At 36.5% G+C, this 115,648-nt stretch overlaps 2 protein-coding genes across 4 annotated transcripts; one reads left to right on the top strand and one right to left on the bottom strand.

The window, feature by feature from the left end:
• Positions 1 to 19,345: 19,345 nt before the first annotated feature.
• rprma (reprimo, TP53 dependent G2 arrest mediator candidate a) lies at positions 19,346 to 21,106 on the bottom strand. The gene has a single exon (XM_059342885.1). The coding sequence runs from the start codon at positions 20,827 to 20,829 to the stop codon at positions 20,521 to 20,523; it is 309 nt and encodes a 102-aa protein (XP_059198868.1). The 5' UTR covers positions 20,830 to 21,106; the 3' UTR covers positions 19,346 to 20,520.
• Positions 21,107 to 26,516: 5,410 nt separating this feature from the next.
• Positions 26,517 to 98,980, top strand: galnt13 (UDP-N-acetyl-alpha-D-galactosamine:polypeptide N-acetylgalactosaminyltransferase 13). 3 transcript variants are annotated; one of them, XM_059342884.1, is made up of 13 exons: positions 26,517 to 26,917; positions 34,043 to 34,339; positions 53,019 to 53,187; positions 58,441 to 58,607; positions 59,270 to 59,477; positions 64,875 to 65,045; positions 65,769 to 65,886; positions 71,316 to 71,496; positions 75,864 to 76,003; positions 79,209 to 79,307; positions 82,958 to 83,092; positions 83,377 to 83,406; positions 90,128 to 90,683. In XM_059342884.1, exons 2-13 carry the CDS (start codon positions 34,198 to 34,200, stop codon positions 90,311 to 90,313), a joined length of 1,746 nt encoding a protein of 581 aa, XP_059198867.1. In that variant the 5' UTR covers positions 26,517 to 26,917; positions 34,043 to 34,197; the 3' UTR covers positions 90,314 to 90,683. The 3 variants fall into 3 exon arrangements, with proteins under 3 accessions (XP_059198867.1, XP_059198866.1, XP_059198865.1); XM_059342883.1 differs by lacking the exons at positions 83,377 to 83,406; positions 90,128 to 90,683 and adding an exon at positions 98,058 to 98,980; XM_059342882.1 differs by lacking the exon at positions 90,128 to 90,683 and having other exon boundaries at positions 82,958 to 83,479.
• Positions 98,981 to 115,648: the final 16,668 nt, after the last annotated feature.

Raw genomic sequence — 115,648 nt, forward strand, 5'->3', positions numbered from 1 at the left:
CTTTATTTATCCCCGAGGGGAAATTCAGTTAGTCTGGCAACTCTGGAAGAATGAGACAGTCTGATGGGTAAATGGTAGATACAACATCTTATCCCATCAGTCACTAATGTGACCGAACATAAAATACACTTTTTCACCTATTTTTCCATGAAGGCAAGGCAAGGCAAGGCAAGTTTATTTGTATAGCACAATTCAACACAAGGTAATTCAAAGTGCTTTACATAAACATTAAAAACAGCAAGACACAATTGAAAACAGTAAAAACAGTCAATTAAAACAGGGAAATAGAAATAAAAATACAAATAAGATAAAATAAGATGCAGCAGGATAAGAAAAGAGATAAAATAATAAAAAGCACAAGTCAAACATTGCGTACTTAAAAAGTAAGGGCAGTAGAGTATAGCAGATAAGTGTTAAAGTTTAGAGTACGCTGCAGTAAACAATAGTGTTTTTGCAGTAAACAATAGTCTTTTAAACTAATAGTTGATTATTTCAAAGGAGTACTAATGACACATGATTTGGGATTAAATGGGTTAAAAAAAATCAGCTTTGTAGGCACTGCTAATCTGACCTGATGCAAACTGACACAGTCAAACAGGCGGGACCTTATTGGTCATGTGCTGCAGCTGACCTTTCATTTGTAAGAATAAACAGTGAGGACAACAGAACAGCAGAGGTCTTTTAGAAAGCGGCTCCTGGAGTGTGGCGGCCTGGATGCTGATCCTTTGTGACAGCTGTTGTGCTGTAAGGTGTGGCTCTGCTAGGCTGGCTTGTCATTTCACACACACTGCCGCAAAGCTCCTGCACCTGTGATGCTGACCCTCATAGCATATATGAGCACTGGAGACACACGTGTCACACACACACACAGACACACACACACACACACACAGACACACACACACACATCACACAGCAGAGATGACCAAAAAAAACCCTGAAAGTAAGTTGTCGAAGTCAGGGTGGTTGTAGTTGAACCATTTACTGTTTTGGCAGATAAAACTGTGCACTGTAATAAATTATTCTGTAGTCATTTCATTTTCTGTAATATATTTGATTAAAAGTATTAAATATAAATGTGTCCTTGATTTTGAGGCAGTTGTTTAAGTAACTTTAATATAAAAATGTTTGAGATAGAATGTACTTATTTTGATCACATTAAATATAATCTTTATGTGTATGTAATTCTAAATTTAAGAGAATTTTGAATTAATCCAACACAATAGATTTAGTCCGTTTTTAATTGACAGGCACTTCCTCAATTTTATTGAGTAGTTATTGTTTATCTTTTTTTACAGTGTGAACGACACATTGGCTTGTATGGTTACTGTGAATAACAGTTGGTTTCTCGGCTGCTGCCCATACATTGACTGTCACTGCGACCGACGGTGTTATATTGGTGACATTTTTGAATGTCATGCTGTTCAGTGGCTGTGAAGTCAAACACAGCTTGTGAAGTGAAGTGGATTATTCTGACAACGAGTGATTGACGCTCTTTTTCCGTGCTCAGATAGCATCATTGTCACAGAGTAACATTTTCACAAGTCATCTCCTTTTCTGACTCATTTGGTTTAACTTCCCTTCCCGTCTAATCTTTACTTTTTCTCTCTCTGTCTCCCTGTATCTCGTCTGCTTTATGATAGATCTGTTCTGTCAATGCAACTGCTTATCTTTGCTCACCAAGTTTCCCCTTTAAGGATTCTGTCTTTTATAAAATATGACACATGGGAGTAATATTTCTTTTTCACAAAGGCAGAGTTGTCATTAAGAAAGTTCCCTTATTTAGTTACTATTGTTTTTAATGTGCTGACCTTATCTATATGCTATTGCAGCACAATGAAATCCTCTCATTATAACAGCCATTTTACAACAAGCAAGGAGTTTTGGGTGAAAAAAACTGGATGGAACTTTATGAAAACTGATTTTGTGAATGCTTGTACACCCGTTTGACCAATAAAAACCTTTGTTCCAACTTATGTCATACCTCCAGGTCTCCAGGATGGTGATGATGATGATGGTGAAGGTGATGATGATGATGACGATGATGATGGTGAAAATGGTGATGATGATGATGGTGATGAAGATGATGATGGTGAAGATGGTGATGATGGTGAAGATAATGCTGGTGATGAAGATGATGATGGTGATGATGATGATGATGATGATGGTGATGATGATGGTGATGATGATGGTGATGATGATGGTGATGATAATGATGGTGATGATAATGATGGTGATGAAGATGATGATGGTGATGATGATGGTGAAGAAGATGATGGTGAAGATGATGATGATGAAGATGATGATGATGAAGATGATGATGATGATGATGGTGATGATGGTGAAGATAATGGTGAAGATGATGATGATGATGATGATGATGATGATGATGATGATGATGACGGTGATGATGGTGAAGATAATGGTGAAGATGATGATGATGATGTTGATGATGGTGAAGATGATGATGATGGTGATGATAATGATGGTGATGAAGATGATGATGGTGATGATGATGGTGAAGAAGATGATGGTGAAGATGATGATGTTGATGATGATGATGATGACGGTGATGATGGTGAAGATAATGGTGAAGATGATGATGATGATGATAGTGAAGATGATGGTGAAGATGATGATGATGATGTTGATGATGGTGAAGATGATGATGATGATGTTGAAGAAGATGGTGATGATGGTGATAGTTTTGGTGGTGATGATGGTGAAGACGATGATGATTATTATTATTCTGATTGGTCAGTTGCCATGGTGTCACTATCGTAGCCTGATCTTGGCTGACTAGCTGGAAGGAACTCATGTGGTGCTTTGACCTGTCGGAGAGCTAATTAGTGGAGAACCCGTTATTTGAGTTATGTTCCTCGGCCCGTAGGGTTTAGCTATAAACTGTAGCTTCTCTGTCTGCACAAGTTTTTCTTGTTTCAAGCGGAAAATGGAATGCGACAGCGCAGATAATTTTCACTGGATCTGGACAGTGTGCAAAGCTGTCATGTGGAAAAATTGCATGCTGATTTTTTGTACTCTTGCACGTTTTCTCATCTCATACGGCAGATAAACAGTGTCAGCGGTGGAATTGCTGATTTTCCTGTTTGGAGACTATCAGCAGCGTGCAGTCTGGCTGTTTTCTCTAATGCTAAGCTGCAGCATTGCTTAAATGGAGGAAGTCAGTGATGTGACCGAAGAGCATCTGCAGACAGAGCCAGGCGATAATGGAGCCAGACCTGAGGGAGGAAGAGCTTGCAGCGCTGTGAGAAGCAATTTGAAGAAGCTCAATAAGTCATGACCCTTTAGAGGTTTTATCATGCAGCACCCGGGCTTACTTTCATGTGCTGTGACATGACCAGGAGGTGCACCAGTAAGCATGAATTCCTAAGGTGTAGCATCATATTTGAAACACATGACACTGCTCAGCTGGGGAATCAGACTGCTGTTCATAGATGATGACGATGAACTCCATGCTCCTGTATTCAGGTTTCCTATATATAAATCCTTCTACAAAGAAAAAGAAAAAAACTGCAGTGACCAAAGTGAAGAAACGATGCTGTAGATGATCGGGGGACGACATACTGTATGGAGTGTAAAGAAAGGCTTAGCCAAAGGTGGTTCATATAACTGTACTGTGACAGAATGCAGCTGACAGCTGGGGCAAGAGAGTGTACCACATAGGCAGGCAGGACACTGCTACTTGGCAGGCAGGTCCAACCTGTCACCGCTGATTTCTACAGTCGGGTCTGAAGAGAACGTTTCTCATCAGTGTATCTTTGTTCAGCCAAGAGTATTGCAAAGGACTTTTTGAAAATGTAATAATTCTGATTTATTTGTGTAATAGAATAATTTAGTACCACTAATGGCTATTCTCATTCAGAGTTCTCTGTTGTTCTGCTTCAGACATAATCCTCTATCTCTGTTTATAGAGTAGTTGACGTCACGCAATCAGTCAAAATCAAAACACTGCCATGTTGGCAGGAAAGCGGGAGCATTGCTGGGCAAATGACTGCTAGCAGGTGGTCAATTGGCTTTCTGTATTTAGAGTGATAAAAGTAAAAAGGGAGAGCTTTTTTTTCAGATTCTTAAAGAATTGAAAGTCATTGAGTCATTGGGAATGATTCCCCTGTTAAACATTTTAATACACTTGCCTTATAACTGCTGTTTAATGTGGTGACTTTAGAAATGTCTTCAGAAAGTTTTAGCTGTTTCTTTAATGTTCCACTTTAAAGTTGGATGTTCATCAAGAATTCATATTTTGTTCATTTGTAACTCAATTTTCCACTACAGTTTCCTAAATACATGCAGTAATATGTATAACATATTCCATTAGATTACTCAAATTAAGAAACATATTCTAAATACTTTGGATTAGTTTTGGATTACTTTAAAATTGTCTTGTTTAGCTCACTTGTCTGGGTCTTGTATTTCCATGCCAAAAACACATTCCCGACAGTGTCCTGGCTGTGCAACTATACACACAAATAATAATAATAGACTAGAAGCTCGCTCTGATAGTGCACACAAGGCCATTCCCTGTTGAAATGTTTGCAAAAGCAGAACATATTTGTGTATTCGACCCCTGATTCCACTGCAAAAGTTCTTCCTTGACTCATGCTACACCCTTTCAGCAAGTTTCATGAAAACCAGACAATCAAGCCAACAAACAAACCAAACCAAATACCTAACCTCCTTTTCAAAAGTGATAAAGTAATAGCTTCAAGTAACCTATGTTTAAAAAACAGTGACTGTATTCAGAAGACCACAAATAGAATCTGTGATGGAATAAAGTGACTCTTTCTTCTTGTATTTAAAACATACATTTCCATTAATGGTATTCTGTCAATCCCCAGCCCGGCTTGTGAGTCAGTAACAGCTTCTGTTTGTCGGCCAGGTCTCAGGAGAGCAAGTGATGATGATGATGATGATCATAGCAGAAAGCCTGAGGATGAGTCAATATCTGTGATGCCAGTGTGAGCCAGGTGTGGACCTGAGGTCTTAAGGCGTCCTCTGAAACCGCCTGTCAGAGCTCAACACAAAAAGCTCTTGACACAATCGTCTCAAAGACCTTTTTCAACAGTTTGATGAAAAATACATGTTCGCATACACCTGAATGGTACTGGCAGGTCGGAAAAATGTAGTGCAGCAAACTGTAAAAGAAAAAAGAGTGCCAGTGGGTCTGGTGAGGTCATCTCTCAAATAAAAATACTGTAGCCGGAAAATATCCAAAGAAAACACACAGACTGATGCATACAGTTTGGAAACAGGTGATTTTAGGCTTTACAGCATCTCTTTGTAGTCGTTTTGTGCTCAATTGTGGTTATTTTGCCCATTTTCATAGTATTTATGAGTCCCTTTGGATCTCTTTGCAGTTTGGTCTCTTTATAGTCTTTTTGTGTTTCATTGTTGTCTTTTCCTGTTTCTTTGTTTTCACTTTGAATCTCTTCCTGGTCTCTTTGAGTGACATTTCGTAAGTGAAGCTCAGGGGGGTGCCTGACACTTTGAACCCCTTGGCATGTGCCTGGTCGGACTGTTCAGCAATCTATCTATGTCAGTATATGACTTGTTGTACAGTTAGCCCCTCCAGCATGCTGTATGCAAGAACCTGGTCTCGCAGGAATCAGTGAAATAGCCACGGATTCGCATAACTCAAAATCCGTGGAATAGCCACGGAATCACTCAAATTTCTGTGAAACTGACACGGATTTCGTTACAATGCAAGTTAATGACAGTCATATCCCGTGGCTATTCCATGGATATGTTCCTATTGGTTTGTGTCCAAGTCACGTGACTTTCAAGGTCCCGGCGGTCAGAACAAAAAACATGGCGGACAACAATATTTTGACTTAGTTTCTGCATAAAAATGGATTTTGATTAAATTTCTAGCGAGAAATATATGTTTTATTTTCTATATCTGCACTCAGTGAATGTACATAATCACTTTGTATGTTGGAATAGCCACGGGATGACTGTCATTAACTTGCATTGTAGCGAAATCCGTGTCAGTTTCACGGAAATCTAAGTGATTCCGTGGCTATTCCACGGATTTTGAGTTAAGCGAATCTGTGGCATGGTGTGAGACCATGTTGGTATGCAACCACAAGAAGAGGCTCAGATGAGCTTAACTTGGTTGCATAGATGCTAGAAAAGTGAGAACAGCAGAAATCAAACATGCATGATCTACGATATAAAGAGTAGAGGGACAAGATTTGTAGCAATGCTATCATACTTCCGGGAACGCCCCGGACTCAAGCACGCCCTCTGTTCAGCCAATCACAAAAATGCAGGTATGGGGAATTCAAAATGGTGGCCCGCAGCTACTGAGGAGGAAGAGGGCTAGTTCGTCCAGTGTCTGCTCCATTAGCTTGCCAATCCCTGGCAGCGTGTTTCCAATCCGTGTTGTATTGTGTAGTGTTCGCTTCTCACCTTTGGATTTATTCACTGGCTTCCACGCGACGGTCCTTCTCCGACGTCTGCCGGCAACCGGGAGGTAAAGCCGCGGCCAAAGCTGGTTTATTAGACGCCGGAGGCGCCACTTAGTTTGAGTTTTGTTTGACCAACTTTTATTTTCAAAAACTGACTATTTTGTTTATTTATTGGGTACCTGAAGAGGACTAACTGAATGGTATAATAATAATAATAATAATAATAATAATAATAATAATAATAATAATGCATTTTATTTATAGGCGCCTTTCAGGACTCTCAAGGTCACCTTACAATAAACAATTAAAAACAAAACAATAATAATAAAGCAGCAATGGCAGTAATAATAAACAACAATGAAACAATTACAAATTAGAACAATAATGACAACAATGACAGTAATAATAAACAACACTGAAACAGTACAGAGAAAAATTGTAATTTAAAAATGATGAATATATTAGGGATAGGCTAGTCTAAACAGGTGTGTTTTGAGATGTGATTTGAAAGTTGACGGATGTACTGAGTTTGAGTTTGAGTTTGAGTTTATTTATTTAAAACAGGGACAATACATATTAATGAACATATACATGTAAATATGCAAGATTATAGCCAACAGCTAATTTCCATATTTAGTCCCTTTGGCAGGTTGATGTCAATACCATAACCATAACAATAAAATCAATAAAACATCGATAACAAGTTGGCAGTTGGCCTTCATGGCCAGAATGAGCAGGAGGAGAGAAAACGTGTCCTTGAGCACAATAGAACAGGAAAGAAAAAGAGAAGCAACTACTGAGGGAGTTTGTTCCAGAGTCGGGGGGCAGAGCAGCTAAAAGATCGTAGTCCCATTTTGGCTAAATGGGCGGAAGGGGTGGAGAATACAGTAATAATACACTGTGTTGAATTGCAAATTCTTGTGTGTGTTTTGTGTTTAATGGGTCGACTTTGGAAAAGGTTGCTTAAGTTCTGGTTGTTAGTAGGGTCCATGTATGGGTAAGCATGGGTCCTGTGTAAGGTTGACAAATCATAAATACCAAAGAAAATTGTCAGATTAGCTCTGACTGGCACCCCGGCACTGTCAAACCGTTACAATGTGAACCGAGAAAAAACTGTTGGCTAAATAATGCATATTTGTAAGCAAGTATCTTGCTTAATGGTTAGAAATCTTTGCTCTTTACACCTGCCATACATTATTGATGGCTATCCTCAAGCTAACAGGCCGCAATTCAAAAATGTGATTTGCAAAGTCAAAGTGGATTTAGTAAATGGCAGCTTAGGCGTCTTAACTTCGGCTCAAAGGCATTAAGCTGAATGATATTGGAGTATGCTTACAGAGTGCACTATAAAAAATGTCAACTTAAGCTCTTTAGAACACAGTGACCGAGGAATACTTCAGGTGGTTATGATTCTACTTGTACAACATTTATCCAGAAGGCACTGATTCAATGTGAAATAATGTAGCTGCCAAATCAAACTGCATTTATATCATAAAAAACAACACCGTCCTCAGAAGAGAGTTTTAAAGTTGCCTTGAAAGTCTTTCTCACCGTCGAAAAAAACACTTGAAACTCCATCTGTGCTATTGAGCGCTGTCTTGAAAAGGTTATTACCTTTTTGGTAATGGTGTATGGAGAAACCTTCCTCTGAAAGAAAAAGTAATAGTTTGCTCTCGGAGACAAGGCTGAGCTGAAGCCGATGTAGCTGCCAGAGAGCTGCATGATTAGAAGGTCAATAACCCCAAACACGCTCACGCAAGAATTGAAATGGATTTCAGGGTCAATATCACATCATCACAGCTATTATTTCTAAAGCAAGCAACACTCATTACACATTTGCATGACTGCGATGAATAATGAGTCCCTGCTTGTCATTTATAATGATGGTGCATTGTGTCACTTGTGTAAAAGAGGCAAGTATTACAGACAAATAGGAAATTATTTAGTTTAGAAAATAAGCTGAGTCTCTCATGAGTACATTTGTTTCTTGAACTGACAACAGACTTTTTTCACATATAATCATTCACTGGAATCTAACTTGTAATATAACCACTACATGCATAACCCCACCCTTATCTTTATCCTGTTGTTGATGTTATACATATGTTTTTTTCTATTATCTGTTTGTTAATACTTTCTTATAACTATGAAATTATGAAATTTTAGGTGGTGGATTTAAATAAGCCCATCTGGGTTTTCTGCCTCTCCCTGCACTTTACATTATTTGTTATCTTTGTCATTTTATGTTATTATAACTGTGCAAATCAATAAACCTAAACCTAACCTTAAACCTGCATTAACCTGCAGAATGCCACACCAAAATTAAAATCACAGCAAAGAGAAACAATAATTTAGAGTTGTCTTTCTGTCCAGCTAACAAATATACATCAACGACAATTTAGCTTTATAATAACTTAGCTAACTTTTGTCTACTTGTGAAATCATCCACCTGTACACTTTGTCTCTTAACTCTATGGAGTCTGGGGCTATTTTGTCCAATTTTTAATCCTTTTCATGTATTTTGTGTCTTTGTGTGTCTTTTTTGTGTGTATTTTTTAATTATTTTGTGTCCTTTTTTGGTCATTTTGTGCCTTTTTTAAGAGTAATTTTCTGTCTTTTTTTAATAGTAATTTTCTGTCTTTTTTTGTCTTGTTTTTAGTCCTTTAGTCCAACATAAAATGTGATTTTGAATCTTTTTTTTTTGGTGTCAAATGGTAGGTGGTAGGTGGTGTCTCCAGCTTTACTTGGTATATCATCATCAAACTGAAACTGGCCTCATGGAGTTTACAGCCAGAACTTTAGAGGTAAATTTACAGTAGGGCTCCACGCTGCTTTGTTTTCTAGTCTGGATGTCATGAAGAAGTCTGAATGATTTGGAGCTTTTGGAGACTCCAGAGAGTTAACTCCAATTCTATTCTTGCATCTCAAGTTGTTAATTGGACTGTAAACAAAGGGGGACGCATGGAAGAAGTAGTCTTGGCATGATTGTCCTTTATCCAGATATCATGATATTCATATATCCGTATTTGCTCATACTGCTATCTGCTGGTTACACTAGAACCCCATAAGTAACAGCAATAGTCCCCAGAGGCTATATCATCTAGCTGATGGGGCTTTAGATCGGGTCGATTGACACAGTGTTCACTGGCTAGGCCTTATTTTGTTTTTCTACCACTTAGTGCTAAGCAGGTAGTGTATAGTAGATTTATTCAAGCTTTTTTCATGGAAAGAGCAACCCGCTGTGGCTGAATTTGATGCTGATTAGGGTGGTGAGACTCAACCAAAACAGAAAATTTACAGACTATAAAATTAAAACATCAAGTTGAAGATTCAGTCAGGTGAAACTACGATGTCTCTTGATAATTCTCTGCAGTTTCCTCGACAAAAGCTACAACTTTTGAAACACATGTAGTCCTTTGACCCATTGCTGATATACAAAACAACTAATCTGAACCCAAAAACAAGTCTTAACCTTCAAACTTAATAGTTTTAATGGTTTTAATGGGACGAGCTGCAAGGTTATTATAGTTAAAGAAAACTAATGAAATAACGAAAACTAAAATTGAAAATAGATTTTTTTGTTAACTGAAATAAAAATGAAAAATATAATTTTTTTAAAAACAATAACTAACTGAAACTGTTATGTGGTTACAAAACGAACTAATACTAACTAAAATGATAGTGGAAATGTCCTTTGTTTTCGTCTTTATCAACTTTTTTCACACGTAAACCTTTTTGGTTGATATGAAACCTATTTCATCTATTTTTTTTTATGACTAAATAAACTTATTGGGGCTGAGATGGATCAGACAAAGGAAATAAAGGAAACATTTATTGTTATTTTTTTTAATCTGGCATCCAACAAATACCCTATTACAAAAAACTAAAACTAACACTAAAACTAATGAAAACTAAACTAAGATTAAGCATTTTCCAAAAAATAAAACCTAATTAAAACTAACTGAATTTGAAAACAAAAAATCACAACCAAATCAAAACTAAAACTGATGAAAAATCCCAAACTATTATAACCTTGACGAGCTGTTTGTCCCAAATCAGTGGTGAATCCACACAGTGTGTGAACAGATTTGTCCCCTCACAAAAACACAGTGGATTACAGAAGAGTGTTAGTTAGCGGCAGGGTTGTTCAGATGTTAAATCCCTGTGATGTTTGAGTGTGAGACAATCAGCGGTACAGCAGAGCCATGACTCATCCCATAACTGGAATCAAACATGTCAACTAATGGAATCATTCTTCAAAACCAGTCTGCACGGATTTATCACAGCTTGACTTTCTCAATTACTGCTGCTGTCGTAGAACTCCGACACCGCATGATGTCGGCAGCAGCTCGGTTCAGACTCAATAGGCATTGCTGCTGATGGAAATGTCAGCAATTCACAGCCTGCGTTCACTTTTTAAAGGAAAATCTATTGAATCTCATTCAGAAAAGAAGTTCCCACTGGGGTCAAAGACCTAACTCAAGCCAGAACTGGCTTTGAAGGAACCACAATGGAAAATCAATATGGTGTGCATGAAATAATTCATTTATTCATTCATTATTCTTCTCCGCTTATCCAAACTCGGTCGTGGGGGCCTGGAGCCGATCCCAGCTGACATTGGGTGAGAGACGGGTCACACCCTGGACAGGTCTCCAATCACGCTCTCATTCACTCCTACGGGCAATTTAGAGTCATCAATTAACCCTCTGGAATCTTGGGCTATTATGTCCTTTAAAAATCTGGGTAACACTTTACAATAACCATCATTTATAAATGGTAAACAGATTAGTTTGTCAATTTATTAATGTTTAATCATCATTTATAAACCGTATATAGGCGTTTTAGAATGGTAAATACATCATTTATTAAAGTTTAACTAACTAAATAATTTATAAATGTCTAATAGATGGTATATTAATGTAAGTTTATAGTTAATTTACCATCAACAAACAATTAAATTATAATTAATAGTTTATTAATAGTTTTAGTTGCATTCATTATACCATGTTTAACACCATATTAAGTATGGTAATGATTTTGAAATTATTCATATTCACCTTTAAGAAATTGGTTGAAAACATTTAATGATTAAATATGTATAGCACTTTGTAAATGGTTATTAATTGCCATCTATAAACATTACTTAGTTGGTTATTGTAAAGTGTTACCAAAATCTGTTAAAAATCTTCACCATGCCATGTTGGTATCACCTATATGTCCTGATAATTCATTTTTAACTTTGACTTACTTGATCAAAATTTTGAACCCAAAAGAACAAAGGAAAACATAAAATCTGAGCTTGAAAATGTTTCACACACACAGAAATGTGCATGTTGCAAATATTAAAATAAATGCAAATATAACATGTAACAGGTAAAATGAGGATAATCTCTAGTTCTATATATATGTATATATTTTTGTGATCGATTATTTTTATTTTCAAATGAGAAGGGCATGAAACTAGTCAAAGACAGTAATACAACAAGTAGTATTTACTTCCCTTTACCCTCCCAGGATAGCGACATCCCCCCTCCCTCAATATCCCAAAAAGATCTTCTACATTACATACAGCATACATCACATAGTACATAAGTCATATCAATGTCCTACAGGCCAAAGCAAGTGCATAAAAATAAACAAAAAATTACATATATTTCAAGTAAAGATATATTTCTCAACTCAGTAAATCTTTAACCATTGCCACTGCAGAGGTCCAGGTTTGGATTGTTTTCTGACTCTAGTTCTATATTTTTATACTAAATATATTTGACACTATCTCTGGTTTTACTTGGCCGAATATCATTAAAAAAAAATCTGTTATGGAGTTTCTAGCCAGAACTTTAGAGGGAAGCTGATGGCAAGACTCAATGTTGCTTCATTTTTATGTCTTCACATCATGAAGAAGTAATGTGCAGGTGGTTTCATGGACTCTAGAGGGTTTTAAACCTAAGTGCATGTTTTTGGACTGTGGGAGGAAGTCGGAATATCCGGTGAGAACCCGAGCTGGCACAGGGAAACATGCAAACTCCAGACAGAAGAGCCGCAGGCCGGATGAAAAGAGGTACAGTGGAGAAAGATGTAATATAAAACAACCACAATTTAATGACAAGTACAATACAGTACATTAAGAGATGTCTATCTCCCACCGCAAAGTAGCAGAGGAAGGATGGATGAGGAGCTGTGGGAGAATAGGAGCAAACAGGGGAGATGATTGTGGCTGCCTTGCTGCTATTTGGAGCTTTTAGTCACTATCCAGTTCATCGACTGGGCCTCGACTCGACAGCCAATCACACGAGAGCGAGGCAGGAACTGAAGCCTCTTTTAGCCCACAATCAACACCCTGCTGATGTTGTCACAGTTGAACACAGATCACGTACAGTAGACATTGGATAAATACAGTGATGCTGTTTCTGATATAGGTTTCTCTAACCAGGCCAGTGGCCGTTTTAGATCGGTTAGAATTTGGGGGAGGGGGCATGAGGTGCTAGGGATGCCAAATATAGACGGTCCATGTAGCTTTTGGTCACTGGAATTGCCGTTCACAAAAGGATATTTAAAAAACAAAATATGAGTGGTTATTTGATTTTTGATTCAAAATACAAGCACTAAAAATAAAAATACAAGCCTTTTTTAATCCGTGTATCATTCGTACTTTCCGGTTTCAATTGGCAATCAAAATCCAATAATGAAAAGTTGACTGGTTATTTTGTTATTTGTTTTCTATTATAAAACAAAAAATGAAAAAAATGCTTGTTTTTTCATATTTCAACATTAGGCTCAATTATCAAAAATACAAAATGGAAAAACGGGCACCAGGACTGAATTTGATTTTAATATTTAATTGGTCGGGTTTACGTGACCCGGAAGTTTGACTGCAGTCAAGTGAGCCGTCATTCTCTTCTCCGTAGTCAAACCAGCCATTCCTATATAATAATAATAATATATAATATATAATGTAGTGCGCCCATATTGTGATATTTACGGTAAATTCATTGAAACCGCTCAGAGCGAGCTGACATGAAGGATAAACACTTTACTGTCATTCTTTCTCACTTTTTTCCAGTATAAAACTCTGACCAGCAGAGAGGAGATGAAGTATTAACTTTACATCAACACAACACATGAAATAATTAAATTCCGTCGCCCTGAAAATGTATTTGATGTGTCGACGTGCGGTTTTCAGTTTTCAGAATAAAGTGTTGCACAACCAGGCCAAAAAACAGATAAATATGGAAATAAGATTAATTGCATGATATTCACTGAACGGATTTTCATTTTCTAGTTATAATAACTAAAATGTCTTTAGGGGGAGATTGCAGGTCAACAGGAGATGAAGAGGTACATGTTATCTGACAGCTGTGAACCTGCAGATTGATTTAAGATGCAGCAAGTTTTTCTAATCATAAATCTATAATAAACTGTGTATTTTGTGTTGTATTGTTTTTTTGTCTATTCAGATATTGAGTTGAGTAAGTTTAGAGGTATATAGGCAAAGAGCATTATGAGTTGCAGCATTTTTTCTTGGTTGATACCATTTGTTACACAGATTTGGTGCTAAATTGGACTATTTTTAACCACCTGAGAACTGGTAAAAAATAGTCAAAGATCCCTCCAAAATACCACATTAATCCACCATAGAAAAAAAAATCATGCTGTGATTTGACATCACGCTTTTGCCATTGTGGAGATTTCTGCAATAATTGCATTTTTTTGTTTGACAGTTGAAATCTAAACATCTTTTGAATGCTCTAAGTCTCCAGTTTGTGGTTGTAAAGTTTCATGGGGCTGTGATTATTCTAGTTTCGTTTCAAAAAATTGTCTCACTACAATGAAATGCTGCTATAAGGACTGACATCATCACACATTAGTCAGATTGGGTTCATTGAATCCACAAGAGCTTCAGCTTTCCATTGATCCTATGGAGTAAGATAGCTATCAAAAAGATGTGTGCATGACTCTAACCATTCGTATCTGTAATGTTAAACATTTGTATCTCAATAAAATAGTGTAAATAGTGTAAAATAGTTGTAAACAAATCCACATGACCGAAAGGAGGGTTAGCAAAGAGGAAAAGAAACAGGACTTATACGATGGACACATTTATTCGCCAATTGACACAATTTATAAATCGATAGAAGTCGTATTGTAGTGTAAATGTACTGCCTCTCTGAGGGAGAAAAGTGATTTAAGTACCAAGTCTAAGTTCCTTTTAGTTTTCTTTATTATCAAACATCAGAATACACTGCCTAGGTACAGCAGAGGAGAACTTTGTCAATTTCAAGGCTGCTGAAAAAAGCTTTTCTGTCTCTGTGTAAGATCATTTAATTAGAATGTTCCAGCCCATACGCAATGCATGTGCACATTTTCCCAGGAACGAGCATGCTGCTAAGTCTACTTTTTAAAATTAAAAGGATACAAGCTATACTTGTTTATATTCAAATTCCACAGCCTCTACTGTCTGACAAGTCCCAGATCCTATATTTCATTATTCTGGTTTAAACCAGTTGTTACAGTTCTGTTCTGAACAAAAGGCCAGACTGTGGATTCTTTAGTAAAGCAGAACACTTATATTAAAAGTAACATAAAATATACCACTTGTAACATTAAATATACTACAGTATTTTGATCAACATTACTGTCATTAAATTAACTAACGTTAGCACAAGCCAACTTCTAAATAATGCTAGTAATGCTAGCACTAACTTAGCATCACTGGCATGTCGTTAGCTTGCAAGCTAAAGCAGTACATCTGTAAGTCCATGAACTGAATATTATTTATAAGATTACAATTTCTGTAAGATAAACATTGGATATACACTGACTTTACATGCTTCACCTGAGCTGGCAGCTCCACCCGCTCCACTGCTGTCAGTCCTCTTGGACTCCTGGTTTTGGCGCGTTTGGAGAAATCGTGGTTCGATTATTTTCCCCTGTGCCCTACGTGACGTTATTTCAACAATTTTCTACTCATACCCACAAACTTGAATTCGTGTTCATAGTGAAGACTTCGTAGTCCCCATCTAAAGTTTTTTTTTTTACAACGATTTAATAAAGACATAGACTTAAACTGCTCTTTCTGTGAAGGACACCCTGAAGATGCTTTTTATTTATTTTGGTCTTGCCCTTTCTCAACTAAATTATGGGAAGATATTTGTAACCTGATTTCTATTCCGATTGAACCTCATTTGTCCCTGTGCTTTGAACATATACTGTTTGGTTTCACTGACTTTCCTTTTGCAAAAGAAAAACGATACTCTATCATCAATCTCTTGATACAGTTAGCCAAATGGCATATCCATAAATGCCGTTACTTTAATGAAAAACCTCTCTTTCTTGTCTTTGAAAATGAAACCAAACAATATATTAAGTCTATTAAGAAATCTACCCACATGAAAGCTATAAAATCTTTGAATTTATGTACACTTTACAATGTTTTTGTATGAAAGCTTGCCTCTGTATTGTTGAAACCCCCTGATGGGCTTTGTTGGTGTGTTGTCTTGTATTGCACCATTTTGCTTTAATAAAGGTTCAAAAAAAAAAAAAAGAAGACTTCGTAGTCGTAGAAATTAGAGTAATATTCACAAGACTTTGCACTCACAGTTTTTAGATTCATACTCAAATAAAAACAATCCTAACCCAAACAATTTCTCAGACTCGCCTATATGAAAGCAGAATTTTGTGTACAACTATTTTATTGGCATACAAATGTTTAACATTACGAATACAAATGGTTGGAATCATTACAACATAAAAGCTTGAATGGTTGGTAAACCGGACAGTAAATAAAGTATATTCCTCTTTTCAAATCTTAGTCACATTAATAAAATATGCAGGTTTGTTTTCTCGTTGTCTGCGTGAAAAAGCACGTCACTCAAAACGTAAGTTTGTTTGATTATCTAAGTCGTATAATGAACACTGAAAAAGGAAGTCCAGAGTCGGAAACAGGGACCACTCCCTTTCAAAGTAAGAGTTTCAGGGTCTGAAGTGTACTGGCTGCTTGACGATGTTTTGATTTCAATTTTTGTTATTATTACTAGAAAACAAAAATACTGACCCTGATGAATCAAAAAGCCTTGCATTTAAATTATTTTTTTAAATTTATATTCACAAGACTTTGCACTCACAGCTTTTAGATTCATACTCACATAAAAACAATCCTAACCCAAACAATTTCTCAAACTCACGTATATGAAAGCAGAAATTTGTGTACAACTATTTTATTGACATACAAATGTTTAACATTACGAATACAAATGGTTGGAATCATGCACACATCTTTATGACAGCTATCTTACTCCATATGATCCCAAATGTATACAACTCCACCACTGTTAATGGATAGATGTCTTAATATTAAGCCTTCTATACCTCTATGTTAGATCTACCTTTGAAGCAGACTGCAGGTACACTCTGTAAATATAATAAATACAGTGGTTATTTTCTTTTTCACTTTCTGCCTTAGGGAGGAAATGTAAGAACGTTCTGTAAAACCAGCTGACATTTCTGAATTGAGCCATGTTTTTTTTGTGCCCCGGCTTTTGGTTTTGCAGAGTAAAACTCCTGGTGCATTCCTAAATATCTGAGGAATTGCTCTCAAGCCCTGCAGAGGTTTGTTGACAGCAAGAGTGCCGGGGGTACAGATTACTATTTGCTGTTAATATCTCCTAAATCTTTCTGAGCGTTGGTGTGAGACAGGTGTGTGTAATCTTTGACTTGGCAGTACCGACTGCCCATCAAGACTCTCCACAGTTCATTCCTACGGGAAATGTTAAACTTTTATCTACAGCCTCACATCCACCTCTTCCAGGCTTTTCAAAATTGATCAGAATTCAGTCTGGAAAAAAAATGTGTGTATGAGACACTGCAGGATGAACTAACAATGGTTCAGCTGCAGACAGAAAATTGTTCTCCGCTGGATATTAAACTGCCACAGCATTTTCCTGCGAGCTATTCTGAGCCCTCCCTAATGAAAGCAATCACACAAAGCAGAGAGAAACACACGGTGTGACATATAGAATATAAACCTCCCTTTTACATTGTGTGAAAGTTTGTCTCACTCCTCTATACTGGCTGCAACATAAAATATGTAATCAGCTTAATGAGTTTTTGCTGTAATCGAGAAAGCCTGAATTATTTGTCTAATTTATATTAGCCACGGATTCTATCACATTCTATCCTGAATCCAATCCTTTATAAAGTCTTATGTAATTATTACCTGCTTGGTTTCAGATGCAGAATCCTACCTGAGGTGAAAATGAGACACATGCATTGCATTGCTATAAGATTATCATATAAACTAAATGTTCTGCTCGTTTATGTCACGGTGAGAGCTCTGTATACTAATTTATTCAGTGTGATTTTGAACTTCTAGAATCAATTTAGCCATTTTTAATCTGCTCTTACATGATTCATTTTTACAAAGATAACATGCGTCATTGCTGCCTTTTTCTTATTTGAGATTTGAACAAAGCAAGAATGACTTTGGGAGAACACCGTACTAGGCAGATGTTGATTCAATGGATTTAAATTTTTGAAGCCATTGATTTTGGTAATTATTTAATTGCACTGTATTGCAAAATGCAGCACAGTGCTGGGTATTGAACTCCAATACGTTTAGGTACAGACTGAATTGCTTATACTATTGAGTATCAAAAAAATAGCTCGCCTTTCAATACAAAATTTGGACTTTCTAATATCTAATCAAGTGAGACAATAAATATGCAGCATACAGTCATGGAAAAAATTATTAGACCACCCTTGTGTTCTCAAATTTCTTGTTCATTTTAATGCCTGGTACAACTACAGGTACATTTTTTGGACAAATATAACAATAACAACAAAAATAGCTCATAAACGTTTGATTTAGGAGCTGATATCTAGACATTTTCCATAGTTTTCTTAACAATGATTTCGGTAGTTATCAACTATTTTTGTTGTCATCTTTATAATTGTCCAAACAAGTGTACCTTTAGTTGTACCAGGCATTAAAATGAACAAGATATTGAAGAAAATAATAGTCTAATAATTTTTCCATGACTGTACATGCACCGCATCAACTAATGCTGGTACATTAAACATTATAAAGGACATGCAGGAACTCTTCATTAAGCACAGAGACTGGGCTCAGGTGTTTGAGTGTTTGTTTGTTTGGGTGTGTGTGTGTGTGTGTGTGTGTGTGTGTGTGTTGTACTTTCAGAGGCTTGAATACAGTGACAATTGAATAGATGTGAAGGAGCTGAAATATGAAAAATAAAGATTTGTACCCTAGTGCAAAATGTTGCAATGTGTTTTTGTTAAAATAATTTTAAAAGATTGCTATTGAAAAAAAGTTGCTCAGGGTCGGAGACCAGTATTGAAGTGATTGTATCAGTTCTGGTATTATAATGGTATTTTTTGTAGCTTACTTCATATTATTCCCTGCAATGAAAATGAACATTGTAAGCAAAACAAAGGTAGATTTTATTCCATTGCTACTGTACTACATTGTACTGTACTGAACAGGGCTTGTTTTATTATGTCCACTGGTACATGTGAAAGATTTTGCCCTAAAGAGCTTTGATGATTAACCTCTTATTTGCTGACGATGGATGAAATTGCATCTTTTTCCTGCCTTCTTACACACATTAAATGTTTTTTTTTTTAAAGTTCACAATGCATTTCATCAATATATTATCACGATTGCATCAATTTCTTCAGATCCAACATGAAGACATCAAGTGTGTGTGTCCCGAGACAGCAGTCAGCGTTGATAAGCTGCAGCCATTCATCATCGGACAGAATAAGGCCTTGACAAGAGGGACATGGAAGGGAGAACAGGAGGAGGGAGAGACTGAGGTGAAGGACATTTTTTTTTCCTTTTCACAAAAAGCAAGATTCAAACTATTTAACTCTGCATGCAGTGCACAGGTGGGCAATCAGACAGCAGCATATTGCCCGGTGGCTTCATCCTCCCTGGGTTGACAAGACAAGTCATTTCTGAAGCTGCTGGTTTCACCCCGGGGAGCTGGCGTCCAGGTGAGACAGGAGCAGAGCACAACAGATGCTTTGACAGGAAGGAGGAAGGAAGGAAAAAGGCTGCATTGATCACTATCTGACCCAGACATTAAACACAAGTTTTTGCACCCTCAGATCACGGGAAGAATATTATTTTGGAGCTCCTTTTTTTATAAATATATAAAAGAAAATTGATTTTCACTTGGGTGAAATGACTCAACATTCAGATGCTGGCTCTCAATTGAGAAATCAAATGATAAATCTTTAATGCGTGAAGCCATTTCTTCTCTATTCAGCACTCACTGCTCCTCACATGTATGCCAGAGAAAACACCTATTGATGTCAGTGTGAATGAGCAAACTCTTATAATAACCCCAGTTTCCTTTTGTATTCAATAATAACTAATAACCTACATTCAGTCATATCAACATTATTTCTTTCTTTTTTTTATAATAACCCCAACATATCTAACATCTACATTAAATATCTCTCTTTCTGAAATCACTTTGACAGAGGGCGTGGCCAGGCCGATAATCATGGAAGAAAATAGACTTTAATTAAGAGGAAAACTTTAATTACAGAACGATGTTTTTCCCAATTAACATTATACACGTCACGTAAGGCTTTTCTCCACCGCCCACGCACACACTCATACAGTAATCACCAGGAGAAATACACCGATTAACATAATGCATATTGTATGCAAAAATACATACAACACACAGTACATGTTTGACATTAATTTCTCCATTGCATGAGCAATATGAGAGGGTATTTTTAAAATCCAGCAAATAGCCACTTCCATGACAAAGGGTGCTGCTGCTTGACAAAACGGTGCTCAAACTACTGAAAGTACAACAGTGCTTGATTGAATACTTTATAAACAGAGAGGCTTAAAACGCACTATACCTCTTGGAGTCTTTTCTGGCATTAAAGAGCCACAAGGAATAAGGTGGACCCCTGGGAGCCTCACCAGACACCAGCAGGCTTTAGTTACCTCTGTGCTCTTTCTAAATATGAAAACAGGGCTCGTTTTGATTCACTGTCTCCCATCTGTGTCCAGATCTGATTGAAATCTTTATATAAAAGTCCTCATCAGTCAGTAGGCTCCAACAATAACCGCCTCTGCTTCTTTAGACGGTCTCCTGTCCGTTACTAAAAAGTTTATCATCCCCTCTGACTTTATGAGAAGGTTGCAGCCCAAGAAAAATATGCCAAAAACCACCGTGAGGGACAAAACGCACATGACGGCTATCTGGACCACCCTCATGATGAAGAGGCTCCTCTCATCCGGAGCGGCCGCCACAAAGCCGTTATCAGTCACCACCGAGGAAAAGTTGCAGCAGAGAAACTCCTCCGTCTTGTTGAGCAGTCCTCCCTCCGTTTGGTTGAACCCGGTGTTATTCATTTCCACTTTTTTCCCCCTATAATTTCAGAAAAAACTTTCAGAGATGCGCGAAGCAGAGAGGGACACAACAAGCTGGAACAATCCCTGAGAAATGTGTCATCAAGTGGAAAGTAAAGACGAAGAAAGAAGTTCCGTCAGATCACGCAGCGCTCTTCCGGAGTTCAACAAGCTGCTTTGGCATCGCATTACTGGAGATTTCATGTGGTCTGTAGTCAGTTTCCGAGCGGAATGAATCCACCAACCCGCGGTTAAATAGCCAGACACTACCTGGCTGCGTAAAAGCGCTCCAGTGGCACGACTGCACAGCAAGAGCGCCACCATACGACCAGACAGGAGTGTCCACCCAGGGCATGTATGTAGTACATTATGTCCTGTTTGTGTTCTGTCATGTTTGTCTGTTTGTGTGTGCAGCCTGCTCTGTGTTGTTGTGTGTGTACTGTATGCCTGTGTGTGTCTGCACCAGTGTTTCAGGAAGACATTACCACCATGCAGCCTGCAATAAATCACCTTTATTAGGCTTTTGTACTGGATTATTAATTAGCAGTTAGCTTCTATGTGGATAAACTGTTTTAATTTGAATTTGTATGTGCTGTATTTGAACCACTGGGTGGAAAGCAAATATATAAATAAACAATGTAGTGTATCTGTTTATTGGTAATAAGGTTTTGAAATAAAATCACATAGAATAGAGTAGAAAAGAATGTCTTTATTGTCACTATACGCATATACAATGAGATTTGAAAGCTGACTCCAAAACGCAGTGTGGCAATAAATAAAATATATATATATAAAATATACAATAAACATACATAGGCAAGTAAATGAAAAGAAAAATATATATGATATAATGTAAACATAGGCAAGAAAGGGAGGTGAGATGCACATTCTTCAATTTGCCAAAAGCAGATATGATGCTATGCAGTGATGATAAATATATTGAATGTTGAAGGACAAATTATTACACAAATTATTGCACATTGCCGAGTATTGTATATTTAAAAAAAGAAATATTGCACAGACAGTCTGTATGAAAATCAGTGCATATGAGAGTTCAGGGTGGTTATTGCTTTTGGGAAGAAACTGTTTTTGAATCTGTTTGTTGTTTATTGAGTGATGCAGAAGTGATTGCTCCATCTTTCTTGAAATTTAGCTATTTTTGCTCAAGGTTATGGTCATGCTGTATAGTAATAGAAGAGGGGACCAATAGGGACAGTTCAAATTCTCTATATGTTCCTCCCAAAAATCCAGATTATTGCTCAGTAGGTCATACATACATGAATTAATTAAACAGATTGGCCCCATATTCACAATTCTCAGTCCAGCTACTTGAGTTAGCATTGGTTCAATTTGTGATGCGATTATTGATGCATTCCTAATTTGTGAATGTTGTCACTAATGGAAACTCACTGATCTAAACGATTCTTCTTACACTTTATGGATTTTGACTCAAAAACATGTGATGACTACCCACCAGAGGCTTTCTCTTGCAAGCTCAAGGTCTTTCTTTTCTTTCATTTTACCATTTTAATAATTATAAAATATAATAAAGCACAGGTGTTGCTAATAACACAAGCAATGGTTCTGTTCTAGTGTCCCGCTAAAAATAATTATTCAGTCATAATTAATGTTGTGATTCAAGCCTGAGCTTTACTGTGACATGCCAAAATGTCTTTTGTGAAAAAGGGAGCAACAATGAAAGCTAGTTCTGTTATTTATCTTTTTTTTTTTTTTTTTTTTTGAATTCTAACAAATGTTCCAACCAGCTGCACAAAGCCACGACGTGAAGTCGCCCTCTCTGGAACAAAGAGGAACCAGGACATGTGCTGACACCTAGTGGATCGTTTGGATCTGCTGTGGACACAATGTTTGTTTATACGCATTAATTTATACTGTATATGCACACACACACACACACACACACACACACATGCACACGCACACATATTCTTGTACTTCTATCTTTGTGGGGCCCCTCATTGGAATAGTGAATTCCCTTGCAAGGTTATAATAGTTTCGAATTTTTCATTAGTTCTAGTTTTAATGTTGTTGTGAATTTTTGTTTTCAAATTCAGTTAGTTTTAATTAGTTTTTAGAGTGAGTTTGCTAGTTTTAGTTTGGTATGTATGTTTTTTTTAAATGCTTTAATTTTAGTTTAGTTTTTATTAGTTTTAGTTTTTTGTAATGGGGTATTTGTTGGGTGGGAGATTAAAAGAGGTCACAGTAAATGTTGCCTTTATTTGCTTTGCCTCATCCATCTTCATAATACAGTTTCAGTTAATCATCATTATCATCTAACCTGAACCCTTAAAACAAAGTCTGAAATCGCAAAAAGCCTTTAAAGAAGTGAGGACCGGCCAAAATGCCCTCACTTTGCAAAAATGTCCTCTCTCTATTGGTTAAAAATGTGTTCTGGTCCTCACTATGTAGGAAGTACAAGAACACACACACACACACACACACACACACACACACACACACACACACACACACACACACACACACACACATACACACACACATACATATTTCACAGTGCATCAACCACATTGTATTCGTCAGCTGTTTCAGCTACATTATAGTTGATTGAATTGAAATAACAATAAGTGCTTCAAATAAAAATGCACTTTACATTCTGTGACAGTACTTCATTGAGAGTACATCTGAGTTATCATGATATCTAAAATGCTAAAGGCTTAGATTTGATCTACTACATTGCCCAGAGGCCACTGCCACAATAAACGTCCCTCATCAACAGCAGCAGATGGCAGCATTGTTCAACATGATTCTCTGAAGGTTTACCTTATTAAAGCTGTGTTGTTTACATCCGTTTTACAATTTAAATAATTGGCTAAAGGACATGCATGCACGCCAAGGAATATGTATTTTATGGTGTTGATTTAAATGTCTTTTTGACTATTGCTCGACTGTAAATTACTTCACAGAATCCTTGAACCGACTTCCTTCCTGCTGTTCGCACATCAAGAACATAATGTGAAAACAAACATAAACAACTTAAAGACTCCCTCTGGGTTTCTTATATGCATCATGATGATAAAACTGGAAATTAATATTCAAGGAAGGTGGAGTAATTAATCAGATCTGTGAATAAACAGTATTTTTCTACTGTATTAATTAAAAAAGCTCTCTAGATCACAGAGAGGGCAGAACATGATGTTATTACCTTTTTAGTCAAAAGTTAACCTTCTAATGAAAAGCACAAAATATTATGATTCTTTTTTTTTCTGGATTCATCGAATCCACGGCAATCGAATATACAAAAAATGAAAGCATCATGTTTTGGAGGACTGTCCTCCCCCAAAACATAAAATGACCCATATTTATGTTTGCAGTAAGTGCTGCCTTCTAGTGACTGTAGTAGTTGAAAAGGATGCCAAGATGGAAGTGACGTTATAGTATAAAGAGTATAAAGAACAACAAAGTCCACTGAGTTTTCATGTCCCATGTGAAACAAAGAGTCAATGGTGTTATTTGAACAACTTAACTTATTCACACTTTTTTGACACCTACATAACCTCACTTCAAGTAGTAACTTCCATTTATTTTACTTTTGTAAATAATTTACCACATTTAACCTATTTTTTCTGCAATGTGTCCAGGTTTTTCGTAGCTTCCGATGCAAAAGGTGAAGCCAAGAAACTGCCCAAACACAGAAAATGTAAATAAAAGATAAAATATTAGCAGAAGGCAGGGTCAGATACAGACACTGCCACACATTTGTAGTGGGTCATAAGTGATGATTGAGCGGGATTATTTTTGTATGAGTCTTGGTGTTGTTGTTTTTTAAGGAAAATCCTGCATAGTATGCCTTTAAAGCAAAAACATTTCGGAAAGCTAGAAATAACGTGTACAATTCAGTTTAAAGATACTTTTGAGACATGGATACTTAGTCCTTGTCTTTTACAATCATTAAAATATCAAAACAAACAAAAAACCACCAAATGAACAACAACAACGGAACAACTTAAACATGGGCCTTATTACGTTGACGGTTTCCCTTGTCCTTTTACCATAATAAATGTGAAATTCAAAATGAATTGAAGATTTCATTCGCAATTAAAGATTAAAGCTCTCATTAAAATCAAGAAACCAACCCAAGCTTGACTGATATTCCTTTGAGTACACATTTAAAAAACATGAATTATAAAAATGAATTTCTTTTAGATGTCTTTTCAAAAACAACCCAAAGCCAGTTTGATCGATATTCCCTCGCTGCACGCAAATAAAAACATGATTTTTGATGAGGATGATCATGATAGAAAAAAAATAAAATAAAAATAGAACACTATTTTTTGTAAATGAAGCCTATAATATAATGAAAACTGTGCTATTTTGCACAATTTGCATGTTTGCATGTCATCACTGTATGCTTTAAAAATATATATATTATTAATTAATTAATTAATTATTTTTTTGTAATTGAATGAACTTTATTGCAAAGGATTGTACTCTTTAAACTCATGCAAGAAACTCCTAAAGTTGGGTGGAGTTTTGGAGTATTGCGTTTGTGAAATTTGCCATACAAAATGAATAGGTTTGTAATAAAGGTGATTTCATTTTCTCCCTGGACAAAATACATTATCACACTTCTGCAGTCAGTTAAGATGTTTATCTTGATTTTACACACTATATATTGTTCAAGTTGAGTCCAGAAATTGATAGATTGGGTAAAGTGGTAGAATACATGAGTTTTCTGTTTCCATATTGCAAAAACTGCATTTGTTTCACAACACTGTATGCTTTTTTTCTTTTTTAATATAACCTTTATTTCACATTCATTTATCGAACATATACAGCAGTAGTGCAGTAACAGAAGTAGCAGGGTAAACATAACATTAATAATATTTGAGAAACCTCTAAATAATACAAAAATAAATATGTAATACATAATACAATAATAACATTAGTAGTAAAATAATAATTTAAATACACAAACACACACACAAACGCATATTATATATTTAATTATTATTAATAATTAAATAATACATAAATAGAAAATGAAAAATAATAACAACAGTAGTAAAATAATAATTATATATATATATATATATATATATATATATATATATATATATATATATATATAATATGAATGTGAAATAAAGCTTATATTAAAATATATATATATATATATATATATATATATATATATATATATATATATATATATATATATATATATATATATATATATAAGCAAAGACAAATTAATTTGAATAAAAAAAACTAAAGTGTACAGTTTTGATAGCTTTCTTGTTTTTAGCATTAGATATTGACTTGAAGTACATCTCCAGTTCTTTCCGAAAACCACAAAAGAAAGGTTTCATTTTGGCAAATTTACATTTATGGATGTAAAACTTTGCAAGGATTATAATCAGATTAATTAAATAATATTATTTTTCAACTGAAATGTTACTCATTCTAAAACCAAAAAGTACATCTTGCAAGAGGAGCGTGAAGTCACAGGTGATATATTATCTAAAATAAATCTGCATCTCATCACTGTGTGCTGCCTACATTTACCAGACGCCCGTGACGGTCCAATTCACTCGCGTTTCTTGAGTGACGTGGCTCTCAGCCAATCAGAGAAGAGAAACGAGACATTTTGAAGGTCGGGCTGAGCGGAGGTTAGATTGTGCTGTATATTATCTCGCCTGTCCTCTTACTGTTATAATATTCAGTCGGAGAACAGGTGCATGCATACGGACGCGTTACGTTGCATTGACCGCATCAGCGTTAAAAACATATCGGGGGAAATTAATGGAGCCTGGTCGCGTTCACGGGTTTACTGCGGCTCAACTGGGGACACATCATATCAAGGAGTCCAAACAGGTACCAAGAGAAGCTTTACTGGACGGACAGTATCACGCTGCATTGTGGACCAGACTGTATTGAGATGGACTGTAACTTAGGTGTCGTTTGGAGACGTTGCGCGTTTGCAGGAGCGATTCACCCAGTTTTATTCTAATGCTACTGTACGGTGTATTGGGTCATGTTGTCTGCGTTCAACACGTTGCCTGAGAGCCAGGCTGGAACAGGTCACTGGTTCACTCCATCCACAATTTAGGTAAGCATTTTCTGTCGCATGCACAAAAAAAATGTCGTGGACTAATTGCTTCACACAACATGTAAATAGATTCAATGATGGTGCTTATATTTTCATAATATCAAGGTTGAAATGTGTATTAGAATCAGTGTTGGTACAGTTTTTCCCCCATCTCACTTCTGTCACATCCCACAGTTAATACCAGGATAATCTATATATAATGTACATGCACATGAATTAAATATGGTGAGTGTGTTTCTGCTGTAGGTCACACCTTTAAAACCAACATAGTGCTAAATGTAATGTTTTTTTGTTGTGTTTGGGTTGTAAATAAGCTGCAGTCATTGGCCTAATGGGCTTATTGGGATCAGCTCTATAATCACCTCCTGTTCCTGCAAAGGCTGCGTATAGATTGACATTTTTCAATACTGCTGCCATTAATGCTACTATGATACCTGAGTTTTAGTGCCAAGCAACAGAGGAAATTATTCCTTTTCCCTCAGTATTTCAGCTTTACAGTGTTTATTTAGTTGTATAAGACCATGTTGACCAATCAATCAATGTCAACTTTCAAGTCCTTATGGTTTCCAGCACTTGATGCCAGAAACACAATTTGTTCTGCACTCAAAAAGTATTGATGCTTGACACACAGCTACACTTTCTGCTGGGGACAATAGAGATGCAGAAGCTTGCTGGTTTGAGTCTCTACCATTATAGATATAAACATTAGGGCTGTTGACTAATGCTCTAATTGTTTGGTTGATTTAATGGACAGATCCATCAAACAGAGATTCTCCACAAAGAATCATGTCTTGGGTTTAACAGGGAGGTGCTGATAAGTTTCTTGGAAACAAGCCGAGGAAAATAGATGGATGGCATGGAAATGACTGAAATTCTAGAACTAAACAAATCTAATCCCAAAATGATAAATCAACTATAATCAATGAAAAAGGGGCAACACTATTGAGAATTATGGATGGGTATCATAAGGATTTTATCGATACAGATACTGACTATAGATACAGATCCTTATCAATATTCTTGATATATTGATACCAGATTTGATGGTTACTAGTAAAGTGAGCCAACACTTTTGAACATTTTGTCCTGTCAGCAGCTTCATCATCACAAGAAACAGTTAGTAATTTGAAAATACCAGCTTGCATTTTAGGATGAATTCATTTTAAACCAATGCTGATAGCAGCATCATTTTTTCACAAGCTTATTGATATTTTTACTGACCAGTCAGGAGCTGGCAACAATATAGAACCGGTTTCTTAATACCCATCCCTACACTGAAAAAAATACATTTTTTTGGCCCTGTAATTATTGTTTCAATCATCTATATAAATTCTACAAAGAAATACGAATTCAGAGCTTTTACTTTAAAATAGCAGTTTTTCATGTAGTGCATTACTTAGTGATTGTTTGTTATTATGTGTTCTCAGTTTTGTATGTAAATTGAATCATTCGTTCCAAGTAATATTCACTAAACCAGTTCATTGGCTTAATTAGTTGATATTTCCAAGTAAAATGTAATTGAGGGACCAGTGAATCTGCAATTTACTTCGGTATTTTCATTAAAAAAGTGGTTCTATTAAATAAATATTACTTAGAAACAGCCTGAGTAAAGATTACAAACACTTTCTGTGTGGAAAAACTTGCCAAGCTTTTTTTTAAGTAAATGTCACTCCAATTTTTTTCAGTTTACTGAACATATGAATGCTTTCTCTACCCATGAGCAGGAGTAGGATTTCATCCCTTTTTTTCCGGCTTTGTCTTAAAATGTTTGCTGCTCATATTGCTGCTTCCAGTTGTATTGTTGTGGACAGGGATTGGTTGAGAGTCTGGCAATGGCGTACAGTAGCAAGATTTTTGAATGAGTAACAAATTTAGCTCATAGCATGGCACCAGACATTTCACAACAAAGGGAGCTGCAAACGGCACACTTAACTGTCGCTGTCACATAAAGCAATTAATAATGCCTGGTGGTTTACAACACAGGAATTGAAAATAGTGTAGAAAGTGTCGACTGGAAGGATGTGTTTTTGCACTATAGGAGAAGAAATATTCCTCTGTGCAGATGGTTAGAATAATTGACTCAGACTTCTACGAATGAGAATATAGCAAGCTGGCGGGAGCACCGTTGGTGGTACTAAACCCAGACATGTCTGTGCCACTGACACATCAAAGCAGATGGTTAGAGATGCAAACAGACAGAATCATCATTGATCTGTCTACTATGTGAGCCGAGGTGATATGCTACACACACTTGAGTTTTACTCACTGAGACTTTTTTTTTCATGTTTGGACTTATTATCTGGAAGTCCAGATTGCGTCCATCTTTTCAGGTTCGAAATCAGCAAATGTGTGAATTCTGTCTGTTGGAAATCATCCGCGGCGTTGTGATGATCGGAGTCTGAAGCTTTTGATGCAGCCGGACGGAGGCTGCCTTGTTTTTGAATGAGATAAGAGTTAGCCCAGGGCAGCGGTGTCAGAGCTGTTGATGGACATTTAGACAGGGAGCAGAGAGGACAATGTGTGTGTGTGTGTGTGTGTGCGTGTGTGTTTGTGTGTTCTTGTACACGTTTTTAACCATCAGAGTGAGGACTTTTTTGCAAAGTGAGGACATTTTGGCCGGTCCTCATTTCTTTAAAGGGTTTTTTTTTGTTTTAAGGTTTAAAGGTTATATTATGCTTATGTTTAAAAAAAGATAATTAATTAACTAACTGAAACTGTGTTGTGTGGTTACAAAATTAACTAAAATTATAGTGAAAATGTCCTTCGTTTTTGTCTTTGTCAACTTTTTTCATACGTAATGAAGATGGATCAGACAAAGGAAATAAAGGCAAACATTTACTGTGACTTCTTTTAATCTCCCACCCAACAAATACCCCATTACAAAGAACTAAAACTAATAAAAACTAAACTAAAACTAATGGAAAATTTAAAACTATTATAACCTTGCAAGGGAATTCACTATTCCAATGAGGGCCCTCACAAAGATAGAAGTGCAAGTGTGTGTGTGTGTGTGTGTGTGTGTGTGTGGTGTGAGAAAATCATTACCATGCTGCAAGTGAAAGATAAGGGATTCTGTCAGATTCCCCATAGGAGATGCTGCAGGCATTTTCCACTAGTTGTACAAGTAAAGGGTGGGATAACTGGTTACACATACATTCATTTGCAGACTCATTTGTTTGAACATTTTTTCAATGTTACATTTTGAGCATATGCAGAGGCTCAATTGGCTTTAACGCACATAATGTACCAAAGCATCATAGGCAGTATCTCTGTAGGATGAACTACTATCCTGCATGATGTATATTGAAGCCTATATTTCTGTGTTGAATGCCCAAAAGGCTGCTGGGTATTTGTGTGCTTGATTCTCTATGGATGAAAGCATTTTTCCCCATCTTCCACTTCCATTCTGATTATACTTTCATAAGCCTTTCAGTCAACAACAACCTATAATTTCAGTCAAGTAGAAATCCTGTTCGACAGAAAATGATGTTGTTTTTCATCAGAAACATTGTGAGGCATACATCCCATGCCAGTGAGATATCTAACCTCCACAAATTGCCTCTGGTGTGAAAGCTTCCCAGATGGTCCGAGCAGCACTACTGATGAAGTGGGAGAAGTCTGTAAAGGGGAAATGAGCATTCACTCATCCTTTCAAATGGAGAAATGTGGAGGGTTTGGGGTCAGTCCAATGTGGGAAGTTGGGTGTGACCTCCGATGGACTGTGTGTGACTGTGTGTGACACCCGTAAACCCCCTTTTCTTAACAAAATATAGCAAAGATAAGAAAAAAGGAGAAATAAACTCCTGGCTGCCTCTCTCTCCTCTGGGGTACCATCTTTTATCATCCTTAGCATTATTTTTGTTATTATTTAGGGGTGCACCGATTGCAATTTTCTGGCCGATCACCGATTTTTAAAAAGCCTGACCTGCCGATTCCGATTTTGGCCGATACCGATTTTTTTTTAACTCGCAGTTAATTTTCTTATTTTATTGAAAAACAATAACACAGCAGTATTTTTCTTTAACAAATAAAGGAAATCACAATGTCTGAGGTAGTTAATAAAATATTGAACTTAAAATAAATAGCAACAATTTACAGGACAAACTGACAAAAGAACTGCAACCATAAATAAAGTGTCCTATAGTGTTGTTCATTATAGTGCAACAAGAACAAATGCCCAAATGCAGCAGCTTTGTGGCTATTCAAATGTTAAAATAAATAGCAATTTACAGGACAAACTAACAAAATATATTATTATTATTATTATTATTATTATTATTATTATTATTATTATTATTATTATTATTATTATCATATGTGCATTAAGGTATTTTAACTGGGCCAAGATATCATCCAATATTATGATTATACCACATATGTCTGTATTAGTGTACAGGTGCATCTCAATAAATTAGAATATCATAGAAAACAACAAATTACATAGATCCATTACACACAGAATGAAACATTTCATGTCTTAATTCATTTAGTTTCTTCTAATCATAATGAGTGGCTTACCTTTAATGAAGCCCTTAAATTCAGTGTCTTTGCTGATATCTAGACATTTTCCATGGTTTTCTTGATAATAACCAAAAACATTATCAAGAAAACCGTGGAAAATGTCTAGATATCAGATCTTAAATTAAACTCTTATGAGCTATTTTATTATATTTGTCCAAACAAATGTACCTTTAGTTGTACCAGGCATTAAAATGAACAAAACATTGAAGAAAAAGGGTGGTCTAATAATTTTTTCCATGACTGTATCATGGCATGGTTGGTACCAATGGATTCTTTACTTCTTTACTTCTTCGAGTTTCTTATTGTACCAATCACACAAACACAAACCATCAATGGGTTGATGGCAACTTAAAGAGCTCTGCAACACGTTTCCCCAACTCAAAGAGCACCCTAGGGAGCCCTTCAACTAGAATTCACAGATCCAGCTTTTTCAAATCCATATGACATCTCAACTTCAAGGTATCTAAGCTGCAGATACTGATTTCTAATTTGAGACCAGTCCTCCTTTTTTTTCTCCCTTAAATGTAAAAGCTGTTTACCCTCCTGCAGTGGAACTCACTGGGATCATTTTTTATGTGAGGTAACACGATGCCAGGGATTTCTGTGGCACTACAAACTGAGTTGGCCACCCGCCACGACTTAATGAATGTAACTGATAGTCGAAATGCTGAATTTTATGATGACACTGTCAAAGCAAAGTGGAGCCGCCACATCTAGCTGACAAAAAGCTAAATATAATTCGACCCTTAACCCCTAAGCAACCATTATCTGACTTTTTAAAACTCTTAAGCAGATATATCTGGTGTGGTGTCTGCCTCAAAAACCCAGTAAAGGCTATATTTTCACTTTCTCACCTCTTACTGTCTGCTTTTTATCTTCTCCTTCCTCATGCAAATACAATCATGTTCCCCCATTATCATACTCAACTGCACATCTGTTTCAGATCTAACCCGTAACCTGTGTTTTGTTCTAGACAACACACTCTATCACAGTCAGTGATCAGTTTTGACACGTTGTCTTTTCATTTAGTTAAATGGCAAATGGAGTGCACTTATATAGCGCTATTATTCAAAGCGCTTTACACTACACACTGCGCTCATTCACCCATTCACACACACATTCATACTGGTGTTAGAGGCTACCAGGGCACACTGGTACCACCTGCCACCATTGGGAATTCATTCACACACCGATGAACGCAGCATCGGGAGCGATTTGGGGTTCAGTATCCTGCTCAAGGATACTTCAACATGTAGGCTGCCATGCACATTAGGCCATTTTGGGAGGATGTGTCCGGCGTTAACTCATAAACACTGGGTTTCCTGTCAGTATGTCCTTTTCCACTCTATACCTTGGACTCCCCCCAAAGGACTTGAATAAAAGTGACTCGTACCTCCTAAGGATCTTCATGGCGGCCAGCAAGAAAGCCATCACAAAATGCTGGCTTCAGAAGGATCGCCCATCAGTGCACAGTTTTATAAACATTGTAAATCAGTTACACCATATGGAACAGACTACCTATAACCTGAGGCTACAAAAGACTGTGGGGGAAGGCAGTGGGGAAAAATAGACCTTTTTTCTAGCCCATTAACGAACATTGCAAATATTCCACTCAAGCAATTGTACCACATGCTGTGTGTAATTGCATGTATATACTTATGAACAAATTGGTATGTGCATATATTGTTTCTATGTTTTTGTCCTCTCCTGACCTCATATTCCCAATGCTTGTCTGTATGTATGTTTGTGAATGTATGTATATGTTCTTAAACTATAAAAAAACAAAAAAAAACAAAAAAAACAACAACCATGTAGGCTGCCACGGTCTGGGATCCAACCATCAACCCTCCGATCAGTATGTGACTGCTCTACCAGACCATTAGTTGTGTCTGTACCCGACAAATTTAATCTACCGTTTGTGTAACAAACAATCTATCTATCTATCTATCTATCCACCAATTTGCCATTCATCCATCCATCCATCCATCCATCATCCATCTATCCATCATCCATCTATCCATGTACCATCCATCCATCCATCATCCATTTACCATCCATCCATCCATCCATCCTTCCATCCACCAATTTGCCATCCATCCATCCATCCATTTACCATCCATCCATTCATTTTCCATCCATTCATTTTCCATCCATCCATCCATCCATCCATCCATCCATCCATCCATCCATCCATCCATCCATCCATTTACCATCCATCCATCCATCCATCCATTTACCATCCATCCATCCATCCATCCTTCCATCCACCAATTTGCCATCCATCCATCCATCCATCCATTTACCATCCATCCATTCATTTTCCATCCATTCATTTTCCATCCATCCATCCATCCATCCATCCCACTAATAAAAAATAAAACAAATAAAGTATCTTACTGTTAAGAGCTGTGAAATGTATAAAGTCTGGAGAAGGCGATTACTAATCAGTTTTACAAGAGACGAGTATCGATCCTCTTTGAATGTGGTTTCTCAAGGATTTTGCTGACCTCATGTTTCTGGAAATTTCTTGGAAGACTAAAATAACGATCGGAGTTCATTTAGAATTCCACCTTCTCAATTAGTGTTTTCCCTCTTCCCCCGTAGGATGACGCCTCTCGGTCACACCTGCTCGGTCGCCTCCCTGTTTCCTCGCCCCGTCTCCACAGTTCAAACACAGCGTCAGCAGACTGAGCGCTCCTGAGCTCCCGCCGAGGCTCCTCACTTTGTTTGGCTTTCCTGGCTGGCGTCCCAGGGAGGTGATGCGACGGTTTGTCTACTGTAAGGTGGTGCTGACCACCTCTTTAGTGTGGGTGCTGGTGGACGTGTTCCTGCTGCTCTACTTCAGCGAGTGCAACAAATGTGATGACAGGAAAGATCGCTCGCTGCTCCCTGCCCTGCGAGGTGAGTTCACACCGCTACACCTTTCACTCACAGGTTAGGTGTGATACAGTTTTCAGGAAGCCATTGAGCAATAGACACTTTATTCCTTTGTCCTTAACTGCTCTCTGCTCTCTCTCTTAGTTTTGATATGAGGTTGAATTTTGGAGATTTTCTATTGAAATTTTCTGTTTCTCCTACTGAAAAGAGTATTAAGGAGGCGCATGGTTTCATGGAGTTAATTTTAAGTCTCTCAGATAAAGTTTAAATGTACAGTACATTTTACATTTTATTCTATTTTTAATATATTTTATCTGATTGTATTTACTGTTCTATTGTTTTCTACATCTCTTTGTATTGTGCTATCTATTGTTGTGCAGAAACCTTGTATTTGCTAAAATTGTGCTATAAAGTGGATTGGATTGGATTGAAATGTTAAGTTTTGGATTTCAAGGGCTTTTGCAGATGTTTAAGGGGATTTTGATGGGAGGAAATCGAGTCCAGTTCTATTTGTGATGTGTTGAAGGGAGTTAGTGTCATACTGCTTTAGAAAATTATGACTTTTTAGAGTAATTGACATCCACTGTATGGACAACCCATCTCATGTAATATAAAACTGCATTTACATACAATTATTTACTGTTTAAACTGACTTTTATAACACCTTACCAGGATTTTTTTTGCCCTAAACCTCAGTGGTTTTGTAGCCTAAATTCAACAAAACCGCAGCCTTTTTTTGTGTATGTGTATGTATAATGATGTGTTTGTGCTTTTTACGACATGAGTCGTTTTTTAAAAAGCTCATGTGGGTCGTTATGGGTGGTATTGACAAATGACCTGTTTTGTCTGTCAGGTTGGAGATCTTGTTCAATATAAAACTAGATTGTAATTTCTATAAATTAATTTTAATATTATACTGAAGTGCACTGAAACATGAAGCACATGGGCCTGCAATCTTGACAAAACGTGTATTTAAGTAATTAGGTAATTACGACCTAATCAAAAATAAATACAGGATTAATATCAATAGCTGTTGACTGCCAAGCAATCAGTGTGGAGTGTGTTTTGCTGAAGGTAAAGTGGTGTCTCTCTCCCGGTGCTCCGACAAGCTCAACTACATTCATGTTAATTTAGAAATACACGAGCTGGAGCTTTGATTAACTTCTTCTTTAGCTGCTTGAATGTAAAATAGACCAACACTATTATCACAAAACAACCAGGTTCATCAGGAAACACAGTAGGCTTGCTTCTGAAGCAGCAATCTGCATATACCAAAATATTTTTAAAATTACATGCTGGTTTTTTTAATAATTATTTTTACAGATGCTGTTATTGACTGCTATAACTCAAGTTTATAAGTGAGTGGAAGTTAACAGATAATTTCCTTTATTTTGTTTTGGGTTCCTTCATTTTTTATCTGTTAGAGCAGGCAGTTGGCTTTTCCTGCATAATGACAGGAGGCCAGAGGCCATTTAATAAACAAACATGAATAATATGTATCAGATAAAATGAATAAACATCTAAAGGCCTACAGCCTAAAGTGTTAAATAATTTAGAATTCAAATAAACAGACTTAGATAAACTAACTGAACCTGGCACAATGGCCTGCATGACGGGTGATCACAGTAACTTGTGTACAACTATTCAGGGTTGGTACGGGTGCTTGAAATCCTTGAAAATGCTTGAATTTAAATGTTGTATTTTCAAGGTTTAAAAAGTGCTTTGATTTCGGAAAAAGTGCTTGTAAATGCTTGAAATTCTTACTGTATTTCTCTTGCAATCTGACTATATCCATCTATAGACTATAGATAATCACATGTTCAATGTAAAAAATAATGAGTAGCCTATCTGAAATGAAGAACGTTCCTCCTAAAAGTGTAATACCATCTCTGTTGGTATGGTTAAGTGAAATCTCCCCCTTTTAGTTTGTAAGTACTCATCTAAAACATGCAATTTACAGGTGTAAGATACTGGAAAAGCTTAAAAATTTACCTTGAAAGTCCTTGAAAAATGCTTGAATTTGACCACTGCTAAAGTGTACGAACCCCGACTATTCCTATTTGGCAAAACACGGTGGTTAAGAATTGATATGGGATTGCAAAATAAAGACAAATTCATCCACAGTCTGTCATCTTTGCCAAGAGCCTCACACAGGTCAGGTGTAGCAGGGGCATGAGGACATTCAGGGCTTAGAGACACTTTAAAAAAATAAAAATAAACAAGCTCTGTTTTGTAGCTTTTTATGCACTCTGGCACCATATCTAAATTTAAAGTAATAAAAAATCCCATTGTGAATCAGTTTATACTTTACTGTGAATTAGAAAACGGTACACCTGGCACCCTTTTTCAAGCCAGATTTTGTTGTATGAGTTTTGTATCACTGTTGCAGAATCAAACCTTTGTTTGGCATCCAGTCATACAACCTTGAGGATATAAGCTGCAGACTAAAGATGTTCCATCATTTCACCAGGCTGTTTGACCTCATCTTCATCATCTGTCAAATCCTATTGACACAATGAAGTGCACTGAGGGGCAAAACTTTGCAGAGAGGTCAGAAAAACATGTGGAAAAAAGCCCTTTTTATTAGCTGAAAATAATTTAACAAATGCATGATTTGTAGTTATTAGCTTTGTGTTGTAGTGAATCTCTACCAGCCTAATGTGATCATCGTCTAACGGGACTACACTGCAAAAAAAGAAAAGTTGGGTGAACTCAAAATTTCAAGGCAACAAACTTCGATAACATTTTAAGTTGGACAATTAAACTAAATATTTTAAGTTTTGTTTTTTGAGTTTGCTCAACTCTGAATATCTCTGGCGCGATTGTTACGCCGCTATGAAATGTCAGCTAATGTTGGGACCACAATTTTGAGTTAGCATTGATATGCTAGTGGCTACTCTTGTAGCTGTAAAAAGCAGCGCCGCTAGCATCAGTTAGCCGCTAGCATCAGTTAGCTGCTAGCGCCAGTTAGCCGCTAGCTTTTGCTAATGACCGAATTTCACAACAAAGAAATAAGAGTTAGCAGAACTATTGTCCCTTGTTGTGAACCCCAACTTAAAGATATAAGTAACAACAACTCACAAACTTTTTTGTTTTTTATGTTTTTGAGCAGACAACTGGCTTCCTTTGTTGTGCTAACTTACATTATTGCCCTAAATGTCAGTAATTTATATTTCCAAGTTTTACCAAATTAAATCACTGTTTTAGGCCAAAAAATACAAGTTGGCTTTTTTGTAGTGTAATAAAGATCTAGTTGATTTACTTGTAGTATACACTGTTCCCTTGAGACGATCTCTGTGTATACGTTTGTTTGTGTATGTTTCAGAGGTCAACCTAAACCTCAGTACCTATTTAGCAGAGTTCATTTCCTCACATGCCCTGCAGTAAGCAGGTTTCTAAGCTCGCTAAGCTGCTTTTAAGGTTAGAATGAGGCAGAGCTGCCAGCTACTGAGACTGATTACCATACCAAAGTCTAATGTTACATAGGACTTGCTTTGAAAATGATGATTTGCTAAATATATGAACGGAGCGGTGAGATTTTCCTCCGACACTGGTTTTATGTAACACTGCAGGTATTTTACTTTAATGCTATTCATTCAGCCTAAAACTGAACAGCCTACAGTTAATCTGGCACTGATACCTTTCTGTTAAATCACACTTATAACTAACAAAGTACACAGTATTTAAAGGTAATGACTGGTGACTGCTAACCTCTTTTTGATCAGTTTACTCTTTACACATGCAGAAGATGCAGAGTTGACATCTTAAACCTCTGAAGTCCATTAGGTTTTGGTTCAAATTTGTCAACTTCCTATGCATTCATTTCTGTCTCTGTTTAGCACCTTACATCACATGCATGGCTCCTTTTTCTCCACACAAACTTGGCTATTAGTCATATTTTTCATTTTATTTTAATTCACAAAGTATAAAGCTGCTAGGAACCAAAATTCCAAACTTAAGACACAGGTCTCTTTGGAAATGTACCATTTATACACACAAATCCAGCAGAAAGTCTGTTTGCATGAAAATTAAAAATAGTAATAGTTTTCATTGTAGAATGTAAATTCACATTTTAAAAATGGTCTAGAAACATAAATGGTGAAAGCTGATTGCACTTTCAACTGACTTTCTCAGCTTGTCTACATATCATATATAGATAAAGTTATTACTGTAAATAAAACATGTGTATTTTCAATAAATAGATGGACTCCAGAGGGTTAATGTTCCGCCCCCTATTATAGAGAATTGGGGGTTGGGAGAACAGGGGATTTTAGGGGTAGTATTAGGGTTTAGAACATTATGATATGAGTATAATTAAGAGTATTCACGTCCTCAATTATGTCTCATTAGTTGTTTACAGCAAATTTTGGGTTGATGCCATTTGTAACACGGATTTGGAACTAATTTTGCATTTTTCTTAAAATTGTGCATTGATAAAAATGATCAAAACTCCTTCAAAATATCACATCAAGACACTAAGATTATTAAAAAAAAAATCCATGCTGTTATTTGGTTTCAAAATCTTTAGATTTACACATAGAAAAAAACATACATGCTCTGAAGTCCCGAGGTCTGTAGGTTGTGTTTAATAAGGCTGTGATTGTGCCAGAGGTCATAATAGATCATTTTTTACAGTGAGGTCAAGTTTTAAGAAATGGTCTTGGTACCATGAAATATGAGGACTAACATCATCCCACATAAATACAAATTAGCTCATTAAATCCACAAGAGTCTCAGCTTTCCATCCAACCAGAATTAATGCAAATCCAAGACTCTTTAGGGACCACACTATGCATTCAACATGCTTCCGAAATGTAATTTTTAAGCATGTTGGGTAAAGAGCATTCATTAACTCATTTAGGCCTAAAACGCCTGGAAAAAAATGCATGTAAAACCTCTGGGCGATTTTAAAATAACCCCCTAAAACCTGAAGTTTTTCTGGAAATTCAACAGAAATGTCAACGCTTCCTACTAAATAATAGATTTTTCAGCCTCTGTAGCAGATAGAAATTAAATTCAAATAAGTATTTGAGAGCTTATAGCTGTGGCTTTCATGAGAAGTTGAGTTTATTGGTCCAAACCTTCAATAAAGTTAAAATAAAAAATCAACGTGTTGCTTTGCGACACTCCCACATGTATTCTGATGCATTTCATTGGCCAAGAGACCGAAAATAGGTGGAAAAAACTACAAATACTACAAAACGACGTATCAGCTTTCCCAGCTTTAATGGTAGAATAACACAACAGCGCCCCTGGTTTTAATGGTAGAAATGCGGTAATGCTTTCCCGACTTAAATGGGTTAAAAAGAAAAACAACAGTGCAACCTCACACTTTGACAGCTTTGCCCACTTGCCATTTGAGTAGCTTTTTTTGCTGGAAACATCTGCTTACGTTGATTAGAGCTGCTCTGACTGAATCATATAATTAATATGGGGGCTGTTAAACCCAAACAATAAGCTAAAATGGGCTAAAAAGTAACTTATGTGCTGCTAAAGCCTACAGTGTGACACGATGTTTTGCATTCAGTTTCTCCTCCATTGGATCCATTTGGACAAGGGGAGTCAATGATCCCACACTGGTCATTACCAGGTTGATAATGACCTTTTAAAGAATGTCTGCTTTAAATTCCTGATTAGCACAGCCCCCCTGAGCTCAGTCAGTGTGTTTCAGTGTGACAGTAGTGAACTTTATGGCCCGTCGCCCCGGCCTATTATGTATGTTTATGTAAGGCTTTACCTTTGCTTGACATACTGAGGCAGAGATGTTTGCAGTGGTGCTGTTTGTTAACCCTCTGGAGTCCATCTATTTATTGAAAATACACATGTTTTATTTACAGTAATTACTTTATTTATATATGATATGTAGGCAAGCTGAGAAAGCCAGTTGAAAGTACAATCATAGGAGCTTTCACAGTGTGCCATTTATGTTTCTAGACCATTTTTAAATTGTGAATTTTCTTTCTACAATGAAAACTATTACTGTTTTTAATTTACATGCAAATAGACTGTTTTGTAGTTTTATTATTTGTTATTTTTTCTGCTGTTTTTGTGTCTATAAATGGAAAAAAAATGGTACATTTCCATAGACACCTGTGTCTTTTGTTTGTTTTTTCGGTTCCTGGTAGCTCTATACTTTGTTAATTAAAATAAAATAAAAAATTTGACTGATAGCCAAGTTTGTGTGGAGAAAAAGGAGCCATGCATGTAAAGTAAGGACAGACTGAAGGATGCTGAACAGAGACAGAAATGAATGCATAGGAAGTTGACAAATTTGAACCAAAATCTCCTGGACTTCAGAGGTTAAATATGTAAAACCAGAGACCCATGTAACCACATGTTCTTCTCTGCAGCATAGATATGTGCAGTCCTCTGTTTTGTTGTCTTGCACCAATTTGAAACTAATTTAGTATTGCACTCCACAAAGTTGCTGGACTCCGGAGAGACAGATTAAAGAGAAGAAAACTCCGACCAGAAAGTTTGTATAAGAAGCTTTCTGTTTCTTTTCTTCAATCCCAATGTGAGCTAACCCTTGACATAATCATTGTTATTTTCTCACACTTTAGAAAAGCTCTCTGCAGAGTTACCAAAAGCTGTAATACAAAAGTTTTCAATCAGTGGAGTGTTCCTTTTCAAATATACACAGCTTTGAAGAAATTCACCCACAAAACTTCCCAGTCGGTTCTTCTCGGCGTTGGTTGGTTTTGATCTTGATTTCAAAATTAAATTCATAAAAAAAAAAAAAAAAAATCTGTCTTTTTGCTATTTTTTCCTCACTTCAAACATGCATATTTTAATTTGGCTGAGCCAACCATCTGTTACACTGGACTGAGATCCACTGTGAGACAGCTACAGTCCCTCTGAGCATTAATGAGACTTCCACTGGTAATCATCTACTGTATCATTTCAGTTTTATTTTTTATTTTTTTTACCATTTATGAAGCGAAAAGAGCAGTTGGATAACTGTTGATCATGAAACTCAGTCACAAGACAACTGATGAATTGATGGAACATTGATTGGTTGATAGTGACTATATTTGATACAATATATATTACAATTCGGTAGTGTGTGTTAACAGCAGGACTGTTGCATCACTGCAATACACACAGAAGAAAAACTCTGTTTTTGCACTGAATTTTTTTTACATTTACTTAAAAAGGCAAGTTTTTCCACACAGATTACAAGTGTTTGTGATCTTTACTCAGGCTGTTTTTAAGTAATATTTATTTAACAGAACTACTTATTTTTTTAATGAAAATACATTAAATTGCAGCTTCACTGATGTCTCAATTACATTTTACTTGGAAATATCAACTAATTGAGCCTGTGAACTGGTTTAGTGAATATTACTTGGAACGAACGATTCAATTTACATACAAAACTGAGCACACATGATTACAAACAATCACTAAGTAATGCACTACATGAAAAACTGCTATTTTAAAGTAAAAGCACTGAATTCGTATTTCTTTGTAGAATTTCTATAGATGATTGAAATAATAATTACAGGGCCCAAAAATCTCTTTTTTTCAGTGTGTATTGTAACCACAATCAGGCCTGTCATGATAATTACTATTGTTTAATATATAAACATGAACACGATAGTTTCTTTCTGGACTCAATATATTCTCGTTTACATGTGTGACTTTTTGTGCTTTTTTGTGTTGTGTTTAATGTAATTCTGCAAATGTTTGACAGGCAGTACAAATTGCCGAAAATAAACTATGTTCCCAAGCAACCACTCCAGCTGTTTATATGTTATTTTAATTATAAAATAATATAAAACATAATGATTATCTCATTGCAATGTTTTGTTAACAGAGCCTGAAAGTCTGTAGTTTATTTGTTGTTTGTATTATTTATCTAGGATATTTTAATATTTCTTTTTCATATTTCAATTTCAAGGTTTAATATTCTCGAGATTAAACAAAATATTGTTGTGGAAAAAGACAACATCGATGCAACAATACTGCCGTTTATCGTGATAGTTTCCTAACCGCAATAAGCCCCTTAAAGAGACTGAGCATCACAAGGCAGAGCTGTGTGCCACACATGATATTTTTAAAATGATATGTAATTCAGTGACAGATGGTGCTGGATTGCAGTGCATTTCTGTCATAAATCATTACATCTCTTTAATGTTGCAGCCCATACTGTATATAGGTACAGATATACAGTATTTCAGGGTTTCAATTTGACTTCAGCTGCAGTTTTACTCCGTAACAGCTGTTGAAGCATATTCATTAAAAATCATCGACAACCAGGAGAAAATAATGACAAAACAAACCCCTGTACATTATTTATATTAGGACTTTTTTTTTTTTTTTACCTATCAGGTCATTTTTTTATCTCTATAATGATATTTATCACAACACAGCACATTTTCTGGTTATTCCATTAATAAATAGTCTACATAAAAAAACACCCGGTAAAGCCTTTTTTGTGTACTCCATTCCCTGTCAGTAAATCATTACCTCTGTGGTTCAATCAAGCTTTTGTCCAAATGATGTTTATATTGCCTTATTGCAGTACGACTGTTGGAAAGAAACGATCTAGAGCAGAGATGGGCAACTGGAGGCCCGGGGGCCACATACGGCCCGCACCCTCACTTGAAGTGGCCCTCAGTACATCTACATGCATTTGAGCATGAAATCTTAAAAGTGCAGTGTAAAAATGCACAAAATTACTTCTTGAAATGAATGTTGGTCTGCTGTTTTTGCACTGAAAAAAAAATCACAGTTTTTTATTTGCTTCAAACCTTTTGTATTCCTATTTATACTGTTATACATGCATTTGAGCATGAAATATGTTAAGTTACTGCACTGTAAACATATTTAAAATTGCAGTTTCATCATATCGAGTTAAGTGCACGGTCCTATATGTGGCCCTGTGGTAGTGTCCATGAAAAACTGTGGCTCCCTACAGCATTTAGGTTGCCCATCCCTGATCTAGAGAAATTCCGTACCATTCACATAGTTTTGTTGATATTTATCGTGAAATTGCCCAGCCCTACTTCTGCCAAAAAAAGGTAATTCTGTCATGCACATATCTGTGTGTTTAACATGTAGTAATATTCTGGATACCAGGGCAGGAATTTCACTAGCAATTTGGCCTTGTGCCCTTAAAAAACATATCTGCCCTGAGGCCACGGTTGCCCTGATGCCCCGCCCACTGCCCCAGTTGGTTTTGCGACCACAGAATTGACAAGAAGACTGTCAAAATAAGATGCCTTAAATAAAATATACAAGAACCTTTATTCTCCTTTAAAATAATTATTAAGATATGCAATGATTAAGATGAGTGTATATGATGGAATAGTGGCATTATGTAGAGTGTGTGAGAGGCACCAAATTTGGGCTTTTATGGAGGAAATTCTAGCCAGCTATTTTTCCACACTGGCTGGCTGCTCCATGTCATAGTTGAAATCATGTTGACAGCAATTAAAAATGACACAGTAGGATAACAAAGATTCTATAATACAGTATCTCCCGACTGTGAAACACGTTTTGTGAGGTGTTTGCTCTCATTTAGCTCTCAAAGAGCACGAGATTGATGCATTTTACTTTACAAGGACATCTTTCTTTACCTGCTTGACAGTTTTGATTAAGACTCCAATCTTTCACAGAAGTGTCTTTAGTCCTTAAATTAGTTTCAATATGAACGTGGACTTAAAATCATTGTTTAATTTTATGGCCTTGATACCCTGGCTTTTGGCCTTTGTGCCCTCAAAAAAATACACAACACAAAAGGCCAAGTGGCCTTGCCCCTAAAATGACAAAATTCCAGGCCTGCTGTATACTATTTCCTTTTCATTTGAATGTGATACCATTGTATAAATGTAGTTGCACACAGAGCTGAGGTGAGAGGACACCACAGGGTGGTTGGCAAATCACTACTTATAGCTGATTTTAAGAAGACAAAAATATGATTCTCACTGTTAAATTACTGTTTAGAGATTTTCCTCCCCTCCGGCGGGCACTGACACTTTTGCAGATATTACACTTCCAAGACATACAAGACTTGTGAGCTTAATTGCCTTGAGTCTTTGTTCTTCGTGTGAGCAACACCTCACTTGGTAGTCGTGTAGCAGAAAGCGTTAAAGACAGTCTGTTGCAGGTGGGGTGAAGGTGCAAATCAGAGCAGCGTATTCGTGCTCTGCAGGGCGTTTTGTTCCTGACTCCGCTGCAGTTTTGTGTTCAACAGGAGCTTTTCTGATACATAATGTAATGCCAGCTGGGTCAGACTCGCAGGAAGAAAGCAGAGCAGAGCAGCAGAGGGAAGAAGTGAGGTAGAAGAATGAGGGGAAAGAGAATAGATCACGCTTGTGATAGAGCCTCCAACTGTGCACCGCTACAAAGTCCTTTCCCTGCAAAGTAAGTGAGAATGAAAAGAGCTAGAGGACAATCTGCATGTAGATAAGTGTCTGAGTCCAGATTGCCCTTGTCAAGGTGGACTCAGAGAGTCTTGCTGAGACATTTCAATGATGAAATATATAGAGAAGGCTAAAATATGTTGTTTGGAGAGTCTATAGTTGCACATGTAATGCAAAATTGTCAGAATTGGGAGCTTATGAATCACATATTGGACAGGTTGACAGAAACATGTGGCACTTTATTGTTGTTCAGCACTGAAATGTGAGTGATCGTGTCTCAGAAGACTCATTACCTGTGAGCGCGGAGGGAACCTTTCCACTGTAATTGCTTGGGATAAAGCTGCAGGCAGGGACATTGAATTAGATTGATTGACCCGAGGACAGACAGAGCCACTGTTTTCTTCCCAGATGATCTTGGTCATCTTTTATAATGAATGCTCTGTGTCAGGAGGAGAGTGTGTTGTGCTTGAAAATACCACAGGGAGTTGGTTTCCTGAGGCTCCTCTGATCAGTGTTGCTAAGCAAAATCAGATTTATTTGAATGTTTCTAGACTTTAGATTCGATTTGACTGTTTGTATCATTTCGCAGATGAAGAATTTTGGAAGTGCTGAGGGTGCGAAATGATGATTTACAGTGATAACGGGGGAGCTAAGATGTCAATTAGCGCTATACATTATTTCAAACAAGATTTAATACGTTTTTACAAGAAGAAAAAAGTGTTGACCTAATGCAGCGTAAATGTGCTGATGTTTGGTATACAAACACTACAGAATGAATGGTTCTAAATGAAGTTAAAGACTTGAAATACAAACCTTTCCTGCAGGTAGGATATCCTTTATGGATCTCTTCACTGAGTTGTTTCATCTATCTATTCCTCAAAATACATTCATTAGTTAAAACAAGGCTGAGAATCTGCAGCTATGGCTGTATTTAGCGTAAACTGTAAACTAAAGAAGTGGATGTAGCCACTGTCACAATAATTACTTTATCGACCTATCGTCCAATATATAGAATGGACACCATAGTTTATAATATAAAATAATATAATACATGATATTTATCTCAGTGCAAATTTGAAATATATTGATATATGCAATATGGTCTAACTGTGGTCCTTCCTGCAGGCAAGCTGCAGATTTTATTTATTATATTTTTTAATCTAAATGTGCACTTTATTGAGCTCTGATTTTTAAAAAAGGTACTCCTGTTGTTATACGCTATTTATGTTCACTTGAATAAACGGTTTCAATAAAACTGCTTGTGACATGTCATATTTGGCTTTGACTTTGACTGAACATTTTCTCTCACTTTGTGATAAAAATTTTGGGATATATATCGTATATTGATATTCAGCCTAAATATATTGGGATATGACTTTTGGTCCATATCGCCCAGCCCTACCACAGTGGTCACCCAGTTGATGTGCAGTCCCTCCAGCCACATAGCCAGCATTTATTATATAAGAGTTAAACAGGTAAACAAGGTAAACAACAACAGCTCCAGTAGACTCTGCAGTTCTGACAGAGATTCACTTTGGCATTAATGGAAAAAGTCACGTTCAATTTAGCAGAATTAATGATGTCTTAAAAGTGAACTGCAGTATTCTGACAAAGTCACAGTTTCATGTGACTGTTAAGTGGATCACATGGGGTTATTAATGCTTGAAAAATATAAATTTATCCGATATGTAGTAACATTAAAGTTGTAATAAAGAGTCCAGAAATGTGACGATAAAGTGGGAATGACATTTTTCCTTGTTATTTCAAGGCCCGAGGACTGTCTCCTAGAAAATTCACAAAGTATTCTTCACTCTGCAGTTATTCACATGTGACAGTACTGTTCCACATATTATTCATTAATGCTGCATAAATCATTTTACACGTTTGAAAAAAATAATCTGCAGGATTAGTTGTTTATGTTGTGTTGATTGCAAACAAAGCAAAGACTGGAGAGTGAGTGATGGTGTGCTGAGGAGGATTTTTCCTGAAAATTCTTATCCGGCGGTTATCCCTCGCTACGGACTGATGGATTGGAGAGGCTGAGCGTGTGTTTGATGGACACTTTGTACAATCATCCAGCTCAGCCTTGGAGCTGCGTCCATCAGATTTAAGCCAGTGTCCAAATGGAGAGTGTCAGCAGCGCCGTAAACAAAAGAACAGGATCAGTCGAGGTTAACAGACACCAGGCCGTCTCCACGAGGGGTCGCAGGGAATCCTCTTAACCTGGGACCCTGCTGCTGATGTGAACTGCGTGTCCCCCTTTCATGGAAATGACTGCCTCTGCTCTCAGAGATTATTAAAGGCAGCGCAGTCATAAATCCGTGGGAGGTTATTTACCTTTGGTGAAGGGAGCTGGCTCAGTGCAGCAGCAACAGCAATGCTGATGTTTTGCAGGCATCAGTACAGTAACAGCAGCAGCAGCAGCAACATACAGCGGAGAAGACTATAGCTCTAAATAGGATTTCACTTTCATACTCTTCATCTATTAACCCTCAGAAATCTTTGACTATTATGTCCATTAAAACAGTGCTGTTTTGACTACAAATTAAGCTCCAATGCAGGAGAGTGATCTACATAATACATGCTTTTATAAGTGATATTAACATATAATCCATTGCTGTGAAAAACAACCGGGTCTCAAGAAAACACATACATGTGAATAGGGTAAAAATGTAAATGAATAGATATCACCATGAATCTTCACCTTTTTTGTAATACACATTTTCTGAAATGTTCAATATGTAAATGATATACAATATGTGCTCATTTTAATACATTTCCAGAAGGACAGATTATTAGATAAGGCCAGGCCATACCATGCCATGTTGGTATCAGTTTTTTTCAGTGCAACCTCACCTATATGTCCTGATAATTAATTTTTTAACTTTGACTTACTTGATCAAAATTTTGAACCCAAAAGAAACAAAGGAAAACACAAAATCTGATCTTGAAAATTATGTTTCACACACACAGAAATGTGCATGTTGCAAATATTAAAATATATGCAAATATAACATATAACAGGTAAAATGAGAATAATCTCTAGTTCTATATTTTTATACTAAATATATTTGACATTTTCTCCAGTTTTACTTGGCCGAATATCATTAAAAAAAAAAATCTGGCATGGAGTTTCAAGCCAGAACTTTAGAGGGAAGCTGATGGCAAGACTCAATGTTGCTTCATTTTTATGTTTTCATGTCATGAAGAAGTAATGTGCAGGTGTTTTCATGGAGTCCAGAGGGTTAATACGTTCGACTAAATCTCTGTATTGAAGACCTCCTAATAGATTAAATTAAAATTAAATATAGCTGCCAGATTAAAAAGATCCCTACATGCCTGGAGATCTGCATACCAAAAGCACCAAAAGCCCTGAGAACACATGAGAGTAAGCTGCTTCATTTCTGTTTAATATATGTGAAACGTCGTGTTGCCAGACATTAAAGGTACTAATTGTCCTTCTTTGAATATGTGGATTAATGAACTTTCTTCTTGCCTAGCGATTGAAAGACTCACATATATAATCAACAAAAGCCATATTTTTCATGATATATGGATGTTTGATTAATTTGTCATATTTTTGGAATCAAGACCTCATCTCCTAACTCCTTAAATCTAACTACCAAGTAAGACTGTAACCTTTTATTTAAATTTAATTTAATTTATGTTGGTTATATATTAATATTTGTTTCCCTGTTGTTGTTTTTTCTACATACACAAATATGATCTTTTTCTTATTTTTTATATATAGGCTACATACTACATGTATATTCTGAGTATAGGTATGTTTCTCTCTCATTCTTTTTTTTCTTTCCTTTCTCACTCTCTCCTATTTATTTCAGTCGATTATGTGTCCACTTTTACCAGATGATATGCAGGTATATTGCTTTTTGTGTTTTTAATTTTTAATTTTCCAAAGGATCAAAGTATAATTTTTCTTATAAACTGATAATTCCAAGTTCAGGGTTTGGGGGAGGGAGGGAAGTTGTTTTAAGACTTGAAAGATGTAACAGTATATTTGTGTACAAATTTTGAAGTTTGAAAATATATACAAATATGTGTTAAAAAAATAAAAAATGATATATATATATATATATATAGCTGCCAGATTGTGCGGTGCTTAAAGCCCAGTCAGTCCAAGCTGCAGCAACCAGGAGAGAGCTTAAGCACAAGTCTGCATTAAATATCTTACACTGTTTTCCACATTCACTGATGTGTGAGGAACCTTTCACATTGCAAGTGAGAATGCCACCACGTTTTATGTGCAGTGTTATTCGGTGTTACTGAACACTGTTATTATTCTGTATACATTATGGTGCCAGTTCATGAATCGCTCTTTAAAACACACAAGTTTAGTACACGCACATTGATCTGGAAAATTACCTCCATGCTCTGGCTCCTCGCCAGTATAGAAATTTACACTTAACAGAGTATAGAGATAGAGGTAGCATGCTTCGATGCAGAGGCCAGATGGGACTTTTGAACTGGGGGGGCGAAGCTGTCAGCAAATGATTTCAACTCAATGAGTAATTTTTCCACTCCCTGCCTGAACCAAAATTTGTTTTATTTAAACATTTTTTAATTGTCTGTAGTGTAAACAACAACCAACATATTTACATAAATAAAAAGTCTGTACCTGAAATTACCAGTGCAGCCAAACAAATTGACTGACTTGAAGCTGACTCAATTAAGGACCCAAAAACATCTCTCCTCCTTTCATTACCCTGAACATACTGCTGGGCAATTTGTTGTCTGTCAGGATATTCTGAGACTATGATGGGGGACCCAAACAAAGTAGGGGGGTCTGGGGGCATGCTCCCCCGGAGAACATTTTTGCCATAAAAGCCTAAATTTGGTGCCTCTCGCACATTCTAATGCCACTTTTCCACTATTCCATCTTAATCATTGCATATGTAATGAATTATTTTAAAGGATAATAAGGGTTCTTCTATGTTTTATTTAAGTCTTCTTGCAAATTCTGTGGTGGACTGTGCTAACACATCCATGTGCTCTTATTTTGAAAGCCACACATGTTTGCTTTTATTTTGAAGGCGGGTTTAACACGTTCTTACCGTAACGCCTTATGATGTGTTATATTAACACTGAAAGTCGAAACTTGGAGCTCGGAACAACGTCTAAAATTCAGACATTCGTGTAGACGATGAACGCACCATTAGCAGCCGGACTCTCTGTGTGCTGCAATGTAAATAGTCTAACTAATGAACATTAATCCTCTGTTTTACTGGCGATGTTTGTTGCTGAAAGTGGGGGGAACGGATCAGGATCAGTATGAATCTTAGAGGGACATATCCCCCCCAGATTCGTCCCTAGTGCCATCTGTGTGCATGCTTCGATGCCCTCTCCTCAGAATGAAGAGCCGGATCATAAAGCCTGTCAGTGCTTTCAATGCAAAAGGGATTTCTCAGAATTTATCTGTAGTTCATTCCTTCCCAGACAATACAGGCCAAAATACTGTTTTGTTATTGACTGGTAAATTTAGAGATTTTGCTGCATAACGTGTCTTCTTTCAGACTAGTGGAAAGAAACATCCAAAGTACACATTAAGGTGTTTATTTTACTGCTTTGTCTATTTGAATCCATCATAAATTCACCAAAAAGATAGCATTAGATAATGTCTTTTTCACTCCATTCACTTGTAGTCTCATGCTAAATTTATGGACTATCTTTAGAGGCTGTTTTTCTCAAAATTATTTTTTCTGAACCAGAAATCTCTTCAGTTGCACTTACAGCTGCATCTCAATAAATTAGAATATCATAGAAAAGTTTATTTATGTCAGTAATTCAATTAAAAAAGTAGAAAATAACATATTATATAGATCCATTACACACAGAATGAAACATTTCATGTCTTAATTTATTTAATTTTCTTCTAATTATAATGATTATGGCTTATATTTAATGAAGAACTAAAATTCAGTGTCTCAAAATACATTTAATATTACAAAAGACCAATTTTAAAAAGTATGTTTAATATGAAAATGTTGGACTCTGAAAAGTATGTCCATCTATATGGAAATGGACTTTTCCATCATATTTTAATTTATTGACATGCACCACATACACCAAACTTTTTTTCCTTCCTTTCCATATTCTGAACATTTTTTTACAGAAGGGTTTCTGCATATTTCATTCATAGCCTGATTCATACAACTTTCTAAAAACATGGTGAAAAGTGCTTTTTTATGGCTGTTGATTTATGGAGTCATAAAAACTGACTCTGTCTAAAAACCTTTGATTCTAATATTTCAGCATAATAAAAAATTAAACCTGGCTTTATCTAATAATCTGTTCTTCTGGAAATGTATTAAAATGAGCACATATTGTATAAGATAATTGCTCATTTACATATTGAAACATAACATTTCAGAAAACGTGTATTACGAAAAAAAAAGTGAAGATTCATGGTGATATCTATTCATTAATATGTTTGCCCTATTCACATGTGTTTTCTTGAGACCCAGTAGTTTTTCACAGCAATGCATTATTATGGATTTATTTATTATTAATTTCTCATTTAAATATTTAAACATAACATTTCAGAAAACGTGTATTACAAAAAATAAAAGGTGAAGAATCATGGTGATATCTATTCTTTTACATTTTACCCTATTCACATGTATGTGTTTTCTTGAGACCTTGTTGTTTTTCACAGCAATGGATTATATGTTAATATCACTTATAAAAGCATGTATTATGTAGATCACTCTCCTGCATTGGAGCTTAATTTGTAGTCAAAACAGCACTGTTTTTATTATGCATTTATTCAGCTTTTGCACTCTTACTTCTTTGAGTTCTCGAAAAACCAACAGAACTTTTTCTTTTTTCCTTCGCTGTTTAGAACAGGGCGCACAGCCAACAGACTGGGGTCAGCCAGGTCACTCAGTACTCATTACTCTCAGCCCCGTTTAGAGGGGAGATGTGGAGCATTTGAAATTAAGTGGGCTTTTATAACATGCTAGTTCTCATACTGTTTCCTTATCAAGAACAGACTGTGTACACAAAGTGATTTATTTTACAGTGCGGCTCGGCATTAACTTCTCACCTCCTTGGCGAGAATAAAGCAGTCAGAGTTGGGACTGTCAGGACGATATATGTTCCCAGAAAGTATCACGATAAATGATAGTATTGTTGTATTGATGTTGTTTAAGTCAAATGAGATGTTTCCTATGTATGAGGTGTCAAACCTACATGGGATGTTTACTTTGAAAGTCGCTTTCAGGTTGAAGTGTATTTCTCCAGTATGGAGTTAGTTAGTACTGGACAGTCACAGAAGACATGAAAGTGATTTTTTACATTTACATTTTACATTTAGTCATTTAGCAGACACTTTTATCCAAAGCAACTTCTCTATATAAATCCACTTAATGTCAAATAAATATATTATTATTTTTATTTTTTATTATTTTTATTTTTATTTTTATTTATTTATTTTCTTATCAGTCAACCATAGTATATCAAATAAGATCTGAGAATTTTTTTTTTTCTCCCGCAAAGAAAACAAACGAACAAACAAACAAATAACAACAACAAAACAAAACAAAACACTGAAGGCAGTTACAAGAACGTCCTCATCCAGTTGCAACCTATACTTATTTATCATTTCATTTTTCATAAGCCTTTTTAATTTAACAATTCCTGTGCAGGATTTCATTTCATCGCTGCAGTTGTTATATTCCCACTCCTTTACTTGTAATGCAATGATACTTTGAATTGGTCCATATATTGAGTCCAGAAAAAAACGATTGTGTCCATTTTTCCATATCGAACGATAAGTTGATATAGTAATCATTGTGACAGGTAGGGTTGTCACGATACTAAAATTTTCAACTTGATACCGATACTCAGGAAAATATTCGATACTCGATACCATCTTCGATACCACAAGGATAAAAACAAAGACCCCAAAATTCAACAGAAATATTTTTATTAACAAGAAAAATGCAACATGTAAAAATGAACAGAACCACAGGTTAAATATTTATAATAAAAACAGTTTTGCAAAAAGAAACTGCAACTATGATAACAAGCTTCAGGTCTGAGGTAGTGCAAAAAATAAATAAATACAATAAACAATAACAATTAGAACAATATTTTGAGGTTGTATGCTGTGCACAATATTAGGCAAGCTTGATAAAAAAAGTGTTCATTCCTTGGCTAGGTATCGATACTTTTGAAAATGAGTATCGTATCCGGATACAACGTTTTAGTATTGATACTTTTTTGAGTATCGATACTTTTGACAACCCTAGTGACAGGTAACAGGTTCCATTTCTCATCAGGTGTCCTTTTGTTTTGCCTGTGCTGTGTTGCAGCGGTGATATCTCGGAGCCATGAGGGTCCCGGGGAGATGGGCAAGGCGGTGAACGTCCCCAAGGACGAGCAGGAGAAAATGAAGGAGCTGTTTAAGATTAACCAGTTCAATCTGATGGCCAGCGACATGATCGCTCTCAACAGGAGTCTGCCAGACGTCAGGTTGGACGGGTGCGTACGGCGTCTTCCAGATACATGCTGAGAATCACACTACTGACCCTTCTGACACCTACACACACACACACATCAGCTTTCCACACTGCAAATTGACTGTGACAGGAAGTGACTTCTCCAAAATATGTGTGTGACTGGAAACAGAAATGTGAAAAAGTAGCTAATTTCAAAAAGCTTCTTTTTTGTTACGAGGCTAATTTTAAACCCATTTAACAATTTGAATCTGTTAATAGGGTGTCATGTATTGCATTTAACCTGTTTTGGCCATATTTCCTGAACAAATTAATATAAAACAAGATACAAAAATATCGCTGAGACGTTCAGTATACAGTACAGGCCAAAAGTTTGGACACACCTTCTCATTCAATGTTTTTCCTTTATTTTCATGACTATTGACATTGTAAATTCATCAAAACTATTAATGAACACATGTGGAATTATGTAATTAACAAAAAAGTGTGAAATAACTGAAAACATGTCATAACATGTTATATTCTAGTAAGCAAAGGGTGGCTACTTTGAGGAATCTAAAATACAAGACATGTTTTCAGTTATTTCACACTTTTTTTGTTAAGTACATAATTCCATATGTGTTCATTCATAGTTTTGATGCCTTCAGTGAGAATCTACAATGTAAATAGTCATGAAAATAAAGAAAAACGCATTGAATGAGATGGGTGTGTCCAAACTTTTGGCCTGTACTGTATGTCACATCAGGCTTTTAACCTAAAAATCATCATGGAAAATCTGATGTGATGTAGTTGTCACAATAACAAAAATGGTAACAGGCCACTCAATTATTTTCACTTTTTTTTTAACAATTTTGAATTAATATATGTTCTGCTGTTCAATTTAAAGTTCATTTGACCAAATATAAACAAAAAATAAGCCTATCTATTACCCTGATCTCCTCCTACTGTGCAGTTGAGCCTCAGAACAAAGCTCAATGCTGAATAATTTTCCTTTAAAGATAACTGCGTCTGGGTTCTTATGGGTTAAGAATGCTTTGTGAATCCGGCCCCTGGTTTCTTAGTCAAAAGACGGGAATTTCAGCTCATACTTGCATCTTTCTGCTTTATTTCTCTGGATTTCGCTCCTTGATGTGTGCAGGCTTTTCTGCCGTATTCACTAGAGAACGTTCCAGCATTCAGACAAACGTGTTGGATGGCTCAGCAAGGCAGCAGGGATTTGTTGTCTCGTCAAAAGAGTCTTAACAGGGTTGCAGACAGTGACGCACATACAGTAGATACTCTAAACTATCAAAGCAATGCTATCCTGATGATTAAAGTCGTTTTTAACTTGTTTGTTGGCTCCATTAGATTTTATTGGTCTTAATAATTTTATCTAATGTGAAAAGACATCTCTAATTATGGGCACTGTTTCAAACGCAGAATCCATCAGATCCCTCAAGTGTGTACATTCGACCTGACATTTCAATGGGAGTGGGGTTTTGTTTACTGTCACTCAAGATCCACTTGAGCACTTAATGAAAATCCAAGGAGCAATTTGTGTGAAACATGAGCACATTCATCTCAGGCTGCTGATATGCAGCCGCATTCTCCTTCTCGCGGAGACATTATCCAAGTGATTCATGTTTAAATATTCCAAATGAACGCGAGTTCTCCACAGCACTTTCATTAAGTGGATGCCAAAGGCTCTGCCAGTCAGATACACCATGAGAAATAGGCCACTAGAATGTCTTTTTTCACACCTACGTTCCAGTTTTTCATGCTATTCTTGCCTATACCGAGAAAATGCCAACTCTAAGACTTTTTGCAACATCGAGATGCAAATAAAAAGATAATTATGCCTGCATGGTGCAAAAGAAGACCTATATTACTGAGAAAAAAGTGAGCATTCTTGCTCCATCGTTCTCTCAATATAAATATTACATCAGATTTATTACAGAACACAGCCTAGCTTTGCAGAATGTCTCCAGCTGTGAGGTGAAAATTACCCAGAGCCGTGCAGAATTGCCGGTCGTTGCCTCCGAACGGCAATATCATTTTGTCTTTAAGGCAACCTCCTAGCCTAGTTGTGTCAGTCAGCGCTGTCACTTTGAATAGACAGGAGTTAACTAGCAATGCTGTCTGCTCCAATGGCTCCTTTCACCCTCCGTCACCTCCTCCCGCCCCGGCCGTCCACCTCCTCCTCCACTGTAACGCAGCTCATTCTTTATTCAACATCTTCCATGACGGCGCCGCCCCAGGTTCTCTCTGCTCAGCTTTGACAGACAGCCCGTCAGGCTGAGGACGTGCTGACATAGCTGTCAACGCAGGTTTTACCTTTTTACTTTCTTTGGAGATATTTGTCAGTGAATCTCGTGTGACAATGTTTCTGCACTGACGGCAGCATTGGATAGCAGCAGGACACTCAGATTCTCTTCTCAGACACTTTTCATACAATATAATGAGCTGCAGGCCATAAGTTTATACTGTGACTGCAGTTTGGAAACACCGTTGTATAAAACCAAGACATTTAGAATGAGAATGGTTTTGGCTTTGGTACGGGGATATCAGCTATTATGTTATAGATAGATAGATGGATGGATAGATGGATAGATAGATAGATAGGTAGATAGATAGATAGATAGATAGATAAATGCATAGATAGATAGATAGATAGATAGATAGATAGATAGATAGATAGATAGATAGATAGATAGATAGATAGATAGATAGATAGATAGATAGATAGATAGATAGATAGATAGATAGATAGATAGATAGATAGATAGATAGATAGATAGATAGATAGATAGATAGATAGATAGATAGATAGATAGATAGATTGATTGATTGATTACTTTATTCATATCTGAAGGGAAATTTGGTTGTCACAGCAGTCCGGTAGTTCAGTACCATAAAATACAATAGAATATAAGAAGTTAAAAAGAAGATCAGTTAGTAGTTAAGGCACAGTGGCAAGATGATGGTGAATGTACTTATTATATGATATAATATATATGGTAATAATGTTATTGTGACTAGACAGTATACAGTATAGTATATAATATAACAACAACAGCAATAATAATAATAATAATAATAATAAGGCCAGTATGAAAATAGTAGTATATCACAGTATATAGTAATAATAGCAATGGCAGCAACAGTATATGTATATGATAATAATAATAGGTTATGATATTATATTAGTCTTTTTTTTTAGTTTAGGTTCACTAGGTAACTTTTATGAATTTGTCATATTTGCTCAAACTGTCCCGATGCCCTGTCAGTAATAAATGACACAGATAACGCCTGCTCCTCATGCTCATAATGGTTTTTATAAGATCCCCCACTCCAGAAGGAAAACAACCAATCAGAGCTGAGTACTGTCAGCAGCAGCTGTCCATCAAACCACTGACTGCTTGTGCAAAATGTCAAACTAATCTGCAGGATTCTGTTACTGCATTGCCTATTTCTTACCATCAAATGATTCCAGAAACATATTTTAGGGACTGTTTACCTGTAAAATGAGAAGGCTTGCTCTGGCTGGTGAAGGGTGATTGGTTTTGACGTGGCAGCCAGGTCACTGCAGCCTGTGCTCCCTCCTGCAGGCGTACGCTGATGACAGATGCCTGCAGGTAAGCTCGCTGCATTTCCCTCACTCCCAGGAGCATTCTCCTCAAATCTTTCCCTGAAAATAAGTCCCAAAAGGCACGTTTTGAACGGGCACTGCACCAGTATTTTACAAATACCAACCTGTCTAAGAGCAGTTGGTAAGTTCCAATGCACCAGTGCTGGAAAGTCACCACAGACTCCTGCACACTGCAATTACAGAAAGCAGAAAGGCTCAACCAGTCCCACGCTTGAACTGTAACTTTCCTCACAGTTGTAGCCAGGGCCAGATTAACACTTTGCTGTAACCGGGGCAACAATATTCAAGGGCCCCATCACCACGACCCCAGAATCACCATAATCTGGCAAAACAGGATTAATTACAGTAATATACAGTTAATATACTCAATACATCAATAACTAACTGTCATCAAGTGCATTTTCATGTACAGATGTGCAAACACTCAGAACTACAAATGCACCACAATGTCCTCTTGTCAAGGCCACTCACTCACATATGATGTTATGAAAACAAAACACATCAGCATCAGTATAATCTGGCAAAATTGACCCACTCCATAGATAATAATAATAATGATACATTTTATTTGGAAGGCCATACAATAAGAGGGAAGGGAAATAGGGAAGAAAGTGTCAATTTTCACACAAAAATAACTAAGCATCCACTTTCAAATCATCCAATATTTATTTAACAGCACCTATTCCCAGCAGCACAAATGTATTGAATTGATAGAGGCAGCACAGAGGAAGACAAGACACAAACAAAAATCAAGAATCTAGTATCAAGTAGCATTTTGTTCCTCAGCTCATTTTAAACAGAAATCACCCTCATCATCACCTCAAAATCTATTTTTGAGCAACGGCTCCGATGGACAGTTTAACATATAAGCGAGAGATAACCAGATATTTAACTTGTGCCCACACTGCCCTGGGCCCTTTAGACCAGGGTTTCCCAACCTCTTTTGTGCCACAGCACATATTTTACATTAGAAAAATCACACAGCATACCACCAAACAAAAATGTCAAAAAGACAGTAAAAACACCCTAAATATGTTTAGAACTACATGTGTCATCTTTCACAATTCCAACCCTCCTCCTTTATCTGGCCTAGGAACCGGCAAAAGTGACCCAAAATAGATTGTAAGCCAGCCAGTGGCGACTTCGCACATGCCCGATTCATTTGCAGACTGGACGCTGAGGGGTTAACATCTCTGCTCTGACTGCAGCTGGGAGAGACTGCTGCGGGAGGACTGGGCTGCTTTTGAGTGCTTTGGGACGGGCCCACGGCAGCACACGCTGGAAGGACTCTCCAAAAGACTCCAATAACACCAGAAAAAGTCGCTAGATTTGTCGCAAGTCGCTTTTTTGAAAAATAGTCACTGGAGGGGTCTGAAAAGTTGCTAAATATATCAACAAAGTTGCTAAGTTGGCAACACTATTCCAGCTGCTGGACATATCGCACTGATATGCTGCTGTCTGTTGGAAGAGCATTTAATTGTTCTGCCTCTCACTTCACGATGCTCACTTAGAGTACCAATCAGGTGAAAAAGGATAATCTTCCACGGCACGAGGGCCCCTGTTGCCTATATGGTTAATCCGGCCTTGGCTGTAGCACAGTGATACTCAATTCTACTTTACTGACTTTGTTTTTTTCTGTTGCTCCGCCAGCTGTAAGACCAAGCTGTATCCAGACGACCTGCCCAACACCAGCATCGTCATCGTGTTTCACAACGAGGCGTGGAGCACGCTGCTGCGGACCGTCCACAGCGTCATCAACCGCTCGCCCAGACACCTGCTGGTGGAGATTGTGCTGGTGGATGATGCCAGCGAGCGAGGTTGGTAGTTTACACTCACCGTTTAATTCTGAAGGCAAGGACACAGGATGTACACTTTGAGCAAGATGACTGATGTGAATGCTATCAAACATAACAATAACAGTAAGAAAAAAAAGTACTCAGATCTTCTACTTAAATAAAAGAACAAAAGTTTTAGCATCAAATTACACTTAAAGTACCTAAAGTGAAAGTACTCATTATGCAGACTGGCTCATTTCAAAATACTGTATATGATATTGTTGGATTATTAATGTGAGCATTACTTTTATTTGGAAGTGTGTGAAGGTGGAGCTATTTTTATTTACCTGGTATTATTTTAGGTTATTAATTCGAACCTGCAAATTTACTAAAAACTGAAATTATCAAGTAAATGTAGTGGAGTAAAAGTGCAATAGATGAAGTTACAGAAAATGGAAATACGTAACTAAAGTACAACTATGTCAGAATTGTACTTGCATTTCAGTAAATGTACAACAATAAACAATAAATACACCAACTAAACTGAGATGTACTGCGATTCTGTTAGAAAGAAAGAAGTTAGAAAGAAATCAATTAATCCGTTAACTCATTTTCAGTTCATATACGTAGATATAACTCAACTCTTTTGGAATGCATTACTCTGCAAGTGCACCCTTTCAGAAATGTCTGTTGTTTGTCTCCAGACTTCCTGAAGAAGAAGTTGGAGAACTACGTGCGGACTCTGGAGGTGCCTGTGAGGATCCTGAGGATGGAGCAGCGTTCAGGTCTAATCAGAGCCAGGTTGAGGGGTGCGGCTGCCACCAAAGGCCAGGTCATCACCTTCCTGGACGCTCACTGCGAGTGTACTGTCGGCTGGCTGGAGCCCCTGCTGGCTCGCATCAGAGAGGACAGGTAGGAACACACTAAACGTTGCACATTAAATGTTGCACATTAAAGATGCTTAACCCTCTATGGTACGGTGTTTCCCTCAGGTAACATACCCATTTTTGGCCTTTCAAATTTCTACAATGCATCTTTATGAGTGATGTGATAATTTAAAAAAGAGGGAAGAGTATAGGGAACCTCCAGGAGGCCATACTGAAACCCTTTTTTGCAGACTTTTCCAAAGGAAACAGCTTTGCCAATATCTCTCAATATAAATATTACATCAGATTTATTACAGAACACAGCCTAGCTTTGCAGAATGTCTCCAGCTGTGGGGTTAAAAATTACCCAGAGCCATTGTTGCCTCTGAACGGCAATATCATTTTGTCTTTAAGGCAACCTCCTTTATTTGCGGCAAAAAAAATCACTCAAAACGTCATTTCCTGGCCCTTTTCCATCTGTAAAAATAAAATATTCCTACCAATTGGTGTGAAAACCTTAATTTTCGATAGTTTCATGCAATTTAGTTGTATAATTAAATAATGCAAACTTGTTAAAATGCAACTGTTGCCCTGAGGCAACAATGTACCATTATGGAAAATTGCTATGTTGCCTCGAGGGAAAAATGAACCATTATGGAATCATCACGGCAGCATTAGATATATGTATTGTGTGTTTAGGTATATATATATATAATGTTCAAAAGCATACCATTCATCATAATTTTGTTTTGATCTTTACAGTTTAACAAAGATATATTTGATGTCGGTTGCAGTAAAGTAAAGTTCAGGCTTACTATTAGGCTTACATTACTATACCCTGTAGGCCATAGTCTAATATTATAGTCAACTTTATGTCTTATTTGCTAATAATTTCCACACATGGCAACAGGAAACAAACCCCAAAAATATATTTTTAAAATATCTTCAGATTATGTCTATTTAGTCTATTTTAAGACAAAAACACACTCCAAACATTTTTTTCCTATCATGCATCATAATGTGTTCCATAGAGGGTTAAATGAAATAACGAGTGGATTTGACAGTTTCGGAGCAGTTTGCTGCAGCGCTCTTCTTCTGTCTTTTATTTCTGTCTTTCACATATTCCATTGTTTGAGCTTATCTGTTTTTGCTATTTGCCTCTCTTGTGTTTTTAACTCCCCAAAGGAAGTCTGGTTTTGTTTGTCTAACAGTAGGATAACCTACTAAAAAACCACCAGCTTTATTTTCATGAAACTTGGTAACAGGGTGTAGCATGGGCTGAGGAAGAACCAATTAAATCTTGGAACAGTTTGAATCACGGGATTGATACGCAAATTAATTTCCCCTTTTGTCAACATTGCAAGATAGGGCATTTGTGCTGCATTCTTGCAGCGTCAGAATAATCAGGAAAATTAGTTTCCCAATTATATTTCATGGCTTATCTGATTTTTTTTTCTTTGCTGTTTGTTTTCATGCAAAACAGCTATTAACTTGTTGTTTGAACACATGAAGCACACTCTCTGAGTACCATTCTAGTTGTTAATTTCCCATAATTTGCCTGTTTTTATTCATTCTTGTTCATTACTTTATTGCAGAGCTACACCCCCTGTATGAAAGGTGTTATATAAATAAAGTTTATTATTATTATTGATGTCAAACACTTTAATCTTTGTCTGTTCTGTCCTGAAACATGCTTTATTAATAGTGGCTTTATCACATTTCACCTCAGTTGCATCACCGGGTGCTTGAGCCAAACCTCTCTCTGAATATTGATGGGACAGCAAACTATCAGTTATGAATCCACCGTGTGAGCCTGACGCTGCTGATAGGAGAAGATTATCATTTTGCATCGTCTGCTTCTGCTGCTGCCTCAGAGGAAAAGAGAAAGCTAGCTCCAATTACCGTAGCTTTATATTTGTGTTAACTCTGCTACAACTGGAGCTCGCAGACGCTGGATAAATCAGATTAAAGTGGAAGTTTACAGACAAATGTGTGCTAATTTAACCCAGTTAGGCCTAAAACGCCTGTAAAAAATGCCTGTAAAACCTCTGGGTGATTTTAAAATAACACTCTAAAACCTGAAGTTTTTCTGAAAATTCAACAGAAGTGTCAACGCTTCTACTAAATAATAGATTTTTCAGCCTCTGTAGCAGATAGAAATGAATTTCAAAAAGTATTTGAGAACCTATACCTGTTATATCTGAGCTCCCTCCGCTATAGTCATCTTCCGCCATGATTTCAGTTCACGAAAAGTCCCATGTTGCATTGTGACACTCCCACATGTATTCTCATTTTGTGTCTTTTTTGGTAATTTTGTGTCTTTTTTTAGTCATTTTGTGTCTTTTTTGGTGATTTTTTGTCTTTTTGTGTCTTTTTTGGTCATTTTGTGTCTTTTTTTAGTCATTTTGTGTCTTATTTGGTAATTTTGTGCCTTTTTTTTGTCATTTTGTGTCTTTTTTTACTCATTTTGTGTCTTTTTGTGTCTTTTTTAAGTCATTTTGTGTCTTTTTGTGTCTATTTTTGGTAATTTTGTGTCTTTTTTTGGTCATTTTGTATCTTTTTTTTTTGTCTTTTTGTGTCTTTTTTTGGGTCATTTTGTGTCTTTTTTTGGTGATGATTTCAAAATTCTGGAGAAGTCCCATGTTGCATTGTGACACTCCCACATGTATTCTGATGCATTTCGTTGGCCAAGAGACCGAAAATAGGTGGAAAAAACTACAAATACTACAAAACGACGTATCTGCTTTCCCGGCTTTAATGGTAGAATAATGCATGCAGTGCCAACAGGTTTTAATGGTAGAAATGTGGTAATGCTTTCCCTGCTTGAATGGGTTAATTTAAACTGACAAAATTTGTTTATTTGGTTGCTGTTTTGTATCAGAATATTTAGCTATTATATCTGGATCGGTGTATCTGCGGTATGTGTGTGAGAATGACATGAAAGAATGGATTTATAATGATTCTCCTGCAATCCGTCTCATATCTGAGGTCAGACACATTCATTTTCCCTCAGGAAGAAATCAGTATCATCTGACTCAGAATATTATATTATGGAGCCATTACACTTTTACTGAATGCTGCTGCAGATGTATTGATGTCTAATATAAGTCTGGCCGCAGACTGATGAGATGGTGCAGAAAGTATACAGTCTGCTGACTGCAAGTTGAGATGATTGATGACGCTGGTTGTTTTGGTAGATTCAGTGCACAGCTGAGAGTACGGCTTCACATCAGGCTTGTCGTAGTAACATTTTGTCCCACTTCTCAAATGCACCATCACCATGTGGTAAATGTGCTCAAACAGCAATTGATTGTGTAAATGCTTGAATTTAAATGTTGTATTTTCCAGGTTTAAAAAGTGCTTGGATTTTGGATAAAGTGCTTGTAAATGCTTGAAATTCTTGCTGTATTTCTCTTGCAATCTGACTATATCCATCTATAGACTATAGTTAATCACATGTTCAATGTAAAAAATAATGAGTAGCCTATCTGAAATGAAGACCGTTCCTCCTAAAAGTGTAATACCATCTCTGTTGGTATGGTTAAGTGAAATCTCCCCCTTTTTAGTATGTAAGTACTCATCTAAAACATGCAACTTACAACAGATGTAAGATACTGGAAAAGCTTGAAAATTGACCAAGAAAGTCCTTGACAATTCTTGAATTTGACCACTGCTAAAGTGTACGAACCCTGGAAAATATTCAATAACGAAGTTTGCTGTGTAAATACAACTAAATGCAGCGTGCAGTATAATTATAATTAAGATTTGTTTCATTTCACCGGAAAATAAGAAGAGTTCAATGAGCCCTTCATATCTACATGTCATATGGTGGAAACAATTAAGTCAATTAACAGATTAATCAAACAAAAGATTAATCAGCAACGATTTTGATGATGGATTAATCAAAATGCCTCATATTCGCTGTTCCTGGCCTCCTTTTCTTTGTTAAATATTGTTTCAATTCAAATATGTTTTGCCAGAAGAAAAAAAAAAAAAAACCTCGGGCTCTCAGAACATTTCACGGCTATTTTTTTTCACATAATCTTTTACTTTTAATTGTTATTATTTGATTTCAATGATTTATTTGCAAGTGGACATCCAACTGATTTTACATTCATCTCCACTTATGATTATTTAAAATCTCTACAGATTAATCAAGGATAATAATAATCATTAGTTGCAGCCCTGGTGTGATCAGCACTCAGCTCTATTACCTTTAAAAGACCAGTCATTACCTGCTTTGCTTTCCTTTTTCTCATGTTTTCTATTTTTACAGTTATTCAGCAGGGCTGCATGCACTAAATGTAGTGGAGTAAAACATGCAATAGATGAGGTGACAGAAAATGGAAATATTTAACTAAAGTAAAACTACGTCAGAATTGTACTTATACACAGTATTTCAGTAAATGTACAACAATAAACAATAAATACACCAACTAAACTAAGATGTACTGTGTATATTAGAGATGGGAATCACCGAAAGCCCCACGATACAATGTTATTGCAATTTTAAACATATTGTGATATGGTGAGTATTGCGATACAATATATTGCGATTTAATTGTTTAACTGCTTTTTTGTCCACAAAATTAAATTCAATCAAGAATTGTTTTGTCCAATAAGAAAAAAATTCTCAGTCTATTCATCTCACTTCAGTCTTTTTATTTCTTCACAATGAGAGTCAAACCCACAGACTGACCAACAAAGTATTCAGTCAAACTGAACTGAACTGATATCAAACATGTATGGATGACAACAACTGCAGCATTTTATCAAACTTTCAAAAACTTTAAGCTTCACTGCTCTCAATTTTTTGAATGAAACATAAAAAAAGCCGAACTTTGCAGCGTTTTTTCTACAACAACCCGACACGATATCCAGATATCAAGATTCCTTCAATCTTCTAGATTCATATGATACCAGAATCTCCAGTATATTCCTAAAGTGAGCCTGCTATGGTCTCCGGGAAAATAATGGTGAAAATACAGCCGTTAAATATCGATCCTTGGCGGCCATGAATCAATATAATATTGCCGCGCAACATTTTTTATATATCTTATTATGATACATTTACACTTGGAATTCAATACATACTAATATTGAAATATTTCCCCCATATAAAGGTGAATAAAACACCTTTGCAGTGGTTATACAACATGATAAAAGATAGATTAGAACAACCCGACACGATATCCACATATCCAGATATCCAGATATCCAGATATCCAGATATCCAGATTCCTTAAATCTTCTAGTTTCATATGATACCAGAATCTCCAGTATATTCCTAAAGTGAGCCCGCTACGGCCTCCGGAAAATTATTTTTACTTTGCTTTCCTTTTCTCATGTTTTCTATTTTTGCAGTTATTCAGCAGGGCTGCATGCACTATATCATTTATCTCAGCATCAAATCTCACACTGTATTTCCTCGTGTGTGGTTCAGGACGGCGGTGGTGTGCCCTATCATCGATGTCATCAGCGACGAGACGTTTGAGTACATGGCGGGCTCAGATATGACCTACGGCGGATTCAACTGGAAGCTGAATTTCCGCTGGTACCCCGTTCCCCAGCGGGAGATGGATCGACGCAAGGGGGACAGAACACTTCCTGTCAGGTAGACACACACAAAAAAAGTGTCATTCTTTGAAGCTAAATCGAGATAATTTTTTCAGGGGAACGTGTCAGTGACTTTGCACCTGTGCAGTGTCTTTTGATTAAGAATTAAGAAGTAGGAGGTCAAATTACACACAGGAAAAAAAGGTGAAGAGACACTTTTTGTAGGTTCAAACAGATGCAAGTTCTCTGTTTCTCATCAGAGCTGAGTTGTGATGGCAGCAGGCTACAGAGAAGACATGAGTTGTTAGATTTATTCACACAGACTCTTCTTATAAAAAAGAAAGTGCCATTTTTATCCTGCAGATAGAAATAGATCTTTGTTCCTCTCTGATGCAAGAAGTGCCTAAATAGCATCCTGCTAGTTGTGAATGTGCTCTGTTGAAGACCAAGTATGTATGAGCTCATTTATTTTAAAAATAGAAAAACAGAAACTCTGCTGACAGTTGCCTTTTTTTTTCTTTTTTCTGACTACACACAATTTGTCATCTGTATGCAAATCACTCCCAGCAACAAACAATATGCTTAATTAAGGGCCGACTTCAGCATAGAATGAATTAAAAGATAAAAGTAATTACCCCTCCAAGGCTTTGTTTCAAATTGTCAAACAAATTGCTCTTTTATTATATTCTCAACGTTCCTCAGAGTTACACTAAGGTACTAATAAATACAGTAGGAACTGGCACAATGTTGCAAAATAAGGATTTTTCTGCTTTTCTTGCAGGACTCCAACCATGGCAGGAGGATTATTCTCTATAGACAAAACATACTTTGAAGAAATAGGAAGCTACGACCCAGGGATGGATATCTGGGGTGGAGAGAACCTGGAAATGTCTTTTCGGGTGAGTGACAGACCGCCGAGGATTCTGTCTTGATGTTATCGAGTTGGTTGATGTCAGCGGGTGCCACCTGCTTTTATTCTGTTCATTTCTTACATTCAGGTACATTTTTATGCTCCAATTTATGGGAAATATACAGCTGATTACAGATACTGCAGTAAGGCTGTCAGGCATTCTGGATTGATTTCAATACAGATTATTCTCTGTATTTCAGCATTTTTCATTTATTATCATCGTAGGAATGATTCACTCTTTTGTTTAGGTAAATAATCTCTTTTATGCTGAGCCTACACCAAACGATTTCCACAGTCCCAGACGAAAAAGTGAAAGTCTTTAGTAAATCTAGGAGTTTTACTGGAGTCACGGCGCGCCGTCATCTCCATCGTTAAGTTTAAGGTAGTAATCTGATCTTTTTCATATCAGTCTTTTCCTAGTCTTGGTTTGGATCATATCAAAGGTGTTTGATATTATTTCAAGTCTCAGTGACGTAACACAATCACCAAACAAAAGATGAGCGGGGGAAAGGTCCCCGGTTCAGACTGGTTCCAGACCGGCCAGTAAAACCACTTCCACAAGAAAAAGTAACATCACAATAATGCTAGTAAGCTCATTCTCAATTAAAAATATAGTGATGTCATATATTTAGATGTTTCTTAGTAAAGAGAACAGTAAGGAGACCCAAAAAATTGCTGCAACAACATAGTTGAACATGGAACTTCAGAAAGCCGACACTAATGTTATGACAATTAATGAATAATACATTAATTATGTCATTTTTATTAGATATTTTTGGCCAGAATAACTTGACATAGAAAGATTATATGGGCTGAAATATGTGCCTGAAATATGTGCCACCAGAAACTGAATTTGAATTATTTATACTTGAATTGCTTAACTTGAATAATTGCATTAAAAAAACTGACTTTGAATCACATCATTTGAATTTGTATTGTTAAATTTTAATCATTGCATTGAAAAACTGAATCTGAATTGTAATTTGAAATTTAATTTATTAGTTTGAAACTGAACATTCCGTTCTCACAATTCAAATTCAGATTAATCTTCCTGTTCAAAATAAATTTCACGAATTGACAAAAAGTTGGAATGTCATGAACAAAACATCCCACTTTTAATTAGAAAAATATGATTATATTTCATGAAAAACTACCTGTTAAACTCTGCTGAGCTTCATGTTATTCGGAGCGTCTGTCAGACTCAGAGCTGTTCTCAGGACTCTCTGTGAGACAAAGTTGCTCTTCATTGGAGGTGGGAAACAGAAGCTGACTGAAAACACTTGTGATCAGCCATTGAATGGCTTTTTTTGTCCATACAAATGTTAACTTCACAGAAGGCAGAGTACCTGCGACATGACAGCCTGGACTCGTCTCGTGCTCCAGCCTGGAGCTCTGTCTGACTAACACACTGAGCTGTTCATGATTCATCCAAAATGCTCTCCAGCAATCAGATTGTTGCATTGTAGAGTGAACAAAACAACAGGAGAAACTAGGGCTGGGCGATATATCGATATAAAAGATATATCGATATATTTTTAAATGTGATATGGAATTAGATCGTATCGCAAATATCAATATATTTATATATAAATGCTGCCCTTACTAGGGTTTGTCATATTTAGTTATTTTATAATGTTCATTATTCTTTTTTCATATAAATATACAGTACAGGCCAAAAGTTTGGACACACACCTTCTCATTCAATGCGTTTTTCTTTATTTTCATGACTATTTACATTGTAGATTCTCACTGAAGGCATCAACACTATGAATGAACACATATGGAATTATGTACTTAACAAAAAAGTGTGAAATAACTGAAAACATGTCTTGTATTTTAGATTCCTCAAAGTAACCACCCTTTGCTTACTAGAATATAAGACATATTTTCAGTTATTTCACACTTTTTTGTTAAGTACATAATTCCACATGTGTTCATTCATAGTTTTGATGAATCTACAATGTCAATAGTCATGAAAATAAAGGAAACGCATTGAATGAGAAGGTGTGTCCAAACTTTTGGCCTGTACTGTAGATATATTTATTTCAGAAAAAGATTGGCCTATATTATTTATTTAAGATATGTATATATATATATATATATATATATATATTCAGCCTAAATATATCGGGATATGAATTTATGTCCATATCCCCCAGCCCTAGGAGAAACTATGTCTCATCCAGTGGCGATAATGAGGAAGTTAAGTCTTTGTAGAGCCAATGGAAAATATATTTCATTGAAACACATATGCAAATAATATCATCGGAGGTCTTTTCCTTCCACTTCCACTTAAGATTCGAGGAATAATTGAAATAAATGTCTTGTAAAATTAGATGTCCTTACTTCTCCAACAAACAAAAATAGAAATCCATATTTTGATTAGACTGTCTCTTAATGGAAAAAAAGGGAAAAGCTATTATGAATAGCTCACATTAAATCTTACACTGATTGATTTGCAGCCTGAAGCGTGACTGAATGGAAATGACAACGATAGACAATAAGATGTGTTTATTGCTGGAGGACAACAGGCAGCAGTGACAGCAGGAAATGTTCTAAATAAAGTCCAGGCTTCAGACTCCCTCCTGCTCTTCAGGACTATAAGACGCAGGTTGAGAGGGAAATGAGAGATTATAAAAAGAAACCTCTTGATGAATAATGAATCATAACAAGATTGTTCTTGTTTTATGTCTTGTTTCTTAGTCAGGTCTACAGTGGACACCATCTGTCCATCGACAACATTTATTGTTAATCACAAAAAGATGCTTATGAAGAATAAGAATGCAAAACTCCTAGGACTACGTCTCCCATTAGATCCTCAAACCTGCTTATTAGGAGATACAACAAATATTGATGCACGATTAAGAAAAGCTCAAAAGAGGTTCCTCTCACTGGCCTTTCTTCAACTTTCTATAGGAAGATGGGTTTCAGAAATTAATAGCTGTGTTCCACTTGAAAAAATTACATGTACACACAAAAAAGACTATAATACTTTTTTTTTCTCTTCAAACTTTTTTATTGGGTTTTGCAGATGAGTACAATTGTATTAAAACATACACAAAGAGTAAAATAGTCATTTTTTCTTATAGAAAAAACAAACAAACAACAGAAAACAAAAGTGATCATTGAAGTATTGCTGCATACCCAAACAACTCACAGAACTAAATGACTATCATACTTTTACAGAGATGTGGCAGCCCTATTTAGCATACATGGACACATTGCCAGCTTCTATGGTGGACGGGTTGTAGTTTTTGCAAGCTCTTTGTTGTCAGTGCTTACTTGCCTTTCAACTTTTTTTATTTTCTTATTAATTAATTAATTAATTTTATATCATTATTAATATTATTTTCATTATTTCTTAATTTTATTTATCTATTTTTTCGGTAACGCTTTATATTAAGGTCCTTGTAATAACCATTAATTAACAAGTAATAAGGCCCTTGTAAGTCCTTACAAGATGCTTATTAACATTATTGTGTGTTTATAAGCTTATATAAGTTAATAATGGCATTACAAACACCCATGACCCACCCATTATGTCTTTGCCATGCCTTTATTAATCTTATTTTGTTTGCTTATTGATATTAGAATATACTTTATTGCTCATCTATTATAAGTTAACTATAAGTTAACTATGCTTTTTGCAACTACCGGATCTAAAGCGAGAACAATGCCTTATTACTTGTTAATTAATGGTTATTAAGGACCTTATTATAAAGCGTTACCGTTTTTTCTCCTCCTCTCTCTTCCCAGTTTGTGGGTGGGTTGGGGAAGGGGTTTGGAGTTGTGTGTTTGTGTTTTCATGTATATCTTGTTGAATTGAAAACTGAAAAATAAAATATTCTAAGAATAAGAACGCATCAAATCCAGACACTGGGAAACCATTGCTAGAGCACTTTCAGGGCATCTTTGCTTCTCCATATTTTACTCGCTGTGGCTTTTTTATTCACCGCAGTTTAAACTTCCAGCACGTCTTATAGAAACAGCCCAATCATGGCTAGAAGTGTGGAGAACTAGAGTGTCTTTTGTTCAGTATAACTCAGAAAATAGAAAGAATGTAAGAAAAAAAGAGGGCTCTACATGCTATATAAATCGAGCTATTCATATTTTTCCAACCTCTTTTCACTCTGCCTTGAACTCTGCAATTCAGGTCAAGCTTCACTGATTTCTTTTGTCTTGTGATTGTTGTTTTAGCTGAGTTACTCATGGTTGAGGAGCACAGAATTAAATGTTTTTTTTACAGGATCAAGTTGATGCATACTGTATATTTTTGTCAAAATGTATCAAGACAAGTAGTGTGAAGAATTTGACGACATGTCATTATTTTTAGCTTAGATTTGGATATCTTTCCTGACAAAAATCACACATCCAAGTTTGTTGGACGTTCAAAAATGTATAAATCCAGCTTCTCTATGATAAATGGTGTCATTTAGGTGATTATTAAAAAAAGAACACATGCCACTCAAACCTGTTGGCAAGTTATGGGGTTGAGTGGGTGAAGCTTCCACATCAAAGGCTTCTTGCCTTCAAAATAAGAGCATTGTGATGACCAATTTGATCGATTTCTGTGTTGTCAAACAATCAAGACTTATACTTAGACTCAGACGGATTTTATTGTCATTCAGTTATACATAAAAATCTACACATTGAAGTAAATTCTGTTGCATTGGCTCACAGTTATTGTACTCTGGAGTGTCATAAATAAAGTATGAAAATAAAATGTAAAAAAATAAAATATTTATTTTGCACAGAAGTGTAGCAACAGAAAGTGTTTTTGTACACAGACAATAGACGTAACAAGTAGTGAAGATTTTGATGACATGTCATTATGTTTAGCTTAGATTTGGATATCTTTCCCGACAAAAATCACACGTCCACGTTTGTTGGACGTTCAGAAATGTATAAATCCAGTTTCTGGCTATGATAAATGTTGTCATTTAGGGGATTTTAAAAAAAAGAACACATGCCATTCAAACCTGTTGGCAAGTTATGGGGTTGAGTGGGTGAATCTTCCACCTGACAGGCTTCCTGCCTTCAAAATAAGAGCATTGTAATGACCAATTTGATCGATTTCTTATACTTAGACTCAGACGGACTTTATTGTCATTCAGTTATACATAAAAATATGCACATTGAACAAAATGCCGTTGCATTGGCTCACAGTTATTGTACTCTGGAGTGTCATAAATAAAGTATGAAAATAAAATGTAAAAAATAGAATATTTATTTTGCACAGAAGTGTAGCAGCAGAAAGTGTTCTTGTACACAGACAATAGACGTAACAAACATAATATATTTTTAAAAATCAAACAAGGGAACTTAGCTAATTAGTATCAGTGTGTGTTTTTCTGCCTTCATGCCACATGCTTTATAAAGCTACACTGTGTGTGTGTGTGTGTGTGTGTGTGTTTGCAGATCTGGCAGTGCGGTGGCTCGCTGGAAATCGTGACCTGTTCCCACGTGGGCCATGTTTTCCGGAAGGCCACCCCGTACAGTTTCCCCGGAGGAACCGGCCAAGTCATCAACAAGAACAACAGGCGTCTGGCTGAAGTGTGGATGGATGATTTCAAAGACTTCTTCTATATCATATCACCAGGTACAGAGCTGCCTGAACAGCAGAGTCACATGTGCACGACTTTGGTAAAACGGCATGAATTGTGCATGTTTTAAAAGTTTCAGGGAATATGTGGCTCAGTCAGGGATTTAATAGATGTTTTATTCATTGTGCACTGCCGTTCAAAAGAAGATATGAACAATCCTCATTACCAGACCTCTTTGCTTCTCGTGTACTCGCTGATATTACATTAAGCAAATTGGTGTGAAAGGGAAAAACTCGTCGGCTCTCTTTTATTCGTTCATTCTCTTCTTGCAGGGTATTTTTATCTTGCTCATTTAAGAATTTATATATCTTCTTTCACTCCGACTCAGATTAGAATTGAATACTACTTTTGTCATCATTAATTTCTACTTCCAGACACATTTTTTACTTCTCCTCTGAACTCAAGCTCAGACAGTCTCCCTCTGCAACACGGAAATAGCTCAAACACACAACAAGAACAATAAGCAACCTGGTCTCACAGGAATCCGTGAAATAGCCACGGATTTGCTTAACTCAAAATCTGTGGAATAGCCACGGAATCACTCAAATTTCCATGAAACTGACACGGATTTCGCTACAATCCAAGTTAATGACAGTCATATCCCGTGGCTATTCCAACATACAAAGTGATTATGTACATTCACTGAGTGTCAAAGTCAAAGTCAAAATATTGATTTTTTCACTAAAAATGAGAGAACTGTCCGCCATGTTTTTTGTTCTAACAGCCGGGACCTTGAAAGTCATGTGACTTGGAACAAACCAATAGGAAAAAATATTCATGGAATAGCCACGGGATATGACTGTCATTAACTTGCATTGTAGCGAAATCCGTGTCAGTTTCACAGAAATTTGAGTGATTCCGTGGCTATTACACAGATTTTGAGTTAAGCGAATCCGTGGCTATTTCACGGATTCCTGTGAGACCAGGTTCTTGCATACAGCATGCTGGAGGGGCTAACTGTACAACAAGTCATATACTGACATAGATAGATTGCTGAACGGTCCGACCAGGCACATGCCGAGGGGTTCAAAGTGTCAGGCACCCCCCTGGGCTTCACTTACGAAATGTCACTCAAAGAGACCAGGAAGAGATTCAAAATGAAAACAAAGAAACAGGAAAAGACAACAATGAAACACAAAAAGTCTATAAAGAGACCAAACTGCAAAGAGATCCAAAGGGACTCACAAATACTATGAAAAACCACAATGGAGCACAAAACGACTACAAAGAGATGCTGTAAAGCCATGTTTTTTGTTGTTTTGACCGCCGGGACCTTGAAAGTCACGTGACTTGGAACAAACCAATAGGAAAAAAAAAAAAAATCCATGGAATAGCCACGAGATATAACTGTCATTAACTTGCATTGTAGCGAAATCCGTGTCAGTTTCCCGGAAATTTGAGTGATTCCGTGGCTATTCCACGGATTTTGAGTTAAGCGAATCCGTGGCTAGTACCCCTCCATCTGTCGTCTAATAATGTGATTACCCTTTAGTAGACAGCACCGTCCCGGAAATCTCTGGTTAAGTGTTTGAGAGATGCCAGCTAACCTATAGGGGATCCTCCGTAATCTGACAATCTTATGGCTCAAATTGTGACCTTCTCCTCCTGCTCCACGCGGACCGGGAGGACTCTCCTGCAGGCAGGTGTGCAGACAGAGGCGAGGTTGTGATGGATGAGCCTTTCTGCGTATTGTGGCCCCACAATGGCGGCCTGTTCCTGGAGGACATTAGGGAGAATGATCTGGGCCACGCTGCTGCCAGCCCTCACTTATTGGCACAGAGGAACACAGTATGTTGCTCAGGCTCAGTTTGGGAGTGGCATCTAGTGATCCTATTAAAAAGTGCATCTCTCTCCTTGTCCCTCCTCTGCACTGGTGATTTCAAGATCAAAGAGGCTATTCATCATGTGCAACATGTGATGCTCAGACCCTACAGAGAGACAGAGAGGGGGCGAAATAGAGAGTCAGGGGACAAAGAGTGGCCCTTAGCTCTTAACTTTTATCTGCCAGCTTGAAATCTCTATTTCCCCCATTAACTCTATGGAGTCTTGGGCTATTTGATCCATTTCTGAATCCTTTTCATCCTGCCTGTATACACTACTTAAAAAATGTTTAAATGCCATGTTGGTATATTTTTTTCAGCACAACCTCACCTATATGACCTGATAATAATTGATTTTTTATTCTGACTTACTGGATCAACATTTTGAACCAAAAAGAAACAAAGAAAAACTAACATAAATGTGATCTTGTGATTGTGTGTGATCCTTTCATCCAACTCTGGTTTTTAATCTCGTCTGACTATTTTATTTGTATCTTGTGTGTTTAGCTTAACAATTTTGGTCATTTTGTGTTTTTTTTAGTCATTTAGTTTCTTTCTTAGTCATTTAGTGTCTTTTTTGGTCTTTTTTAGTTATTTTGTGTCTTTTGTTGCGTCATTTTCTGGTCATTTTGTGTCTTTTTTAGTTATTTTGTGTCTTTTGTTGTATCTTTTTAAAGTCATTTTGTGTCTTTTTTGTGTCTTTTTTTGTCATTTTGTGTCTTTTGTTGCATCTGTTTCTGGTAATTTTGTGTCTTTTTTTGTCATTTTGTGTCTTTTGTTGCATCTGTTTCTGGTAATTTTGTGTCTTTTTTGGTCATTTTGTATCTTTTTAAAATCATTTTGTCTTTTTTAAGTCCTTGACTCCAACACCAAATGTGATTTTGAATCTTTTTTTAAACTCTCAAAACACTATCGTGCTCAATAAAGAATTTTAAATGTTGCAAATGTGATCAAAGGTTGCAAATCTAACATATAAGAGGGTTAAATCCAGTTCTATCATTTTATACTAAATATATTTGACCTTGTCTCCAGTTTTACTTGGTAAATCATCATCAAACTGAAACTGGCCTCATGGAGTTTACAGCCAGAACTTTAGAGGTAAATTTACAGTAGGGCTCCACACTGCTTTGTTTTCTAGTCTGGATGTGATGAAGAAGTCATGATTTGGAGCTTTTTGAGACTCCAGAGGGTTAAAGTGTAAGACCTTGTTGGTGCCGTTTGCATTGTCTGGCTCGCGTTTGATGGATAAATACATCACGCTCAACATGTCGGCTGGTTTTTGAATATTCTATTTTATGCTTATTGCAATCACACTCTTTCATGATAAATTACAACCCTGGATCTATCTACATGAGAGCTACGAGTCCTCAAGAGGCACTCTGGGGAGAAACCATCTGCCTAATGTGTTTGTAAGTGTCTGAGCCCAGTCGCTGTCTAATCCTTCCCCCAGTCTTCAGCAGCATCAAGGCTGATACATCATGCACTCTCTGTTTTGGCTGAAATAACATCATGGCACACGACATTTCACAATTGTTGCTTTAATGCGTTTCTGAAGGAGGTGCGGTGTTTAGAAACATGCTGTGGATGTAAATAGGATTTGACTTTGTGTCCTCACGTGCCCTATTTGCAGAATTAGCTGATTTATGGGTTATGTAATGGAAAATTAATCCATGACCACCCACACACACAGACGCATATTTTCAGGTATGGTTGCAAGGTGTTTTTTTAATAAAGGGTCCCTCTGGTGTTTAGTCTTGGTGGTGCAAGAAAACAGGACATTCTTCTATAATCAGAGCAAAACAATGTAAATACTGACTCATGATGTTCAGGAATACATGAGTCATTTTATAATTTTATTGTATTTATAGTCATATTATCTAATAACATTACCTCTGTATACTACTCATATAATACTCATCATCATTCGCCTCCTTTTGTGTACATAGCATGTATATACATATATATATATATATATATATATATATGTATGTATGTAAGTATGTATGTATGTATGTATGTATGTATGTATGTACATAGCTATTTATTCTATATTCCAATATTTTCATGCTGTTTCAATTATTTATTCTTGTTTGTGATATTTTTATACCCTTTACACCTTTATTGTCCTTAAGTTGTTTTTGTATTGTTGTTCTTAATTGTTTTATGCACCGATAGGAGTTGCACTCTAATTTTATTTCATTATATACAATGACAATAATGGCTGTTCTATTCTATTCTATTCTATTTTTCACATAAACAGAAGTAATCAGTGTGTGAAAAAGCAGATGTGAAACTCAATTAATTTTTTTTTTAATGGTGTTTAGAATCAGCCATGATGAAAAATGGGAAATGTAAAAAGAAAGATTATGACATTTACAAGCTAAATGAACACTGTGCACAAAATGTTTGTCTGAGTTTATAATATTCCTTCCCTGAATTAGTAAAATATAATGTTTTTAATTATTAACAAACATTAAATGTGCCCCTGATTATAGAATGACTCACAAACGTCTGAATCCTGTGTCCTTGCATTGTGTCTGCAGGCGTGATGCGTGTGGACTACGGGGACGTTTCTTCCCGTAAAGACCTCCGTGAGGCCTTGAAGTGCAAACCGTTTTCCTGGTATCTAGAGAACATCTACCCCGACTCCCAGATCCCGAGGAGATACTACTCACTTGGTGAAGTATGAGCTTTCTCCTACTCTGATCTCCCATAATGCAGCAGCAGATGCAGACCGCCTCCCTTTTCGCATTCAGTCAGATATGTCCTTGTAGCTCCTTCGTTGTGTTTTCAGAACGACAATATAGCGGCGAGGTAAATCATAAAATCTCAGCATCCAGAAAAGGCTGAACGAAATGAGATAAAAACAAACATTGGCAGCTGTTGGTATTGGACATGTAGGATAAACAAACACGGAGATGTTCGTGCAGGGAGTATTGATCCCAGTCACTTGTTTACACAGTTCTGCCATGAATGCTGGGTAACAGAGATAAGGCTCATGTATATATTCTACACCAGGGGTCTCAAACTCAAATTACCTGGGGGCCACTGGAGGCAGTATCAAAATGACCAAAAAAAGACACAAAATTACAAAAAAAAAAAAAGACACAAAATGACAGAACAAAAACTAAATTACTTAAAAAAGACACAAAATGACAAAAAAAAGACACAAATTTACTAAATGACCAAAAAAAACACAAAATGACTGAAAAAACACTACATTACTTAAAAAAAGACACAAAAAGACACAAAATTATTAGAAAAAAAGACACAAAATGACTGAAAAAAACAAATTACTTGAAAAAGACACAAAATTACATTATAAAGACACAAAATTACCAAAAAAGACACAAAATGACTAAAAAAAGATTACTTAAAAAAAGACACAAAAAGACCAAAAAAAGACACAAAATTACCAAAAAAAGACACAAAATTACATTACATAACATTTCCACTTCTTCCGGTAACAACAACATGGCAGATAATAAACGGTCCGGTAGCAGCTGCCTTTCTTTTTGTTAACGTCGTCATAGAAACAAGTGAAACAAAGCTCCAGCTTGCGCAATAAAGGGGCCTTCCACACACAACACGGTAAAGTGCAATTCATGTAAAACTCACATTAAACTTTCATATCAAGGTGGGGGCCACAAAATATCATCATGAGGGCCGCAATTGGCCCATGGGCCGCAAGTTTGAGACCCCTGCTTTACACAGTCTCAGGGCACTGTGTGTTTGTGTTGCACTAAGCAAGCAATGATAAATTATTAAAGACAAAACAGTGCAAAGACGAGCCAGAGTCTGTCTCAGACAGAGTTTTAAATTGTTAACCAGCAAGTTTGTTATGAAAAACATTTATTCCCTCTTCAGCAAATAAGAAAAAAAACCTCTTTGCATCAGATGACTGCTTTATTAAGCAGAGATGAAACATACAAAGTACTTTCTTCAGAAATTAGAAAGGGAATTGCGGGGGAACTGTGCGATAATTTGCCGCTAAGCCGTGAGAATTCATGCTTAATTGTTTTCAAGATAATAGAAGTTGGTTTTATGAGTTCCCTCTCACACAGAAAAGTTTTTCAAGTGACCTGAATTTGCCTCTCGGTGCCCGTGGCGCCGTGTCGGCAGCAGTGCAGCATGAGGTAGAGTCAGCGCTGACATGCAGAGCGCTGTCTCCACGATAGACGGGGCCATTTAAAAGTAATGCAGCTGAAGAAGTTGTGGTGAAATGAGCTTGTAATCCTCCAACATTCATACAGCTGAGGATGAGGGGATTTTTTTTCTCCATCTGTGCTGCTGTGCTGTACTGCAGTACAAGCTCATTCTCTCTCTCTCTCTCTCTCTCTCTCTCTCTCTCTCTCTCTTTAGCCACTGCAGCACCTCAGCAGCTCCCCTCCTCCTCTAAAGCAGACCTCTCCCGACTGATTCGCAGCCTCCGTAACACACAGTCAGCCTTTCTTTAACAGCTGGAACCATTAGGTTTTATATCACTTAATTATGAACGCCGTTCTGTTCCTGCATGATAGGCATAATAAGTCGCTTAGGCAACATATAGAGCCAGCTCAGCTGCAGCTCTGTGAATGGAGGAGTTCATTAAAAGCTGAGTTGACTGTAAAGTCTGTGATGGGAGGCGGACCTCAGACCGTGCAGTCACATCACTTATCCACTTCAGCTGTAAGAGGCAAGATAATGAGTAGAATTTGGACAGCTCGGTGACATAATTTCTGTTGAACAGAGGATTTCAACTGAAGACTGTTTTCATCATTGATGTCAGTTATTTTTTGAGATATTAAATATCTGAAAAAAGTAAAATAGTGTAAAATTATCGCTATAATTTCCCCAATTCTTTTTTTTGTGATCATTTTTTTATTGTTTTTTTCCATTTAGTTTAAAACAAACAAACAAGCAGGTGTTGCAAGCATCAATTGGGCAATAATAGCAACAGCAACAAAGATGATAAAATGGTAGATTGGCATAACAAACAATAAGTAAATAAATAAATAAATAACAATGGCAATACTACCAACCAAACATATCAACAATATTAAGTGTTGAAAAATAAGAAAAAGGAATAAATAAATTAATTAATTAAAAAAAAAAAAAAATAATAATAATAATAATAAAAAATAGGTAGCACTTTAAGAGTCAAGATAATGAGTAGAATTTGAACAGCTTGGTGACATAATATCTGTTAAACAGAGGATTTCTAGGGCTTCAACTAAAGACTAAATATCTGAAAAAAGTAAAATAGTGTAAAATTCTCGCTATAATTTCCCCAATTCTTATGTAATCAGACAGCAGATTGTGTCAGAAAACTTGTGGTGATAAATGGGATGTTTGGAAATTAATTAATAGTTGCTTGTCATTAGGTTTTCATTTAAATTGTTTAAATAATCAAATGACAAACAAACACTTCAGGATCATCAAAACAGCCTCGTTAAATCATTTTACATTCAAATATATATGTATTTTATTATTATTATTATTATTATAGTATTGTGTTTTAACCTAGAAACTTTCCAAACTCCAAAACTATTTTGTTTATCATCATATATGAGAAAGAAAAATAGCTAGAACCAGAAAATCTAATCTTAAATCATAAATATGAAAACTATCCGACCGTAACATGAAAAGATCCCAGGAGACAAAAACTGAAACAGCAGCAATAATAACAACAACAATAATAACAATAATTATAAAAAGACTGACATAAAAACTTACAGAACAAAAGGGGGTGTAGAATGAGATGATTCATTTTTAATGAGAAATATCGAGCTGTGCTTCTGTTTGTTAAGTTCTTAATAAGTGTGAAATTATCCAGAGACAGAAAGTTTCTTTTAAATAAGAGTTGAAGTAACTTCTGTTTGTTTGTTTTTCTCATTTTCTGCCTGTAGATCAGAAATGTTGAGACCAACCAGTGTGTGGACAACATGGGGAGGAAGGAGAACGAGAAGGTCGGCTTTTTCAACTGTCATGGCATGGGAGGAAACCAGGTACATATTACAATATACAATACACTGTATAATAATACTGAAATATTATTCAGGGTTGGTACGGGTGCTTGAAATCCTTGAAAATGCTTGAATTTAAATGTTGTATTTACAAGGTTGAAAAAAAGTGCTTGGATTTTGGATAAAGTGCTTGTAAATGCTTGAAATTCTTACTGTATTTCTCTTGCAATCTGACTATATCCATCTATAGACTATATATCCAATACACTTTATTTATATAGCACAATTTTAGCACACAAAAGGTTTCCAAAGTGCTGCACAAACAATAAATAGACAACACAATACATAGAGTTGTAGTAAACAATAGAACAGTAAAATGCAACTAGAAAATTTCCTCTGGGGAAATTTTGAAAGGGCCACGGGGGTTACTGCCGGTGTGTGTACACTATGATGAGATTCTTCAGAGATTTCAAACTATGCCCTTTAACCTTAAAATGTGGTATATTCTATAGACTATAGATAATCTAACTAGATTAAAGTGGCAAATCTACAAGAAAAAAAATTGCAGATTTAAGAGATTTGAAGTGGCAAATCTGCAGAAAAATCGCAGATTTATGAGAAAAATTGGGGGAAAAAAGCAACTTTTTTCTCCCAGATTCACCACTTTAAATCTCATAAATCTGCACATTTTTTTCTCGTAGACTTGCCACTTTAATCTCGTAAACTTTTTTCTCAAAATATTACACATTCCACAGTCCACATTCTGGCTGTATGAAATATCCTCCAATGTTCTCTAGGGTTGAAATTTGGAATTTGCAAGTATTTCAGTGAGTGCCCTATTAACAACAAAAGGAAGGTGCAAGGTAGCGGCAAGAAACACAAAACGGCTTCTACAGGCCTCTACCTATATTAAAATTCACAAGTTAAATAAAAAATAAGTAACTTATTATAATCAGGGTTCGTATGGGTGCTTGAAATCCTTGAAAATGCTTGAATTTAAATGTTGTATGTTCAAGGTTTAAAAAGTGCTTGGATTTTGGATAAAGTGCTTGTAAATGCTTGAAATTCTTCCTGTATTTCTCTTGCAATCTGACTATATCCATCTATAGACTATGGATAATCACATGTTCAATGTTAAAAATAATGAGTAGCCTATCTGAAATGAAGACCGTTCCTCCTAAAAGTGTAATACCATCGCTGTTGGTATGGTTCAGTGAAATCTCCCCCTTTTAGTATGTAAGTTCTCATCTAAAACATGCAATTTACAACAGGTGTAAGATACTGGAAAAGCTTAAAAATTGACATTGAAAGTCCTTGAAAAATGCTTGAATTTGACCACTGCTAAAGTGTACGAACCCTGTTATTGTTTCTAGTCTGGATTCTGCTTTTAAAACCATCTAAACTCATTGTTAAATGAGCACTGAGTGGAATCCAGCTGTTAGAGGAATTAAGAAATGTCTTGTAGATTAAGAGTGAACGAGCCGAGCCTTTGATACTTCTTTATCCGGGTACATGAGCTTTGGGATTTTTGTCTGTGCTCGAAAGCTTCAGCTCAATCAGGTTGGACGCAGAGTGAGCGTGATTTGCCAACTTTTAAGTCAATCCACAGATTTTCAATGCAATTCAGGTTGGGATTTTTGCCAAGTTTTTCTTTCTCGTCCTTTGTTGATTTGGCTCCTGCTGTGGGTCATTGGGAAGTCTTCAGCATTTTAGGAGGGTTGGTGCCAAGAATGTGATTGTGCTTCAGTCCCGTCATTGTTCACGCTGTCCTTGTGGCTCGTTATGGGACGTCGTGTGAAGAATCTCAGTTTAACCCTGAAGGGGCAGAACAACAGGAGAAGAAGGTTAAACGCACTAAAACTGGACTGTAGACTAAATTATGATTCTTTAAAAAATCACAATCAAATCATAAATGCATATGGTGAAATAATATTGATAATGGTATTATTATTATTATTATAATCATCATTTTTATTATTATTATTATTATTATTATTATTATTATTATTATTATTAATAATAATAATAATAATAATAATAATAATAATAATAATAATAATAACTTTATTTATATAAAGTCATGAAAAAGTAGTCTAAATCAAGTTTGGCGCAAAAAAATCACAGTCAAATCAAAAATGCATATGAGGAAATAATATTGATGATAATAATAATAATAATAATAATAATAATAACTTTATTTATATACAGTCATGAAAAACTAGTCTAAATCAAGTTTAGCACAAAAAAGCACAGTCAAATCATAAATGCATATGGTGAAATAATATTGATAATGATAATAATAATAGTTATAATAATAACAACAACAATAATAATAACAATAATAATAATAATAACTTTATTTATATACAGTCATGAAAAAAAAGTTATTAGACCACCCTTTTTCTTCAATGTGTTGTTCATTTAAGTGATGCTTGCATAAATGCATCAATAATAATAATCTAATAATACATATAAAATATATAAAACAATCTAAGTGGGATCATTATGCAACCTATGTATACTTTCTACTCCACTACATTCAGCTGATAGATTTAGTTACTTAGTTACGTCAGGTCTAGATTTAACATAAAAACATGATACATTTAAAGTGTTTAAATTAACCTCATCGCAGTATTAAAATGAGCCCTACCTTGAGAAAATTCAAACTCTGCTTACATAAATGCATCAATAAAAATAATCCAATAATATATACAGTCATGGAAATAACAACAAAAATAGATTCATTTAAGAGCTGATATCTAGACAGTTTCCATGGTTTTCTTGATAATAACCAAAATCATTATCAAGAAAACCATTGAAAATGTCTAGATATCAGCTCTTAAATTAAACTCTTATGAGCTATTTTTGTTGTTATCATTATATTTGTCCAAACAAATGTACCTTTAGTTGTACCAGGCACTTAAATGAACAATAAATTGAAGAAAACAATGGTCTTACATTTTTTTCCGTGACTGTGCCACCTTTTAAAAACAGCAGCTCAAAGTGCTCCAACAGAGAGCAGTTAATTACAACGAGAATGATGCCATGAGGCTAAAAACTATTCTTACATTAAAAGAAAAACAATAAAAGACAGAGCAAGAACAATCACAAGGCAGTCTCAGATTCACAGAAAATAAAAGTTAAAAGGAGTAAAAAAGTAAAAAGTGAAGTAAGTAAAAAGGAGTAGTAAAATAGAAAGCATTAAATAAAAGCTAGTCCATAAAAGTGGGTTTTAATAAGTGATTAAAAAATTCACATTCTCTCATCAAAGGTGATTTTTTTTTGCACATTGGGCCTCATGTAGCAACAGAATAATAATAAATAAATCTAATATATAAGTGGAATTATCTATGTCTAAATTTAGTTATATTCGTGTGTTTTTTTTATGATTCTTCTTTTCCTTATTTTTTCTTGTATTGGACAAACAATTGGTGAAAACCTTTTCTCTGCTCTCAACCACTCTTAACATTTTTCTTTTAGAGAAGAGCAAGAATAAGAAAACATTGAGGAATCCCAGTTAGAAATAATTTAAAGTAGCAAAATAAGAACAAATCATGAATAAAAAGCAGAAAAATAGAGGAAATGTCTGAGTGTGTTGCTTCAGGCGTGCAGCCATTGATTGCAGACATTTCTTGAAAGCTTCATAACAATGTGGATGCTTCATCTTCTGAGAGAGACATCTTGTTTTCCAGGTGTTCTCTTACACGGCGGATAAGGAAATTAGAACAGATGACCTCTGTCTGGACGTCTCCCGCCTCAACGGACCCGTCGTCATGCTCAAGTGTCACCACATGAAGGGCAATCAGATGTTCGAGTACGATGCCGAGGTAGGATTCATGTTCCCCACCAGCGGCCGAATAATCCATAACCAGGCTGCCGCTCTCTGCTTCCTGATGCCTGATGTTCTGAAGGATGAATTAGATGAAATGCTGATTGATTGTGTGCTGCCTGAGTCTTTGGGGAGGATTTGGTTTAGTGCTAAGTGGGGGCAAAGCAGTACTGCTTTGCCACCACCAGATGGTGCTGCAAGTCAGTATTTTAGCAGCACTGAAGTCGTTTTTTCCACTCTGTCAGCTGTGTCTCTCCTCTCATGTTCTCTTCTTTCACTTAGTCTGTTGGCAAGTGGGATTATGATTTTGAGGTAAGCTGTTCTAGTCATCGCTCCTGAATATTGCCCCGTAGTTTGAGTCCCGTGCTTCGAGTGTTGTTGTGATTTTTCCCCATAACTCTGTGTAAATGTCGGTGGTTATTAGAGTAGATGATTTAAAACTCAAATTACCTGGGGGCCGCTGGAGGCGTATCAAAAGACCACAAAAAAGACATGAAATTACAAAAAAGATGAAATGACTGAAAAAACACTAAATTACTTTAAAAAGACACAAAATGACAAAAAAAAGACATGAAATGACCAAAAAAAGACACAAAATTATTTTTAAAAAGACACACAATTAATAAAAAAGAAACAAAAGTACCAACAAACGACACAAAATTACCAAAAAAGACACAAAATGACCAGAAAAAGACACAAAATTATTTTGAAAAGACACAAAATTACCAAAAAAAGTCAATAAAGGGACCTTCCACACACAACACGGTAAAGTGCCATTCATATAAAACTCACATTAATCTTTCATATCAAGGTGGGGTCCACAAAATATTGGCACGAGGGCCACAATTGGCCAACGGCCAATGGCAGTTGGCGAGTTTGAAACCTATGATTTATGGTTTCATTTTTTAAAGAAGAGCGCAGAATCTTCAAGGGATTTTGATCCTAATGTATTCTTTAAGATTAATGTATTTACTCATCACGTAATGTGTGTAAAATGAATGCAGTCATCAACAACTGCTGATTAATAATATTTAGTTTGTATTGAAATAAATCAAAACAGATGCTGATTCAGCTGTATGATCATTCTGGAGGATGAAGTTTGTTGAACTGTGATGCATTTAGGGCTGCTCGTTTATGGCAAAAATCATAATCATCACTATTATGGTTAATACTGTGATCACAATTAATAAATGCAGGAACCTTATGCATTTATTCCACCTTTTATTGAAGAGTGGATTTTCTTGAACTTTAAATACAATTAAAACCACAAAAAATGTTAATAAATAACATAAAAATATATACTGTACTGTTTAAATAATATAATATAATAATACAAAAAAATAAATTATATGGAAAATAAATACGATGTTATAACATTAGTGCACTTCCACAACCGACTGAAAACTACTGTTTATATTATATATACATATACATATGTTGACACGTTTTCAACATATAATAATGAAAAATAAATGACACCAAAATAAATTAGATACATTTGAAGTCCACAACCCACTGAAAACTCCTTCACAAATTTTCCACATTTTGAAAAACAATTTTCAACATATCCCAGTCAATAATTAAGCAGTGAAAACGTGTTAAATTGCTGTAAAATAATGGATTTATAACACAAGACAAAAGGAGAGCATCTTGGTTCATCAGAGCGATAATCGTTTCATCTCAGTTCTCTTGTTTTCATAATTGTTGATAGCCAAAATGGTAATTGAAGATAAAATTTGATTAATGGCCCAGCCCTAATTGCATTATCCAGAGAGGTGTTTCTGCTATTAACCCTTCGATGCAAAACACATAAACACCTTCTAATGCACAACATGGGTCAAAAATGACCCGCATTCATTTCCCATGTTATTTCATGCTCCTGTGTGTTTGAATATATATATTTTTATTACAACAGATCATTATATAAATTTTTTCTTTCATATTTTATGAAGAAAAATATTTTTTTGTATTTTTACATCAAGTTTACACACATGGGTTAAAAATAACCTTTGCATTAGAAGCGTAGTGATACAAAAAGTGATACACTAAATTAACAATTTGAGTATATGTGTAACTATGTTTGTCTTATTTTTAAGGTTTAACTTTAAAAGAGTTCTTAGAACCGCCAGATTACATTGGAAAATCACATATTTTAATATTTGAGACTTATTAGAGCCACCAAATAATAATTTCCATCGGAAAAACACCAATTTAACAAAATAGGATAGTTAATATTTGTGTCTTCTTTGTCAGGTTTTAAATTAGTGACAACATATAAACATCTTCTAATGCACAACATGGGTCAAAAATGACCTTGTGCATTAGAAGCGTAGTGATAAAAAAAGGGATTTTATTCAAAAAATAAGAAATGAAAACAAAAAATTAGGATGTATGATGATCAGAAACAAGATATTTGAGGAAAACCTGCAATACTGAATGATGAAATTATAATTTATTCCAAAGATATAGAATATAAAAACTTAGTCGGGTCACTTTAGACCTATGTTGTGCATCAAAGGGTTAAACCCATCCTAATTGAAATAAATAGGGTGGACATAATTATAGAAACACTTCATTTCTAAAATCAAACTGCATTCTTATGTTCTGTCATAAATTAAAGACCTTATGGCCTGAGAGACACACTTGTTTCATCGTAACACCAATATGAAACCAAGGATTACATTAATTACAAAGCTAAAAAAACTGCATATTAAACAGCCTTTTACATAACATTCCCGGTTATGCAAGCTGCAATATTCTGACAATTTCAATATTCAATCAAACGGCTCATAAATAGAAAACAGAAAAACATTTTGAATCTCAAAGGAGAACAAAAATATTCTCCTTGACTCAGAAACTCAGAGTACATTATGGATTACACAACACAAAAAGCATCTCTGATATTAACAATTCATGCATTTTCTTTTAAAACCCACTTGAAAGGCCTGCGCTGAATACAGTGTTATCTATCAGTGATTGAGATGTCCTCTTTCTGACATGTAGATATGACAAGGTGAGGGAGCCTGGAGGCCTTTCCATCAAGCACTGAACAAACCCTGGGAGAAATCCTTTCATTACACTTTGTTCTCTGGGTGCATTCTTAATATGGAAAAAAAATTGAATAATTCATAAACGGAGAGGACTGGACTCTGTTGTAAACAGCATTGGGGTTTCACCGCTGTCAGTGGCCGCGGTTATTTTAAGCCCAAGTGTGATGGACAGGGAGGGAGCGACTCCTGGGTGACTACAGTACCATTAACATTTCATCTGCTCATCAGTTTCACTTTCACAGGAATACCTGACCCCTCCATATTCCTGCTGCAGTCATTCTCCACCGTGACAGACAGCCTTCTTTCTTTTTCACCTGCAGCAATAACCCGCTGTGTTAACTCTGCTTTGTCCAACACTCACACATGAACGCACCAGTTACATACATAATTGTACTCACACAGAGAGTTTTAAATTGGGAAAAACCTGCAGAATGTATCCAGCTCGGCTTTTTTTTAACCTTTTGGTATGAATGTGAAGTTTTTTGGGTTTAGTGAGGTAGGGACTATTAGATTTATTACTGTATTTTTCTGTCAAGTTGTCACTGCCAAAATTTAAAGTGATACTTCACCCCAAAAAATGAAGCATTGCATATTAATTACTCACCCCGTGTTACCTTTTTTCTCACAGGTTTCTATAGTAATGAAGAATCAGAACATGGAGAAAATCCATAATGAATTGAAGTAAACGGAGGCTAGTTTAACAACAGCAAAACTATATTAAAACGTCCTTTTTTTACAAAGTCTAACACATCCCATGCAGTGTAATCAAAGCGTCTTTTATCCAGTAGTGTGCTCTAGGGATGGGTGTTTGGAAAAAACCTGCAACTTGAGCATCTACACTGTTAACGATCAATGAATCGCTTAATCGCTATGTTTTTCTACATACTCCAGTATGCAGAAAAACATGCAAACATGGACAAATTAAAAAATATATATACATACATAATTGTACTCACACAGAGAGTTTTAAATGGGGAAAACCTGCAGAATGTATCCAGCTCTGCTTTTTTCTTTTGGTATGAATGTGAAGTTTTTTGGGTTTGTGAGGTAGGGACTATTAGATTTATTACTGTATTTTTCTGTCAAGTTGTCACTGCCAAAATTTAAAGTGATACTTCACCCAAAAAATGAACCTTGGCATATTAATTACTCACTCCGTGTTACCTTGAATTATACTGAAGAATTTACCGAAGAATCAGAACATGGAGAAAATCCTTAATGAATTGAAGTAAAAGGAGGCTAGTTTAACAACAGCAAAACTATATTAAAACATCCTTTTTTAGAAACTCTCACACATCCCATGCAGTGTAATCAAAGTGTCTTTTATCCAGTAGTATGCTCTAGGGATGGGCGTTTTTGGAAGAAACCTGCCAACTTCAGCATCTATAACGTTAACGATCAATTAATCGATTAATCGCTATGTTTTTCTACATACTCCAGTATGCAGAAAAACATGCAAACATGGGCAAAATAAAAAAAATAAAAAAATAAAATAAAAAAATGTATATATATGCAGTAATATGCAAAAGCCTGTTTTGATAATGGAGGCTTTTATTTTTGAAAGGACGAAGAGAGACTTCCTGTCGATTGTAAAACTAATCAAGTTAAAACTAACTCAAGTGAGATTAAACTGTAAAGATAACGTCAAGGAGTTCAATGTTTTATGTTTTAGCCCCCGAAGAGGCATGAGGTTAGTTTTCATTGTAATCTTGCATATTTAAATGTGTTTTGTGTTCAAATAAATTAAGTTCTGGATTAAATTAAACCTACTAATTCATGCAGCAAGGGTTTATACGGTAAACTAGTTATGCTTAAATTAATACTCTTGTATCCATCGATAAACTATTCCCATCCCTAGTATGCTCATTACTTCTCAAGCACATTCATTTTTGCTAAAATCATACAAAACCATCTCACCTCTGTGCATGGAACTATGCAGAAGTGTTTTAAACTGTAACATTTCAGTCAAAATGCATGTGTTTGGGAAGTAGTGAGCATATGAGTGAATAAATTAAACTTTGATTGTACAGTTGTAAAGTTTGTATTCAGATGTTTTAATCAAATGTAGCTTTTGTTAAGTGCAGCCCCCCATTGACTTCAATTAACTGAGGATTTTCTCTTTTTTTTAATTCTTTGTTCTCAAGAGTTCACGGAGTGAGCGATTAATATACAACTTATCACTTTTAACGTTCAGTGGTCCTTTATGTTCTTCAGTGGCATCTAATCAAATCTGGACAGGTGGGTAGGAAAATGCAGTCACTATAAAAAAAGAGGTTAATTTCCTGCTCGCTGTCAGCATTGAGTTTATTAGAACAGTTTTCATCAGCCATCAAATTCACAATGTGAAACAGCAGCTTTATATCATATTAGTGTCATGGATTTATGGTAGCGAGGGAAGGACTCCCATGTTAATTACTTGAAATTGTTCTGTGCATCAACATTATTATACCATATCCATTACATTTGTGTTTAATTATGTTGACTGACAGTCTTTGAATGATTTATGAGCCGTTTATATTTGTTTTGCTGTTTGGCACTTCTGTATTTAACCCTCTGGAGTATCCAAAAGCGCCAAATCATGACTTCATCATCACATCCAGACTAGAAAACAAAGCAGCGTAGAGCCCTACTGTAAATTTACCTCTAAAGTTCTGGCTGTAAACTCCATGAGGCCAGTTTCAGTTTGATGATGATATACCAAGTAAAAGTGGAGACAAGCTCAAATATATTTAGTATAAAATGATAGAACTGAATGTAACCATGTTATATGTTATATTTGCAACATTTGTTCACATTTGCAACATTTAAAATTCTTTATCGAGCATGATAGTGTTTTGAAAGTAAATAAAAGAGACAAAATGACTAAAAAAGACACAAAATGACAAAAAAGACACAAAATGACATGACACAAAATGACAAAAAAAGACACAACAAAAGATACAAAATTACTTAAAAAAAAAAAAGAAGAAACAAAACAAGACACAAAATGACCAAAAAAGACACAAAATGACCAAAAACGAAAAAAGTATTCAGATCTCTTACTTCAGTAAAAGTACTAATACCACACTGAGAACTTACCCCACTACAAGTAAAGGTCCTGCATTCAAAACTTACTGAAGTAAAAGTACAAAAGTATCAGCATCAAAATGTACATAAAGTATCAAAAGTAAAAGTACTCGTTATGCAGATGACCCCACTCAGATTGTTTTATATTTTCTAAAAATATTATTGGATTATTATTATTGATGCATTTATGCAAGCAGCATTTTGATTTTTGTAAATATAGGGCTCATTTTAACTACCTAATATACTGTTATTATATGAGGTTTAATTTAAAAAATGTCTCATGACTTTAAATTCATCATGTTTTTAGGTTAAATCTTGATTTGAAAAGTAACTAAAGCGGTCAGCTAAATGTAGTGGAGTAAAAAGTTCAATATTTGCCTCAAAATTTACTGTAGTAAAGTTACAAATGTGGAAATACTCGAGTAAAGTACAAATACATCAAAATTGTACTTGTACAGTGTATATGTACAGTACTTGAGTAAATGTACTTAGTTACTTTCCACCACTGTCACTGACCAATTATGTGCATTCAATCCATTCTTTTATTATTTTTTACTATTTTATTGGTACTTTTATTGATTATTAATGTGGTGTTTTGATATTTGCTTCAGTTTTTCCATCCTGTAGGTTTAGTTTGTTTTTATACTGGGAAACTGCCCGACACAGGGTTATGAGGAAAATGTTATGTGTTTCATAAACTCGTTGCTGACAGTGTGCGGGAATAAAGCCCAGATTACGAACACACTAATTAAACAACACACCTCTTCAATTTGAATTAGCTGTCAGTGAAAATAATCACCTCTTATTAAGGTGGAGAAGTCGTCTGTCGAGCCCAGATGGATTAATTTATCAATAAGTGATGACTCTAGGACTTACCTTGGCTACCATCTGTCCCTTTCACTCCCGCTTCGCCGCAGAAGCGTAGATTCCTCCACATCATCACCCAATCATGTCTGACCATCAGCCGTCTGGAGGACGGGACCTATGGCCCCACAGTGGAGACCTGTAACAACCGGCCGGTTCAGTCCTGGATCCTCCACAACTACACACGTGTGGAAGTGGCTAGACGCCTTTACTTCAATCCCACTGATTATTTTCTCTAAGCTGTAGGGCCTGAGGTGAGCAGGTTGGTACAAAGTGGGCCTAGATTAGAAGCTGGTGGTCATTTCAGCTGCTCCACAGTAGGGTTGTCACCATACTAAAATGTTCAACTTGATACGATACTCAGGAAAATATTGGCGCCCAAATGCTAACTTACTTCCGGGTTTAAGAACTCTTTCCTGTGGCGCTCTTTTTTCCTTTTGGTATAAATGTGAAGTTTTTTGGGTTTGTGAGGTACGGACTATTAGATTTATTACTGAATTTTTCTGTCAAGTTGTCGATGCCAAAATTTGAAGTGATACTTCACCCAAAAAATGAACCATTGCATATTAATTACTCACCCCGTGTTACCTTGAATTGTTGTAAAAAAAATTTTAGTGAAAAAATCAATATTTTGACTTAGTTTCTGCATAAAAATGGATTTTGATCACATTTCTAGCGAGAAATATATGTTTTATTTTCTAAATATTCACTCAGTGAATGTACATAATCACTTTGTATGTTGGAATAGCCACGGGATATGACTGTCATTAACTTGCATTGTAGCCAAATCCGTGGCTATTTCACGGATTTCTGTGAGACCATGTTGCAGTAATAGGTAAGTTTGAAACCAAAGAAACTAACCTGTCGAAACTCGATACTATTGAAAATGAGTATCGTATCCGGATACAATGTTTTGGTATCTATACTTCTTTGAGTATGGATACTTTTGACAACCCTACTCCATAGTGATGTAGTTTGTCATTGTGAGAAGTAGATTAGTTTGACCTGTTGGAGCTTTAATAGTCGCCTTTGTAGCTGATTGTTGTCTCCGTTTTTAGAGGATATTTTGTCTTCTTGTTTTTATCAGTAAGGGGCAAATGAATGCAGAGCTTGTTGTTGTGATGTTGATCTTTCAGGCATTATTATTATCAGAATGTGAATGGAAATTGTTTTAGGAAGCATTAAGTAGCTTTTACCGGTGACCTTTCAGGGAGAGCGCATGAAGACGGGGGCAGAGGCACATCAAGCTATGACAGATGTCCCATCAAGATGGTTCCGTGTATGAGATGCTATCTGCAAGACCTTTAGCCAGTCTTCATGCTAAATTAGATCTCATTTGACATTTATTTTCCAACATAAATATTTTATTTTGATGTGAAAATCCACCTGGACTGCCCGCGTCCGGTGAATGATGTCTGAGATGGAGGAGGACGTGTTTATTTTTAGCTGATTATCTACATGCACGGCTGATTGAAATGGGCTCACCATTGTTTACAAGTTCTTTTGAAGTGATCCTTCATTGTGAACCTGCTTTTCATGGCCCTAGCCTCTCAGGCCACTCTCCTATTGGCCCGAAGCACCTGTGTACACTGTGTGTCATGAGCATATTGTAAACCAATGAATCCAAATGATCAGTGCTTTTCACCACTGGGCCTGCTTATTTACATATTTTTAGAAGGAATTTTTTTGGCTCAGCATGTTTTCCTCTTTTTTTCTCTTTTTTTTTCTGTATCCTGTTGTGTTCTGCTGAGTTACATGGTGTTTGCACCTCTACTGTTGTATCTATCAAAAAGCTAAAGTGCAATTTCACTGTAGTTCACGAGACAAGGTCAAATATACTTTGTATAAAATTATATAACTGGAGGTAACCCTCTTATATGTTATATTTGCAATCTTTTTCACATTTGCAACATCTAAAATTCTTTATTGAGCATGATAGTGTTTTGAAAGTAAAAAAAAAAACATTCAAAATAACATTTTATGTTGGACTAAAGGACTAAAAAAGACACAAAATTACCTAAAAAAAGAGACAAAATCACAAAAAAAAGACACAAAATGACCAAAAAAAACCACAGAAGACACAAAATCACTAAAAAAGACACAAAACAACCAAAAAACGACATATTGTGCATATTGTAAACCAATGAATCCAAATGATCAGTGCTTTTCACCACTGGGCCTGCTTATTTACATATTTTCATAAGGAATGTTTTTGGCTCAGCATGTTTTCCTTTTTTTTTTTTTCTTTGTTTTTTTCCTGTATCCTGTTGTGTTCTGCTGAGTTACATGGTGTTGCACCTCTACTGTTGTATCTCTCAAAAAGCTAAAGTGCAATTTCACTGTAGCATGCCACAGTTTTTGTGTGCAAGCAGGGTAAATTGGGTAAGGAGCTCCCAGGGCTGCTGGTGTGTGTCAGAGTTGCGGCAGTAAAGTGACCTGCTGTTAGATGGCCTGATTTGCTGTTCACACTCAGAGGTCCTCGTGGTGTAGCCGGCACCAGAGGAGAGCACGTACACGAGCAGGGCCCCATTAGAGCAAATGAGACTGTTGCCTGACTCTGCCTTGAGACAAAAGGAATCTGCTGTTGTTTGATTCCTCACACAACAAAAAGAAAGCTGCAGCCCAGCCCTCCAGATCTCCCCTCAGAGTCAGCACAACATCACGTCAACAGGAACTCTTCTTGTGCCTTTCAGCAGGTCCACTGTGCTGCTTGGTGACAAAGAGGATAATGTTCCTCAACCGGGGCTTACGGTTAGAAACCGGCCTCATTTAATTAGCCGGTCTCAGCTGTGCACACACTCAGCGACTTGCTCCGGAGACGCTGGTTGGTTTGCTGGGAGGCTGAGATGGGAGTTTTCTCTGCCCCAAAGGAGGCATGAAATAATTATGAGCAAAGGACAAGACCTCCACATTTCTAGTATTTTCATTAAATGTGGAATGGTTTTTCTACCCTCCGCCGTTATACTGCTTTTCTGTCATCTCTGCCATGAGAGGAGTTTGGATCTTTGAATGAAAAGGAAAAATACTATTCTCATTATTGCCTAAGCCAGGTTCTTATGATTTATAGATTACTTCTACCTCCAGTTCAGAGAAGCTCCATGTACCAATGTGCCTTTAACCCTCGTGTCTCACTAAGGGCATTTTTAGCTTTTTCTTTTTAAAATTTTAAATATTTTCTTTCTTTCATATTTAATGGCAGTGCATATACATATTTTTATTATTCTTTTTCAACCACAGCTCCAATATTAAGTGTATAATAAACCGAGTAGCCAAATACAAATCCAGAGTTCGGGCTTCAAAGTTGTATTTTTAACTTTTTCCCTGAAATTGAGCCATATACGTGATATTTTTCTGGTTTGCACTTGGATAATTGCAGCTGCATTATTGAAAAATAAAAATGCATCAAAATGAAATGTTATTGCTAATGATTTACATATCACAGACTGTGAATAAAATAAAATAAATTCATAAAATGTAAAATTCCCAGGTGTTAAAGAGAAGTATTTGTTGATTATACTACTTGTCATTTGCAAATTCTGCAAAAACAAAAATGACAAAAAACGACAAACAATTTTGATTTTCTTTACCTGGACTTAAAACTAGCTGCTCTCAAGATTTATTTATTTCTCAACAAAGCAAGAAAACGAACATATCAGCAGTGCAGAGCTACTTTATTGTCATTTCTTTAGTTTTTTGGCAGGTGTGTAAGGTTGAACGCCACCTGCTCTCTTTGTTCTTGTTCTGTTTGAACAAATGTGCCCTGTAGGGCGGTCTGCAATGTGTACTTCAGGAAAGATGTGTGTGTGTGTGTGTGTGTGCATGTGTGTGTGTGTGCACTTCTTTGTATCCAGGCAGAGAATGTCAGGCCCTTGTGTTTTATAGCTTAAGATCAAACATGGCCTGAGCGTCTCTGTGTGCTCATTAGTCTGAATATCCTCTGTCAACAGTCAAAGCACAATCTTGTTTTAATGAAAAATTATGCCTCAACTCCAAGATATATCCTGCTAGTGCTCATGTTTTAATGCTGCATGCAGACTGTGGTTTGTACATGTACATATTTTTCTCTCATGTGTGCTGTGCTGTTTAGTTTGAAAATGCCTCCCAAGATAACAGTGTGCAGACTGGTGGAACTCAGGTTATTTAGCAACTAACGTTTTATTTTTAACATCATTTTTTCCCAATTTCTCTCCTGTTATTGTTTCCCTCAGCAGAGGCTCTGCTTCTCCTTACAACCCAACTTCAGCTTCTCTATTTCTCTGCATGTGATCATTAGGACGAGAAAAGAAACTCAAGTGAGGAGCGAAATTGCGGAAGCGTGTTACTTCTGAGGGAATGAACATAAATGGTTAATCAAGGCCATTGAGAGCTCTCTTCCAGTTGTTGGTAGGGGGTGTTATCTCTAGAGCAGATAGCCACAGATTTGTGTGGTACTTGCTCATGTGATGCTCTAGTTCAGCCAATCACAACAGGTGTGTTTTTCCAGTCTGGACATTTTAAAGGCGCTTCCTCTATCTTCTGGTTTATGAGATAGAGGAGTAAACAGACTGGACTGACAGGAGAGAGGGGACAATGTGTGGAGCAGAGCCAAAGATACATTTAATAGGATGTGGTATATTGCACAGTAAACTCATAAAGTACTCCCATGATTTCAGATAGTTAAGCCCGTATAGATATTGCAACATTTAGAAGATTAATTGATGTGTCTATCAGATGAAGGTGTTACTAATAACAGCTCTGTTCTGGTCAAGTGCCCCACTAAATCATGACAGTAATATGATGAGGCAGTTTGCCTGATTATCTTCTTTTAACTGCTCATTTTAATGAAATGTGCATTGCAACCGGTGTAAACTGACACTCTCACGGTGCTTCCGCATAAGGCACGTTTCCATTAGGTACTTTCCCCTCTAGTGAGCTGCTATGGGTGTGACTTGGGAGAGAGGATCTGCCCAACTTTACCGGTTAGCGGCTCAGGTATTGGCTTAGAAAGTACCTGCCTCGGGTGGGTACTGATTTCACGCATGCGTGATTCATATGCAGACTGGTGCAAACTGGACGCTGAGGGGTTAACAGCTCCTGCTTTGCTGTGGGAGGACTGGGCCGCTTGTGAGTACTTTGGGACAGCTCTACTCGTTAAGAAGAGTAGGAACAAGTGTCCAATAACACCAGAAAAAGTTGCTAGATTTGTTGCTAGTCACTTTTTGGAAAAAGAGTCGCTAGAGGGGTCTGAATATTGTCACTAGCACGTATTGCTGCACTAATGGCTCTTACTGCACTATAGCTTGATTGTTTGCTTTTTTTCTTCCTGTAAGTCCCTTTGGATAAAAGTGTCTGCTAAATGACTAAATGTAAAATGAATAGTCGCTAATAAAGTGACAAAGTTGGCAACACTGCTTGCCCCGTCTGTTGTCACATTTGGACTCCGTTGGATAGACGCTACAGATGCCAAGGGGAACTAACTAGTGGGCGTAGCCAAAACACTTTCCAAAAAGTACTCAGTGAAAACATGCCTATAGTCCTGGTAGCATGGCTCACTGAGCTAACTGACGTAGCTTAAGTAAGCAGCAGTTAGCATCAGGAAACAGTTGACGCAGAGCAGCCAGAAACACAGACAATAAATATATTAGATATTTTTGTAGGCTAACGCGAAAGTTAGCATCACCATGGGGGTCTATTGAGAATTTGCCTATGGGATTTTTACATTGGATTTTGGATCATGGCAGCAAATATGATCTGTGTCAAACACATGCTTCTGATGCTAATGTGTATTGTTCGGCAGTATAATCTTCACAAATTAAAACCACTTTTATATTATAATTGAAGCGTTAGCGCAGCCGACGAAAGTAAAAAGCTAACGTTATGCTATCATGAACTATTCCATGGTCACACGACTTAAACGTCACAGCCGCTATCTTAAACACAATCTCCAACAAGCTAACCAGCGGTTTTGACAAGCTAGCAAAACTGTAGCCTCATGAATTATTTATTAACATAATCTACAGTCTACAGAAGTTTGCAAGAGCTCTTAAAAAAATTACTAGAGGCTTTAAGGTGGACTAGTGAGAGAGTTCCTGTCCGTGTCCGTCGTGATGACGTTTAATGTCCCCGACAACCACTGTGGTCTCATTTAGCCGCTAGTTAGCAACTGCCTTTTTAAGGACACGTAAAACTACTAACGTATTTTATGTCGTACAAATAAAATGTGAACATCTCTTCATCTTGTGTTAACCACAGACCTTATTTCAGGCATCTAGCCACCAACCCATTCAAAATCCTCATTGAGTTTGAGAGGTTAGATCCCATGGCGCTCAAATGCTAACTTATTTTCCAGGTTTAAGCACTCTTTCCTGTGGCGCCCTATAGAACTAAAAAAACTAGATCTGTTTCCATAGAACTATATTTCAAGGGCTGTCTCCCTCTCAGAATCATCTGACACACTTTATTGCCCCACTGAAATGTGTTGTCACCATAACAACCAGCAACAATCACAATTTTGTTTTGGATCAGCCTAATAACCACAGCAAACAGTGCAAAAATATGAAATGTGGCTGAGCTGAGACAGGCCGGATGAAGCCTGTTTGCTGAAACACACCACCTGTGTCTGCACCCACCTGTCACTCAAAGCATTTAGCAGCTGAAGAGCCAGATATTTTCTTTAGAAAGTCAAAGTCAAATTTATTTATACAGCGCATTTACAGACGGCTGAGCTGCACCAAAGTGCTTCACATAAAAGTGCAAAAAGTGCAATAAAAAATACAGAATTGACAAAGGTAAAAGAAACAAAAACGAAAAAACAAAACAAAATTAAATTTAAAATAGATTAAAAGAAGAAGGGATCATTTTAAAAGCACTGTGGGATTACTAGGGGACACTATTCCCTAGCACTTGCCGGAGGAAAACTTTAATTGAAGGCAAGAGAAAAGAGGTGGGTTTTTAAGTGAGATTTAAAAACATTTAGGGACTGTGCTGCACGGATGTGGAGGGGGTAGAAGTTGGTGGAGACCAAAAACGGAGATTAAAGGAGAGTAAATACTGGACTTATTATTCACCAGGTGTCCAGAAACATGATTACGACTGAATGATGATGTTTCTTCGTGTCTGCAGGACGTGTAGACAGGAAAATGTTTGCTCACCATATTTACTTAAAAGAAGTTAACATGTACGTGTTGTCTTCACAGCTCGTCTCTGCTGCCAGAACATCCATTAGAGGGTTAAGATTAGAACATGTCTGTTGTCTTTGTCTGAAACTTCCAGTCTTTTCAGGAGGCAGCTATTATTTTGAGAAAATTGGACATTTGGCCTCCTCCTACTGTAGTCTTCTGTCCCACCACCTGACTGCACCCCTGTGATCCATGTCCGCCTGCCAACTCCAAACTAAGACACTGAGCCGAGAACAACAGAAAACTGCTACGAGCTGCAGAATGAGCTGCTGATCATCAGTGTTGGTGCTACTCGCAGCCCTTTAACATTACAACATTTGATATATCCAAAATGTCTAAAATACTTAATGCATCTAACATGAACATAAGAAGTTGGCTTCAGTCTTTCTAAAGTAGAGAAATTCTGACATTTTGATGGTTTAGTTCAGCTTAAGATTCGTTCCCAGAGAAATCCTTCCTGTAAAGTGGCCATGACAACGGTTTCCCCACAGACAGGAGTCTCAATTCTCCGAGCAGCCTCAGTGCACATTGTGTTGTATAAGGGGCACGACTCTCACTTTTTCTCGACTAGAACATCCTGCTCTCTTGATGTGCCTATTGTTTTTTCTTGTCCAGCTTCAGTTACTGAGTGTTACAAGCTCGGGCCATTTACTTGGGTCGAAAGGTATTTTTGTGAAATGTGGGGAATCAATATTTGGAAGTGTGTCTGTGAAGGTTCATCTTAGTCATCCAGGTGGATTCAACGTTCTCCAGAGAAAAGTAGAAATAGCTAAATAACTCCCATTATAAAGTACTTACGTGTGTCTCTGTGTCTGTCTTTCTGCAGCGACTCACCCTGCTGCATGTGAACAGCAACCAGTGTTTGGACATGCCGTCTGAGGAGGACAAGATGGTCCCCACGCTGAGAGACTGCAACGGCAGCCGCGCTCAGCAGTGGCTGCTCCGTAACATGACCCTGAGCGTCTGATCCCTCGCCTCATTTCTCTCCCCCACCACTCTGTCCTCATCCTAAGCAGTCCTGGCTCTCCACACCCTCGCCAGGTGGCTCTTACCACAGCACACCATACGCCTCTTCCTGTAACAGCCTGGCCAGCGAATACAGAGATCCAGGCAGCAGTGGCTTATCTATCATTACGAAAGGTGTCTCCTATTACAGGCCGAAAGGATTCGAGAGAAGCCGCACCTGCCGTTCGGGAGACACGACGAGCCGTGTCCCCGGGGGGCCTCGTGGTGTCGGAGCGGGGAGAACGATGTGTGAGGTCTGTGCATGGAGAACATCGAAATCAAAGCAGTCTGCGCTGCTGCTGCTCAGACTGCCGCTTAGCTGCTGGACAAACAGACAAAAAGAAGAGCATCTACAACAAGAATATCGCAAGGCACGTCTCTGCGATGTCTGCACTGTAAATCACCTCCCTTGTGCTGTGTACACGCAGTGCACTGTTGGTACAATCAAAAAACAAAGACTGTTGTCATGACTGCTGCTCATCCTCTCTCCATATCAGTGTCTCAGTTACATTCGAAAAACAGGAATGTTTTTAATAGAGCCCGACCAACATTAGATTTGTGAAACAGGTTAAAACATTTCATATTCATACAGTGGGTGCACTGATATTTGGTTTAAAATCAATCTGGAATTTGAATTCTCATAACTGCTGCCCCCGCGACCCGGCCCCGGATAATTGGGTGAGAATGGATGGATGGATGGATGGATGGATAACTTCTTGTGCAAGTAAACCAACTATATACAGTCATGGAAAAAAATATTAGAACACCCTTGTTTTCTCTAATTTCTTGTTCATTTTAATGCCTTGTTCAACTAAAGGTATTTAGGAGCTGATATGTAGACATTTTCCATGGTTTTGTTGATAATTATTTTTGTTATTATCAAGAAAAACATGGAAAATGTCTAGATATCAGCTCTTAAATTAAACTCTTATGAGCTATTTTTGTTGTTATCATTATATTTGTCTAAACAAATGTACCTTTATTTGTTCCAGGCATTAAAATGAACAAGAAATTGAAGAAAACAATGGTCTCATATTTTTTTCCATGAGTGTTATTATTTTATTTGAAGTAGGGCTGTCACAATATAGAGTTTCACTGCACAATGATTGTGGAATCTGGAGGAAAAAAAGGTAAGGCTATGAGTAAAAATGTCATCTTTAACATTGTTTTTTGGGCATTTTTTCTTTTCTTTGGCAATTTAATTACACCGAAAATTCATGTTTGGGAAGGTGCAGAGAGAGTAACCATAACTGTACCACAGCATAAAAAACAACAACTGATGGATGGTAAAAAAATAACAAGATGAAGCAATAAATAAAAATTTAACAAGTCCTAACAGCTGCCATCATTAAAATGTCAACTGAAACAAAATGACTTGCAGGAAGCAGGGGACAGAGTTTGTGTGAAAGGCTGCAGGCAAATTAAGTGCACACTGACCATGTCTTGACACGTTTTTCCCCACAATTTTAACTTATGTGTATCATAAACATATCAATATTTCATTTTTAATTTTGAAGTATTGTGTTTGTTTTCCCATTTTTAAAAAGGGGCTAAAACTCTGCAGCAGTATTTGTAGCCTGTGACATTTTTTTCTGTTTTTAACAAGCCCACATAATGATGGCTATCAACCTTATTTAAACTTTCTGTCCTTTTCCAACACTCAGCATGTGGGAGGACCCATTTAAAAAAAAAAAAATAGAAACCAAATAAGAACACATGTCAAAATAAACACAGAAAATAGATATAAAAACTGAATTTTTATTAAAGTTTGACTTTAAACTAAATGAAAAACATTTTTTAAGTGTTTTTTCAGGGCTCCTTAGATTTGGTCATTAAAGCAACTACAAGGAATCTGATTCACTCTGTGACGGACATTCAGAATAACAGTATAAAAAAGGTTGGCTTATATAGGTCACATAGAGGCATCGGTATTAAATTGAAACTGAATATATATCAAGTTAATACCTCCTTGTAGTTGTTTTTAAAGAACTGCAGTATTATACACATTTAAACGTTTTAATAATTAGTATTTTCTGGTGGAAAAACTGTAGGAAGTAGAATATACTATTCCTAAAATACCTCAATCATATCTTTGGTGTTTCTGTGCTGCAGTTTCTTGTTATCAGCTGACATATCGGCAGATAATAATATAACTGTGATAAGCTAATATTGGATGATTTATTGGTCGGGCTCTAGTTGTTGATGGATTTGTTTATTTTTGTGGGGGGAAAAAGACCAACCTTAATATTTCCAACTACCAACTAAAAAAATGAGTTTAAGACAAGAGTGCTAAGAGCTATAACAACCTCACAGATTAATCACATAGTGTTCCATGTTCGTGTGAAACGGGAATTACAGTATGGAAATGTGAGGCAGCTCTTTGAGGTTTATTTATATTAACAAGCTTTTTTGGGGGAAAAAAGAAAGAAGTGGCTGCAAAGGAAGTGTCAAGTAACTGAAACCCTGCTATGAGCAGGTCGAATTGATTTTGAATGAATGTAACGGTGTGTTTCACCAGACACAAAGCAATTTTTTCCTGTGGCACAATTACGTATGATATATACTTTCATGTATTTGTGCAAGTGGAAATGTTTCATCCTGAGTGAGACATTTGCTTGGCGCTGTCTCACAAAAAGCCTACCAGCGTTGAGATTCTCCTGCATAGCATAACCCTGCTAACCCCAAACTTCATTCAGGAAACAAGCATTTTAAAAGTTGTTTGCTTGCAGCCTTGCAGACAGATGTGACCAAGCTTGAATCCAGACTTTTTACACATTGGCATCAGGATGTAGTTATTTCTGCATACTTTTGATCCATTTATTGCATTGAAACACACAGCAAAATGTGTTTATTAGGTTACATATTAGCACCGTAGTGCAGCCATAAAGACGCACTTAATTTTTTTTGTAATTTAAGTTTTTATTCAATTTCGTATAGGTCAAACATCAAACGAAAGACATCAAACTTCCACACAAACAAATCGACCATATCAAATAAAAAATACAAAAATAAAAACAAAAAATGCATATACATGCATATACACATACATACACAAATCCCAGCCCATAAACAGCGCAGCACATTTCCCAACACTAAACACTATGTTCGCAAAGTTAGAATATGATAATATATATACACATACATACATACACGCATATATACATATACTTATATACATAAACATATACACACACACACACACACACACACACACACACACACACGCACACACATAAGTAAGACGCAGTTCATTGAAAAGATTTTGAAAAAGCTGGGCTGTGTGCAGCAGATGATAAACCCAGACATCATGGTGTTTGGTGTTTTCAGACCTATCTGGGACTTCCACAATGTGTACAAAGCAGTAATATTGGTTATTTCGGCCATAAACACAAATGTGATCGAGCAGTCAAACTTGCGTGAATACCACAAGGCCAAAATTCACTTTGCGTCTGGTGAGAACCCACTAAAAGTTTTTTTCCCGAAATGATAACGACTGTATTTTGAAAATCTGCACTGTGTTATGCTGTCTTCGAGCGTCATACAGTTCTGCACGTTTTTCAGATTCCAGCTTCCAATATCTTGAGAAATCATGAATGTTGGAGCTGGATAGTTATGTGTGCCTTTAGAAAGATGTTTTGTATTTGGTTTATTGGTATTTAGAAAGTTTTTTTAATTTATTTTTTAGTGATGAAAAGAAGAATTGTTACATTTTTCTGTTTTGGGGGGTAAAACTGACTGTGTATTGATATTAAATAATGGTCATATCTCACTATTATGTCATATTAATGCTTGATGAAACATTTAGTTCCAGTAAAGTTCAGTATATAAACACTCATCCATCACCCATGCAGATGTGACAGGTACTTTTCACTGCATTCTTGATCAGGATCAGGCAACAAATCTTCTTGTACATAATGCTGTTTAACATGTTTCTATCACCATTGTTGTTGTTGTACATACAGAACCAATTATTTTTCTAAGATGCTGTAAAACTTGAACACTCCTCTGAGAAAAAAAGACATTGAATGGAAAAAGATCACGAGGTATTGCAGTGTTTTATTCGGAATCGTGGTAATAAAAACCAGTGCTTACCTTGGATTTTGAAATTGCGGTGTGTTTTGGAAATCATCATCGGCCCCACGAAACCAATTCTCAAACCGCCTGAAGGACCTCAGGCGAGCGAACATGAGGGAGCAACTAATGGTGAAATACTATCAATGCTGCTTGAATACTGAATCCTTGCCAAGTGCCTGCTTGGCATTCAGACTAAAAATTAAATCGCCTCTTTCGTATTACACACACATTTATTGTTTTTCATTATCTTAAAGTGCATGGTGTTAAAATAGGAATGTAATGTTTCAATGTACTGGTTGCAAAGTGATGTTACCTGTTTGTACATTTTGCCTTTTTTGTAGGAAAAAAACCCAACTGAACATAGATTTAGCATTAATTTCAGTGTCAAGCAAGCACATCACACCAATACATCAGTTGTTTAATAAACCTTGTTCTTGAAGCTTTTAAGACCCCCGTACATCTCATTACCAGGCTTCAGTGTGTGGGCTTTTAAAGGTGGTAAATTGCAGCCTCTCTTCCATGGTGACCATTAGAGGACAAAGCACGTTCAACAGGATGTTAGAAGGACTACATTGTAATGGATGCTACCTCCCTCTTTTGTTCAGTGTCCGTAAAGGCACCTGCTATTGTGAGCTGATGAAGGTACTTCTGACAAGGCTCATTATTCTGTACATGTAAAGGCGAGAAAGGCTTGACCTTTCAGGGGACTCTGCCTTTGTTAAAATCCACGAGGCAAAATTCTTATTTGAGAATTGACACAGACAAAAAGGAGAGCTAGAGGGTCAAAAGAGGGCAATGGAGATGGAGAACAGGGGAAATTCAAAAGACACTTATGTACGCAAATATAATAGGACTGAAACTAATGATTACTTTCATGGCACATTTATTATTTATCTTATAAAAAAGTGATTCATGATTTATTCGATAAAATAATGGGAAACAACCACTACTATTTCCCAGGGTTCAGGGTGATATCTTCAAATTGGTTGTTTTGCTGAATCAAATGTCCATAATTCAGAGATATTCAGTTTACAATGACAGAAGGCAGAAAAAAACAACAAATCAACACTTTTGTGAAGCTGGAACCAGCTTCAAAAATGACTCCATTCATCACACTTGTCCATTAATTTCTCTCTATGAACTGATTGATTAAAAGAGCAGTTTGACATTTAGAAAAATGTGGCTTCTTACTGAGAGTAATGCTGTGTTGAAACTACTGGTAACAAACAACAAAACGGCCAGGTGGCCAACTAAATTGTCATTATTGTAGGGTGAATATATTTTTTAATACCCCAATACCAGGAAGTGTATGCACGTAATACACATGCATGTGTGTATATCTCTGCTGTGATAAACCTCTATGTCAGCACTAAAAACAAGAATAATATTGTAATTATAAGTGGGGGGCAGGGTTTGATTTTGAATTTTAAGTCATTTAGGTCATAATTATTTTATTTTTTTCAGCACTGAATGTTAAGCCATTAGTCTGGAACCTCTCAGTTTATTTTTAATTTGGGTGCAAACAAAAATACTTCAGAATAAACTTAAAACCAATCAGAGCAACGAAACGTGACTCCCAACCAATCAGAGCAACGAATTGACCCCTAACCAATCAGAGCAACGAAAACATGACCCCAACCAATCAGAGCAGCGGAATATGACCCCTAACCAATCACAGCAAACGAAACTGATTGACACAAACGTTGGGGGCGGTCCCAGCCAGGTTCAAGAAGGAAAAACATGGCGGCCTGGTGATGAACTATCTTAAATTACAGGTAAACAGTACCCTAAAATATGTTTCTGAGAACATTTTAGGCGAGAAATAGGCAATGCAGTAACAGACTCTTGATTCATATTTTATCAGCGCCGCCTAGTTGTCGCGCTGGACGCCATTTATCCTGTGCCGCCGGCTGATTGGCCCGGTGAGGACCAGACCGTCTGGAAACCAGTCTGACTGGGAGAGGGACCAGTCTCACCTGTCAGAACAATAATGAGCTCTGCCGATTCGTCTGGTTTCCTGGCTACTTCTTCCAGGTACATGTCACGAAATCAATATTAATATGCCAATTATTTATGAAAAATTCAACTCTGAATGGGGACAGTCTGCAAAATGAATCGACTTTGTGTTTACTTTGGTACCCTCAGGTACATGCATTGTTGTAATGCTACTTTTGCTCAATCAATCAATAAACTTTTGACACAAAATAAATGTAACACAAAGTGCTTCACGTAAAAAAGGAAAATAATAATAATGATGATAATAATAATAATAAAAACATAAAAACACCCACAGCTCAACCCTAACCCTCCATCCCATTAAAAACGAAGCACAAACGGAGGAAGCAGCATCTCAACGTGGAGCATTAATTAGATAAATAAAAATAAAGTAAGGTAAGATTTTTTTTAAAAAGTAAATAATAATAATAACAACACAATTAATAAAGCTAGATAAAAAGATGAAAATAAAAAAAGTAAAGCATGATAAAATATATCTGTATATATAAAAATAGACAAATAAATAATAGAAAATAAATAAATAAATAAATAAAAAAGAGTAGATGTTGTAACACTAAGATGCATGAGCAGAAAAATACTGAAAATGGTTCAAGTAAAAGCCAAATTAAAAAGATAAGTCTTAAGTCGAGGACTGTACAGGCTCCATGGATAATGATACTTCTCCGTCCAATGACATTATATTATTATAAATTCTTTGGTTTATGGTAAATATTAATAAATGCAGAAAATTCAGTATACAGTCTACAGGAAAGCTGGATTCCCTTTTTAATAACTCCTCATGCATACGTATTGTTTCCTTTCTCTCACTCAGGCTTCTTATTCAGTATTTGTAAACCTCTCCAAGGTAGCCATTGCAGAGGTATTAATAGTTGTGGGGTTGACAACACATCAGCGCCTCACCACATTCTCAGCAGGAGTCCTGTGTGGATTGACTGTGGTTTCAGACCGTCTCACACCTGTAGGAAGCCAAACCCAGGCTGGTTAACTGGGCCTGTGAGGATAAGATAGTGGGTCTGTGGCTGGGCCAGGGGAGTCCATTAACGGGTGAGATGCTTTAAAATAACAGCCCTAATGGAGGCCTTATCTGTGGCTCACTGTGGCTCTCTGAGGTAGTAGACCATCAGAGCTTCTCACCACGGAGCCTGTACAGTTCTCGACTAAATAAAGCATGGGCTCATTTAAGCTCAGGAGAAGTATAGCCGTATAGCTATAAACCTTTAAACACACACCGCAGGTCGTCAGAGACTAAGAACCATATTACATGCTGCATAATTCCCTCATTTTATTCAGTTAAGCCCTAAAGTTATTCCTTAAACTATTTGTTTTAACCATTTTCTTGTGTTTCTGTTGTTTTTCTCCAAAACATTCATGGAGTTTAGAAACCCTGAGGTATAAAAGAGAGACACAGTTTCTTTTCACTTCTTGCAAGTTTTTCTGTTTGGCTACATTCTGTGTTGCTGAAACTATAAATCAGGGGTCTCAAACTCAAATTACCAGGGGGCCGCTGGAGGCAGTATCAAAATGACCAAAAAAAGACACAAAATTACAAAAAAAAAAAGGACACAAAATTACAAATAAGACACAAAATTACTGAAAAAACACTAAATTACTTAAAAAAAGACACAAAATTACAAAAAAAGACACAAAATGACCAAAAAAGACACAGAATTACCAAAAATACACACAAAATTATTAGAAAAAGACACAAAATTACAAAAAACACAAAATAACTAAAAAAAAGACACAAAATTACAAATGAAAGACACAAAATTACCAAAAAAAAAAGTCTCAAAATTACCCAAAAAAGTAATTAAAGGGACCTTCCGCACACAACACGGTAAAGTGCCATTCATATAAAACTCACAATAAACTTTCATATCAAGGTGGGGGCCACAAAATATCGTCACGAGGGCCACAACTGGCCCGCGAGCCACAAGTTTGAGACCCCTGCTATAAATCAATACACATAAAAGGCAGTAGAATATGTATCCTTTATGTTGCTTTATGTCACTACAACCTACTTTGGAAGAAGTATTGAACACTCTAACAAGGAGTGGGAATTGAAAGACTTTTAATGACACCAATGCCATTATTGAGTCTTCTTATTGGTTGGATTCTCTATTGATCTCCCTATTGATTGCTAATTAAGTTACTGTGTGGAAAAAACAGTAGGCTTGCACAGGTTTCCAGTGTCAACACAACTGTTTCATTTTCTCTAAGCATGAAAATACAGTAGTTTGGATGAAATGAGGGAATATTTGCACATTTGCTTTCATTTGGGTTTTCTTAGACAAAGAAAGAATCTGCTAAGCCTTGTTATTGATTAGATTGGGAAGCCATGTGTGACATTGGCCAGAAACTCTGAAAATGAAGGTAATCTAAAAAAAAGGAGCTGGTGATGAGACTTATTGTCCGCACCGAGGGAACAGTCAGATCATTTAAAAATGCTACCTCAGAGGCAGTGCAGGCCGGGGCCGTGTTGTAATGAGCAAAGGACAATGACTGTGATTTGAGCTTTGACTAATTTGTGTTTGCTAAGTGCCAGTAATTTAGTAGTAACAGTAGCCTTTGGGTTACAGCCAGCATGTGATTTGGGGGACACAGAAAAAAATGCAGTTGCAGGTTGTCCACTGAAATCACCAACAACATCTCCAATTTAAACAACAGAGCAGGTCATTAGTCAAGACCGCCACTAACGACCCAAATGAGCATTTTGGCATACAAAGCCAAGTGGAGCATTTTAACCCTTTTTAATTTTTTGGAGTTTTGGGCTATTTTCTCAGTTTTTTAATACAAATTTAAAATCATTTTTCCAATTAAAAACCGTTTACCATGCAGTCTTGGTATCATTTTTTTCAGCACAACCTATGATCTGATAATTATTTATTCATTTTGACTTACTGGATTAACATTTTAGCCCCAAAAGAAACTGATTTACAAAATTATGTTTTGTTTTGTTTTTCAAAACACAATCATGCTCAATGAAGAATTTTAAGTGTTGCAAATGTGAACACAGGTTGAAAATATTACATAACAGAGGTAAAGTGAGGATACCTGCTAGTTCTATATTTTTAGACTAAATATATTTGACCTTATTTCCGGTTGTACCTGGTCTATCATCATCAAACAAAACTAGCACAGAGTTACAAGCCAGAACTTTTGAGAGAGTTGACAACAAGGGCTCAACGTTGCTTTGTTTTTGCGTCGTGACATCATGAAGAATTAATCTGCTGGTGTTTTTCATTAAAAATGACATCATTATATACATACAGGTATGGTTCACAGATGTAAAAAAAAGGCTGCCGTTTCATTGAATTTAGGCGACAAAACCACTGCCTGGTAAGGCATTATAACACACAGTTTAATATTCCGTGATGTTTTAATCACATCGTTTACTGTTGTCTTCACATGGGACACGAACCCCGTTCTCCTGGGTCAGGGCTGGGGTGGGCAACCCGCGGCTTCGGGGCCACATGTGGCTCTTCAGGCCATTTACAGTGGCTCCCTGTGGCTGTGACAACACAATTATAGGAAATGTAAAGGTTATTTCTTTACATTTTAATGTTCATTTATCATGGTGTAGCTGGTGTAGCAGTAGCTGGTGTGTATTGGTGTAGGCCCAAAGTGATTGGTATTCTTCAGCTGTAAAAATGTGTAGCTTATATAAGACATTAAAAAATGTTTTCAGCTAAAATGTCAATTACATGTTGACTTAAATGTGCAGCATTGCTTGCGAAAATCCACAGCCCGGCGCCTTAAACTCTAAACTTTTCCAACTTCGTCTAGTTTTGAGTTGCTGAATTCTGAAAATCATATTAACAAATGCTCATTGTGACCTATTAGTAATGTGTGGTGTGTGTGTGGTTGGCTAGTTTAGACTTATTAAGCCGTTTTATCTTCAGTGTAAGGCTAAAACATAAAGTTTGTGGCTCCATTCCAACATTTTTTCTCTTTTTTTTTTGGCCAACAATGGCTCTTTTGTTAGTAAAGGCTACCAACCACTGTCCTGGGTGGAAGTCCCACTTTTGTTCAACCTATATGGTCGTTTTTTTAGGGGAGCCCAGTCTCGAAATCACTAACTTTACTTCACCCATAAGAACCCAGTTCCAACCAATTTCTTAAAGGTATATGAATAATTTCAAAAGCATTAACATACTTAATATGGTGTTAAAAATGTTATAATGAGTGCAACTAAAACTATTAATAAACAATGAATTATAATTTAATTGTGTTTTAATGGTAGAGTAACTATAAACTTACATGAATATACCATATATTTGCCATTTTTAAATAATTTAGTTAGTTAAACATTAATAAATTATGTATTTACCATTCTAAATAACCTATATACAGTTTATAAATGATGATTAAACATAAATAAACTATCTGTTTAAATGATGGTTATTGTAAAGTGTTACCACATAAATTCCATAAACGCTCAATGTAACATATATGATACATCACAGATCTTTGACATTTAGGGGTAGTATTTTTTTATTTTTTTCAAACATCATAAATGTGTTTTATGTGGTCCACTAGGTCTGTGGTATATCCCCCATCATTTTCCTTTAAGGATAACTGGGTCTGGGTTCTATGGGTTAACAACACTAGCGTTGATGACAGAGCTGCTAGTAGCTTTCTACAAATAGTCATTCCTAACTTGATAGTTTCTTTGAGGGGCACAGTTTGATGTAGTAGCTGAGTAGTATATTGAATGTGAGCTATTGAAGGTGAAAGTAGTGAAATGGATAGCGGAGGATCTAATGCATCAGGTCACATTCAGGCCCCACAAAATATTCTGAGGGTCACCACTGAGCAACTATGGCTCGCAGTATAAATATCTACATAAACATAAAAACAGCCGTGCATTTAAGGGTAAATCCAGGCGATGTGAAAACACTCAGCTGTTGTGCACTTCAAACACAAACCTCACACTTTTACCTGTTTCGCTGATGCTCTTATCCAGGGCAGCTTTCAAGGACACCACAGCAGGAATTGAACCTCTTCTCCGGTTATGTGATTGTCTCTCTAACCTGTTTCCATTAGACCATCATGACAAGAAGCTCTCAACACTTTCGTGCCTCGACTTCAGATGCAACGCTATACATTTTCTGTCCTATTTCTCCAAGTGTCTCCGGTCCGCCTGTCTCCTCCTGCTCAACATATGGAGCTTCCATCAACTAAGTGAATCCAATAATAGGTAGAGGCAGACTGGGGGGAGAGAGAAGGGGGATAATCAACCCTCTGGATGTGCCTTTTCTTCTCGCTTGAGACCAGAGGAGAAATCCTGCACTTAATTGTTGAGGGGACCTGAAGTTCCAAAGCGCCTGCATTGAAAGGCGGCTTTAATTAGACATGGTTTGAGGCCAGTATCTCAGTGGGGGTCAGATCTACTGCCACAGGAGGCATACACCCACACACCCAAACACACACACACACACACACACACACACACAGAATAATGTACAGTACCTGTTTTTTAATGTGCATAGCCAGCGTAGGGATTCAACGGAGAAATGTCTTATGTATGCTTTCTATCTCTTGAGTAATTTTTATTGATTTGCAGGGAGGAAGTGCCTCTAACAAGCTTCTCCTATGTGATAATCTCCTTTTAGCGACGAAAGCAGTGATTAGGAGGAGGGGCCCTGCTGCTTTCAGCAGTAATTGTGTAGTAATCAATCATCAATCTCCAGGAGCTGTTCAACAAAACACTCCTGTTCAGATGCTATTTTCGACCACGGCGACAACTAATAAGATCTTCGCGTCAGCCGTGGAAAGAAAAAGCACCGCCCTCGTCACAACAATACTTCCATTCTGGGCGTCTGTAATAATTCCTCATCTGAGTATGTGTGGCTGTATCGTTGTCATTATCAGATTTTGCCTCCAGTGAGGGTTCAGTTTGTGGTTAAATGCTGCTGCTGCTCCTTTCTCTGTCGCTCATGAACAGCTGTAATGTCCTTTGATTACCACAAGATGCTGACAATCTCATATGTCCCTCGGAGGCTCAATATTTTGACCCAATTGCCGTACCCCCATGGAATCAGTGGTTTAGAGATGGCGCTCTGCTCATCCACCACATGGCTTCACATTACATGCCAAGCATGGAGGAGAGCCTGTTAGTGCTTCAGCATCTGGCGAGCATCATGTTTAAACCTAATCTTTGCAGGAAGAAAATCATAGTGCATGCCTTTAACGAGAAGAGGATTGTTTGTTTAAAATTCCAAAATCAATATTGTAGCGGTAAAATAAGATTACAGAGGTATTTTAGAGAGGAAGTCGTACATTTGAGGGGGGAAATAGAAGGACAGATTCATCAAAGCCAACATCAAAGCTGAGGCGGTTTTCCCTGCTCTGCCTCTGATTGTAGAGATTATAAAGGAAGATGGAAAATTACAGAAGATTGAAGTGATTGGCTGATCTTCTCAGAGGATGACCTCAAGTGCTATCCGAGCTGATTTGGAGAGGAGGACAAATGCATCTCGTGTCCTACATTGGTCTGATTAGATTAATAAATCAATCCCATCCCCACCCGCCCATCAGGTTTCGTCGAGGCTATTTTTATGAAATGGGTTAGAGAAGATCATCAAAGTATTTCTAATCATTGACTAACGGAAGTTTGACTTGCACTGGTGCAATAAGTGCAACCACATACAGTGCTGGGTTCAGTGGTGGTGATGGGAGACATGGTGATGGTGCTTCATTGTCGTTTTCAGGGGATGATGTTAACGCTTAATAGGGCACTCATTGAAATACTTGCAAATTCCAAATTCCAACCCTAGAGAATATTGGAGGATATTACATACTGCTAGAATGTGTAAAAAAACCAACATGGTCTCACTGGAATCCGTGGAATAGCCACGGAATCACTCAAATTTCCGTGAAACTGACACGGATTTTGCTACAATGCAAGTTAATGACAGTCATATCCCATTGCTATTCCAACATACAAAGTGATTATGTACATTCACTGAGTGAATATTTAGAAAATAAAACATATATTTCTCGCTAGAAATGTGATCAAAATCCATTTTTATGCAGAAACTAAGTCAAAATATTGATTTTTTTCACTAAAAATGAGAGAACTCTCCGCCATTTTTTTGTTCTGACCGACGGGACCTTGAAAGTCACGTGACTTGGAACAGACCAATAGCCAAGGGTTATTCCGTGGCTATTCCACGGATTTTGAGTTAAGCGAATCTGTGGCTATTTCACAGATTCCTGTGAGACCAGGTTCGATGGGTGACATGGTGATGGTGCTTCATTGTGGGAAAAGCAGTCATTTTCAGGGCGTGATGTTAACCAAACCTAGAGAATATTGGAGGATATTACATACTGCCAGAATGTGTAAAAAAACATACGGACCCAGGGAGGGGGGTAATATTTTTAGAATTTTTTTTTACGAGATTAAGGTGTCAAATCTACGAGAAAAAAAGCACAGATTTATGAGATTTAAAGTGGTGAATCTGCGAGAAAAAAGTTGTTTTTCCCCCACTTCTGTCTCGTAAATCTGCGACTTTTTTTGAGCAGATTTGCCACCTTAAATCTCTTAAATCTGCACATTTTTTCTTGTAGATTTAGCACTTTATTCTAGTAATTTTTTATTCATACTTGGCCTTAATATGCCGTCATAGTCAAGTTCTCCTCATACAAGACCATGTGGTTCTACGACCAAACAGAGAGACACGGGGACCCCATTTTGATATCCACTGAAGTTACCAAATATAGTTCTTCGCCCGATAAAGGGTTAAAAAACCTTTTTGTTTTGTAGAAGCAAAATATGCAGCACTTCCGACTCCAGTCGCTATTAGATAAGAACTAATCTGCATATATTCCAATTCGGTGCACAGTGTTACACATCAGCTGCCTCCTGGTGTGTGACAAGAACAAGCCCGGACCTTAACCTCCTCCTTGTATTTAGCTGTCAGTGACAGAGCCTGTGTGTTGAGCAGAATTGAAAAAAGTGTTTCTGTGGGGTTGACAGTGTTTGAATAATGGTTCAAATCAGAGTTTCTATATACTCCCCTATGGCACATCATTCTAGCGACATGCGATATTGTGTAACAGTCTCTGTGACTATCATTGAGGAACCCTGGAGTGAAATGGAAAATATTATGATTTGCAATGTGTGGGAGATACTGCAGTGAAATGGAATATTTTCATGTATTTTGATAATTGGCTGCTCATGCAACTCCTTGAATGTGTTTGCTGATTAGTATTTGTATAATGGGGTGAATCGGATTGAATTAAAGAGTTCTTCGTAATTAAACACTGCTAATATCAACCTTTCTTCTGCATTTATCTAGCAGCATCAAAACAGGAAGGATGTGATTAAGTGGTAAAGTCTGCCTCTTGTTGATTTGATTGGCAGCCTGGTCCAAGTGACACTGAGCGCTGCAATTCTTTTTATTCATATATATCTTTATTGGGTTGTCAAGACATAATACATATACAATCAGTAAGAATTATTTATTTCCAGACTAGAAAGTCACATTCACATAAAATAAGAAAAATACAATAAATAGTACTGATAATGAGCAAACACAACGCTCTTCCCCTCAAAGAAAAACAAGAGGGGTGAACAGTAGCCAAATAAACAAAAAAATTAAAAAAATTAAATAAAAAGGGACATTTGGCGGAGTGATCCAGAATGATTGGGAATAAAATAAAATAAATTAGCTATAACAATTTGGACGGACAAAATTGTTGGTTCCCCTCGGTTAATGAAAGAAAAACCCACAATGGTCTCAGAAAAAACTTGAATCTGACAAAAGTAATGATAAATAAAAATTCCATGAAAATGAACGAATGAAAATCCGACATTGATTTTGAGCCGTGGTTCAACAGAATTATTTAAAAAAAATAAACTCATTAAACAGGCTTGGACAAAAATGATGGTACCCTTAACTTAATATTTTGTGGCAGATATCAAATATATCAATTTATCTTAATTAGAACCATCTGTCTTAATCATCTAAGGATGGAATAGACTCGATTAAGGAAAGAATGGGATTCCAAGTTCTATAAAATTTGTTGGAGCACCCCCTAATACTGTCCTTGATTTTTTTCTAAGTGTAGAAATGACATTAGATCCTTTAGCCAAGAGTTAGTGGAGGGAGGATTCTTCTCCTTCCAATGAATAAAATCCGTCTGCAAGCTACCAGAGATGCAAAAGCAATAGAGTTGTTTTCCCTGTTGGTGAAGTGTGTGAATTCTTCAGGCTCACCAAAGATCGAGGTTAATCGAGGTCTGTGTCTTTTTATATTTATTTATATATAATATAGTTGCTTCTATGCACACGCCAGCCATGCTGTAAAACAATGGTTTTACTTCTTCTAGTGGCACGACTGATTTTCTTTTTCTTTTTTAGGCAACCACAGTGTTCCAATGAACTTTTATGAACTGAAAACAAAGTGAAAGGGTCAACGTTTTAGGACTAAAACACAGTCAACACAGAGAACAAGTTCAGGGCTATTTGAACCCACACAGAGCCATGGATGAGTAATGCTACATCTGTCTCATGATTGAAGGTCGCCATAATGGGAACTTGTCAATCACAAGTACACCCTGCTGTAAACCTCTGAAGTCCAGGAGATTTTGGTTCAAATTTGTCAACTTCCTATGCATTTATTTCTGTCTCTGTTTAGCATCTTTCAGTCTGTCCTTACATCACATACATGGCTCCTTTTTCTCCACACAAACTTGGCTATCAGTCAGATTTTTCATTTTATTTTAATTAAAGTATAAAGCTGCCAGGAACCCAAAATACAATCAAAAGACACAGGTGTCTATGGAAATGTTCCATCTTTATTTATTTTTTAACCATTTATACACACAAAAACAGCTGAAAAAAATAATAAATATCACGATAACACAATTTTAGGACGATATATTTTCCCAGAAACTATTCATTGTATCCATGTCATTTTAATTTTATAACAATATTAGAGCATAATAAGTACTTTTTTCCAAAAAGAAATATTAAAATATCCTAGATAAATATAACATAAATAAATAAACTACAACCAAAACAAATGAAATAGACTTTCAGGCTCTGTTAACAAAACATTGCAATGAGATAATCATATTATATTATTTTATTATTAGAATAGCATATAATCAGCTGGAATGGCTGCTAGGGAAATATATATATTTTTTCGGCAATTCGTGCTGCCTGTCAAACATTTGCAGCATTACTTTAAACAACACAAAAAAGCACAAAAAGTCACGCATATAAAAGACAATATATTGAGTCCAGAAAAAAACTATTGTATTCATTTTTATATTTCGAAAGATAAGTCAACATAGTAATTATTGTGACAAGCCTAGTAGGGCCATTTTCTCATATATCTCTATACAAGCAGTGAGCTGCCCCCTGTTGGCTATAAGAAAGGCTGCAAGTTGACTTCACTTTTTCAGCCTCTTTTATTCAGACTATGGATTGGATGCAACACAGTCACACAATCTAGGCCCGTTTTGATTATTTCATATAACAAATTTCCATTTTTCTTTCTCCCTGTGCTCCTCTCACTGGTTTGACGTGGGCGGGACTTAGCTAGAAAAAGGTGGAGGAGGTATATTTACCAAGCACAAATCAGGAATAAGCAACATTTGAAACTGAACTGATGGATCATTTGGCCGCTGTCAATCAAATATAATCACATCTGCACAGTCCTGATGAAGCAAATTCGCTGAGATTTTGACTGATTGTTGCACATTCAGTCATGAATACTTAATGTCATAGAGAAATACTTTAATGTGAAGTTTCCAGAGCTTCAAAACACTAGAGAGTAATGCAGACAGCTTGCGTCATCACAAAACCGACTGTATCTTTAAGTTAATTGCTTCTTCTTTTTTTCTTTTTTTAATGCACATGCAGGACAGACACTTTGACAAGTGTTTTGGAGAAACTTTTGTTTCAATGAGTGTATGTGTGGAATGCAGCAATTAAAAATGTCTCACTGGTGCTGGCTGGCTGGCTGGCTGTTGGCCAGTCCAAACTAATGGCCTTATTTTTGCTCTGCAAATATGTGAATAGCCTTTTCCTCCTAATGAGGGCCAGAATGCATGGTGGATGACCTGTGTCCCCCTGCACTCATTATAAAAGCACAGAGTCCTGCAGAAGCTGTAGCTAATGTTCACCTGGCAATTATGACGGCCTGGTGACTGACGGGGAAATCTTTTCCTGTCTGTCCCCCTCAAGAGGACTGAAGCACAGAGCCTCGCAGACAACACTTGGAGGCACATCAACGTTGCACTGCGCTGCCATGCAATCGGTCATTTGGAAACGGTTATGTCAGGCCTTAGAGCTGTTTTTAGAAGCTA

Source organism: Centropristis striata, chromosome 10, assembly GCF_030273125.1.
Source record: "Centropristis striata isolate RG_2023a ecotype Rhode Island chromosome 10, C.striata_1.0, whole genome shotgun sequence".
In the NCBI taxonomy this organism is placed as follows: domain Eukaryota; kingdom Metazoa; phylum Chordata; class Actinopteri; order Perciformes; family Serranidae; genus Centropristis; species Centropristis striata.

Bases quoted from the DNA above. Each gene is read 5' to 3' on its own strand.
- galnt13 (XM_059342882.1), top strand. From the start codon at position 34,198: ATGCGACGGTTTGTCTACTGTAAGGTGGTGCTGACCACCTCTTTAGTG. The intron at 34,340-53,018 runs GTGAGTTCACAC...GCTGTGTTGCAG, and splicing joins GCTGCTCCCTGCCCTGCGAG to CGGTGATATCTCGGAGCCAT. The intron at 65,046-65,768 runs GTAGACACACAC...CTTTTCTTGCAG, and splicing joins GACAGAACACTTCCTGTCAG to GACTCCAACCATGGCAGGAG.
- rprma (XM_059342885.1), bottom strand. From the start codon at position 20,829: ATGAATAACACCGGGTTCAACCAAACGGAGGGAGGACTGCTCAACAAG.